This window comes from Apteryx mantelli, chromosome 6 (genome assembly GCF_036417845.1).
Source record: "Apteryx mantelli isolate bAptMan1 chromosome 6, bAptMan1.hap1, whole genome shotgun sequence".
Lineage (NCBI taxonomy): Eukaryota > Metazoa > Chordata > Aves > Apterygiformes > Apterygidae > Apteryx > Apteryx mantelli.
In genome coordinates, this window is record NC_089983.1 from 5,837,090 (window position 1) to 5,944,979 (window position 107,890).

The following is a 107,890-nucleotide window of genomic DNA, read 5'->3' on the forward strand; positions in this document are numbered from 1 at the left end:
TGAGGGACCCAGCTGCCAAGGGAGTCCCATGAGGGGGGTGCTAAAGACCTGGGCTGGGCTGCCTCGTGCTGCCACAGGTGGCTTTATGGTTGCCAGGTACCTGGGGGTGCGGAGGGTGTTGCTTTATTTAGGATCTGTTTGCTTTTTAACCTGTGCACCCCACCCTGGGATGCCCACTGTGTGCCAGGGATCAAAAGGAGGATGGATGCCCTTGCACCATGGTTCTGCCCAGAAACCCCCCCAGGCACGTACGTGGTGTGTTACAGAAAGTGTTTTGCTTTGCCCCGCAGGTCAAAACTGTGTTTTCTGTTCCAATGCTCTTTATGCAATGATATGGCTTATCTTGCTGTCTTGGTAATAAGTCAATCTAGAAAACCATGATGTTTCCACCATGGATATGCAGGTCACTCCTAGTGCATGAGCGCAGCAGGACCAAAGCTTCGAGGAAGCACTAGACCGGCTCTGCGTGACTGGGGTTCATGGCAGCCCTGTGCTTCCAGGGACCGTCCCAAACACGAGCCCAGTAACCACAGCACATGCTCAGCAACTCCAGCTCTTTCCAGCAGCTGTGGAGGTACCACAGGTGCTATATGGGGCACACATATGTGTGAAGATGTGTCTCCCGAGTGCCCAAGTCACTTTGCCTGCACAGTTCCTCAGAGCAGTATGTGTGCTATCAGCATGCAAATGCGTATTTCTATCTAGTCCTTCTCTGACCGATCAGTCCTAAAGCCTTGCATGGGAGTAGCCAGGGCAAGCTAGTCCAGAGCTGCCTGATAGTCGCAGATCCATGTGACTTCAGGTTAGCATGGAAAGAATTTTGTCATGTATCTGTCAAAATTTAGTTCCCTCTCCAAATGCTATTCACAGAGTACTTTCTTACAAAATAAAAGTAAGACATTTCTGTCGAGATGCAGCATCATTTTAAACCTATCTAAATCCTACTGTAGGGTACTCAGAAATGGAAAGTGGATTCAAGACCTAGCTCTTTTGACTGCAGAAGCCTTTGGATTTTCTTTTAAAGCCAATGAAGTTATTAGTAACAAAGATCTAAGAACACACAATTGGCTTCAGCTTCCTAACTTACTGAGCTAGCCAAAGCTGAGCTCCTTATTCAAGCATTGCCTACAACATGAGAACAAAAGATAGCGAGAATGTTCACACAGGAACAAAGCTTGGAGCTGAGGAGGGAGTGATTCCAGCTACTTAACACCCAGATGGTTATAAGTACAAGCAACCTGAAAGAAAAGGGAAGAAGTTTTGATGCCCAGGCCAGCCAAAATTCAGCTCTGTATTCAGGAACTATTTACAAAATGAAAGCACAGTGAAGCAAGTATAAGGTGTGGCAGTTTGTTACGCAAATAAAATTTAAGATCTAAGGTGTCCAGCGGTGTCAGAACAGCTGGACCATCTGGGAAAGAGTCCAAAAGCACTGACAGCTAGTCAAAACCCAGTCCCTTATTTGAATAATTATCAGATAAATAGTGAAGCATTAAGTGCTTATAAAGTTAAATTATATCTTATGGGGTTTTTTTAATTGTTCTTGACATAAAGATGTAGAAGGCAAGAGTGAGGTTGGGAAGAAGGAACAAACTTCTAAATTCTCTGATCCCATATCACACTCCCTCTAAAGTCAGGACAAGCTAATTGAAGGGAAAAAGCAGCACAGGACTGCCAGCACCATCATTGTCTCCTACAAGGACATTTCCACCAGACAGGGTACTACACACTCCATGCAACCTGCATTGTGGTTCCCACATTACAACCTTTATCAAAAAACAAAAACTTTGTTCCCAGTGCTTGTTCATGTTGCTTCCTACCTCCCTGATCACATTTGGAGCCCTAAGAAGGAAAATGCTGCTTTTCTGCTCAGCCCATCATGACTGTTAATATTTGAAATCTAAACATCAATAGGGCTGCATGCAGTCTGTATTGCTGCACTGTGATTGCCTGCCCATTTAACAGCCCAAACTTGCAGCTCACCTGCCTTGCTAAATAGCATTTTGCATTTGTCACACTCATCATAAAAGAAATTGTTACAAGTTCTCCCATGCCAGCACCAAGTCTTCAAATAAGACAGAGTAGAGCCTGAGTGAGAATGAATCAGAATCAGCTTAGCAACAAAAAGAAAGACATTACAAAATAGATTTATGTGGTATTAGTTCAGGCATGGAAAGAGGTTATTTTTCTGCAGGGGAAGACAAGTGGGCAGCTTGCATGCTGACAGAGTAATTACACCTGGGATCCTGAGAGCAGGTAGTTCAGCAGGAGGAAGTTGTAGGGAAGCAATTTGTCTCTTCTCTCAGTCTGACACGCTCATAAATTGATGAGGTTCCCAGACAGACTGTTACTACAGGATCTGGTGAGCCTGGGAAGGAGACGAGGTGTTGACAGCTTCTACATCCAAGGGCATCAGAAGGGGTCTCAGAGGAAGCAAGAAGACTGGGAAGAAGTTGCTCTGGGGAAGAGAGTTTGTTTATTTTGGAATCATGTGGTTTATCTGGACTTCTGCCACCAGCTCTCTATGGAGTGTCTGTAAAGCCCGAGAAGAAATCTCTGGGGCTTTGTTAAATTTGACCTTTACCATGCTCGTTTCACTGAAGAGGTAGTACCCTGAGGAAGCATGGCTCAATTTAGCTGATGAATCAAAAGCTAGCAACTCACAAAAACTCCATGAATCCCTGTGGACCTAAAGGGAGGCACTGGAACTCAAAGAATTATCCTAAAACCACAAAACAGATAGCTTGAGATTTAGTCTGGAGACTAGTGCTTGAGGCTTAGTTTGGAGACCTAGCACTTTTGAGGACCTTGGACTAGAATTGCTAGTAGAGGTTGGGCAAGTTGAGACCTTGTCACATGGGGTGAAAATGGTCAGAGAGAGTATCTAAGACATGGTAAACATGGTAAACATGCCACAAAAGCAGCTACAGTTAGTGAACTATGTAAGCAGCGGAAGCGCTTACACATCTTTAATCCTGCATTGAGAATCTCACACAGTCCTCCTGAAGATGCCAGTAGGAAGTGCTGTTGACCACATAGCATCAATAGGAGATGAAGCAACTTACAGATTGGCTCATGTCAAGATTCACAGATCTCGCACACATTGCAAAATTCATCCTAGCATCAAGAGGGTCACAGAGAAATTTGGTATTTCAAGTAGACCACCACTACTACAAGCAGGAAAAGACATAATGCATATTGCCTTTTCCTCCAAATTTTACCTCCTCCCACAGCAGGGGACCCGACCTTTCCAGTCACTAATTTGACCTGATACCACAGAATTCCTTTGCTGAAGTAGGCTGGAAAGCAGCAAGACGGCACTACACTATATATTGCTGGCCAAATATTCAAGGCCTAACTGCCCAGCAGCTGGAATGGAAAGCTTCCTAGCTCTGTTTTTCTTTACATACCACAAACAGTAGGATACTATCTCCACTCTCAGATGATCTTATGATCTCAGTAGCATACATGTGCACATACATATATATATATATACACACACACACACATACATACACATACATGCAGTTCCCAACCCATGTCAGCCAAACTACCAAATGCTCCTGAAAAATATAGATGCAGCCTAACAATAGAAAGTACCCTCTTCCTGTCTCAAAGACATTTCTAGTATAGACCAGACCAGAGGATACTGGTATCAGGGCATTAGTAACATGGAGGGACATACAGACTGCATGATCTTTGAACAACTCTTGCAACATTTTCAGTGATGGTAAACAGCTGAGCAGGGGATCCTGTCCAAATCCACGCGTGGTCTGTTGAACAAAAATGGAGCATTTTCTTGGAGCATAAAAAAAGCTCTTCCTTCATAGTTCTGGTTTTGCATTTCTTTTAGGATCCTATTTTTTGACTGTAACCTTGCAAAGAGCTGGAAGAGGCATACCAGATTGACAGGCTGCAACAGGCTGCTCTTGAGACATAGGAAAGTGTTGTTTCTGTTTCCTAGCAATTAAACTTTGCTTTAGCTGCAGAGTTTAAACAGATACAGACTCTCTGGTTATCTACCCTGAGCCAAAGCAGCTATAGTAAGTGAAGCACCTGGTTGGTTCACCTGCCCCATAAAATACTCTTTTTATGAAACAAGAATGAAATGAGAGAGAATTCACTCAACTTTTATTGCCACCTCTATGATAAATTCTGCAGTTTTCCATGCTTCACTGGGTTTCTAAATTTTAAGATTTTTTAAAAAGATAAAAAACCCAAACAGTCTGTAGTTGTGCAGAATTCTAAAACAAGTGGGGATTTCTCCAAAGGTCTCCACAGTATGGGATTTAGGAAGTTTATATTAAAATCCATTCCCTAAGCAGAAATAAACAATCATGCAGTGCCCCTTATCCTAACATCACGAACAGCAACCAGACCAACTCCAATGAAAGAGCTTGAGACAGGGAAATGATTGCATATGCCTGGGAAACAGGCTTCCTTTGAACGTGCTCTAATTCCCTCTCCTCCATTAAACAGTTGTGCTTTTTGTTTGTTTTTTAAATTACTACCATCCCTTAAAAGCCATGTTTTGCCTTTTGACATGTGTGGATATGCTTTATTCTGTGGAGGATCTCTCCCCTTTATTCCTGCCACTAACTCCAGAACAAATACCAGCTTTGCCATGCTGCATCTCCCCATGGGAAGTGCAGTGGCTGAAATTAACAACACTCCAAGGAATGTGTGCTGCAATCCCTGGGACCTTTTACAAGAAGGCCTGTTTACACATATTCACCCAGTAAATGTGGTCTTGGGGCTTCTCAAATTATTCAGAAAATTGGTATCCAGTCTAAAGTCATCAGCAGCTAGGTTTTCCTCCTGACAGTGGCAAGAGCTTGCTTTCTAGGACAAGCTATGAGGCCTCATCTAGACACCCATTTAGGTCAGTCACACTCCACTAGCAGCCCAGGCTCATCAGACAAATAAATTAGGTCAGATGAATTCACACGTTCTGTGCTAAACTGGCAATTTTTTAACCTTAACAAGAAAAACTAAAGACTGTGCCAGTGGCCCCTCTTTTCCCTGACGTTTAAATAGCACAACCCTATTGCAAGGGAAAATTAACCACTTCTGCTTGGTACACACATACCAGAGACACTTCAGCATGGCATCATCTTAGGAATGTTTTAGAAAGCAGGCTCCAAGGATGGGGCTTCACAGCGAGCAGAACTCCCACCTGAGAACACTTATGCAGCCCTGGTATATTGTCCTAAATAGTTGTCACACAAGCTCAACACCTGCAAAATCAATTCTGCTTATACAGAACAGAAACCAGTGGGACTTTGTATGTGTTCAGTGTCATATTAGTTATCTCTCTTCCCACCAGTAACCCCTCAATAAATTGGTGACCACAACTCAGGGGCTAATAACTGCTCATTTTCATTTATGCTTTTAATTCCAATTGCAAGAAAGGGTGGTGATGGGGAACCTACAACGTTTAGAGAGGAGAATGAAGCTGGCATCCGACACTAAGCATGTTCCCCATTGCTGACTCTGCGTTGCTAAGCCTGCATTTGCAATAGGAAAAGTCATTTTATTCTGTGAAACATCAGATTTGCAGATTGCCATGGTCAACTTCAGCCATCATCACCGATCAGCTGGACCTACGCCTCTCCTTTCCTGCGTGTGCTGGATGGAAATCCCAGTGTACATTCCCTTTTTTCAAAGGCAGCTGAACTCCAGCTCACCAATGCAATGAGCTCACAGATGCTAGTGACTGCTTGGCTCCCATGCAGAACCTCGATGAAGTGGGCAGACTTCTTAACGTGCTCAGCAGCTCTCGCGAAACTGTGGAAGCAACCTCATGCCAAGCACACTGCAAAATCTGAACCATGGGCTACAGGATAAAGTCTATGTCTGAAAGAGCTTGTTTGTACCAGCTTACTTAGTCACAAGTAAGTAATACACAGTCATAGGCGGTTTCTACACTTTTAAAAAGTTTTTGAATAAAGGACAAATCTCACCTAATATTTGTCTGCCAGCTGAGGACCTGGCCTCTTCCATATCTCTTTTGGGACTTTGCTTGGCCTCTAGGATTTGTTTCACTGCCTACTCACTGTGCTGTTTCATTTCCTGGCTACCTGCCAGGAGACATTTTTGTAGGAGAAGTTTTGAATAACATATGCTACCTGTTTGAAGTGGCAGAAATGCTACTAACCTTGTCTGTCTGAGAATGTGAGAAACTGCATAAACATTTCAAACCCATTTAAACTGAACTGAGGTACTGGGAGACCCACAGTCCACCTCCAAGGAGTTAGGTGTGTCTAAATGCCATCTAAACACTGTATGAATGCTTTCACAAATCAATATACTGCGATTAAAAGCATGCATATTGCTGGACGGGTTGTTTTCTTTTCTTTTCTTTCCCTTTTTTTTTTTTTTAAACAAAGCTTTTGTAAAAAGGTTGTTCTGCACCTTGGCCGGAGCAGGATATCCTGGACTTTTAGCTGACGTCCATCCTCAGCTATTGTGCAAATACAGAGGTATAAAGAGACCTTACCTTACTAGGACCACAGTGGAGACACCGCAACAAGGACATTCACGTTGAGACATCAGCAGGAGCTGCCAGGTGAGAAGTCAGTTCCAAGTAAATGGCTCTTTAAGCAACTGTCTCCTCTCTGAGGAGGACAGGGCATTTCTTTTCTAGAGTGTCTGGTTTTTGTGACTGGGTTTTTGCCAGGTGTCACTGCTGGTCATTATATCCCTGAATAGCAGCCAAGCAAAGAGGAGTGCTTGGCTGAAACAACTCACAAACATAGAGATTACCATGATGAAAAGAGGCTACTGATGGGACAGTTGGTACCTGCTGCCCCATAGCCTACATTTTCCAAGTCACTTGCCAGACTCCAAGTACATTCAGGCCTCTCGATAGAAATGGCCTGATTTGCATTGCTTCTCTGCAACCGTATCCCCCATCAAAATTAACCAGAGCTCTGGGTGATCAGTGCTTGACTGAAAATATAGGCCACTTTCTAGTGGACTGAGCAGTTTATCTATACGTGCTCAGCTGAGCAGTAGGAAACATGCAAACAAATGCTGGAATTCAGCCACAAGGAAAGCTGCAGAGGTAAGTGTTTTTTACTGTAGACAAATGCATCTGGTTTTCTTGATGAGATTCAAGCAGCTGGAATAACGCTCAGAATTGCTTCAGAGCCTCCCTAAGTTTTTGCTATGACACCTTGAAGTCAGCCAGTTTTAACAGGGAGATTAATATGCTTTGGGGGATTTGTCAAGCTCTGCCTGAGTTGATCCTTTCCTCTCTCAGTTGCTGCCAGCCAGAAACATGCACTCCTTTCCATTACTGTGCTCCTTCCTTCTCTGCAATGGCCTTATGGTGGCTGCACAGAGAAAGGTCCAGGAGCTCCCTGATGAAGAGGAGGAGGAGAGCCCTGCACAGATTCGGACCCCGCAGACTCTCTCTCGAGGTGAGTGACTGGGGTGCATGAGGCAGGCCCGAAGCACCAATATTTCCTGATGATATCATCCATCACAGTGTTTAGCGTGTACCTCCACCCGCATATCCAGGCAGGCAAATGTCTGAGTGCAGTGGCTGGAAGATCTCCCTTCATTCCCACGCAGAAGCCCAAACATGCCTTAAGTAAGTGCCATTTGCACTGTGGCCAAGAGCGCTGGTGCATTCAGCAGGGGAGAAGTCCTCACACCCTGTACTTGGGAACAGATATAGATGCTTTGCTCCAAACCTGGGCTGGGGACGCAGCCAAGAGCCAGACTATCCCACTGGCTGCTGATTAGCTCTTCAGGTGTTAGTCAGTAGGCAGCCACACCAGCAGCCCCTATCCCTACCAAGGCATGCTGAGTAGGCAGGCACCTGTAGTTACAGAGCCAGCTCAACTTTTCTGCTGTCCTCTTTCCTACCAGCATGGTGGGCCAGGCACAGACACCAGGTATGTCCTCTTCCTCCCTGGGGATTTCTGTGGGTGCTACCAGGCATGGGCATGGTGCTCTAGCCATTGGATGGGGCTCAAGACCCATGCCCAAGCTTCGTTCCAGAGAGGGATCGTTCTATGTTTTCCTAGCATCAAATAAGATCCAGGCACCTGACACCAAAAATATGCCTGCATCTCTACCCTACCTAGCCGTCAGCCTGTTGAGTACTCTATTACTGCAGGAAGCCATATCAGTGCAAACAGCAAGCCTGTTTCAGCTCTTTGGAAGGATGGATGAGTTCAGGGAAGAACTCCAGGCTCCAACTTTTGAGTGGTTGAAAATACTTGTCCATAATCTTTATCAACCACCTGAGCTGCAGGAAGGGTGGGATTTCATCTTCCTTCCCTATCATCTGTCTCCTGATACATTTCTGCTCATGAGTTTCCTGGTACCCAAAAACCACCCGGAAGGTCTGGACATCCTGAAGGAAGGCAACTAGTTTGTGCTACCCAAGTGCTATTCAGCAGAGTATCCTCATCCATACTGAGGAGAAAATTAACTAAGGCTGCTCTCAACAGGCTGGGGAGATGACATTGAATGGGTGCAGACATATGAAGAAGGTTTAGCAAGATCAAGACAAAGGTAATCCTCAGTTCTTGTTATGCTAGCTCATACGTTTAAGTGCGTGCATAGCTGTGTGCATGGACAGAACTAACAAAACTATGAGATGATCACGTAAAGTATAGAAGGCTCTAACACGATGCTTGGACTGTGGACTATATTTTGTAAGCAGTGCTTATCTGTACTGTACAGAAGCTGAACAAACTAGGCTGAACAAGATTTTGGAGGGAGCTCACCAAAGACGCTCACCAGCATCTTCTAGGATTGAGTCTCACATACATCTCCAAATCCTTTCTTACTTGCTGTCCTGGTTGATATTTTTAGCAGTGTTTTTAAGAACCTTTAGTACTCACAAGCCATGAAGAATACCTGGTAGTTATAGGAACTTATTTCCTTCCACACTGGTTTCCACAGCCATAGCAAATACAGAGGGAAAGGTGTGCAGGCAAGGCCTCCAAAGATCTAGTGCAAACAGTACCATGGCTCACCTTCAGCCCCTCAGATGCACGTGAGCCAAGTCAACTGGCTATAGCTCCACTCCTGAGAGGGGCTGAGGTTGGAGCTCAGGGCACACTGTCATTTCAAATGCCCTTGTAGTGCTTCCAGTAGGTGTTACCTTCTCAGTGATCCACTCCTCTGTATACGACTGTGTCTGCACCTCCCTAATAGCCAGGTTGCTATTGCTCCTTGCACTATAAGTATATCCCTGGAGCATCACAGTGGCTTAATTCTTTGCAGGTGCTGTCTGTAAAAGGTCTGACTTGCTTTTCCTCTCCTTTCCTGCAATGTTGTTTCAGCAAGAAGCCACTGATGGTCATTCACCATCTGGAAGAGTGTCCTTACAGCCAAGGTGAGCAAAGCAAATCTTTCCAAATGATCTGGGTGATCAAACTCTCCCTGTCAGCACTCATTCCCTATGGAGTGCTTGGTGTGAACTTTCCCAGAACATGCAGGGAAAGATGGAGAGACAGTAGCTCCACTGGGGACTCTTGAGAAAAGTTGGGGAATAAAAGTTGTAAAGCTTTTCTGGGCAGTAACACGCTCAGGGTCAAAGCTTCCCTGGCTAAGACACATGGCTAAGAACCATACCATTCTTTTATACAATGGCTTTCAAGATACAGGTATCCTGAAAGGAGGGAGAGTCAGACACTGACAATTACCATTTTAGTCTTATGTCCTTGGGGGCTGCAACATTGCTTTAGCTGTGTATTTTCATCTTCAGACAAAAATCTTAGAAGTGCTATAGTTTACTGCACTGGAAAGTGCAAATCATCATCTGGCCTGCAAGAGCATCTGTGACCATCTGTTTTGTATAGTGGACAACGTTTGTGCTTACTATTATGAGGCTTCCTGCTGAAGAGCATGTCAGGCCACTCGCAATCACTTGATAACCTAGGGGGTTATCACAAAAAAAAAAGACAAGTTTGTCAGGGAAGTCTGGCTCCAGCATTTCTTATTCAACTTCTGTAAGCTTTTTTCCCAACTGCATAAACTGTGCAGATGACTCCTGTGCTCGTAGTGCAGGGCCATAAGCTGCTAAATAAAGCCAAGCCACGCCATGTGCATCCTCCATTGGGAAAGAAATATCTCGGTACACCAGCATTTCAGTTTCTCTAAGATCAAATGTCTTTTGCATTTTCCTTTACTATAGCCAAGTCCTCCAACCTTTGTGTGACATGCGCCTGTCAAAAAGTTTTGTTGGTTTAGGATAAAAGATGCTGCAAAACTGTGAAGCAGTGATGCAGACTTTCCCTCCCACACACACACACCAAAAAAACATATTTCTCTTTCTTTTAGCTTTAAAGAAGGCTTTTGCTTCTAGCACAGAGATTCAGCGGATGGCTCAGGAGGACTTTATCATGCTCAATCTGGTGGTAAGTTTGAATTTAAACTATTAATCTAAATGTTTACTGGGGAGTGGAATAAACCATCTTAAAATCAGAAATGGATTCACTTTGGACAGCTTTAAAGTTGTATTCAAAATGTATATATATATGTATATATACACACACTTTTTAACCTTCCTGAGGATATACAACAGCATTTGCAAAACATCAGCACAGTTACTCCTTGGAGGGAGGGCAGGGAGACACTTCTATACACACACACATATATACATACATATTGGTATGGGAAAACAATTTTGCGCTCTCCGACCATAGGCAATATTCTAATACAAGGAAAAAAAAATAGTCATCAGGCTGTCAGAGTTACACATCTGGGGTATCTGTTCCCTCTCCTAAGCTTCTTGCATGGGGCAGCTTGGACAGAAGAGGGGAGCTGGGATATTTGATCAGACCAGAATTGTTAGTTGTTGGTAGACAGTTATGTGAGGCAAGGTAAGCTTGGTTGACCTACTAAGACAAGCTCAGCTGATTCAGTCCATTTATAGCACTCTGAGGAGTGCTTTGACAGATACCCACTAAGAGCCTAACTCTCCAACAGCATTCCAGCAGTGATGATAACATGGCGCCCGACGGCCATTACGTCCCTCGGATCCTCTTCGTTGGTAAGACTCTGGGCTTGGGGCAATAATCAGAACAAAACAGCCAGCTGGTGGCATTTTTTTTTCTATACGGTCCCTATTGAATCCCTGGTGCTCCATGTAATAGCTTGTATTCTTTTGAATACTAACACTGTAGGAATAACCAAGACTTTCAAAAGGGAAACCTTATTTGGAGATAGCCAAACTGGGCCTCGTACTCCAAGCACGTGCTCAAATGACTGACAAACGCTCCACCCAAGGACAGAGAAAAGGCCCCTCACAGACCACAACCTATATCTATACAAAAGGCAAATCTACCATCAAACTATTGGGTACGAACAGGACAAAGGCCAATTCTTCTGAACCACCACATCAAGCTAGTAGATAAATAATCTTCTCATGGTGGGTTTCAGAAGTAGACTTCTTTCATTATAATACAGCTGCTGAGAGTCTTGTGCTTCAAATCACATCTTTCCAGCCATAAAAAGACCAGTGAACACCATTTTCAAACCTATTTTTTTTCTTCTCACAAAATTGGCCACATCTTCCCCACCCCACAAACCCTGTATCACTAATATCTTGGCCTTTTTTTTCCCCCCTCAAGATCCTTCTATGACAGTTCGAGCTGATATAACTGGCAAATACGGGAACAGGATGTACACCTATGAGCCACAAGACATTTCAACCTGTGAGTGAAATGGGTACCGAACTGATCCTTTTTAAAGCCATCTCAAGTTTATACAAAACAAATATGGGTAAAGGAATAGGGCACAGGAGAATCTTTAGAAATGCTATATCTGTATCTGTCGTAAAGTCTGCTTGCAGCACTTATTTCACAAATATGAATGAAGTTAATTTAGTGCAAGTCCTCTCTGGAAAAAAACCTGCCAAATATTTTTGAAAAAATGGGGCTGTGAACTATGGGAAGAGTGGTCCTCAGTGTCTGAACCCCCGAGGACTGTCAGGAAGCTGGTGGTGTTTCCAAATGCGGTGCAAGTTTGACCAAAAAACCTCAAACTGCTTCTGTTCAAGGCATTTGCAGACTTTAGCGTATTGCTGTTCTACTTCATAATCTGAAACAACTGAACCACTGAAGTGGTTTCCAGTTGTAATACTTCTGGGCCTAGGGGTAAATATAAAGTTTTAAAATAAATAGTCCATGAATACTGTAATTAATTCCTAAGGGTTGGTGCCCCTGCTCTCCCCTCTCTTGGCTGCCCACTTTTCAAGAATTGTAATTTTCTGAGGCCTTGAACTCCAGATCACAGTAAATTGGAACGAGCCAGATTCAAAAGCTGCGGGGCAACAAAGAGAGAAGAGAGCAAACCCATTTCCATAGACAAGCCAAGAACAATACTGCTATTTAGGTTCACAGTCTTTCTCCTCTAGTTCTTGCATTCCAGCAGTACACAGAGGGCATTTTCAGACTTTTGTCTGACACGCAAACAAAGCTTTGAACCTCACAGACACCTGCAAAGAAGATGGAAAACAGCATCTGTTGCACATCTGGTAACACACTGCCCTCCGTAAACTCCATCAGATGAACCAGTATATTCTAATGGCAGAAACCCTGTCACTGGAGTACTGATTAAAACATAGCATTATATGTCCTTTTGCTACTAACAGGAGTTAACAAAATAGTCTAATAGAAAAAAAAAAATATATATATAAATACATATAAGTATACATGTGTGTGTATATACACACACAAATACACACCCCTTTTTTTCTAAACCAGTGGCTTGATATTTTCTAGATGCTAATTTCAATCAAACCTTATTGCTGAGACAAAAAAAAAAAAAAAAAAACTGGTCAAAACTACCTATTAAAATTGAAAGATGATTTTAAACACTTTCTAAAAGTCAAGCTACCCGGAGCAGCCTGACTTTCTGACCTCAAGCAGTGTGGCTATAGCATCTATCCTAAATGTTAGCCAATACACACCACAAAACTTTGCTGCTGTTTTTTTTTTTGTAACGCCAGCGCTTTCTCTGCAGTGATTGAAAACATGAGACAAGCAAAGTCACTTCTCCACACAGAACTCTGAACGGTGGGCGCCTCCGATCTGCACACACCGAGACTGAAGTGCTGAAAAACACGGCAAAACCCAAGCCAGGATGCGTGCTGTCTTCGTACGTTCCCTCAGACACCCTTTCAGAAAAAACACCTTTAGGAGAACTCAGTGCAGTCCCTGTGCAATAGATACATGGAGTGATGCACTACTTGCCCATTTTTTAAGTAGCAGTTTATCTCAATGACTTTATGATTATCATCAATGTACAAGAACTTTTCTTGCTTGTGTTGACAAACTCTTCTTTATCCCAATTAGCGTAATTCTGAATACAGCAGCTTCATTGTAGGGCTCAATATTTACATTATAAATACATTTTAAGTTTCTCCTGTTTGTGCCTAAGCTAGATTGTACTTGTTGCAATCAATTTTCTACATCACAATTTTTTTTTCCTCCAAGCCACAGATCTTTTCATTCTGGATTATTTTCTCCTTCCCACAAGCAAGCAGAAGCAGCTAACAACCCAGCAACTGAGTGTAGCTCTTGACTGCTTTCAAATTATGTCTGTGAAGAAACCAGGAGGATTAAGAATGGATCATTTGGTTCACTTTGTGACCTTTCATTATGAACTACAGCCTAGTATTTCTCTAATTGGGCATGGTTATCATATCCTTATTTTACATTTTCTGTCATCTAGTTTATATTTTTGTTTTGCCTTTTTTTTTTAAGCATAGAAATCTGTACTAAATATACCTTCACTGTTTTTAAATATAATTTGTAGACTAAGAAACAAAATCATGCAATGATAATATAAATTAAGGCACACAGGTTTTGTGTTCCAGGTTTTGTACTTCTATTGCTTTGTGAATTACCATGCTCACTAATATGTATTTCAGAAACTTCTTTCATTTTTGTTAAAAGCTTTTGCTGTGTAATCCAAACAAAAATAAAGCACCAGCCTATTTCCTTTCCAAATCAGCCAACCTTGTTTTCACATTATTTTGTGTGCTTAGCCATAATCAGCAAGCTGATAACCTGCAGGACTGAACAAATGCCACTTACTGCAATCAGCCTTTTAACAAATTTCATTCCACTGCCAGCCATGCAAACTAAGTCTATGATCTGAAAAATCAAGGATTCATAAATCAGTACCAATAAACTCCAACTAGGGAATCTTTTAACGGCTCTGCTCACCAAAGAAAAGATAGATTCTCTGGCTGTAGTCTCTGGCTACAGCTGTATTGTTTCTGAGATAATATTATTAAGTTTACTAGTGTTAGTCACCTGTTAGGGAACCCAAACAGGTATGAATTGAACAGAAACACTATTTTGGCCATACTGAGCCTGTCATGCAAAAAAATCAGAACCTGTCCCTGGGCTAAGCATCCAATGGAGACAAAACAAAACACGGTAACCCTTCTCCTTAAAAGCAAAGAGACTGGGGGTGGAAGGAGGGTTAAACCCCACTAGGCATAATTCACAGAAGTCACCCAGGAGCTGTTTTATAACCACAGGCTGCTATATATAAATGTGTCTGCTTCCTGCATTCTCTCTCCTCCTTTTTTATTTTTATGTTTTTTCTTAAGGGCAGCAATAGTGCATAAGCCATAGAAAGCTTGCAATCAAAGTGCAGAACTGACCAGAAGCAAGGAGAGCCAAATACAGCAGCAGAAGCATACAAGTAATCTCATCGGCTCCTGCATCGCAGCCGCACGAAGGATTAGGTGCATCCAAAACCAAGCAGCGATACCCTGCAACCACTAGCAAAAAGGGACTTAAAGAGGAATTTGAAGAAAAGACCTGCGGCTGATAGAGGCAGAAACATGGTAGCCCCTGGAAGAAGGAAAGTGAGGGGAATTGCAGACAAGGCAAACAAAAGGGCAAATAAAGAGAGGGATCAGTAGTGGGGGGAAAAGCAACCATAGGTTTACACAGCAGAGCTAGTAACTGGGAGCAGTTAAATTAGTTCAGAGCAGAGGTGGGAGCAGTTGAGAAAGGCCGACGACGCATCAAGTGCTGACAGGGTATTCAGGGTGGCCTGAGGTTGAGGATCCCAGCGTGGGAACGATGCTGCCCAGCGGGGACGGGCGGGAGGAACCTCTGAGCCCAGCCAGGAACAAGGTTTGCACGCTACAGCAGAATAAAGGAGCGCAGGAAATGAAAAACCGTTAACCAGTACAACAAGTTAACAGTTACTTGCTCCGGTAAAATCTGTCAGCAAGGAAGCACTTATGGTGGCCTAAGGCCAGTTTCCCCCCTTCCCCTCTTTTTTTTTTTTAAATATAATTCTCCCAGACGATTAGAGAGGCAATTTTTAGCAAAAGCAGGTGTTTGACCCTTACTGATCAGTCTGAACACAACCACTTCAATCAACTTCTGGGGTTCACTTAAAGTTTATAGGAAAGCTTTAAAAATGCAAAGTTTTTAAAATGCAAAAGACTTGCTAATCAAGAAGTTGATGCTGTGTCTTTTAGCAAGACACCCACAGTCTAGCAACCTTTTTTCCGAGATACTCTAAGAAAATATGGTGCCCTTATTGAGCACTCTACTATATGGATCACAACAGGCGCAGAAGCAGAGGTACTTGCAACTCCATTCAGTACAGACAGCTGATCAGGCCCTGCTGCCCGGCCTAGCACGGCTCTTTGCATGGATCTTCATCACCACCATCATATCTTTTGCATGTACCTGCACATGGAGCCATGCTGTCTAATTCACCAAGGCTGGCAAAGAGGGGCAGTCAGATAACAATAAATTACGCTCTAGTTGTTAGCTTTCTAGCCACTGATGCAAGGGCTGGGAGCGCACACCTTGACGTCTCTAAGCTTGCTTGCAGACTCAGCTTGGCCTTGTCTATCCTGGAGTTGTAGTGTCCCTGGCTAGGCCAAAGGCTTAAGATGAACTTGCCTGTAACTGAAGAGCTAAGCAGAAACATTGGCAGCCTCCAAAAACCGCAGCTAACCACACTGGAGAGCACGGCTGGCAAGCCCTGCTCTTGCAGCCGTCTTATCAACGGCTTTGCTCTCACAGCCTCCGTAGTGCTGTGGTTAGCCGCAGCTTTGGGGAAGCCACACAAGCAGCTAGAAAGTCCCAGAATCAAGATGCTTCTCTGGAATACAGCCTATCTTCTCCTTCTGCCATCGTTCACCAGTCCTAGGTACGTCACCCCACACTACCTTGGGCCATCTTTCTGCTTGGGGTTTATACTTGCAAAATGCTTCAAAATGCAAGCCACCCATAGTGTCCTCTGAGGAGGATTCAACAGAGGATGGCTTAGTTCTCCAAACCAGCCGCTTCCTCCAGCTCCCTAATCCTTAAGCAAACTGGAATGAGTTTTGAGAAAAAAAAAATATATATATACATATATATATGTCTTTCTCCGAATAAGGTTCCCAGAGTGGAACACAATGCACCAAATGCTTTTTTACAAGAGCTGCACCAGGATCAGGCACAGATAACAAGCTAACAGCTTATTCTTTAGGAATCTTGTTTCTTACTCTACAGAAATCCAGTCATCTAGAAGATTTATGTTGTTTCTCTTGAAAAAACAGACCAGATTAATACGTTTGGATGCACACATACAATAACTGGGAGTCGGAATTATGGGCGGTAAATTCGAGATCATGCTTCCTGAAAAAGGGGAAAACGTAAGATAAAAAGCACTTCAACTCGCACCAAAATCCCAAACCTCCTACTGAACTTCAGTCTCTGGGATGACAGCGCAAGCCCAGCTAGGGCTGGGGAACTTCTCGCATAGATCAGGATGCAGTGCTAGGAACAGGTATGAAAAAAATCAAAGTGCAATCAAGGCTGTGCCCTGTCCAGTGTTACAAAATAATCTACCCCGTTCCCAATCAACATATGTCAGTCAGACACATAGACCAATCAAATAGACATATATAAATGACTCTTTATTTTGTGAAGTACACTTGAAAAATAAAGATGAAAGCTTTTCTAGGCCTTGGAATATAACCATGATAAACTGTGGAATCACAAAGACTCCGTTTTAAAAAGGTGTTCCCTCTCCCCCCATTTTTAACAAACTTTCATTGTGGAATGGTCCACAATAATTCTAAGAAAAAAATATGCATTTTGAGCCAACATTAGAAATAATTCAATATTGGTTCAGTGCAGGCACTGCTACATCACACTTCAACAAAGGCACATACTAAAATCCCCACTTTAGTACTTGTAATCTGTATTTAAATTTCTCCAAACTTCATGTTTTCAGGAACAGACCAGAGTTAAAATGTAGGTGGGGAAAAAAGAGAGTCAAGCTCAGTACAGCTGTCCAGAATGGGATTGGAGGAGTTAAAGTGACAGCAAAGTAAGTGCAATGCAATGGAATAATTTGCAAACACAAAGATTCCTTGTTTACCTTGGTAATCAGCATGTGTGATAATTTCTGTAAGCCTGTGGCTTACAAGAACTCCTGTTGAAATGGAAGAAGGCTATGCAAAATAAGTCCGCGAGGGAAAGAAAAAGGCTGCCCTCACCTCAAGCAAAAAAAAAAAAAAAAAAAAAAAAAAAAAAAAAAAAAAAAAAAAAAAAAAATCCATCTGCAAAACTAGGATTATATAATTCAAGTAAAACCTAAGACCAAGAGAGTTGGGAAATGTAGGAAATGATAATATCCCCTTCTTGGCTGAATCAGCCTAGGAAAGCACAGAAGCAACTTATTGAATTTTAAAAATTAAAAATACGTGAAATAATTACTGTTCACAGGCTTCAAGATGAGGAGGTGCTTTGACTTTTTTTTTTCCTTTTTGCTCAAAGCTGAGAGATTTGTTTTGAAGCTGTCCAAAATAGCAGAATATTGTTAAACTGTGAAAGTTAAATCAGAGGATCTTCCCACACCAGCCAAAATTTTAGTAGTCTGCTGTACTGGCATTTTCTACAACAAAAACTTCTACACATACACGAAATCATTTACTATAGTCCTCAAGAGTTGCATGTATTTTGTTCACTCGTTATTACAGTTTTAATTAAAGGTACTTCAGCCTATGTTTCAAAAGTCGTATCTGAACATTGCCTTACTCATTTCAAAATAGGTTTGCCAGCCATTCATGCAGTTCAACAAGGCTTTGTAGTGTATTTGATAACAGACTTCATTTGACCCGGGAATCAATTTCTGCAGGTTTCCAGCAGGAAAAGGCAAACACATTTACATGCCATCAGCACTTTACTGCTGCACCGAACAGCTTATGTGTTATCTTCTACCTTTCCTTTCTTACCTTATCACTGAAAATATGTTTAAAGTCTGATTATAAGCAAATAACTCCATTAAGAGTTTCAGTTAATTTGTCAGTACTATTTATGCTCAAAGAAAATTATGAGCCTGATGGGAAATTAAGTTATGGCTAATCATGTACAGCGGAGGAATACCGTTTAAGTGTTGTAAATATTTGAGATGTTTAAATAAAGGTGATAGAAACATCAAATTTTAGTAAACCCTGATTCCCAGCCTCAGTAACAAAATACGGTCTCTCATCAGATACTTACATGTGTTCTCAATCTTGAGATCCAATCTTACAACCATTCGGTAAACATTTTACTTAATACACAAGAATCTTTGATACTCAGTTCAGCTGGTATTCAACAACATACATCCCTTCTATTATGGAGGCTGTAAATCAACACCAAGATAAGCATTTTCTTGCACTTTCTCAAATGTTTCAAAGGATATTAAAACAGCCAAACAAATGCGAAGTGAAGGAAAATCCTCTGAATAAGAGTACTGAAAATAAATACAAGCCTTTTTCCTGAGTAAAATAAAACCCACCTCAGACCAACCGCCAGATCTGCCAAATGTTTCTGTCCTTTTTGTTTGTTAATAAAGCTTGTGGACAACAAAAAAGCACTAGCAACTTTGAAATCCAAGGCTACTGCACTGTTGTTTCATATCAGAAAGTTATAGGTTTCCAGGTTTTAGAGCTTGACAAATTTTGAACTTATTCCTTTCTGGAGTCAATTTAGCATACCTTGTCCAGAGATTTCCACATTTCTTTCATGTCTGAAGTCTGATTCAAGCTACTACTGACTTAGATTTATATATCAGACAGCAAATCAAATTCTGGTATCACTAGTGATTTCAGTGATGAGACATGGAACAGTAATTTCTAAAAAAAGGGGTTTATGACTGCATTGAAAAACCTTAGCAAACTCTGTAGTGATGGTGCAAGACGCCAGTTTTTCTGATTAAAAAAAACAAAAAAAACCCAGAGCGATTATAAAATAGTCACTGAAAGGTTACACAATATATTAATCAGTTTTCTCATGAATAAAGTGCATTTACCTAGCCTGAGAATAAGTACCACATGGATAAAGGGATGCTAAAGCACTTCACCAAGAAAGATTAAAAGAAAACCAGAGTCATCCTGAATCCTATATCCAGTCTGTCTCGGTGATTCTCAAAGACACTTCAGGGAAGACCATCCCTCTCGCTGGTCCAGTTGAGGTACTCCATTCCAATTTAGTATATCGGCAGTACGGTCTGGTCAAGAAATCATCTGCCTGGTGCTATCTGAAAACTCCAACATTGATTGAGAGAGCCACTTCTGGCTTACGGTGCTTAATATTCACCTTTTCCTCAGAAAAAATGTGGTTCTGTAAACGTTCAGCTTGTCGGCTATTAAAAAAAGAAAGAAATAAAGATGCCTAGTATTGGGGTTGAGTCTAAGCACCAACAGTGCCATATGCCAGTTGGATTGAACCCGATTTCCACTTAGGTGCAAGAACGACTTTGCAAGCTCCCACTTACATCCTATATAAGGCCTGTACAGACAAAGAGTTCATTTTTCATCTCCAGAGACAGTGCCAAACTTTGTGTGTTGCAAGGGAAAAACTGAGGCTCAGTGTAGGAACATGGCACTTACTTAAAGAAGAAGTTTTTGAATTGCTTTTATCAACTTGAGTGCTTCCTTTAGCACTACTAGGACTGTGTGCTCTAAGAGCATCCTGTTATAACTCTTTAGAGTTATCCAGGTAACAAGTTAGTGTGAGAAGCAACAAAAACCACCTTAAGTATTTCAAAAGAAAAGTAAATGTAAATACTCAATACCTTTTCTTTTTTTCTAATGCAAGCTGCCTTTGCTTCTCTTTTCCAACATCATCTCTCACTGTGCTGAAGTCCTTTGTGTCATCAAGGAGAAGATTCTGTTGTCAAAAGGGATCGAGTGTAATAGCTTATTATTTTCATCTGCCAAAAATGTGCCTCACATGTAGCTCAGTTTAAACAATTCATTGTCAGAGCACTTTTTCTAACTAGTTTTAAAGCAATTAAATTCAGGTAACTAAGTGCAAAATATTAAAAACAAAACAAAACAACCCTTACAACTCTTCTTTTTAGTTTCAGTATTTAACAATGAACTAGCATCAGAGATATTGCTCAATACCTTAATGCATCAGAATATGACACCAGACTTTTCCTGTATTGCTTTAAAACCCAGTGAGTATGTTCTTTCAGAAGTCTCATAAATCAGCCTGACTGACAATTCAGAGCTCAATACGCTGCTGGGTAGTTCCTTCTTCTTTTTTAAATATTTAAATAGATCTGCAATAATCCTTTGGAAAGTGTTGTGAATTTAAATTTAGAGTATTATTTTTAATGCACACTGTTCTTGGATTTTATTCTCACTTGGAAAGAAACAGTTCATAAAACAAGGGCAAGAAAAATCCACAGTTTCCTCTGGATAGTGTTTGAGCATAGACCAAAAACTGACTTTGCACTGGCTAAGGGAAAGTTGCACAAGAGCCTCTAAGTATTGCCCTCTAGTGCCCGCAGCAGGATATAAGGGTGAAAGCACGATATTTCCATCAGACTGGTTAAGAACAGGAGAAAAAGGACAAAAAGCATCAGTAGCAACAGATTTCCCCTGTCCGTACAATGTGTTGTCCAGATCCATATATCAACACTTTCATACAGATGTAACAGGATGCAGAAAAACAAGGAAGAAATGAAGACACTGCAGAGGGGGATGGTGTGCTTCATCCCAACCCAATAATTAAAGCAAAGTTCATTTACCTTCACTCCAATGATGTCTCCATCTTTCAGGTGATAAGGTGCTGACTGTAAACTCTCCTGTTTTTTCTTCCGTTTCCTCTTTGAAATTTGTTGAGTCTGAATAAAATCAAAGCAGAAGACTCATACATAGCAGATTTCAGAAAGCTGCTTAAATGGATATTTGCTGACAATTCCTTCTAAATGTGTAGGGTTCCCATTAGCTATTCTTCCATAATCAGACAGGCTTATTATAAAGAAAATTAAATATCCACTTTTGTCAGCAGCTTTTTTTTGTTCTGCAGCTCACGTAAGCAAAACAAAACAAAAACAGTTATCTGTCTCCCTTCCAGCTCCCAATATTTACCAGAGTAAATGACACTTCATGACTAGTTAACAGTGACCCTTGACCACAGGACATCCTGTATAGTGAAGAGAAATACTTTCATTCTGTGTTACCTCTGCAGATCTCTTATGTCTGTTATCTAACTTCTATAGCTATAGATTAAAAAATTCAATGAAATATATGCATTTGCATAGCAAATGATTCCGTGCTCATGACCTGCAACTAACTTTTCAACCTGTATAAGCAGGTATAAGAAGAGATGGGATGGAGGAGTGGTTTATTCTCTGCTAACCAGAACTGCTCTCTTCCCCAAAAGATTTCTACCTGGTTAACTTGGCAGAATGGCAAGTTCTGCTAACTGAAGTGATCAAAAACTTATTGTCTTCACTATGATTTCAAAAAGACCTAAGCAGATTCCTGAGGAAATAAAACTACCTCCACCACTTTCCAAATTCACCTCGCAGTTTATGTGGGAAAATAAGGCTGTGCACTCAAATACATATACGTGAAAACTGCAGCACAAACCAACACACACTTTTCTCAAAACAGCTCTCGGACTCAGTCATTCCAGATCTTACCCAGCTAGATATCGGCAGCCACTCAAATTTTTCCGGGAAGTATTTGGCTATTTCAATTTTATCTACAGGGAGACAATAGTGAGAAGCAACTCTTTGCCTCAGTGCCCCGGTTGTGCATTCTTTGGAGATATCCCAGACCAAATCTGTGGAGTGGTAGTAGTCCCTCTGCCCTGGTATCCCCATCTGTACTCGAAGCAACAGTTCATGGGGGCTGTCACAAGGAAGAGGAAGATGGACAGTTGTTGTGAATCATTCTTTCAGAATCCCAAATTGCTATTCCTCCCCTCCCTCCCCCTCATTTTTAAAACAAGGCTCTACCAGCAGAAAATGAAAGCTCCAAAGTATTCTTGCACAAAATACTGATATCTGTAATCCCAACAGAAAGTATTTAAGTTAAAAGCTGCTAGCTTAAGTCTCATCTCAAACATACACTGATAAGCATTAAGTATCTTGAGAATTTACCCCAAATTCTCTTCTTTTTGCAGAGGTTCTATGCAGATTTCCACTCTGGCTCCCAGCTTATATTCACTGATAACAAAACAAAGATTAGACGCACATTTTCAGTCATATATTCTAAATTCCATTATCTGCAAAACCAAAGCAAGAGGTTACTGGAACCAAAACTGAAACTCAGGAAGGTATATAAACTGCATTCAAAACCACTTAAAATAAAGCTTAGCCGAATAAGCATGATTTGATCTATTTATGCTCCCACCTCTCCCTTCCACCACGCTTGAGTTACAACAGGTGCTCAACACACAAAAATTGAAACAAGCAGGAAAGAGCTTTCTGTTGACATTTGACTGAACTGATTTTGTTTCTCCCCAATCCACCTCACAGCCCAGTAAACCATCAGTCTGTTGTTATGTTACTTGAGTGTTCAATAAGAAACCTACTTGAGTTGCTGCTTGTTGTTTCGTAAAAGCTTGCCTGGGCGCTTACTTTCCACTGTCCAGGCTCTGAGAAATGCAGGTAGTGGAATGATCTGCTCCTGGCCACACGGCAAAGTCATGGCCTGCAAAACCAAATATCTCTTCAATAATTTCAGCAGCCAGTCGGCTTGGAGAGATGAAAAATCACTTGACTGCTTCTCAGTGTAATATTGAAACAATTAGAGATAGGGCAGGGTATTTAGACTTATCCCTCAACAATGGTTGCTTGCAACTTACAGGTGGTGGCTGTGACGGACAGATTCTTTTTTCAACCTCAAAGCAAGTTGGCCTTCACTCCCTCCCAGCATTTCTCAATTTAACGAAGGTCTCTAAAGTCATGAATTTATTTTTTTAACCAGAATTTTTATAACTGGAAGAATGAGGCTAACAAAATCATTACCACAATCTCTAGCCAAGTGCTGAGCAAGCTCCTTCACTCCTTTAACCAACAAAGCAATATTATTTCCACGCTAAGATAAATTTCCATGTTCATAAGATGCAAACAGTCACAGTATTTCACAGCAGCAGTTTGGCTGAGACTGAGAAACAGACGTCTTACCCAAAACAGCAAGTTTTGGTATGGATCAGAATTGGAAGAGATGATAATGCACTTTAATTACAACAACCAACCAGCTAAACAGTGGAAAAGTTTTTACAACAGAGTTGTTTGGTAGCTGGTTGTTTTTGTGTTCTTTTGTGTTTTTTTTTTTTTAAGTGTGTTAAATCACACTTTTCTAATTAAAAAAGCATAAAAAGGCACCTTAGTTTCTGGCCAAGGAAACTAAGCCACACGTTCACAAATGACAGATACGACCTTCTCTGCATTTAAAGCAATTTCTCATTCATTAGGTTCAACATATGAAAACACACAAGAAAACTAATACAGGAACTATGTGGAAATGGCAAGTGGCTCTTTAGGAAGTGCTTGTATAGGTGTGTTCCTCTCATTAATCATTTTTACATTGTGAAATAAAAATACGGCAGTAAGCCAAAGTTTCAGATGAAGCGCAACAAGGCTTTTGCAGCTGGGGACACATGACAGAATGGCAACTGCAGGGAACATACTAAGGAAATATCTGAGCTACATGCTCAAATTGCCTCTTGGTACTTACCACCGAACATGGCATATAAGCAAATGCCATATCAGAACATACTGGAGACAAGGGAAAAGGAAATAAAAAATATGTATTAATATAGCTCAGTTAATCACAGTGTTGCTGTACATATAGAACACAGGAGAACATCTAACCTGAATCTTCAAATCTTCCAAAGAAGCTTCTCCTGTTATTTCTATACTGCCAGCGTAACATAGACCCATGTCTGTTTGGACATATTCTGGGGGGAGACAGAGACACAGAGAGAGAGACACACACACAGAAAGGGACAGAGAGACGGAGAGAAGAATAAATATGATTCTGTTTATTGTCCTAAGAGAAAACAGTCACTTTGAGAAGAGATTTCATTTAATTTAGAAGGGACCTGATATAAATTTTTTTGAGGATAGTTAAGGAAACATTATACACAGTTGATAAAATACCTTCTCTTAGCTGCCAAAGAAGAGTTCAAACTGATTCTATATTCTATTGTTTTTAAAAATACAACAAGTTATTGGAATTCATGAAGAGTATTAATTATTGGTTATGACTCTGAAATGTAGAATGTGTTGCACGGAAAGTTAAACTACTCTTACCCACGCTACTGAAGTCGTCAGGGAAGAAAATGAAACTTTGATAAAGCTTGAGAGAAAAGGAGAAAAACGCAAAAAAAATCCTTCTAAAAGGCGAGGGTTCTGCTGTGCAACACAGCTCAGCAGCAAAGGAAGAATTTTATTTTCTTGTATAAAAGAGCATTGGTTTATCCCCCTTTTTCCAATTTGCAGTTGTCCCCAATACATTCTCTTCTTCCTTCTCAATCCTCACTTCATTTTTTTACCCTCGCTTGTTTTTGATTTGGATTTGACTTTTAGAACAAACACATTAAAATACCTGTATGCAGTGTCCTGGAGAGTCACACCGCATTCACTCATCTTATAGCTTCTCAAAAAGCAATTTAGCCTCAAGTGAGTTAAATGCAATATTACGAGTCTGGCTTGAAGCCAATCATTCATAAGCTTTTTGAGAAGATGTCCTACAAGACTGCCACTCAAAGTACAGAGTAGCTATTTTATTTGCAGAAAGGTAACTGCTTCTGCTTCAAAATCCAGTGAAGATCTTTACCTTTGACCAAATAGGAGCATAAGGACAGTCCCTTCCAGCGTTCCCAGCCTAGTAATATACTTGCAATCTATACTTAGGTGGCTCCTTTCACAATAAGCTTGCTGAGACTTGTATAGCTACTCACAGGTTTCAGAATTTTGGTTTTGACTCAAGGCCCTCAGTGCTATCACAGGCAACCAGCCCATATGATTCCTTTCACAAACTGATTCAGCTCACCTCCTGCTGGAGACACCTCCAAAGCCTCCATCTTACAGGTCACACCGTTCACTTGGTCTCGTGCATTCTCCTGATGTTCCATATGATTTAAAGGCTTGTACCACCAAATGGGTATTTTCAGGAAACCCTGAAAAGCAAACAAGAAGTACCTGGTAGCCTGTGTGTTCCAATACAGATAAGATTCAGCTTCCATCTCAGGAAGAATGAATGAGATTTGTCCAAGCCTGAGCTTCTGTAAACCTGCGTTCATCTAGGATTCCACATCACCTACTCTGACTTCCTACTTTTATATGGACCGCTGAGTGGAAAAAAATCTGGCCTTATGTAGCATAGGATCACCATCCTGGTTTGCTGTCATGGCATCTGACATGACAGATGCAACTGAGTGACTTTATTTCCTGGAGATTTGGACATAGATATGAACTTGACTGAAGAGGCTGCATTCATCTAAGTTCACCAGCTACAATGGTATTTTGTCGCTTCAGAAGCTCTCCAGAGCTTTTCCTCACCTGCTCTGCACGGCCAGGAAAGGACACTTAGGTTGATGTCTCTCTCCTCTTCTGAGCAGAATAGACTGTATTTTTTTCTTTCACATGCAGGTCTATTATCACTCATTCCACTGTTGCAGCAAGCTCTTATCCCACAACTTTTTGAGAAAAAGGCTATCAAAAATATACAAGTTTGTCCTGTATGAAGCTTTATTCACCATAAACTTGCTGAGAGCCGCATTGTCTGCTTGCTGGTTCTTGCAAAGTGTTTTAGCCTTTTGTTTTGACTTACAATGCCCTATATCACTTGAGATTTGCTAGCACAGAGCCCTTCCATATGTACAGTCATTGCTGTCAAGACAGCCAAGAAGGGCCCTTCATTTGCAAATACGATCCTCAGTACAAAAGCTGACCTAAAAGGCAAACAGATAAGTTCCTCTATTTTTACTATTTTGTGAGGACATAAAAGTATAAGGGCTGTGCCTTCAGGAGGACTCCTACTTTTGTGCACTGGTTATTGCTCATCTTGCTTGCCAGAAATACTGATTTCCTCCAGATTTGTAACCTTAACATATTCTAAGATGCATTTAGGCTAGGAAGCCGCAACAGGCAAGACTTCTGCTACAGAAGTTGAAAGAATAATAAATATAGAGAGACTATTTATAATATTCTTATAATATAAATGTTAAACTATGAAACTATAAAACGACAAAAAGCTTTATTCATTATTTCTGACTAAAAATATTTCGGATGAAAAATTCTGAAATAAGCAAAAGGAAAAAAAGAGAATCCTATCGTATTCAAGTCTCCAGAAAAGTCAATTGATTAAAGAACATAAACAACACCCTTAATTTTACCTTTGGTGGAAGCTTTCCTTCAGTTAGAACCAAAGTATCCCCTCTGCAAACATTAAGCTCCTTCAGAGTGGCATTCTAGAGAAAGAGAAAGCACAGTATACTTGTAAGCCTGCAAGTCCTTGTGCTTTGCTTCCTGAAGCGTGAAGGGTTTTTTTATGCCATGCATATCAAAAGTCCAAGGTGCTTTGCTTTCCCACAGAAGAGCACATAAATATTCACATAACTTCTACTGCTTGGAGACAACTTTGCAACAACGCATAAGTATTCCATCCACATAAGCCTGCAATTTAAGAGTACTTCTGGAACATCCCACTGAGCCATCTATTTTCTCTGCACCTCCATATTTTACCGATTAATACCTCATGCTTATCACTGGTAGATCTGAACATCTTTAATGCATGCTAAGCCTAGACTTTAGGAAAACCTATGTGGACATGGCTTAATAATAGTCCCTGAAAATAAGAGGCAGGTGCTTAAGATTTACCTTTTAACCATAGCCAACACTGTCTTCACAAGGCCATGCGAAAATAGAACAGTGCCTAGTAATGTATCACCCACAAAAAACACCACAGATTTGCTTTAATGAAGTTTTCTTCAGGAAAAGTTCCAAGAAGAATGGAACAGACTACATATTGTGTGATTCAAGTCAAAAAGAAGGTCCTCTTACTTCCTGACTTAATGCTTCCCCTGCTTCGTAGCACCAGTCAAGCCTTCTCAAATGCCAGTTGTCACCTACCAAAAATAAATAAGTAAATAAACGCACAAACTTAAGCAGAGGGAAAACTATTAGCCAACAAGGTTGTTACCCCCAAAAATGCATTAAAAAACTCTTCATAAGTGTTAACAGCCTACCCATTTTTACAACTCTGACAAAATTAGAGACTGAAAAGAATGAACAAGTAGCTTCAGCTTCCTTCCCCAGGCCCTAGAAACACACTTTTGCCTCTTCGAAATAGCCTTCTCTTATTTTTATGTCTGTCTGTCTGTCTTTATGAACTCTCCTTCGCAGCTATCTAATTTCCCTGGTTCAGGAGGAAACCAAAGGAAGTGAAATGACAACATGTAGCTAGAAGAAGAACTGCGGAAGAAAGAAAATTAAAAAGTTGAGAGGGAAAAAGTTTTGGCTGTGGAAACGATGAGTGTGAATTGTCAATGAACTTCCCTTGTCACTATACCATTTAAACTGATGAAAAGCACCTTAAAATGATACTGTAAGGATAATAAAAATATAATAGTAATTATTAAGGATAATATAACAAATCAGAAATATACTGTAAGGAAGAAACTCAATTCTCTCTCCCCTTGTCTCTGTTCTACATTTCCGGTAGACTTTATATTAGAGGAAAAAGGATGATATAGTTCAGAAACTACAACACTTTAGAATTAGCACCTATATGAAGCATTATGTACAGGAGAAACAAATTTAATTGTGCTTTTGTTTGTTCAAAAGTGAGAGATGAAAATGCACTTCAAAAATTTTCTCTAGGGTCCAAAACTTGACTTTCGTAACTAAAAGCCCAAACAGAATCTCATCAATGAATTCTGATGGGAAAACAGTACCTGGCAGCCTTTTTAAACTACAACTTCAAAACCCACTGAACTCTGACATTTCTTCGAATGAGAACAATCAGATCACGAATCTCTATGCAAGGCCAAATTCAACTTTTCAAAAAATGGTAATATAAAGCAAGCAATAAAAACAGAACCCTTGTTTCTTGGCAGTGAACCTATACCACAAGGAAATGAAAAAGGTTAAGCTTCTATTTTCAAGACATTATTAACTATTCCACTCATATGCATATGTACACAAGAGCACAGTATTTAATTTTCACTTGGGCTACTCAATGTGTATTTTCATAGTAATATTTTTCAGGTGAACTTTTGTGTTTCCTAGAGCGTGGCCAAGTTTGCAGCCTTCACCCCACAGTAACAGAGAATTCAATGTTCAATAAGGGTTGGGTAAGACCTAAAGCTCGAAAACCCAATGACACGTCAGGCTTTTCTCTCTTCCTCTCCATCAGCATCATCAGAAAGAGATGTTGAGCCAAGAAATTCACATATGATGTCCGTGCTATCTATATCTCTTCCTTAACCCTCATTTTAAAGTTTAATAACTAGAGCTGCTACCACCCAGACTCCCAAACAATAGCCAAACTGGGATCTCACATTGATTAACTGGCTTTTGCAAAACCACCTAAGAACACTTTGATTTTTATAATTAACCTCATGCAATGGTTCCCACTGCAATACACAAATGTTGTTCAAACAGCCAAACACCTCCATTGCCACAGGCTCTCAAGCAAACAGTCTAGGAACTGTGAATTTTGCCATATTTAGATTAAATATAAAGCCTGAAACTGATGTTTCAAGAGCTACTGCACAGCCAGCCTTTATCAGAGCAAAACTCCAAGTTTAAATTCCTTTCTTCTGCCCTCCTCAGGTTACAATGACACATAAATTATTGTAATAAAGCAAGGACTTTTAAGTTTTGGGTTAGCAAGAGGGCTCTTAGAAAACTGGAAATCCCTTAAAGAGAACTCTTTAAATAATAACATAATATGACTAACCTGATAATCCAGATTTTTCCAGCATTAAATTTAGACACTGAAAAAAAAAAAAAAGAAATATATGGTGAAGCTTAACTCAATGTATAGGTTGGGAAATAAAGTTTTCAGCAAATCTGTACTAGATTTTCTAGCGTATATAAACTGAGTGGCTGATTCCTGGTGAATACCTAGAAACAATATATTTATGTAGACATGGTATACTTGAGTTATATACTACTTTCTTGAAGTATGAAATTGTTTTCAGGTAGGAAATTTACTACTACAGGTGAGTCAGCTTCCACAAACTGTTAAAAAAAATAAAAAATCTGTGCTGTCAATGTGTTGCTTTACTGAAGCAGATTCTACTGAAAGAGTTTGAAAATGCTAGTGACCTACCCCAAAAAAACCAACCAACCAAAAAAAAAAAAACCACACACAAGCTGATGACCTCAAGCACATTAGAGCAACTTGTTGAATACATAACCCTAAAGACTCCTCATTATTTTAAAATACTGCTTTCTATCTTAACTTTGCCATGGCTATTGCTGAAAGCTGCATAGTCCTCTTCAAGAAATGCTGTCAGACCAACCCCAACTTGGGGACCTGTTGATTTATAGAGACTAATTGCACAGTAACTGAAAAGCATACATATTTACTCCCATACAACAAAATTCAATCTCGTGGCAGGCTCTGCCATGACTGCACATCGTTTCGAGGATTGCTATTTTTAAAAGGAGTGGCTAGCCATACACGGAACAGTCGGACTACGTTAATCCAAGGAAACAAGTAAGGATGTCTACTTGCTACCTGTTGAAAGATCAAGGCATTCTTCCCCGCTGGCTTTTAGAGCTGAAATACTTCCTTCGTTTCAGTGTTACCTGGTGATCTGAGCAACACATGGTACGGGGCAAAAGTTCTCCAGGAGCAAAATTGGCCCAGCCACCACAAAACGTTTTAAGAGCATCTAGACTTACCTCTCTGACAGAGGCAGTCTCTTCCACAACTATCTCCATCTCAGGGCCTGTGTGTTGGTCACTCCCAACAATAAAATACAAGAAGAGCTAAAAAGGCAATTATAAGTTATCAGAATATATATTTAAGGATGGATATACTGTGAAATAATATTCCCTGATGCATGCATATACCAGCTACTGCATGCCTGCCATCAGTCAAACACCACTGAAACTGCTTTTAGCTAAATCAAATGATCTAAGCAGTAAAGACAGAGGAGCTTATGTACTTGAATTATCGCCATCAGCTGAGCTTCATTAATTAAGTGTACATGTCCTCAGCCTGCACAAATGAGAACTAAAACCTGCTAGCTTAAGCCATATTTTGTCATATCTCTACACCATCTTAACTGTGGAGAAAAAAACACTCTGATCTTCAGAAATACACAAGTCAGCAATGTTTTTTTTCCCTCCAGATTTACACCTTGTAGTTATCAAAGGTAAAACCTTCTTTTTCTTACTTTAGGTTCTTACCTAAGGTATATGCACATCAGAGCACAGAAGACAGACAACTGCAAACAGATGAATTACTGCAACTTAATTATTTACCATTAGCAAAATGAGCTATATTAACTGGTCATGTATATACTCTTGGCCTTCTGCAACTGAGATAAACGGCGTGAGTCTTAATGCTTATATGTATAATTCTCAGTGCCAGTGAGCAATTTTTTTTTCCTCATTCCAGTTTATTACTACAATCATTACAAAAGGAAAAAAAGGGCTACATGAAATATTAGGAAACGTAAACAGAGCATAAAAGCAGCTCTAGGCTCTTTTCAGTCACAGGACTATTTTACCTGAGTGGAAGTTGGAGATTTCCCATGGCACAGCCCTAACAAACTTCCCATTTTCAGTTCTGCTTCCTTGACAGTATAATCTTCTGGCACTTAAGGGAGAAAAAAATAAGAAAAACATCATATAAAAGCTGCTTCCTGAAAACATCCATTCTATTAGGCTGATCTTTAGAGTATGATGAAAGTATTCAGTAACATTCAGAGAACTGCATTTCCACAGCCATTTTCACCAAATCAAGTCTTAAAGCAAGTCTTCTACAAATAGAGCAAAGCAACATTTGTATAAAGGCCCACTCCCCACCTCTTGCCTATGGAGTCACAGAATAATTTAGGTTGGAAGAGACGCCTGTAGGTCACCTGGTCCAAACCCCTGCTCAAAGCAGGACCAGCTGAGGTTAGCTGAGATCGTTCCAGGCTTTTCCCAGTTAAGCTCTGAATACCTCCAAGGAGGGAGTTCCTACGTGGGCCCCTCTGTGGGCCCATATTCTAATGTTTGACCACTCTTTCTGTGAATTCCCACCCAAATGCAGTTGGAATTTCCCTTGCTGCAACTCATGTCTGTTGCCTCTGCTCCTTTCAGAGTGCACCTCTGAGAAGAATCTGGCTCCGTCTTCTCTACAGTTCCCCATCAGGGAGTTGAAGATGGCAATTAGATATTCCCGAGCCTTCTCTTCTCTCACTGAACAAACCCAGCTTCCCTCCTACATCATGTGCTCCAGATCCCAAACCATCTAGGTGCTCTCCTTCAGACTGGTCCTAGTTTGTGAGTTGTTTTTTTTTTCTCCTCATAATGGGGAGCCCCAAAGTAGACACTGTACCCCAGAAGTAGCCTGATAAGTGCTGAACAGAAGGGAGTTAGTATCTGTCTTTGCTAACGCGCTGCATTAGTAAGAATGCAGTCAGGAGGCCAAATTAGTAAAAACACGGAAAATGTTTTCCAGCAAGCACAAAGCTGATACGTTCAGTTTCTCCCCACAGGCACAACAGTGCCAAAAGCAAAGTGGGGGATTCTTTTCTGCTGAACACTGGCCATCAGGAGCACCGTTATATAGTGATGGGTGGTATCACATGTTCATCTAAATCGAAGACCAGGCTATGGCATTAGCATGTTCCTTCACTCTCATGAAAGCAGAAATCCGCACTCTTGAAGCGGAAATCCGCACATTACTCTGTGTGCTTCACGTATCAGAGATAAGCTCCCTTCTCACAGTAAACAGGAGTGTAACAGGCCAGAGCTTTAGTGTTTCATCTATCACCACATTATTCAAGTCTACTGTTCATTATTAGTCATTGGAGATGCAAGTGAAAAAAATGAGCTGAATGTTAAGTTTAACTACTGGCTTTGCATTGGTACTGTTGGTAAACAGTAGTAAAACCGGAAAAAACACACAACTACTTCAGTTAAGTAAGGAAATGAGTACATGTGTGTACATCTCCCACGAAATGATGAAGAGAAGGTTAAAGTCTCCCAATTTAATTTCTCATGGAGTGATATAAAAAATAATAATAAACAAATTTTACCTGGAGAGAGAAGTTTCCCATTTCCACTAACAGGTCTGAGACAGCTGTCATTTGCTGTAACAAGAGGGATAGGGAAGAGAGATGTATTAACTATATCATATCACAAGAAATTTGGCTTAGAAGTTTAGACAGGTAACATATTTAAGATTAACGACAACAACAGGTTTATTTTAAAGGCTTCATTCTGGAGGTATTGCATAAAAAGTACAGTTGGAGAGAGTTTTCTAGAGACCTCATGAACAGTCTTAGGTTTTTTTAATCCTTTCCATGAAAGGACACTTTCTCTTTGAAGTCAGTTGTTAGTCACAATCAGTAAAATACTATAAAACTGGCCAAATGTCCCCATATGTAAAGGAATCAGTACAAGCTTTAAAGAAAGAAAATGGGGTGTCTTAAAGAAAGAGAATAAGGCAAAAAATTTGCTTCAGTTTTCAAGTGTAACATTTTATTAAGGTGAAGATTATTCCTGCAACTAAAAGATTATGAAAAACTAGTAGATGAACACAAAAGCTTCAAAAAATATATATTTTAATGAAGACTATCCCAAACTTTTTTTTAGCTAGGAAAAAACGTTTAATTCAGAATTAAATTAATTTTAAATCAGTCGCACCCTCTCTTCCTCACCCAACAACTTCACAGCACTGAATTCTGCTGGTCTGTATACTCTCTCACATCAACCAGGAAGTTAGCCAGCAATTTCTAACATTATCACATCTAAAAATAAAGCAGTTGAACACTTACCTAGCTCCTCTTCTAGCTGAAGCTCCTGTATTGCTTTAATTTTGATATCCGACATCACCTAAAAGCAAGCAATATTAAAGTCTCTAATGCAAAATGCCAAGAATGCATCTGGTGTTCAAATACCAATCAACAAAATTTCACTTGAAACGCCTACTACTTATGTTCTTATTCCTGTTAATACTACAGAGATCTAAGCATTTCTTTAATATAATCATATTTAATATGATATCTGTACAATCATTTATAACATACTTGTGGATTTTTTTTTAAACAGTATTCCAAGGAAAAGAAAGTGATATTTAATTCGGGGATTTAGCAGAAGACTAACATTTCACAACTACTTAGCTGATCATGTAATATAGAAATCAAAGCATTAAGTAATACTTCATATAAAATGAAATTATTTAAAAAGTCAGAAAAGGTACCAGAGAAACCTACCCCTTGGGAAAAACTTATTCAGAAAATTAAGGAAGGTGGAGATTAATTCTCAGGAAAAGGGAATTTTCAGTTTCTATACAAAGTAGGTAATCTGTTAAAACAACTCTAACAGACATTTAGCTGGGAAAATTAAAATGACAATAAAGAACAAAACAGAATAAACTAATATGGACAAAGATGAACTACATGGGTTCTGTTATATGCTATGACTTTACAGAGTATTTTAAATTACAGTACAGCATTTTTTCCTACCCTACATTAAAAGAAAGGAATAACACCACCTGCCTATTTCACGTTTTGTTTACTGACACAGTCTCTTCCAAAATACATTTACAGAATGGCCCAGAGAGAAAAGTGTTTCAGACTAAAACACACTGATGTAGGTTGCAGTGTTTTAAGCTACCAGCATTACATTCTTTTTACTGAGCAGTCAAAGTATCCCCTGTTTTAACTTCAGTCATAAAAACCCTATAGTTTATTCTGATCACTGCCTGTAGAAACTGTAACTGAGTTGCATATTATTTTCTCAAAGGAAAACTTACACCCTGAGGCTAAATCCAGTCCTTGTAAAAGTCAAAAGCAAAACTGCTATTTTGCTCGTGTACAGACAAAATTATACTCTTATTAATTGGCCAACTGCACTGGCCAAACTGTTCAGAGAAACAGAAAGTCTGTGTTTTATCTCTGAACAATCAATCAGATATCTTACTGTTTCGATAGTGGTGGTAATTTTAACTTGTTTCTCTTCAGCATCCGTTCTGCAGAAGTTTTTAACTTGGAGCCAGCTGATGTCATATGTAAAAGCAGTCAAATTGCCATTTGATACATTCACCAAGCTATAAAGAAGAGCAGTGCAAAAATGGGCATTAAATTTAATAAAGACAAGAAAACTATATATATTACTAGGGCTAGATTGCTAAATACCAAAACTGTCATATAAAACAATAATGTCTAGGTGGTTAACAGTCATGCATGCAGAGTAACAGCCAGAAGCTCAGAGTCCAAGCACCTCAAGGCTGGTAACTGAGTAAGCCAGTAACAACTATGTTTTGGTAACTGGTATTCAATGGAACTTGAGCTTCTGAAGGCACTTCAGAGTTTAAGTCACTTTCTGAGGTGGGATTTAAGGCTTTTGGAAAAAAAAAAATATTTAAAAAGCATACTGAGTCATGACTAAAATTTGAGACTTTGTTCGTCTGCAACTATATATAAACACAGAAACAGTCTTTGGTGAAGAACCCACTGGTTCAATTAATTTAATTTTTTCAGAACTGTTCTGACTAGGAAGTCAACATTTATATAACAAGCACATATCTCCATGTCTCTACAAATGGGAACCTAACTTCAATGCTATATACTGGGAAATGAAATGAGACTAAATACTTGGTTAGTGTCCCTGGCAACTTGAGGTTCAACTGGGAGATTCGGCAGAGCTGCGTGCTGTTATGATACTACTCAATTCCCTCTTTCGACCCAGTCTCTTGGAGAACCTCACAACTCAGAAATTCAAGTTACTCCAAAAATGTGCAAGGACACTGGGCACAAGTTGTTCTCACTAGATTTTTCCCATTACAGTGCAAGTCAAAAGATGTGACTTCATCTGCACTTTAACGGCAAACAAACATTTAATAGCTGATAAGTACCTGATCTCAAAAACTTAAGATTACATTACCTTGAATAAAATGTTCATAAAATGACAATTAGCTAGAAGAATATGGCAAAATCTGTTCAATTAAAATTATGCTAGTTATATAGTTGCTTTTTTGCTTAATTATATTCATAATCAAAATGGTTACCTCTGGTCATGGCTGTCTAAAATTAGTATTGAGCATCCATCTGTCAGTCCAACACTTTTGACTGTCTCCTTCATATCTTCTTCAGGAAGAACTTCCCAATTCTTGGTATCCTTACCAAGTCCTGAACCGTTCTTTAAGATGATTCCTCCCGACGGTGCTAAGGCTCTGCGCAGAGCGCCCAGTTCTGTGCTGCATGGAATGATGTGCTGGGATTCTGTGAAGTGCTGACCTTTCCCTCCTTCATTATACTCTGCTAAACGAAGAACGTTTACAATAACAGGTTCATGATCCGGGCCAGTCAACACCTTTGTACCACCAACCTGTAGCAAAGAATGTAAGATTTATGCAGTGCTGATCAGCAATATACACCTTTGTAAGAAGAAACGACTACACAGAAATAAATGACAAGATTAAGATTACTGAGACAAAAAGACTGAACCTGGTCTCTCTGAAATTTAACCCGGGCCAAGAATATAGTTCCTTGCCTAAGGCAATTTGACCATGAAGGAAGTAAAACAAAAACAAGAAACAACTCTGTTACTGGATGCATCTTTATTTTTGATATATTACAGAAAAAAAATGTATACTTTTATAATAAGAATCTTTTTAAAGTAATATTTTACCCCATTAGAGAGATAGAGGGCAATCTTCTGCTGCTGTTACATAACCACTGAGACAAGCATCTGAAGGTTAAGCAGAAGCCTTGATATTAGAAGGAAGATACAACAGTCTAAAAAGGCAGCATGGTATTTCAGGGAGACCATATATAGAAGTCGTCACTGACAGGTCTAGTTGTGTGTGGAACGATTTGCCACAGAGCATAAGCTTTTGCTATTGCATTGCTATCACCTGGTCTCCTTCCAAGAGGCACCAGATGTTTTCAGAATATATTCCAATGTAAGTGGCACGGGGTGTCTACCAATCTGACAATCTGCCCATACCACATTCCACATGGTATAATTCTATTCGTAATTCTATCAAGCAACACATTGCACAGCACACACAAGATACAGCGACAACAGGCAAAAAGTACCCTAGAGGAGGCTGAAGTGGCCAATGTTAGTATGTCAGTAGCACATCTCCAGAACAGATTAAATTTTCCAGAAAATGTGTCTGGTGATTACATCTTTTCTCCTCAGAATTGACAAGGAGAGAGGGTATTTGGTTCTGTTACCTCTTTCCCATTCCACACAAAGATATCTGCTCCATCAGCCAGCCCAATGCCATCCAGTGTCAGTTCATCTCCTAAAAAGAGCAAATCATCAAGTTTTTCCCCCTCCAAAATAGATAAGCAGGGTCCGCTGGTGAACTAAAATACACTGGCACATTCTACTTTGGCTCCAAGTCTATCATGACAAACACTGCCACGTCATCAGCATTTACAGGGGTTAAAGTTAGGGTTCACTCATACAGCAAGACCAAAAAAAGACAAACATCCCTTTAGCTCTGGGTCACACTGGGTAAAGAGGTCCAGCACGCAGGTCCACCTATTCAATTTCCCTAGCAAACTGAGGCCAAAGATACCACTTGAAAAATCTGTTTGGGCAGGATTATCTAGATAAGGTTTAACAGCCTACCAATAAATTTAAAATAAAAAGGGTGGATTTAACAAATGAGTTACATACCGTAATTTCCAAGCCTATTTTTTGAAATATTAATGCCTACGCTGTAATTTCTTTCACCTTCCTACTGTAAGTCAGTTAGTTGGTTTTTTTTTTTTTTTTTTAAGTCAGTGTCATTTAGAGAAATATACTAAGATCTGGAGGAATATTTACAGTAGCTATGACTGCATCTGTTTTCTGATGTCCTATTACGGAAAGCTGGGTTATGTTCTGGTAGAATCCTAATTTGCTGAAACGGACTACATGGACTATAAAACTCAAAAGTGGCTGAATAGAATTTTCAAGACTGTCAGCACCTAGAATTGCATAACAACACAAAACTTAAAATCATGAGTTCTGACTTTTAAGATATTAATTTTCATGTTAAAATTAATGTGGCCTTTATACAAGTGTTTTCCTTTACAAATTCCTACTTCTGTTCAGGCTTAAGCTATGCTTTTCTTTAACATCATCCTGGCTGCTCTCTTCTATCATCTCCTCTACCAATTAAGTGAATACTATGACAGCAAACTTCTATAAGCATATCAAGTTCAAAATACAAAGAAATAGACATCTTTTGGCAGCAAATGTGCACTCTTACTGCATTTGAGACCAAAGATTACATTAAAAAGTTTAAACTTTCATTTCACTAATAAGAGTGTCATAAATAACTTAATGGCAGTGGATTTGCAAGTAAGCTTATTGAGGACCAAAGACTGTTCAGCAACACCCTCCAAGGTGTTTACATACAAACATCCTCTATGCCTGTAACGTACACAGCATATAAATAGTGTAGTCTTACCATCAAGAGAGTGGTAAAGATGTAGTCCTGCTGGTAAAGGCTTAGCAATACTGAGAATCATGTCTCCTTCCCAAGATTCTAACATCTAATTGGCAAGAACAGGAAAAAAGATATAAAACACTAACAAGCAATAACTCCTACCACTCAAAATGACAATTTTGCTGAAAGCTGTTACAGCCTAGCTAAAATGTTAACATGTCATTACTATTTACTTCAACAAGGCTAGCAACATAGGGAGCAAAGTGTCTAGGACTCAGTCTTTCATATTGGTTACTGACTAGAGAGTATCATTTCCAGTGGACATTAGCCAAAGGTTGTAAGGTATAGGAAAAGCAAACAATGCTTCCAAAAAACAAGTTAGCTTTGGTTTAGATGTGGATGAAAAAGCATTTCATGAATTCTGCATCTGTACTCAAACCAAATGCTATCACTCTCTCTTTTTGTGACTTTTCTTTAGCTTACTAAAGAATAAATGCAAAAATACCATATTCAATAGTTAAACTACAGGATTTCTTTATTTAGTTTTTTTAATTTTTAAACTACTCTAAGCATTTCCTTTTGAGGTCAGCTAGCTCCTTGAAAGTACAAAGACAAATCTGTCACAGACTCAAATGTTAATAATAAGTCCAGAGCTTTGCAGAATGACAACCCTTGCCGAAGTACATGCTGCCCAGATACAAAATAATTTGCTTACATCAGCTTTAAAGTCTACAAAATTAAAGCTTCATCAGTTTTGTGGCTTCTTCAGTCTTTCAAGAGCCAACCTCAAGCCAAAGCTTCCCTCTGTGTAAATCCATATAAGTTGTCAGCCTCCTAAAATTTCGTTTACTGTTCAAAATTTTTCATAGAGATAAAAATTGTGGCATACGTGTATTTACAAATGCTTTTGCGGCTCAAGTAAAAATGAGGTGTGTGGGTTCATTTAATGTAGTAAATACCTGGAATACTGATTGTCGAAGGTCTCCTAGAGTTCTTCTTCTATCAATAGTCAGATCCACAATACTCTCTTTCCACGTAAATGAAGGGTGCAGAGCCCCATTGTGAAATTTATAACATGAGCTCAAATGGAGATGTAAATCAATGCCATGGCTTGCCGAGTCACATTCAGCCCTTTGAAAGAACAACACAATAATAAGTTGGTGTATTTAACAGTGACAAACAGCTAACCTATTTCAGAGAAGCTTCTGTGCAGCCGTCCTGGAACTGATATCCTGTGTTACTAATTTCATGGAAAAATTCACTGTCACATCCCTCCCTCCCTCAGTGGGTATGCAAAGAAGCACTCAAAGATACCAGTGATTTATAGACTGAATCATACAGCACTAGCTAAGACATCCTCCACACACAAAGAGAACATTGTTATAGTGCTTGCTTCTACAATACCTTCCTAAACAGGGCAATAAACCCCATCTTTAGAGATTCAGAGTTTGTGGGATTTTTCAGGCTCTGTTCCAGAACAATATTATGTAGAACGTGCACACACGTGTATGCACACACACACACACGAAACTACATAGAAAATGAGTCAGGAAAGAAACAGCCATGCCTTCCTCCTTTATACCTGCATCTGGTCTTATTAGCAAGATGCTAAATGTAGTAGCAAAGATGCCATTTAAAAAAAAAAGGAGTGAAATTTGCACAGTACACTGGTAGCACAGAAGACATCTGTGTCTTCCATGTGTCTACATTTTGACACCTTAACTGAGATTCTCACACATCATCAGGTCTGCGTGGTTCTCACCACAAGGAAAACTTTCACCCAGCCTGAGTACCACTAGCTCTTTCCTCCATGCTTCTGGCAAAGGAGACCATTTACCTGTTGTTTCACAGTAGGGCAAATTATTCCCCCTTCTCCCAGTGGAAACTCCCTCTATAAAGATTATTAAGATAACATTCTCCTTCCAGAACTGCACTGATTTTCATACAAATCTGGTACAATTTGAAGCTGTAAGGAGGTTTGCTCTGAAGTTCTGGAAAATGCCTAAGTAGGCTATTAGCTGTGAGGCAGGGGTACAGCAGAAGACAGTATCTGGACATACAAGTTGTATCCCTACAACTACGACACTGAGTCATTTTAGTATCTGAACTCTACATCTACTAAATGACTTCCTTCCATTTGAAATCTCTTTAGAGATCTGTAGATAAGAACGCTGTTTAAGAAATTAGCACAGTTAAATTAATATACCTCTTTTTTTGCAGCTCAGTATTAGCAGCATTCATTTCATTCAAAAGGTGTTCAGGAATTTGGTACCTTGGATTTCCTCGAGCTGGAACAAGTAATATAGGTTAGTTTGGTCTCAGCTGCATAAAACATGTTTTGGCAAAGAAGAGAAGTGATCAAGATGAGACATCACAGTATGGTAATTTTGAAAATTCTGAGCAATAACATTACATCTTTTGGCAATACACGGGATAAATTGCAAGATGATACTCAACAAACAAGTTCTTTAACTTCTTTTCATGTTCCCATCAACTTTTCCTTAAGGGAAAAGGAGACGTGAATGCTATCAGCAACAGTTTTTATTTGTTCCAGTAGGAGATGTTTTGCTAGTATTTGAGAAGAGTATTGAAAAAAAGTCTGTGTCACCTATAGCCAGTTGTGCACTGTCTTTGTAGAAGTAACCTCTTTATCTCTAGTTAACCCCTTTTTCACTTAGCACAAGACAGACAACTGTATCATCAATACTTGGAAAGGACAGAAATGCCCAACTGCCTTCATCCTCCAAAACAAGTGTCAATAAAGACAGAATATCAAGATGAGCTTTTTGTACCTTCCGGTGGTCTTTTCAATTGAGATTTTCGATAAAACAGCATGTAGGCACTCTCTTTACCCTGAAATTGTTTCTCAATATCCTTCTCCTTGATTGGCTGGACTTTTGAATCATTCAGATCAAACCAATGGCAACCAGCAGAGCTGTCCCTTAGCGTTGTAGATGTTTTTTCTAAATTCCATTGGACATTGTTCTTCTGAGGAGGGCTTTGCAGATCTTGTCCTTGAGAATCTGACTTAAATGGGAGCTTATGATACTTCTCCTTAAGACCAACCTTATTTTCATCAGGACTGAACTGAAATACCTGAGGATGATTCTGCAAATACTAAAAGGAAAGCAGGGACAAGATGAAGAAACTGCTTTCTAAAACTGGAAAATATCCAGCATTAAACATAGCAGGCTGCATTAGCTACCTCACCTGGTTTGTCCTCAAATTTATACACAAGCCCCAGCCCTTCCAACTTCTGTGTCTTTGGAAAACTTGCTTTTATGATGCTTCTTCATGTATTTCTTCAATTTTACACAGAAAAATTTCATCCCTCCCCGCCACCGACTTCTCTGCCTGATATTTTTCATACGCAGTTTCAGGTTTTGCTTCCTGTATAACTGCAAACTAACATGCAGGAAACAGTGAAAGTATTGTTTTTGACCTACATGCATCACTAAGAATTAAATCAGACTACGTTCTGAATTTCAAGGATGTTGGCTCACTTGAGACACTGGATTCCTTTTAAAACCCTTCTCAGAAGTGCACACTTTCTGCTCTCTGAAAGGAAACATAGGAAAGAGATGCTCTACAGGCAACCAAAAAGCTTCTATTTATTAGACACACAGGAGAGTACCAACCCCAACTAGCTTAGCTCTCTAACCCTCTGCTCCCCACTCTGCACATTTACCAAACAGGGATCTTCAGCTAACTTCTGGTCTGCTGAGTTGTACCTCAAACAGGTCTGAAGTCAGCTAAATTAACACTACCCATTGTGGCATTTAAAAAACTTAAAACCTACTCTTTCAGTTTCTCCCACCTTATCCACTCTGATCACTTCATTTTAACACCACATAGACACTTCAAATAGGACTGGTGCCCACATTATACAAAACACAAAATTGTGGCTCTTGTCAAAAGAGAAAAAACCCTGAATTTCAGTTTTAATCATAATAAAAAAACTCATTTGATACTTAAAAAAACAAAACAATCTACAGTCTTATTCCAATAAGCAAAACCTTGCATTGATCAATGTGCTTTTGTTGTAGATCTAGCTCTTAAAAAAAGTGGGCTGTGGTTATGTTCACATTAGCACTCAAACTTTTAACCTGTTAATACAGGATTGCTCACAATTTATTTCTAAACCACATCCCTGTCAAAGTCAGAAAAGCAACTACCTCTGCAGAAAACTATGTTTAGATTTCACAGCTACTTTTAAGTAATTACAGTGTGAAAACCACACTGCTAACCCTATTCAAAAAACAGTCGTACACCAATTTTCCACATATCTGTAACACAAATGCCAGAGTACCTTCCTGAAAGCATCAGGAAATACAATAACCAACTGGACAAACACAAGATTTTACTTGAAGTGTTCATTTTTGGACACATCCTAAACTACCAAAAACTGGCATTTGGATTCAAACACTCATTTCTGTCATGACTGTGAAGAGGTACTGCATTATTTCTTTAATTCTCATCAGTGTTTCTACGTTCAAGTGCTAGTAATGCCTTTGCAGCTTCATCCATGGACACAAATAAAAAATGGTTTAGTCGATAAAATTAGTTCTTTCTTAGGCCAAACAATGTGGCTGGAGAAAAAAAAAAAAAAATACAAGCTTTCAGGCAGACAACCCCTTGAGGATCTTGTCCTGGTTCCCCAATCTGTATCTTCTGGCCTAATGACAAACGCTAATTTATGTTACAAACCTTGTCTCCCTCATATACGCAGTTTCTTGCTAGTCAAATTGCCAGTGCTTTCAATTACCGTCCTACCAATTATTCTATAGGAATACAAATATAAAGTTATCTTAGTAATAAAAACAAACTAACATCCTTGTAATGGATTTAAGAAAAACTAACATACAGGTAGATTACCTTTCGTAACGCTCCGTATTGTTTTCGGTATTTCTTGTTCCAGGACATCCCTTTTTTCTCCAATAATTTCTGCCCTAATTGATCCACGGGCATTTGTTTAGATTCTTCCTAAAGAGACAGAGAAATTAAAAACTAGGATATTGAAAAGCAGGGCTACAAATGTCAAGAAATCAACTGCAAAGAACCCAACTCTGAAGTGCATAAATCATTCCTGTTTGTTAATATGCCAATGTAACATCACTTTTTGCAACAGCTTAGCTAAGCAACTTAAGAAATACTCAAAAAATAGCCATTTTTGGTATGAACAAGACATTTTAAGTATTAAAGTTAACTTAAGTTACAAGTTTTATATGCTTCAAACAAGTCCAAAAGAATTCTGTACTTTTAACCTGCCCACTCCTGCATACTTCAATCCCTTCTTCTAGGTTCACTAACACCAAAAATCAAAGCAATAAACTCTTTACATACCATACCTCTGATAAAATCCCTTTCAACACTGCCAGTGGATTTTCTACTTCTTTGGCATTTTCTGTATCTCTTAAAACTTTATCTTCAACTGTATTACTCTCTTCTTCCTGTATAAGAAAAACAGTAGGATTCTCAAATACTGTTGTTTCAACCACAACTAGCAGTTTTCTGTTATAGTCTGCACTAACATTAGCACGTGCAATTCAGAAATGTGAAGGAAATCCTCAAAGCAAATGTCGTACAGCAAGCTGTGCATAACATTTTATGCAGGTGGTTCCTGCAGCCTCTTTATGTGGCCAAGATTCACTCATCCTTTTTCATGAAAGGGTTCAAGCAGCTTGCAGTCAGATGATTGGAGTGCCCACACTCCCCCTGTCTGACTCCTTGTGCATTTGTCTCATACTCCTTGTGCATTTGTCATATACATATAGAAGACTCCTATAGCACAGTTACATGGCAGAGAACAGCTGCCTGACCACTGTGAGGATGCGTGTGGCAGAAAGCTGGCTGTCAAACAGACAAGTTCTTCTGATGAGCTGCCTCTTCTGCATACCACAGACTGGATATTGTCATAAAAAATATCTAGTATCAACTTCCTCTAGTGAAAAAAGCATTTGTTGTATTTACACACAGCTAATCTGCGTCATATATAAAAATGACTATGTTAGTCTTGAGCAAAGAGACTATATCATATGGGAAAGAAGAAGAGAGCCCAACAATGTGAGCTAATTCGGCAGATTGGCAAGCCAAAACTGGCCACAAAATCTTAATACTGTCCACCAGTTCTTAATACTTTTTTGAAAAATGAGACATATCAAGCAAGAAAAATAAGTTTTTATGACTCACTTGTAATTGCCAGTTCCCTAATTCATCCACATCTCTGATATAAACATGATAGTGTCCTCCATAGCAGCCACCTTTGTGTATAATAACAGAGAAGAGCTCATACATATACTCTGAATCATCCAATTCAGTCTTTAAAAAACAACAACAAAAAAAGGAGATTAGTAAAAAATCAGTAAGTCTTTCACACAAGGAGAGTTTTACACTAACAGCATAGCTTCTGGTAATTCTCTGTGTGTGTTTGCATGCGTGAAGATTAAATGGAAACACTAGCATGGACCAAAAGCAAAGCGTGGACAAAGGCATGGGCTTATTAAGCAGCTTTTTAAGCATGATTTTGATCAATATTGGAAATTCATGTATTTCAAAATAACACAGTATTTACTCAACTAATAGAAGAGCCCAACCTGTGGGTTCATAAGCATCTTATTTTGTTTAAAAGAAGAGAGAAAACTAGCAATATATTTATTTACACAAACCAGCTGAAAAAAGGCTTCCTCAAATGTGAACACAGAGATTTACAAGCCTGCATTGGAACATTTCAATAAGAAAAATTCCCTTTGCAGTAACAGTGTGTCTATTAAGTATATTCATTATTTACTTTAAGGATCAAAATTGGCATCAGGCAGTGGTATAGTTCAGTTAATAATCAAAATATACATATAGGAACACAAAGACAGATTCCTAAAGAAAATGAAACAGCCACAGGCATATACAATATACACAGCTAAACTGATATATGGTATTATCAGACAAGACCAATAAAAAATAAATTTAATTTCAATTTTTAGAGGATAAATATTTCTTTCAAGCACATGTTAGATTAAGTTTTAGATCCTTATTGTCCTCTCCCCCCTTGTATAACTACAAGGTATTTCCAACTCTGTTAAAAAGCAATCTTTTGGGAACATTTTGGAAAAACATAGGAATTAGGGACAGAGGAGAACCCCAGATGCTTGTCCAATACCTTGCTTGGACAAAATGCAAAATGAAAGATAGCTTGGCTTGAGGTATCCGTTCTTTGCCAAGTATATAGGAACTTGAACAAATGTAACAGTACAAACCTGCTCACAAAAAGGCCTCAGATTTATCTGGATAGGGAATGTATAGCAACTAGTTTCCTTGTATCGTTCACACTTCTCAAAATCAAAGTTAAATCTCAGGAGAGAAATGGTGAGAAAGGGAGGCAATTTACGTAGCTTAGCCGACTGTAAAATGATTAAAAAAAAAAAAAAGAAGTTATAAGCACACAGTTATAAAGAATAGTGTTTCTGCCACTCTATGGTCAAAACTAATACGGTATTTTCTAGGAAAGCTGTGTTACAACCAGGGAGGCATAACTAAAAACGCCTTTCTTAATTCTCAATTCCCCTTCCAACTAGTCTTCCTAAAAGCAATCAAGCTCCTTCCCCTCTAGTTATGCCCTACACCTTCCCTGAATGGTGATCATTAGTCCCACACTTTATCCTTCTAATGGAAAGGAAGGAGGACATTGCTGAAATTCCAGTCAGCAATTATGTTTCCTTGCCCCACATATTCTTGTAAGAGGATTTTCTTGAATTTTATATTATGAAGCAACTGCCTTCATACCTCTGGGGTTACATTTACCCACAAAGTCAGGCTATACAGCATTTTCACAGCACCTTTGCTCTTGGCCCCTCACACAGCATCTGCAGTCATCAGTCCTGCACAGATCCTGGCACCCCAGTATAAAGTACATACACTCAACTCCTGCTGAATGGCACATGCTACAGGGAGACAACAACCCAGCTTCATGGTGGCTTTGCCATTCCCATATAAACAGTGGGGCACTCAAATCAGCACCTGGGATAGGCCCTCCTAAAGCAACCAGAGAAGAATGGCTATGAATGAAGCTCAACCTACCAACCTTAGAGCCAAAGTGCTTGCTCCTACTGCAAGGAGGAGACCTCACTGAGGCTGTTTCCTCTACTGGCCCCCACTTCCAGGCACAGCACTGTACTCCACCTGAGGTTTGTTCCAATGCCCTTTAGGAGCCTTACGGCTCCTCAGGGTTGTATGACACCACCAAGTGTGGGTCAGGATTCATACAGGCATTGTGGTTTCAGATGCAGAGGTCTGAAATGATCTTATATGTGATATAACTACATTTGACAGATGTATATTGTCCAGAAAAAGAGATCACTCCCACATTTATTTTGCAGCCTGCTGTTGAGCAGCTTCAGAATACAACAGAAATGCTCTGAAGAATATCAGCAGAATACATCACAGTGGTATCTTGCTTAACATCTTCATGGCCGCTTGAAGAGAAGGGTCTTGACTAAGGTCTGTGGGTGATGATAAATGAGCAAGATGTCATGCCCGACTGAGAAGAGTCGGTGTATCCCGGAAGAGCTGCAGACAGCCAGAGAACACCCAAGCAAGGGTTGAATTCTCCCTCATTTACGGGAGAGATGACCTTCAAGGGAGGAAAGCCAACATAATCTAATTCATTACAGTAGAACACATGTTGAGATGTAATAACGTGGTGTGTGCACACACCAGGAACATTACTGCAAAGTGAAACCAGCTATCGTCTGAATATAAGAGTAGATTCAGTGACGGTGCTCTTGGGCCTTTCCAATGTCTCCATCCAACTGTCCATTTGCAGAGCCAGAACAGAGCCTACCATGAACACACCTATAGTTTAAAAAACTCCTAGAATTAGGTATTTCATTTGTATCCATTGTGAAGACTACTTTGCTGAGCTTAGTGGCATGAAGGATTTTGCATGCTCTTCCAACTTCAGAATGATAATCAGACAGTGTGATTTTAATTTGATAAAGCTGTTGATTTCTTCAACTACTAGTCTCTTCAACAACCAAGACAAAAGAAGGTAGAAAAAAAATTACATCCAAAGCTCCACAAAATACTAGAGGGAGGGAATGGCATGTATAGATATGGGCCAGGCTGATCACAGACCATCTTTCTCTTTGAAAGAAGCTAGGAGTGCATAGATGTTCTCACTGTTACACAAATTCCTTCCTAAAGATGCAACCAACCTTGGAGCAAACCAACTTGCACCTCACTGGCTGTCAGGACCAACTCTCAGGACTGACTCTTGCAGCAATCATGCTGTGATCACGCACATCGTGCCTGTGCAATCACAGAGCCAAAGGCAGCAGTCACGCTGTCATCAGTTCCCTCCTTCCTGCTGCAGCCTTAAAGCACAGCCCCCTCACCTCAGGTTGTCCTCGCCTGTTCCTGGCCTTCCCCAGCTATGTGACTTCTTACACCCATTCAAAGTGCCCACTGCTGTACTGAGTCAATGACCAAGTTTGAGAGGTAAGCAACTGTTAGTTTGCACTCCCTTGAACCCAGCAAAGTTTAACTTGTAAATAAACTTTTGCCAGATAACCAAGCCAACTGAGACACTGGCAAGGGTTCAGAACTCCTCCAAGGCACTGACATGCCCTTGATGTGCCCTGAGCTTGCCATTGTACCGTCTCCCTTGCACATTGCAAGACCCAGACTACGCTCATCCTGACATAAGAGAACACTGTTGTGGATTGGGTAGAACATTTCATTGGCACAGTGTGTTAACAGCTGCCTATATCACCTTATCCTTCACAGAAAATGGTTGGAGTAACAAGAAAAAAAAAAATCTTTTTATCAAAAAATTTTAATATCAAAAATTAGCACAGAATCCAAACAGTATTTTGTATCATTCTGGAAAAAAGGAATTTAAAGACATTTTCACCTACAACTCTAGTACAGCTTTTACCAGACTGTGCTTCCTTGGCCCTAGCCAAGGAGACAGAGGACAAGATACATCAAAAGAAAAGTCGTAACAAATCTGACTAATGTGTTGGGGAAACTGCTCCAAACTATTGTGAATCGCATACAAGGACAAGCAGTCAGCACAACGATAATGTAGGGTGCACTAGCAGACAGGCTGTAACCAATATCACCAGCTATGCCACCATTTAAAAAAGCAGCTAAAGGTCATGTGTACAACTCTCCTGGCGGATACCCATGTCAACAAGTGTCTGAAGTGTGAATCAAGCCTGGTGGCTTTAGCAGTAATGCTGGGCCACACATCACTGGGAACGAAACAGAAGTGTCAGGGAGGTGTGACTGTACACTTCTCTCACTCTTACAGCTTTCCCAAGGTACTCAGCGGTCAAGGCAGGGGACTGGGCCAGATGGAAGAGTACTCCAGTCTGGATGTTCCTGCACTCCTGAGAAACACTCTCAATAAACATCACAGGCTTAACATCCACGGTTCTCATTCAAACAGTGAAGAACTCCAATGACTCAGCAAAGAAAAGGGTCATTGCATTTGGCCTTCCAGATAATTAAGAAAAAACAAGCCCTGCTGGTTCTCAGCCATAGCTGAGCACAGATCAAAACAGTAAATCATTAACTAGAAGATAATGACAAAGCAGGACAACTCAGGAGATAAATCAGTAGGCTTCCTTCAAAAGCATCTTCTGGCTTAAACCTGAAGGAGAAGACTTTCACATTCAGTATTCTGACCACAGGAAAAGGACTCTTCTGCCTGGATTTTTCTCCTGCTCCTTCCTGGCCTTTCAGATGAAGGGAAACTACTGGTGGCGCCCATGGATGGGAGCTACTGGCTTAGCATGTGGCAAGTAGTGGAGATGCTCACCCAGAACGGATATAAAGCGGTGGTGGTAGTTATACCGGCAGTAAGCTGGCAGATGGGAATGACAAAAGCATACACCACAAAAACATACCCAGTGTCCTAGATATAAGAAGAGCTGGATGGTTCCTTTCATAAATATACTCTTACTCACCTGAAAAGTCTACCTTCCCCACTGAATGCTCTAGCACTATGTAACAGTGCTATAGCCATTTTCTATATGTTATTTTCTCACTGTAAGAGCCTGTTCAGCAATAGGGAAATGATACAGTACCCGTATCAACAGATCCCATTTCTGTGTGGAATGACAGCTGGTAACTACTTTTCACTCTCATTCATCTTCTTCATGAGAGGATTTCCATGTTGTTTTCTCTTTTACTTGAATCAGCTTACTTTGTTTCTTTGTACCCTCATTTATTTTTTAGCTTTAGGTCCGAAATGCTCCAAACCAGGTGCATCAAAGGTATGAGAAAGAGGCAGTACTCTCATAGTAACTACATCCCATCCTATTTACCATTGGCTAGATTAAAGACTACAACAATATTCAAGTCAAGAAACGAGTCACATAAACCTCAGTAACCATGTCAAAAAAAGTTAAAAAAGCAGGGCGATTTTTGGCACCCTCTTATTATATGTTATCTGATTAAAGATACAGATTTTCTCATTTTGTGGGTAGGAGGTGGACACACCAGCATAAGCTGAGTTCCTAACTGTTACCAAACTGAATACTGGGAATCACCAAATGCATTACCTTTGAGGCTTCAACAAGTTTATCACAGGCTCCACATCGATATAAGTTATCATTTTCAAAGTATTCTTCTTCCACATACATGTTCCACAGGGCCTCCTCCAAGCCAGCTACACCTTTTACAGCCACTGTTAAGTCTAAGAAATCTTCCTATGCAGAAGTACAACAACAACAAGTAATAAGTGATGCAAATTTATGGTACATTAGAAAGACACTAATCCCATTAACTGCAGCAGACGTGAGCACTCATTTTGCTTTCGCTGTTGACAGGCCAAAACATATATGTACAGAATAGGAATTAAATCATTTTAATTTTCCTTTTTAAGCAAAAGTTTCTTTTTTTAATTACAAAGAGCAGAGAGAAAAAAAAGGTGAAAAGATATGTTTTACTGTTGTTACCTCACTGCTCATCTCTCTGCTAAATGCATCTACTAAAGGCAACACTTGGCAACTCAGAAGATGCAATAATGCTCCCCCTCCGCCCATGAGTCACATTACACATCGTGATGTAGGTGGTTTAGAAAATGCCAGCCAAGGTTTGCCAAAGCCATGCATAATTTCCATAATTTATAAGTCTGCACTGCCCTACTCATACATGCTACCTAGCTTCAACAGACCACCAGGGACATGCAAAAAGATGTAGCTTTTTATAGGAGTTGAGTAACAAAAATCCCCACCCCATTTAAACCAACAGAAAATGTCTTCAACAGGCTGAAAAGGTTCTGGGAAGGAAAAAAAAGTGACTTTACCTGTCTCTCACTGACATTCTTGCATTCTTTACAAACAATCTGGTTGACAACAATCCCATGGTACAATCGATTAATAATGTCATGACCTGAAGTTCCAACAAGGGAAGTTTCCAAAGCACTGAACAGAATTCGATTTAATTCTTGCACATCATGCTGCCTCATTTCCTGCATGATGAAAAGCAAACTTGAAGAAAAAGAAGTGCCATCTGCTTTGCTTATGGTTCTGCCTAACCTCTTAAAAACAACATACATTAAGTGTGGCAAGGAGAGCTGCCTCAATGGTTACTCAGGTAATTACTGCTGTTAGAGACATCTACTATTATCTGTTCCCAAGTATTTACTGCTTTGACATACCACTTACTATTATTTGTCATTCTTAATTTAGTTATGCTTCTTCTGCTACAAGTACATAAAATATAATCCACATGAGACACTCACCTGGGTATACTCCCATTAAACCCTAACATGAGTTACACAGGTCACTTTAGGTAATAATCTAATTATTTAACCCTAATAACTGCTGGAAAAATGTTCCTGCAAAAAATAAAGGAAAAGCTACTGAAACCATATCTAAAGGAACAACTTTTCTGTTGCTCACTGGAAACAACTGGCATGTACTTCATGTGGAGGTGCAAACTAAACAGTAACAGTTGACCCAATTAAAAGCTAACTCCACAACTCAAAATATGGTGAGCCTTTAAGTGATAGACTTTAAAAATACTTCCTCCGTTCAGGAAAAAGTTTATCAGTGATGGTGTCAGAGATGGGGATTTGTACCTCATTGCTATTCCACCCAAAACTCTCAGTAAGGTCTGTTGTAGATGCTGCCTGCTGGTCTAAGAGCAAGAGCTGAGCAAATAACCGTTGAAGCTGTAATGGAATTATTCGAACCTAAGTGTGAAAAAAACAAAATACACCCATCAGATCAGAAAGACACATTAAACCAATCATTTAAATAAAATGAAACATAATTTAGTACAGAAATTATAATAAACAACCACTGTCTATGGCTTTCATAATATAGCTTACTCAACTCCCAGCTCTGTAAAACATCAATCAAGCCTGGTTCCCAAAATCTACGATGTCTCACCTAGTTAGCTACATACAGTCAAGGAGCATAAGCTTTGTTATAAAGCAAAACTGTATGGATTAAAATTAAACTATCATCATAGTATAAAAGGACAACTTTTTTATATTTTTCATAAAGCTAAACCCTAAGAACTCACCCACAAGACATTAAGACATGCAGATTTATCAGGATCTATTCCTTATTCAGGAAAGGATTGGATGGTGGGATGGGAGGAGATGGGAAGGAGAAGGGTTAATGTCAACAAGCTTGATCAGCTGCCTATTTTTATCTTTGATTTACAGAGAAAAACAATTTCCCAAGCAGTCAATTTTGTCACTTTAACCCAAGAGCTAAAGAATGAAATTCTGTAGTCAACATGGATAAGCACTTTTTAAACAAAGATTAAATTCCAATCCCATGATATCTTGTGCATGGGTGGGCTACTAAACCTTCAAAGAGCCGCTCACTGCAGGCAACCAGGCTGACACACATTTAGTGTTTTTACGGATAATAAATAAGCCATAGTGCTATAGCTTTAATCACAGCAGAGGGAAAAAAAATAAATAAATAGAAAAGCACTGTGAAGACTTCGGGTTTGTTCCTACTCTGTGTGAAGGCAAAAGGACCTTGGCTACCAAATTCAGCAGGAATAGGCTCAACATCTTACTTTTACAGCAAAAGCTATGGCACTGAAAGTTTACATCTGTGTGCAAAATGAAGCATCTGCCAACCAAACTTTCTTTCAGTACAAGTGTTAGATTTTTATTCTCATGAGAAGTTTCATGTGAAGCAAAGCAACATTCTTCTGAATCAACATACAGCAGTGACTAATTAAACAAAATTTTAAACACCTTTGCATCTGGTTTACTGATATCATCCAGAGTCCCAAGTTCTTCAGGTCCTAGAGAGAACAGTGCCTCTGTAATTAAAAAGAAAAAAGCCTTAAAAAGATTTTTTTTTTTTAAAAAGGTCTTCTCTTCAAGGATTTATTTTACTGTAGCAGTCACACATGCTTTTTGACAAACTAAGATATTAAACAACATTTCTGAACATCATTTATGCCATACAACTGGTTCAAGCTAAACAATGAAGTATAAACAAGCATCAAGGTTTTTAGACAGCAAAATATTTACTTTTTCAGGAATTTTAATGATTACATTTAAAAATTAATGACACATTATGGACAGCAATAACCTCTCTTATTTATGCAAGGGTTAGCCTGTCTACCTGTAAGAAAATTAAATGTTTACAATACTTACATTTTGTGCAGAAGTGACAAAACTAATTTTACAGACCAATAGTTCTGTGTATTCTACACTTATTTTAAGTGAATTGAAATAAACCGCTCAGGAAAAGGATGTATATTTGTGGTGCTTTGTAATAAATAACTAGCAATGCAAGTCACTAGGCAATATCAATTCCAAGATTATTTTAAGAAGTTTTTGAATACAGTACCTCTAAATTCAGGTGTGAAAAGCAGAGTCTGTAAAAGGGAATTGAGGTAGCAGGTACCACCCTGATTTTTGATACCACTTAGGTTGGTGAACTCCCTGGGAGCTGGAGGCTCAGTATCTCTGGGTTTTGACTTCTTCCCTTTTCCACATTGATTGTTTGAAATAAAGGAAAAATCCTCTTCAAATAAGTCCCCAAACATTGTGAAGACAAAACAGTCCTTTAAAAAAATACAAAATAATCTATTACTACAAAAAATGCAATTGGATCTGCCCTCAAGAAAAACCTCAAAGAAGTCATTCAGCCCCAAATGAAGAATTTTCTTATACCTTGTCTAATTCTATTCTGCTCATTCAAATAATAAATATACAGAAGCATGCACTAACATAACAAAAAAGGTGAGTTAAAGGCGATGTTGTCTTCATGCAGGTTGGAAGAAAGACCTTTAACTAGAATCATTTACATCACATTTCAGTTGTGTGTGCATCAGCAAAAACACACATACCAAAATAGTTAATTACAAGTTATTAGAAGGACTTATTTAACACTCAGGTTGCCTGCTTCCCTGTGGGAAAGGTATGTAAAAAGGACCCCAAAATTGACCAGAATGCCTGCACTGTGTCTGAACAAATTCATGTGCCCCAATAACCTCTCTCTAGTATTGGCCAATTCAGACAGGTAGAGCTTAAGAAACAGGTAAAAATACAATGCTATTTTATCACAGTATTCTTTTTGCTTCCAGACATTTGAGAGGCAGAAACTCAATGGCCACAAACTGATTCTTTTTCCACAATTTTTTTTCAGTCTTTTTTGGAAGCCATGCGATCTTTTAGCAGTTAATTCCCTTTTGTTTTTTTAGCACTTGCCATCTGATAATTTCATTTGCTATTCCATAGTTTGTGTATTAGAAATGAATAATCAATAAGATATACTGAAACAGCAAGTAATCACCTTCTTTCCAAATGTAATTTTACAGATCTTAATCATATTCCACTTATCTTTTTTCTAGACAAAGGACTCAACATTGATGTATCCATTCCTACAACTGAAACTGCACCCTTTGATTATCCTTAATCAACTTTACCTTCTCTGAACCCCTTAAATTTTTCCTATACCCTTTTCTGAGATGACCAGATCCACATAAAATGTTAAAGATGTGCACAGACCACAGACCACTACCACTAAACAATGTTCTGTTTTATTCTCTTTTTGTACTTTTTTGTACTGCTGAGCACAAAATTGCCTTTTTTAAATGAAAAGCTTATTACTTTCCTGAATCCATCCCAATATAAGCTATATAGATATATAGTTTAAATATACATGTGTGTGCATGTGTGTGCATGTAAAGTTGTGATTGTCCCTGCCCTACGTTGTGTCTCTTTATACCCACCTACACCGAATATCGTCTGCTATTATACCATTCAACCATTCATTAGCACGAAGGCTTTAAAACTCCATTGCTGGCGCTTGCCTTTACTGCAATAAATCAGCTGATTTTACAAGCAAAATTAATCACTTTAGCATTCATTGCTTTCTTCCTGATAGTTTATGGTACGCTGAAAACACAGGCCCTAGAAAAGATACAGAGAAACTCCCACTCACTTCCCACTATGAGAGTTGACCTTCTGTTTTCTCTCTCTTATCTATTTATTTAATCAAGCAAAGAACATCTTTCCCTCCTGCGCCAGCTTAATTTCTTTAAGAGTCTACAGTGACAAACCTTGCCGAAGAACTTTTAAAATCCAAATATAGCTGATAGCTCCCATTCAACCCATTGATAGTTCTCCAGGTACCTCCTAAAACTCTTTTTTAAAATAGCATTACCACACTTGCTATTTATAAAACAGCAAAAACACATTTTAGTCCTAATTGCTTTACAGTTAGCTACTCTGAGCAATGTAGCAATGTTCAATCGGTTTGTTCTATAACTCTTCTTCATCACCTCATACAGGGCGTATCCCTGTATATACCCCCGCAAAATACAATTATGTGGTTGGAGTTCCTTCTTAACAAACATAGATGGGGAAAAAGATAATTTTGGTCTTTTTGCATTAAGCTTTTCTTCTCTGAATGCAGCTGCTATACCTTGATCACCTATAAAGCTGCCAGGGTACCATCAAGACATTATTGCTAGTTTTAGCACCCTTTCCAATCTGTGCCTCAAACTTCATTTATTTTTCAGTTAAGCCTGTTGTACTTCAGCATTTAACTATGCAAAGACTATGACCCATTCTATGTTCCTCATCTGAATGCACAACATCTGGATGTCCCCTCTTGCTCCTAATAGGCTCCCTCACCATGAAAAGCTGTACATCTAGAAGGCAATGACAGCTTTACTGACAGCCCACAGTACCATCCACTACTCCAGAGAAGCACTTGAGCAGGGCAGTCTCAAATCCTCCCTCACTGCTCATTTCAGGATCCTCAAAGCACTGCTGCTAGCAGTTGCCTTCCATTAAAAAAAAAAAAAAAAAAAGGCAATAATATAAGTTAGACGGGACCTCTAAAGGTTTTCAGTCCAACACCCTCCCAAACCAGGGTCAGCTTAGATCACATTGCTTAGGGCCTTGTCCAGCCAAAGCTGAAATAGCTCCAGGAAAGGAGATCCCCAAACCCCTCTAAGCCTCTGTCCCAGTGAAAACATATTCCTTATCTCTAATGGGAACTTCAATGTTGCAACTTGCATCTGGCACCTCTCAGCCTATCCCTGTGTACCAGCAAGAAGAATCAGGCTCCATCTATACCCTCCCACTAGGTAGCTGCAGACAGCAGTAGGGTCTCCCCTTCACCTTCCCTTCTTCAGGCCGAACAAACCCGGTTCCCTCAGTCTCTTCCCACCCGCCACGTGCTCCAGCCCCGACCATCTCGGTGGCCTCTACCGGGCTCTCTCCAGAATGCCCGGATCTCTCTTGCACTGGTGAGCCCCAGACTGGGCCCAGTGCCAAGATGCGGTCTCACCAGTACCGAAGAGAAGACAACAGTCACTGCCCTGGGCCTGCCGGCGGCTCCCCAGCAAGGGCAGCCCTACCTGCGGCTGGCCCTCGCCGCCGCAGCGCAGGGCCTGGCGGAGACGAGACACTGCCCCCCGCCGGCCTCGGCCCGGGGGAAGGCCCCCACACCGCTGTCGCCCGCCCCGACTCACCGCTCAGTGCTGGCACACGGAGACAGGCCGCCGCCCGCCGCCACAGCTCCGCGGCCCTGCCTCCCCCTCCGCCATGTTTGTTTTGGCGCCGCGCAAAGCACGCTGCGACGTGGAGGCCGCTTGCTACCCCGGAACTACACCCCCCACCGTGCACCGGGCCAAGCCCCGGAGAAAAGAAGGCCGTGTCCTCTCAACCCGCTCCCCCCCTTCCTCGGTCTATAACTTGAAGGGATTTTTTTAGCAGGGCTGGAAAATAAGCACCCCATGCGCGATGCGACATGAACCGAAACAGCGGCCGACAAAACGGCCCGTGGTCGCGCACAACCTGCTGGGAGCTGTAGTGCGGAGCGGGGGGAGCATCACCGGGGGAAGACGAGGGCGCGCATTGCCCGCTGGGAGCGGAAGCCTCCCCGCAAGGCCTTCTGGGGGCTGTAGTTTCCTGCCAGCCGCCGGGCGTGGTGTCGGTGGGCCTTCCAAAGGCGGAGTGTAGCCTCCCTGCCGCTGGGGCGGACCAAGTGTTGCCATGGAGACCCAGCTGGCACCTCACCCCCATCACCGGTTACAGCCCCGTGGTAGCCTGGGTGTCCCTGCCCGTGGGGCAGCCCACAGCACCCCAGCACTGGCTATCCTGCACCAGTCATCACCCCGTCGCCAGGCAGGGGGCCTGGAGGACATCCTCAGCATCACCCGCGCGACCAAGCGGAGGGCTTGGAGGACGTCCTCAGTGTCACCTCTCGGACCAGACGGAGAGCCTGGAGGATGTCCTCAGCCTGACACACCAGCTGTGGCTGCCCAGCCCACTGCGGCTCACCTCGGCCCTGCTACCTGAGTAAACTCAGGCATGCGTGAGAGCATTTTGGAAGGGGTGATGCAGGATGGCATCAGCTATGGATATGTCCTCCGCTTAGAGGCCACGAGGCCATTCCCAATGAGACCAAATTAAAGCACATGCTCTCAACTCCTGCTGAATGGCAGGCACTGCCAGAGGAGAGCAACCCAGCTCCATGGTTACCCAAATCAGTCGGGACAGCACTGGGGATAGCCCCACTGAAGCAAGCCAAAAAAAAGTAGCTATAAATGAAGCTCAAGCTACAGCCCTTGTAGCCCAAGTGCTTGCCTCTACTTCAAGGAGACTTCACTGAGGCTGGAGCTGTTTATCCACTGGCCCCTCCTGGTCATCCCCTCCAGGCACAGTACTGTCCTATAACTGAGGTTTGTTCCATGACCCCTTAGGAGCCTTCTAGCTCCTTCTCTGGGGTTGTATGGCCCCATCAGACATAGGTCAGGGCTTGTACTAGCATTGCAATTTCAAATACCAGATAAGACTGACGACTAGTTGGAGAAGATCAGTTTTCTCTTTGAAAGAAGCTAGGTGTGCATAGAAGTTTGCACTGTTACACAAATTCCTTCCTAAAGATGCAACCAACCTTGGAGCAAACCAACTTGCACCTCACCGGCTGTCAGGACCAACTCTCAGGACTGACTCTTGCAGCAATCATGCTGTGATCATGCACATCGTGCCTGTGCAATCACAGAGCCAAAGGCAGCAGTCATGCTGTCATCAGTTCCCTCCTTCCTGCTGCAGCCTTAAAGCACAGCCCCCTCACCTCAGGTTGTCCTCGCCTGTTCCTGGCCTTCCCCAGCTATGTGACTTCTTACACCCATTCAAAGTGCCCACTGCTGTACTGAGTCAATGACCAAGTTTGAGAGGTAAGCAACTGTTAGTTTGCACTCCCTTGAACCCAGCAAAGTTTAACTTGTAAATAAACTTTTGCCAGATAACCAAGCCAACTGAGACACTGGCAAGGGTTCAGAACTCCTCCAAGGCACTGACATGCCCTTGATGTGCCCTGAGCTTGCCATTGTACCGTCTCCCTTGCACATTGCAAGACCCAGACTACGCTCATCCTGACATAAGAGAACACTGTTGTGGATTGGGTAGAACATTTCATTGGCACAGTGTGTTAAAAGCTGTCTGCTTACCCCTTTTCAGCAAATGGAGGGTGCCATTACAAAAAAAAATAAATCACTTTTCATGAGAAAGTGTTGTTTGTTAAACTGATCTTTTTTTCCAATGATAATTTTTCACTGTCTTTTTTCATTCTGGAAATAATAAAATATTTTAGTTGCCACTCATCTTTTTTTCTTACAGTTGATAATAACATAAAGAATTCTGAGAGTATTTTTTTCACTTTTACCTCAGAGCTTCCTGTCCCTACTCTGAAGCTCAAAGATTTTGTTTTCTGAAATTATCAAGTGCCTAAAAGAAAAAAAATGCTTCATCCTTCTGCCACTTACTCAGTAGTTTCTCTACATACAGAAAAAGTTACAAACATCAGCAAAGTGGGAAAAAGAAATTTAAAAAAAGCATGGGAAAACATGCAGAAAAAAGTCATAATTCATTTTGTTGCATTGATAGTTGTATGGAACAGAAATGCAAGGCTGTATCTCAGGTGTGCACCTATGGGACAGAGGCTGCATGGCTTTGAATATCTTATGTTTCATTATTTTTCCATGTCACAGTGCTCTTAGGCATCACTGATAACCTCAAAAACAATGTTGTGAAGCTGATTGTTCTCCACAGCACTGTTTCGGTAGGTTCCCAGTGCAGTCGTGTGCAAATCTACAGTCATGCTGAAGCTGCTCTTTAGCTAACAGTCATGTCCCATACCTGGGCCTAAATCAGAGTGGGACTAGTCCTGAAAACACACTTGGTACATGTCTTATGTCTGGCCTCTACCTGAACTGGTAATCAGTGAGGGGTTTCCAATTGACTCAGAAAAGCCTGGGAGTCGGAGTCCTCCCCTAGACCATGCAAAAACCAAATTACTGCTCTGAAGCAAGGACTTAGGCTCCAGCTTCACAGGTCTCTGCCTCAGTTGCCAGGTCAGTCTCTTTCAAAGTCTCTTTTTGGTGCTGTTGTACTCTGTAGGGTTGCTCTGATTCCTGCTATCTCAGAAGACTGCTGGTCCACCTGCTCTTTCCCCTTGATCTGAGGTTCTCCTATTCTGTCTTCAGAGAATTCATCTAAACATCTGTGTCTCTATGAAATTTGTCAAGGCTGTTTTCATTTGTTACTGTTTCTGGGGTAGCTCTCCCTAGACTTACCTTCCTTGGCCCTGGCCAAGGGGAAAGACAAGACACATCAAGGATCAAATGAAAAGTCCTAACAAATCTGATTAACATGTTGGGGAAACAGTTCTCATTCAAACAGTGAAGAACTCCAATGACTCAGCAAAGAAAAGGGTCATTGCATTTGGCCTTCCAGATAATTAAGAAAAAACAAGCCCTGCTGGTTCTCAGCCATAGCCGAGCACAGATCAAAACAGTAAATCATTAACTAGAAGATAATGACAAAGCAGGACAACTCAGGAGATAAATCGGTGGACTTCTTTCAAAAGCATCTTCTAGCTTCAGTCTGAAGGAGAAGACTTTTTCACATTCAGTATTCTGACCACAGGAAAATGACTTTTTGGCTTTGCTCTCAGCTTGCTGCCTGGATTTTTCTCCTCCTCCTTCCTGGCCTTTCGGATGGAGGGAAACTCCTGGTGGTGCCCATGGATGGAAGCCACTGGCTTAGCATGCGTCAAGTAGTGGAAAAGCTCAACGAGAGAGGACATGAAGTGGTGGTGGTTATACCAGAAGTAAGCTGGCAGATGGGAATGACACAGGCATACACTGTGAAAACATACCCAGTGTCTTTCACATTAGAAGAACTGGATGGTGCCTTTCATGAATATGTTCATTCTCACTTGAAGGGTCTGCCTTTCCCACAGAATGCTCTAGCATTATATAACAGCTCTATAGCTGTTTTCAATGTATTTTTTTCTCACTGTAAGGACCTGTTCCACAACAGGGAATTGATGCAGTACTTGAATCAAAGTGACTTTGATGCTCTCCTAACAGATCCTATTTCTCTCTGTGGAGCGATAGTTGCTAATTATTTTTCACTCCCTTTCATCTTCTTCATGAGAGGATTTCCTTGTGGTTTACACTATACGGCAACTCAGTGCCCAAACCCTCTGTCGTATGTCCCAAGACTATTTACATTCAACTCAGACCGCATGACTTTTTTCCAGAGAGTGGAAAATGCACTGGTTGCACTCCTGGAGCTTGGGTACTGTAATGGTTTCTATGCAGAGGCAATGAAGCTTTCCTCTGAAGTTCTTCAAAGAGATGTATCCCTGCTAGACCTTCTGAGCTCTGCTTCCATTTGGCTGCTGAGATTTGACTATGTGCTTGAGTATGTTAGACCAGTGATGCCCAATATGATCTTTGTTGGAGGTATAAACTGTGTTCAGAAGAAACCACTGTCAAAGGTACGTTCTTTTTCTCCAGATTATACTTTTTCCAATGAAATGTGATTACATGTTTTGTGGAGATTTAGTGCTGTTGGAATTTTTTTTTTTACTGATTTAATGCAACTATTTTTTGGCAGATGGTTTCCACAGGCTGACACTGAATTATCTTGATAGAGGCAGATGGCTGTTACTTGAATTAATGAGGATTTGCTGACAAGTCCAACAAAAATGCTATTTTATCTGCTAACTACAAATTACTGTCCTCAATGAATGTATATTATTCACTGACCAGATGCAGTTTTGATTTCATTTTCATGGATTCTGGCATACATTTCTTTTTTTTTCTTGACTAAAAATCAAAAGACCATGCTCTGAGAATTTTTTTTGTTTTTAACTCTAGGCTCAACAAAGTCGGTTAATTTGCTTTGGTTGTATTTTCATGATGTATGGTTTCCTAATTGGCTATCTGTGTGTATTTACTTCTGTTTGTTGGTTATGGTGCAACCTAAATTTCAAGGTGAAATGGAAAGAATTAATCTGAAATAGTGTATTTTGAGAAAGGCGCATATAAGCAAAACTCAGATATGATTTCATTTCTATTTCTTGACAGGTACTCTTAACACAATTATTCTCATGGATTTTTAAAAATAATCTAGAAATTTAATTCTATTTTGATAGTTATCATAAAGTGTGTAAAACAATTAATAGCACAGAACAATTATTTCCAGGCAGAAAGCAGGACACACATTTCTCTTCTGTGAAATTACTCCCTCCCTCTTGAATTGTGATCACACCTATCAACTTGCACTACAATGTCTTTGGAGCTGAAGTATTTTCCTTCCTTCTTTCAAGTTTCTTTTATACTCTTTGAGGTGCTTATGCAGAGTCCACTGAACTTCTCTCAGGCAAATAAAGAGTAACTTGACTGCAGACATTCCCTCATGGTAGATTAGAGAGAATGGTACTTTGTAGTTTGAGTTTTAAGAATTACCATAGCACATTCTTGCTGGTTGCAAGACAGAAGTCTTTGCTTTTATATCCTGAAGGTGTCAGAACAGCCTACATTTTCTACCTTGCTACTTACCAAAGGGGCCGAAGCATCCTGCACTCATTTTATATCTGATTTCTCCTATCTTCACACTGTCATTTGGTGGAAATCACACATTCTAAATCTTGAAAAACCTAGTGTATCCCATCTTCAGTCAGACTTTTCCTGTTTAGTTCTTTCTCACGACTATATTTTCTACAGAGAAAATTTCTCCTATTTCACTCTGAACAGTGCCGAGCAACAAGGCATTAATTTAGTACATGTATTTCAGTGTAAACAAATACAATTTGAGTCACATGGGGGAAAAAATCTACCTATCCATACACAGCTGTAAGCTTGGAGTTGATCATTACCATTCAGGAATATGATCTTGTGATAAGAGCAGATAGTTCTTTGAAACTCAGTAGTCCATTGTTCAAGAGAAAAAAGAAAACAAAAAGTTGGGATGGCTAGGAAAGGGGAAGAGAAGAAAACAGAAAAGGTCTTTAAGCCACTAAATGAGTCCATCGTATAGCTTCATACTGACTATTGTCCGATCCCTTATCTCAGAAATGATATGGTAGAAATAAAAAGTATAGAGGAAGGTGACAAGATTGATGAAAGGTATGGAAAACATCTGTATTGGGAACAACAAAATAGATGTATAGAACAAAAGAGCCTGAAACTGTGAATGACATGGGGAAGATGAAAAAAGAACGATTGTTCAATGTCTCTTCTAGGGCAAGAACTAAGGGATGCTGGGAAAAACTACCAGGTAATGATTTAATTATTTCAAAGCAAAGAGTGGAAGGCAATTCTTCCTCCAGTGTGTAGGTGAATTCAGGAACGCCTTGCAAGTGGCTATTATAGATGCAAAGAAATTACAGGAGTTCAAAAAATGAGTGGACAAATTCATGAAGAATGCATCAAAGGATATTAAATACAAAGACACAGGGTTTGGTTCACAAGCTCCCTGAGCCACTTATTGCTGGAGCCTGGGAGGGTATTCTGGACGCATATAGCTATCACTGCTTTCTTATACTCTTCCTCAGCGTTCCTCTAACATCTAGTGTCAGGGTTACTAGGTAAGACGGGTGTTCAATCTGATTCAGTATGACTATTCTTATTAAAACTGGTGAGGAGGCAAGAGCCCTCAGCTGGCCCAGGACTTCCATGGAAGGGGAGTGACTGTGGCATTGGAATCCAAGGCAAACATATCAGGATGATGCGAACAACGTATATCTCCCTCCGTGCCTTGTTCCCTCATAGAGGTAACTGTAGCAAATGCTACCTACCTAATTCATCACTTACTGAACTGAACTCAGAAGTGGGAAATCCATTTGGGGTACCAAACTGAAATCCAACATATGCTTTGGTATTCATTCAGCAATAAGCTTGGCACTGTGTCCAAACCTCTTATGATAGCTACTAGTTATAAAGAAACCAATGTTGTGAATGATTAACTGGTTTACACTGAGAAGACCTGCTCCTAAGCTTCCTTCCTTGAAGAGTTTTCTTCAGGATTTTCTTTGGGGTTTCCTACAATCCTAGAAGACAATGGTTAACTTACTTCTTCATTAGCTCACTACACAGATGCTTTTTATGATGTTCCTTGACATTTAAGATGGTGGGAAACTTCTAGTACTGTCTAAGGATGAAAGCCACTGGCTTATCATGTGGCAAGATGAACAGAGAAGCTCAGGCAGAACAGTCACAAAGTGACTGCTGACATACAAGCTGACATGACTGCTGACATACCAGCACTAAGTATGTAGATAACACACTGTGGAAACATATCCAGTGTTTTTACAAGAGAAAAGCTGGACAGGTGAATGTTAATGTACACCTGTAAGGCCCTATGGTCACAACCTTTCCCACTTAATGCTCTAGCAATATATAAAGCTCAGTACAACACTGCCAGCATGATATTTTCTCATTGCAAGAGTCTGTGCAGTAACAAGGAATTGATGCAGCATCTCATTAACAGTGGCTTTGATGCTCTCCTTCGATGCTCCTGTGTGGAGTAACAGTTGCTAATTATGCTACACCCTCATCCAGACTCTCTGGGAGAAGATCTCCAAGTGATTTACACCAGGAAACAACTCTAGCAACCGTTTTGTCAGTTCTGATGGGCTGCAACTGTAATGCTCCCCTTTTTTTCTGCAGGAGAATCATTAGATACATAGGTTGGTGGAGCCAAGGGAAGGGTGTTGGTGCTCGGCTAGCCATTCCTTTAGCAAATCCAGGCATTTGTGAGCAGTCTTGTAGTCACAGGAGAGTGGCATAGTGACAGTCACTGTCACAAGCCTGCCTGTAAGTGGCCCAGCAAGCACTGCCTGAAGCAGGAGGTTCTATATCTTGCAGTGATCCTGGAGGTGAGCAAGCAGGTATGTTCAGGATTACAACGCTCCCAAGTTTACTGCATCTGCAGTCAGGCTCTTTGTCACTGGACATGTGTTATGGAAGGTAATCCAAGAATCCAGAGTGAGGGCAGTAACAGTCAAAGCTCCCTCACTTCCTTGCACTGTCTCTCTCTCTCAGGTCTTCTTCTCAGTGCTTCTGTACTTTCTGTAAATAACTACTTGTTGCCTGGGATAGGGGCATGGACCTCCTATTTCCCTGGCAGTTTTTCTGACTACTGGGAAATATCATTTCTCTCTCTCTAGGTCAAAAATACATTTTCAATTTTTGTAACAGATTGAGAAGTATTTCTATAAATAAGCAAAATTCACAACAAGAAAGAACAGTCTGGTGCTGAAAACCTTGATGATTAAGGAGCACCTGGAGTGTAGCTTCAAGTTCCTTTTCTAAATCAATAGAGCAGAGATTCAAAATGGGGTTTATTTTCTCTCAGAAGAGTAGTTTAAGCCACAGACTATTCCATTATAACACTTTACCTGATTTTCCACAGGGAGAAAAAGCAAGTTTTGTCATCTAATTCCAGAATAGGGCTCCTTTCTGCCATGTCTGACATTTCCCCATGGAGTAAATGCCAGCCCTGAAGGCATCATGGTGCTGAGGGGCTCATTCTTTTGTAGACTTGAGGATACATGTCTTCTCCTGGAAATTAAATCTCAGGTTCCTTGAGCCTCCTGAGCCTTGAGCATTATCCATAGCAGCCTCCAGCACTCTCATCTAAGAGGGAATGGAAGAACCTTTACCCAGATGCATGCCACCATGGGACTGGGCCTGGGGGAAACACAAACTGCGCTTATTCATTAACTGAGATAACTGCACGCTGCCTCAGCCTGAATTTGCCATAGTCCTGCACTTTGAGTAGCCATCTGCCTCAGTACCAGTTGCACATTCATTAACAGTTGCACATTCATTAACAGAACCACAAATCCAGTTGCCAAGGCCCAATGTGTCTGCAGGTTTAATACAAGGCTCACAGAAATCAGACACAGTATCTTGACTGAATTAGCTATGCGAGGCTGCAGAGGTCCCGTGCCAGCCTCATCCTCTGTTGACTCCAGAAATACCCGAAGGCTGGCACTATATGTGTTCCCTCATTAGGAAGACATTGCAAACGAACTTGGACTGTGAGCCCCCATCTTTAACCAAAGCTGATACAAAGCGGTTTTTTTCAGATAGCTCATAAAGAAAGTTCATATGATTTGAACACAGCAAAGTTCAGAAATGTGAGCTATAGCAACCTTTCAAAGTTGTTCCTGATTTTTTGTTTTTTTGTTTTTTAAACACAAAACACCAATTACTCATTTAAACAATTGGGTAACTTAACAGAGAGCTTTAAAATAAAACCAGAAACATCAGTGATTTAAGTAGGTGTTTTCTTAAGTAAAGAAGAAGTATAATTGAATAAAAGCCTTGTGGTTTGTGCCTCTAGCACAAGGATTAAGAAAACAGTCCCTGTTCTGAAAGCCCCTTCCCAGAGACAGCAGCATCTGGGAAGCTCTGATAAGGAGACATTTCTAACTGGTCCTTTGAAATATGTAATTAAAGTGGCATTCAAAACTTTGGCTAAAAGTCAAAGAATACATTAAGCATACCAAAACACACATGCGTACCTGGTACACTGAGAAACACCTTTCAAAAGCCTGCACAACCCAAACGTCACTTTATGTGGCCTCAGAAGGGATTTTGTCATGTCTACAGGTACTATTAATTTGTTAACAGAGTAGCTAATATGAGTATGTCTATAGGGGGACTCTTTTATTTTCAGCACTAAAGTAATAGTCATTGACCTGTTCATGAACCAAATACTAGAGTCAGTTTTTGGCGCAATATTCAAGTTGTTAATGAACTTATTGACAGTTCAGAGCAACCTGATAACATGTCCGTGTCTGTTTATTATGCTTTTTTAAAGAATGTTGAACACCTTTAAAACCAAAAATACTGTTTGGCTGCCTTATATTGCAATGGAAAAATACACATCATCAGGCACCTAAGAGATGCACTACTCTTCAAAAAAACAAACTTAGCAGTTGTGTATTGAACACCCTCAATGCACAGGGTTCATCAACCTGAAATGGCTATTCTAACCAAACAGTTCATCTCAGTGTCCTCTTCAGTTTATCCTTGTCCACATCACCATGCCTTTCATACTTTGAAGAACAGATATTAAAGGAGGCTATAAAACACAGTTATTTCTCCAAAATTTCCTTCACATCACTGTAGTGGAACTACTGCCTTAGTTTCTCTTTTCAAGGGAAGCTTGTTTTCTGGTTAAATTAAAACACTAGTTCTCACATGATGCTAAAAGTACAGGATTTGCCAAAGGTCTATGCACAAAAACCTGGAGAGGTTATGAGTATTAAGTTTGCAAATATCAAGCACACTGGCTTACTAAAGTCAGGAAATATTCCAATTACAGTTACCCAGACAGTCTTAAATGTCATATGTCTTTGTGTTAGGATATAGTCATTAATTTCAGGATCACATACTACCATTTTCACACGATTTCTATTTGTTGCTTAGGAAAGGGCTCTCCTAGAAATGATCTGTGCTTTGTGATTTGCTTAGCTGCTGCTTCTTGCTAATGCAGAGACTTACAGTAAGGTTACTTTCTAACTCACAATCAACATATCATCCATTTTATAAGCTGTTTTTCCTCTGAAGTCATGCTAGCCAAACTATATACTACCTCATTCTGCACAGGCAAATGCCAGTATAGCCCCATGGGAATTTTAGCTCTGCAAAACATAGGAGTGGAATCAGGCAGGTTCCTGTTAGCAGCTACCACGGTGCATTTTACTGTAACCCTTTTGTCTGGCACTGATTAGCATCAAAATGGACTGAGCTCAGTTACACAAGGATTCCTGCTGACAAAATGTATGGGTCTGATCCATCATAGAGAAATCTGAGAAATTAAATTACATAGTCTACACACTCATGCATGTGAACAGCATTTTCCCGCTTGCAAGCCATCAGTCCCAGAGCATAAGGAGGTGAGCAATATCATCTAACCATGGGAAAACAAAACCAATAGGTGAAAACAGCACTTCCAGGTTAGCCTCAAGAAATAGCCCCGAGTCCAGTGCTGCTCACATAACAAGCAGCTGTTGAGGTATCCATTTGCTGTCCTCTTCCCTTAGTGGCGCTCACTGTTTGCTGCTCTGGTTAGAAGGAATCCACATTTCGCAGCCAGCCCATCTCTGAGACAAGTAGTTTGAGAACAGCTGAAGCAATCACAGGGTGAGGGCACCTGCACCCAGATTACTCAACAAGATTATGGATGGTGACAGCATCAGTCCAAGCAGGCTCAACTCCTCAAAGCTCCTATCAAGCCAATGCAACACTGTTTGCATTGCTGTAGTGCTCCGTGTCTGTTCAGAGAGAGACCCTGGAATAACCCAGCTTTTTGTCTGTGGTGCACACGAGCCATATTGCAAGAGATATTCCTGGGAGGGGGGCACAAATCTGAAGTCATAGTTAGGGTGACCCAACCTTAAGCCTTGCTTAATGTATATTTTCTATCCTTCAACAGCCAACAGAGAAGGTAGCTTAAACCTTGATTCAGAATGAGATGACATTTCAACAGGGCTGCCTATCCCTGTCACACAATGGAAATGCCAAGGAGGCCTGGCCCATGCCATCCTTTCCTCACAGCTGCCAAGAACTGGCACACTGCTCTCCTCCTCTGAGGGCTCTGTTCATGTGGCGCTTCAGGCTACTTGGAGATGCTCTTCTCCAAATACAACAACAACGAGTAGTTAGAGTAGTTGTTGCCAGTAATGAGCAGTCATTAGTCAGTAATGAGCACCACCCACTTCACACCTGCAAGGGGCCAGGTGCCCTTTGCTATTAGATAAAGGGCAACATGTAAACCTACCATCCTGGGAGGGGAAATGAACCTGTCTGTTAATTTTCTGAATAACAATTATCCAGCTTAGATCTGGCCTTAGCTTATTCTATGCTAATCTAGGAGCTTGTTGGTCCACTTGTCTGCTGTTCTCTGTGTCCTATTAAAATGGTTCATCCCTAATTTCTCTCTCTCTCCTTTTTGCTGTCCTTCCTGTTGCTGCCTGACCTTTTCCACCATTTTTGCTCTGATGGTCTGGTACAAAAAGTAGGGAGTCTGCCAAGCCCATAAGAAAGTACAGTTACTCTAGCAAGAGACCTGTACTTGTCTGAAGACTGGAAGATGGACTGTTTACAGCCAACTAATTTTGCTGTTGAAAATCATATCCAAATGCAGGGAAAAATACCACCAAGTAGCAAGTTTCACATGAATTTGGTCAGTTCCTACCACAACTCTTACAACAAACTCCTTATCTCCACATCTTAGACATTTAATCAGAATTATTCATAAACCTATGAAGTCTCATGCTTTGAGCCTGTGCCTCACAAAGTTGACTCCTGCCTCTCAGTCCCCCATATTAAGCCCTCTCTAGAAATAGGCTCTGTATAGCACTGCACTGTTACACTAAGGCTTCTACCTAGGCTTGATTTTCTGGAAAGTGCTAGCACCCTTTATGTGTAAGTAGAGAGAAGCCCCATTGCCTGTGGCCATAAGGGTCTGATGCTCCATACTAAAAATGCTGGGAATTCTACCACTGCTTATAATGGGAAAAGTGTAGAAAAAAACTTCTTCATGCTGCTGATAGTTTACAATCAGGTCTTTTGTTCATGAGGATCTCTTCCTTAGCACCAGCAAAAAGACTTTGGTTTGGTATTGATCTTACTTGCATAAAGACAAAACATTCCTCCAGAAAAGCCCTGAGGGCCTCAGTTCACTGCACATTCCCAGAGCAAGCCAGTGAATGCCAACAAACTAGGGGTCTGCACCATCCCAGTCAGAGCTTTGTTTGGAAACCCAGACAGGGATGTTACCACCAGATTCTTCTATAATGGCCGTAATATAATCAGATCCCCCTCAGGCAACATGAACTCTAGGGACAACTCATGCCTCCCTTGAGTGGATTCAAACCCACAGCTCCAGGTACCATGTTCCAGGCTAATTTAATCAAGAGAGGATCTCTCCTCCCATTAAAACTGGGCCACTGTGCAAAAGGGAATGTAGAAGAGGAGAGACGAGTTTGCAGCTCAGTTATGGCACAAAGCTAGGAAGAGGTCCAGGAGACAGCTGGTTATGGGTGTCCACTTTACTCCCTGTATCTGTGAAAGGAGGAGAGCTCAGAGGCTTTGCTTGCTTGTTGGGTCGTGTGTGTGTGTGTGTGTGTGTGTGGTATCAATGATTTTAGTAAAAGATATTGTATCTCCTCCCAGACTTTGTCTTGCTTGCAATATATAAACAGGGTTCTCAGGGCAGTAACCAAAGACCAAGATTCTTCCTTTCTGCGCTAAGCAACCCTAACCCTAGGAGGTCTACCCTGGCCTCCTTTGCTTTCATCTGTCCTGAACTCATCATTTAGCTGATTTTTTGTCTAGTAGCATGGGGTGAAAAGCCAGAGCAGATCGTTCTTCTTGTCTTCCTCTCTCCTCCTCAGGTTTGAGATTGCCCACAGCCTGGTAGCTCTGATACATGCATAAGAGATGCATGTTCGACTGCTTCCAGGAAGTGGGAATTTAACATCAGCCTTCTACATATGGGTTAAGTGTTCCAATTATTAGACTGGCCTGTAAAAGAAATGGTATTGAAATTTCCATTTACTCTGCTGGGCTTAGTTTAAAGGTTGTCTTTTGAAAGTAAGCAGGTCTGTTTTCTGACTTGGTAATTATCAACTCAGTGGTAATAACCTCAACTATATTAAGAGATGACAATTTGTTAGTAACACAAAAGAAGGAATATGCTGACATACTTCTAAGTTTAAAAATTAACTAAAAGTACAAAAGGAGGCATTTCTTCTCTTCTCTGTTATAGGAGCAATTGCAGTTAAATATTGAAGAATAACCAGAAAAATGTTGTGAAAGTTAAATATTTACTCGTGCAGTCAGTAAGTTTCCTGCAGAAAGTTAAGGCTTGCATGGACCTTCATATAAAAGTCTGTGTTGGATGTCTCTAGAGCAGAACATTCTGGTTTCCTTCCACCAAAATGGCTCTTCCATTTTTACGATTTTACCAACGTGCTGTGATATTTCTTCTTCTGACATCATCTTTAATCTTTGCTGAAGGCGGAAAGATCCTGGTGATACCTCAGGATGGAAGTCACTGGCTCAGCATGCGCCTGTTAGTGGAGAAACTTCAGCAAAATGGACATGAAGCCGTTGTGGTAGTACCATCAACAAGTTTGCATATGAAGCCAAAGGAGCATCAGAATTATACAGTGAAAGTATATCCAATACCTTATGCAGAAGAACACCTAACTCTAACTCTCAAGTCATTTATTAATGATCATTTTATTGAACAATCTGTTTTGAATATTATTATTACAATGTATCAAAGCATATTAAAAATTTCCAGGTTCTATCTTACCAGCTGTAAGAGCCTTTTGCACAACAAAGACCTGATGCAGGAATTGAGAGAGAGCAAATTTGATGTGGTTCTCACAGATCCAATTCTGATATGTGGACCAGTAATTGCTGAGTATCTTTCAGTTCCTTCTGTCTACTTCTTGAGGGGATTTCCCTGTGGTATTGATTTTGAAGCTACCCAGTGTCCACATCCTCCTTCCTATGCCCCCAGATTATTCCTGAATAATTCAGATCACATGACATTCATTCAACGTGTGAAGAACTTGCTGGTCAGTATACTGGAGCTTATTTACTGTCAGCCTCTATTCAGTCCCTTTGAAGAACTTGCATGTGAGATTCTTCAAAAGAAAGTGACTGCTACAGACCTTCTAAGCCATGCATCTGTTTGGCTAATGAGGTACGATTTTGTACTTGAGTTCCCGAGGCCAGTGATGCCAAACATGGTTTTTATTGGAGGAATAAACTGTGATCAGAAGAAAAAACTGTCTCAGGTATGAAATTTTATTTTATTTTTATTGAAAGGGCAAGAACAGAAATGTGTAAAAATTTTACACTAAAAACTAACAACAGCTTGGTATTTAAAGATCGAAAGCTAATGACAAATGCTACATGATGCAGAAATTTTATCTCCTAGTATCTAACATTAAGAATAAATCATACCCTAGCAACCTAAAGCCCTGTCAGGTATGAAAATTTAAGTGTCATACAAATTTTGTACAAACAACAAGCTGTTTTGCTGAAGTGAAGCTCATCTGAATTTTGCAAACTTTAATCCTGAACATGAGCCAGACTTGGTAGCTTCTATTTCATCTAAGTTTCTTACTCCATGTCCATCTCTGTAAGACCTGTTTCCACAGTCAAAGACAGCTTGGCTATATTGCTCTGAAAGAATGGCCTGAGGAATGTCCATAAGCAAAGTCTGCTCTTTGTCTGCTCCATGTTGTCCTCCCTTCCCAGCTGTCTCATGAGCAGTCCATCTGGACACCTCAGGCACATACTGGCATGTCAGGAGCAATTGAGACTTTGTGGACTGTGGGAGCTGTGTGCTCTAGGTGTTGCTGTTCAGTTCTGGTGATAGTCACATAAGAAGCTGGCAGGATGGAAGGCGCCCAAGTCCGGTGTTGAGGGCAGTCTTGGCATCCGGGCTGTTGGCAGGGGCATAGATGTATCTGGGGATAATTCCATGTATCCATTCTCCTTTTACATACACTGAAAGTTCTAAGACTAACATTTCAGCTATAAGTCAATTCTTTTTCTGTCACATCCGTCTGCCAGATTGGTTCATTTCCATCTTTCCCATTATGTCAAGGCATCAATATCAAATGAGAAAAGCAGATACAGTGAAAAATAAATGAGGGTTAAAATGCACATGTGGAAAGAGATGCAAATAGTGTCAGTTGCAGCCAGACTGCTAGCATTTTAAAACCTATCCCAAGAAAGAAAGCCTTTCAAAAATGTATCTTCCTATCCTTTATGGGTTATCTAATTGGGTTTTAAGCCTTTCAGGGAATGGATCTTCTGTAAATTCCCAGTCATGTTTTGGGGTATCAACCAGGTCTCTGAATCAAGCACAGTATATTCTATAGCAGATCTATAGCAAGAAAGGGATATTCACGCATTGCACATTGTGAGTGAAAGAGAATAGTGTAGAACAAATCCCGACTACCTTCCCTGTCATCCAGATATGTATGTTTAGTCCTTGTATTGGTAGTGGGAGGGCCAATCCTGTTGCCAGGACAGTCTCTAGTACCGCAGAAACCAGGCAAGCCATTTAGTTCTCTCTCACTGGTTGCATATGTTGGAATGGAAGGAAAAAGTGTAGCAGTTGCTAACATAGCATCTTGCAAAAGAACATGCACTCATGAATGGGAAAGATTGTGGATCTGATATTAGAGCCACGCAGATGTCTGTAAATGCACCACACAAGAAGTGCTTGACTGTCTTTCTTTATCTGCCAGAGCCTAGCTTGAAAGCATCTTCTTCTAGTGTTCATCTGACAGCCTTTTCAGTGGTTATGAGCAATGGGTCTGTTCTGTGCATCACCTTCTCCTGAGCTGTTTGAGAATTCCTATTAAGTTACTCCTGAGTCATAAGCTGCTGATGGTGGGACAGTGCCAGCAGTGGAGCTAGCAGCTGTTTTGGAATGTAGGCTTGCAATATGGTTGAAGCTTCCCCACAAGACTTGGAAATAAGTATACAGACACTGCATGTGGAAGAAAGCCTCACCAGAGATCTAGAGCCTTGAATAGCCTGGAGGAGAAAATCGTACCCCAAATACAAGCACATCTTCCTTGGTTGGGGAATGCCCCTGTCCAGCCACCTACTTATAAACTTTCACTGTGAGCAGTTATTGCCATTAAACAATGGCATTTAAAAACGCAGCAATTTATGACTGAGAAGGATTTGACTCCAAGGCTAAGGGTAGTCAGCAAGCAAGAGTTCATGAACTATTTCAGTCATGAACTGAACTGACATGAGTCATGAACTCATGAGTTCATGAACTAGAAATCTTTTATTGATATGTGTTATCTGAAGTCCAGTGGTGAAATTTTGTTTTCCCATTTAGCTTTATATCTAAAAGGATGAGACAATAGATGGAAGTTGCATGTAGAAATGGGGAAAATTTTTCAGTTGGCTGCTTACCTTCAAAAATGCAGGTTTGAATCAATGGAAGAAAGTCATTTTTCTCAGTTGTACCAACTGGTTTTGGTTATTAAAAAGGTCAGAAAACAGGTATGTCAACATTGTTTTTCCATATATATCTTTACTATAAGTTGTGTTTCACTGTACAATTGGCCTCAGTTTCACTAGAAAAGAAAATGATCATAAAAAAATACCAAATTTCTATAGTCTGTTACAACTGTGACAGCTTTCTGTCCAACAGAGAACTCCTACACTATCTGGAAAAGAGTAACTTTGGTGCACTCTTTATAGACTCAGTAATGCCATGTGTGGTGGTCCTAGTAGAATTTCTGTCTGTCCATTCTGTGCATTTCTTTCATGGATTCCCATGTACTTTAGAGCATGTCAGTAAATGTCAAAATACTGTTTCTTATGTCTCAAGGTGTTTTACCAGCTACACAGACCCCATGGCAATCTCCCTATGGGTACTGAACCTACTTGTCAGCGTGTTAGAGAGCTTGTTATCTAAGGCCTTTCACAACAGATTCTAGGACATTGGTTCAAAGTCCAGGGAGATGTGCATCCACCAACACTTTGTTGAAGGTCTCTGGATAACGAGATACCATTCGCATTATGCCCCAGAGTCTCTTCACTGGAGGCATCAACTGCAAGAAGGGGAGAAGCCTAAGTTACATGAATTTCAAGGATGCATTTTGTATTTGGTGTGAGAGGAAGGCTTACATAGCAGTAAGAATACCAGATGGGTTTGTGAGACAATTTCCCATGCTGTGACAGATTTTCTTTGGGCAAGTCTCCTGTTTTCCCTTGCGTTGGTAGTGTTGTAAGATGGTTAGAATAGTCCTGCCCTACTTCACAAGTGTACTGGGATGGGAAGAAAATGAAAGTCTGAAACTCTTAGACTCCATGGTGATAAGAACAGTGTAATGATTTTAGATAGGTGGCAAGTTCAGCACAATTACATGGATGAACAAAATCTAAACATGGTTACAGATAACAGGTTTGCCAATACGAAGGTAAAAAGTTGCAGACCCACATTTGTGTGTTCAGCTAAAGGTGGCCCAGGGCAGTGCCATCTGTGTACCTGGGAAGAGTTCTGTCACAAGGATATAAAATTGCAAGCCTGGGTTTACTTTGGCATTGGCAACAAACGTTCCCCATCTGAAACAGAGATGTTGTGGCATATTCATCAACCCACACAACTGCCACCCACAGCTCTGTGTCATGGGACCATCCCTGGGAAATGAGCAGACAGTGAGTAGATGGGGTGCCCAGCTATCACAATCTGATCTGGGCAGAAGGAAAGGCGAGATCGGTTTGCATCTCCCTTCCACATCAGACCTGCAGTTGTGCTGCATTGAGTTAATGTTGCTGTAAGAGTACAGTGGGAGATCACAGAGGACTCAGTTTCTTAGAGATTATTCCAGATAGGTGGACCTTAGAGCAAAAATTCCCAGCTGCAGGAGGTGTAGTTTGGCTGTAAGCCAAACCCTTTTGGGGGAAAAGGGGGACAGGCAGCAGCTATTCCCAGTTGCTTGCATGACTTGTGTTCACATTCACACAGTTATTTATTAGTACTACCGGGCAGCATGCAAGGATAACTAAGCCAAAGGCTGGGCATGCACTAACTACCTTCAATGAACATCTACCCTATGGCTCAGGTCACCTCAGGATAGTAGTTGTTTGCACTCCATGTAGTTACTGCAATCAGCCAACAGGGAGCTGAGCTGATTCATCCAGCAGCTAGCAGCCCCCTGTATCCCAGTCTGCTGTGCTCAGAGACGAGAAGGGTGAAGAGGCGAGATCAGGGTTGTTGTGGTTTGGGCAAAGACTAAGAGATGAGTTGGGGTCCAAGCTGCTGGGTTACCGACAGTAAGAAGGATCATGAGGCTGGGGTCCAAGTGTGGCATGAAGAAAAGAAGGTTGAAAGGCAGTGAGCTATAGTCACAACTTGGGAGAGTGAAGTATATGATAGTAGATACGCCTCTTCTTCCTCATGCAAACCCACTTTCAAAGTACAACACCCACTTCAACCTTTTATAATCATTAATCTTCTACTGTGAACCCCACTGCATGCAAACTTGTAAACGCCTAAAATGTGAAGCAAGTTGAAGGGGCGGAGTTATCGAAAGAAAACTTTGGCAAGAGGTGTGTTTGCATAGGTGGAGCATAGCTACAAAAGCTTGCTGACTACCCTTAGCCTCTCTGGTGTGTGGGCTCACGACATGTTGGCTGCAGTGCTGCTCCCCTTCTTGTGCTGTCTAAGCTCTGCTGCTGCAGGGAAACTGCTGGTGATACCAATGGAGGGCAGTCACTGGCTCAGTATGAAGGCAGTGCTGGCTGAGCTGAGCAGGAGAGGGCACGAAATAATTGTCATTGCACCAGAAAGCAGAATGCTCGTAGATTCTTCTGCGATGTACACGCTGAAAACGTATCCTGTACCTTTCAAAAAGGAAGAGCTTCAAGAACTTATGCACTCACTTGCTTTGGACACTTTTAGTGAAAAGCCTTTTCTGTTCAGATTTTTGAACACCTGGGAGAATTTTAGAAAGAGCTCTGCCATATTTAAAGCCACCTGCGAATCCTTACTGTACAACAAAGAGGTGATGAAATATATTGAAGAAAGTAAGTTTGATGCCATCCTTACAGATCCCCTGACACCCTGTGGACAGATAATTGCTTTGCACTTTTCTATCCCTACTGTTTTCTTCTTGCGGGGTGTCCCTTGTGCTATAGACGTTCATGCTGCTCAGAGTCCAGACCCGCCATCTTATGTCCCACGAGTGTTCTCACTCTATACAGACCATATGACATTTCCTCAGAGAGTAAAGAACTTACTGATCAGCATTTCAGAGCCTTTCCTTTGCAGTACTGTCTTTTCATCATTTGAAAGTCTGGCTTCGGACTTTCTCCAAAAGCCAATGACAATTACGCAGCTTTTAAGTCATGGATCCATTTGGCTGAAGAGAATTGATTTTGTCTTTGACTATCCCGTGCCTGTGATGCCCAATATGATCTTCATTGGAGGTGTAAACTGCGGACAGAAGAAACCATTATCTCAGGTCAGTGACTGTATGGGAAAGGCGTAATGAGGGAAAAATTCAGGCAGTCAAATGCCTGCATGATCTGGGTGACATGTAATAGCATATTTGATGTGGGCATTATTTACCGTGGGAATCTCTTTATTAATTGCTGCTGTGGATGGTCTTATTCAAATATCAATTCATTAGTAAAAAAAAGTACTCATCTTGGCAGCAGATTAAACTAATTTGGCATAAGGCACTCATAGTATATTTATGAACCACTACACAGAAAGTTAGATGAGAGTAGCTGCTTCACATTATATTTACATTACATTCACCCCATGCCTTGTAAATTAAATTAACAAGCCCTCCTAGCAAAAGGTAGACTCATATCCACAGGAAGAACAGAGTGGTATAATTGACCAGCAGAACAAGATGCGATTCCACCTCCTCTTCTTGATTCTGCCTGACACAGTGATTTTGTTCTGGGAGGGGACCACATGCTACCCTGTATTTAATTCGAGCTGAATGCAAGTACACAAACATCGCTTGCTCACTTAATCTTCCAAAAAAACTTTATCCCACAAAAGAGACAGTTGTTTCAAGAACATAAGCTGCTTATCCATTCAGAAAAATAACTCATTGGGTTATGTGCAATAGCGTTATTTTCTGTCTTCTATAACAACAGTGGTGTTGTCTATGAGTCAAAAGCTAATACTTTGTGGTGAAACAGTTTTGGACTAACAGCAGCTTCCAGCACAAGAACTACACAGCTGAATTCCAAACTGAAGTCTTTTTGGAGACATCCAGTTCAGAAAAGGAAATGCCAATGGGTGGCTGCTTGGGTATGTGGTCTAAAGAGGCATTTGCTTGTGTCTGTACTCTTACATGGTTCAGCCACATTCTCCAGTGAATGTTGTGAGATCTTCAGTGCTTCAAGCTTGTTGCTCCTCGTGATGCACGTTAGCTTGTTGCCGCATGCGAGATATGTTAGCTTGTGGCTGCCTGGGATGTAAGTAGAACAGCCTTGTGCTGCAAAGCCAGAGGATAGCGAGAAAAGGTTAGAAAAGAGGAGGTAGCTGTCATCATCAGCTGCTGAATCTGTAGCTAGCATGATCCAGCAGTTTCAGAATGGAGCAGTAAATCACTTTATAAGGATAAAGTGCTACCCTTTGTGAATGCTGCTTAAAAACAGGCAGGCTCTTCCCTATTCTTTTTTCACTTGACAGCTTTCTCTGAGTCCTAGGGAATGGCTTCTTCCTATGGCCTACAGTCTGTCATCATCTCTACGCTTCCCCTACATTCATAGGCCTTTGTGAACATGAATGGATGAAGCCTCACAACAAAACAGACTGGCATTTTCCAGAGGTGTCACATCTTCCCCAGAGTCATCCTTAACTGCTCTCAGGGCATTGCCTTACTCCTCCCGTACTTCATCTGATGATACCCATTGAAAGTACTGATTATTTCTGTGGGGCCGCTAGTGTTCAGATCTTGTTTTGTTCACAAAAGTCTATTTCAGTTTGCTTCCAATCTGCCCACTTTTACCAGGGTAGTGCCTTTTCCTATCTGTTCTCTCCATCAGAGCTGCTTAATGGACTTCAGGGACAAACCCAGGCATATCCTCTGGGAAAGCAGGGAGACAAATTCTGCCTGCAGGTGAGCCCATGTGGCAGCTGCAAGTTAAAATTGGACTCTCCTCCAAAGACAAAGCTCGCTCTCATTCTAATCTTGCTCAGGAGCTAGAGATCATAGTCCAGCAGTAATGGTTATTACAGGAATAGCAATTCTTTACACAACCTTCAGCAGCACTTCCAGTCCTGACTTCTTTATTTGTTCTCTTCCTACTAAGCCTGTGCATCACAGAGTTACATCTAATGGCCAAATATAGTTCTGCAGTTTGCCCTGTGTCCGTCACAAATACTTGTTAAATGCTGAGACATGGCATCTTACTTTTAGTTTTTCATCCGAAGCAAAAACACCACTGCTTACCATTTAAAATCAGTTCCTGCCTGGAAACAACAGGGCTATTGTTGGCTACTTCTATGCAGTCTTTCTTGTACCTAGTGAGGTACAAAGAGAACAGAGTGGCTTTTCCTTCCTATTGCTCCTGGAAGAATACAATACTCCAGGGAAGCACAGAGAGATAGGATAAGGTGAGAATGAAGCAGCGTCATGTACAATAACATGGAGTCAGTGGTTTTCCTTCACTCATGCAGCCTCTGCGGCAGTGATGCTTCTTGTAACACATTGGTAGCTGGAGTTGCATCTGTCCCCTGTGCTGAGCTGTCTGTAAATCACAGAGCCTCCTCCTTAGGATTTGCACAGACATTGTGCTGTACGGTGGCATTATTTTATCATTTGATTTCAGCATAAACCTGATGAGCATTTCGGAAAAGCTGTAAAATTCTTATCTCAAAACATTTCTACCAACAGTGGTGTTAGTCAAGGAAGGCAGAGAGTGTCACCGAAACCGACTCCTTCTTGTCTGAGCTGGTAACAGTTCCCCCATTCCGCCCCCACACACACTCTCTGAGACTCTTTCTTGTCTGGGGCCTTTTGGTAACAGTTGGAAAGAGAGAAAGAAAGAAAGAAAAAGAGAGAGAGAAGGAAAGAAGGAAAGAAACAGAGAAAGGGAGAAAACAACTTCTGAACCTTCATTAATAAGTCAGGAAAAGCTGTATTTCCTATTGCCAATCCTCCCCCCCACCCCACTTCTTTACTGCTGGCTAAGAAACTGGCTGTCACAGCCAGACATGCTTTTAATATAGCTTGTCCATGTGTATTATGTATGGCAGTTCCGAATCTGAGAAGGCCATATATATAAAGTTTAAAAGTGAGGAATTTGCAGAAAACACCAGGCTCTCAGTCTGATCAAAACCTTCCTCTGCTTGGGGGCATAAAGGCAAACTGCCTTGGCATCTGCAACACCCTCTCAGCAAAATTAGCTACAGACTTTTTCTTTAAGGGAAGTTCCTGCTCACTCTCTAGGAGAGTAACTTCTTGGACTACATCTCCTATCACCGTCTGATGAATCCAAACATAACAACATCATTTAATTTCAGCTCGATGACTAACATGCTAAAATATTAATAGTACTAGTATTTTCAAGAAAAGTAATCCTTGCTCCCCTCAGATAAAATATCTGTGAAAATAATGGCCAAATCTTGTTCCAGCAAATCATAATAACCTCTTCACTGGCTGGAGAATTTAACCCAATGCTTTAGCTATTGCTTGTGTTAAAACACAGTGTGTTAGAAATACAGTGAGAACAATAAGCATTTTAATACAGGCTTTCAGCAAGCCCAGTTACTTCCAAGTGCCAGCACTATTCAAAGGCTTGGAATTTTGTTTTAATAAAATCTAATTTTATTTTCAATTGACATCTGGCATACTTTTAAAATCAGTAGAGTGAAACAATCAGAAAGGACCCACCCCAAGGGAGCACCAGATGCTAAGGGCAGTTCTGCGCCCCCCCCACCCCCCCCAGTTTCATTCATCATGTTCCTTAAATTTTCATCAGTGACTTGAATGGTTGCTAGCAACTGGTTTTACGGGAAAAGCTGGATCGTTAAGCAGGAATGTGAGAATGTGGTGGGGGGGACTGTGTGGTTACATAAAATCTGTCAGCTCAGGGCAGAGGACCAGACTTGGGATGTCTAGGAACATGGCTCTTGTGAGTAAACACAGTTATTTAGTTTCTGTAGGGGTCTTTGCTTTTCTGTCTCTGTTTTGCTTGACCAATGGTGGAAAGCTGTTGGTGGTGCCAATGGACGGGAGTCACTGGCTCAGCATGCGATCGGTGCTGGAGGTCCTCAGCCAGAAAGAGCACAAAATTGTCGTTGTTGCACCAGAAGTAAATTTGAACGTGAAGCCATCTGAACATTACACTCTCAAGACATATCCAGTGCCTTTAACTAGGGAAGAACTGGGAGCAAGCATGCATTCATTTGCTAATGATCTTTTTGAGAGAAGACCTTTTCTCCAGAGAATCGCTACACTGTATGAAAAAGTTCAAGTCATCTCTGATCTCTACTTCTCCTCCTGTACCAACTTACTGCACAATAAAGATCTGATGCAGTATCTTGAAGGGAGTAAGTTTGATGCTCTTCTCACAGATCCTGTTGTACCATGTGGACAAATAGTGGCTCTGCATCTCTCTGTCCCATCTATTTTCTTTTTACGAGGACTCCCTTGCAGTTTTGATTTGCAGGCTGCTCAGTGTCCAGACCCTCCTTCTTATGTCCCGAGAACATTTACAGACAACTCAGACCACATGACATTTATCCAGCGAGTGGAAAACTTATTTCTCAAGTCATCAGAATCCTTTCTTTGCAACTTTGCTTATTTGCCATTTGAACATCTGGCCTCAGATTTTCTCCACAGACCAATAACAATGAAGGAACTTTTAAGTCATGGATCCATTTGGCTTAAAAGAATGGATTTTGTTTTCGAGTATCCCATGCCAGTGATGCCCAACATAGTTTTTATTGGAGGTATAAACTGTGGACAGAGAAAGCCATTATCTCAGGTCAGTGATTTCCTTAATAAAATATATTAAAGTTTGAAGGGAAAACACTGTTTGCAATCTCCTTGCTATATATTGTGTGTATATAATCGTATATGTTGGTTAGTGGGATTTACATGTACCGTAAGGTGTACTTTAAAGAGGAAAAGATGAAACATTGACTTGATTTCAATTCTCTCCCATTATTGCAGGGACCCTTCTACAGTGTTAGCAGGATCTAAGCATTTTTGCTTAGACATTTTTTTCTTTGGGCTAGGTAGAAATAGTTGTTGTTTATCACAACGCTCTGACTAACAAGCCACAAAGCCACCAGTGAGGGTGATCCATGTGCTGCTACTAGCAGGGGGCCACAGCTATCATTACCTCAAATTATTTATGTTTTACTGTCACAACTGATTTTTCGAAACAACCAATTTCTTTCAGTTAACAGAAGCATCGTTGCAGAATTTAGGCATAATTTTAGGCATAAAGTGCCTCTACCTCCTCCTCCCCCCAAAAAGGCCTTTCAGTGAAATGAACTTTGGCCAATTTTCCATTTTCATTGCAGGGTCAAGATGTAAAGAAACTTTAAAGAAACCAGCCCATTTCCCATACCAAGAATTAATATTTTTCTATTGTTTTACAAACAAAATGATTTACAATGGCAGGAGGGGAGGAACTGTTTTGTTTGCTAAAAATCCTTAATTGGAAAAAGAGTGATTTGTTAATCATTCAAAAGAAACAGTTGGGAGTTGTCCAGTCTAACTGCTGCTCTAATTACAGCCGTGCCAAGTTTGCTGAACTTTAATACCTCTTATGTTGTCTTTTGCCACATCAGTGATTATACATTTGCTACAGAGCAAATTAGTCCAAAGATCAGTAGTTAAAAGTGTAGCACAGATATCTTAAAACGGTGGAGCTCTGGTATTCTTTCTGTGCAGTCCTCACCAGATTTCTGCAGAAATGGCTCGGAGGCTTAGCTCTCACACACAAATCACGGTGGCGCTGGTTCTGCTCCTGTGCATACTCAGTTTGGCTGCTGGTGGGAAACTGCTGGTGGTGCCGGTAGATGGGAGTCATTGGCTCAGCATGCGGGAAGTGTTGGACGGTCTTGGGCAGAAAGGACACGAAATAGTCGTCATTGCACCTGAAATAAACATGCATATAAAGCCATCAGAGAATTTTATTATGAAAACGTATCCCGTACCTTTCACAAAGGAAGAGCTGCATGAACATTTCCATTCTTTTTCACGGGAAATATTTGAAGAAGGATCTTTTCTGGAAAGATTTGTTAAAACATACCAAAGACTGAAAAGAATGTCTACCCTGGTCCTGTCTACCTGTACACACTTACTATTCAACAAAGAGCTTGTCAGATATTTTAAGGAGAGCAAATTCGATGCTGTCTTTACAGATCCCTTTCTACCCTGTGGGCAGATACTGGCAGAGCATCTTTCAGTCCCTTCTGTGTTTTTCTTACGGGGAATGCCATGTGGTTTAGAATTTGAAGCTACTCAGTGTCCCAGTCCCCCTTCTTATGTCCCCAGGATGTTTTCAGGCACTACAGACCATATGACCTTTCTTCAGCGTGTGAAGAATCTCATTTTTGAGTTGCCACATTTTTTTCTCTGTGATTTTGTTTATCATCCATACGCAAATCTGGCTTCTGAGTTCCTTCAGCGGGACGTGACTGTGCCTGATCTCTTAAGCCACGCATCCATTTGGCTCATGAAGTTAGATTTTGCGTTTGAATATCCGAAACCATTGATGCCCAACATGATTGCAATTGGAGGAGTAAACTGTGCTCATGAGAAGCTACCTCAGGTGGGTCATGTTCTGTTTTTTTTTGTTCTGACTTCTACATTCTACAAGACTTCTACTTTCACAAGAGTGGAATTTTGTATTGGAGATAGGAATTAAGCCTTTCCATTTAGGGTGATTTAGCTAAAAACTTGTGAAGAAAATTATTTTTCCCTCACTTTCTTCCTTAGTTTCCATTTTTTTTTTTGCATGGACACATACAGCTTTTCATTTGAAAATTATGCTTGATTAAGTGATAGCAACGTCTTTTTCTATAGTAGGAGATCATTCTTTGGCTTCTGAAGATGTGACTTCATTTTTGTGTATCCCAGGCCAGTGATGCTCCTCATTGGAATCTTCAGCTAGGGTTAGAAATCCAACATAGCTTAGGTAACTTTATCTGTAAAAATGAATGCTAGATTTATTACAGTTGACTTTTTTATGACATATATTGAAATATATTTTGTGGTGTGTTATGTAACATTGTACTCTCTTAGTTCTCTCAGAGACTGAAGAAAAAGCAGCAGGCGAGTCTGAGTGGTTGTCAGAGTCATGTAGTTAGGTATAAACTGCTAAATTTTGCATATCTTTGTAGCAGAGTATGTACAGAGAAATGCTCTTCAGGCTTCTTTCCTAGGGCACCCTTGCTGCATTACTACTTCTTTCTTTGTAATGAATTTGCTTCTTCACTAGGACATTTCCAAAGCAGGAATCAACACGAATGTCACGTGTTATGGACTTTCAGGCTAAGAATTGCTGTCTCTGTTTACAGGCATATATCAGAATTTTTTGCCCCTGTGATGACTATGTGAGATTAGAGATAAAATCAATCTTATTGAGCCTGAAGAGGCTATGGTGGCTTAGCAGATCCTGGTCCTAGACAAGAGAGCTGTCAAAGCTACTTGGCATGGTTTTCACCTTGATTTTCTTACCGATGTTCTGGAAGTTGAGAAGAAATCCTCATCTTCATAGAAAAGCTGATGAATTATAGGCTAAATGAGCAGACAGTGAGGTGGATTGAAAACTGGCTGAACGGCAGAGCTCAGAGGGTTGTGATCAGTGGCACAAAGTCTAGTTGGCGCTAGCAGTGTCCCCCAGGGGTCAACACTGGGTCCAGTATTGTTCAGCTTATTCATTAATGACCTGGATGAAGGGACAGAGTGCAATGTCCCATCACAAACCCGTGCTAGGAGTCAGTGTAGTGGAAGTAGCTATGTTGGGGTTGTGTGTCCTGCAGACAATATTCGGATCAAGGCAGTGCATGAATTACGTGATTGGAGATCCCATGCTGACAGTGAAAAGGTAGAGACAGAAGACTGCAGTGACACATTCTCCTGCATCCTGAGTTAAAGATGGTTCACACAGTCCACATAGGCCCCATAAATGAGAACTGACTAGGTGGCACATCAGAAGCCCTTCAAGAAAACACCGGATAAGGCTGATAAAGTTTATTGCTGTGCTGCTGCAATGTAAGTGCTTTTAACATTTGGATCCTTGCAAGTGGCAAGAGTTTATCTGCGCATTGTTCAGCACGTTTTGGCTGCAAGGCTGCCACTTTCCTACTCACTCTCAAATCACTACAGGTCTGACTTTCTCACAAGCCCTTTGTCACAAACTAGCAGCTGCTGATGGTGCTCCAGGATGGGAGTCAGTGGCTCTGTGTGCTTGCAGACGAGTGCAGGCAGCAGAAGTGTGAAAGAATTGGCCCTGAAGCAGCAGGAACAGGTCTCCTGCTAAACATCAGGGAGATAAAGCATGGAGATAGATCCTCTGCTGTTCCCAGAGGAGAACGTGGATAGACCTTTCCCACTAAGGAGGCCTCAGAGGAAAAGTACTTCTAGAATAAGTCTTAAGAGGCCTAAGAAGGAACAGTGCTGCCCTCCAATCCCCCAGCTTTCATGCCCTGGGGCACAATCTTTGTATAACAAAAGAGCATGCCTTACACACCAGCCACATAGGCTACTGCGTATTCTGGATCCAGATCTTCAGACTGTCACAAGTCCCATGGTGGCATATGCATCAAAATTCTCATTCAGTTGTGCTTTTATCGGAACTGCTAGTACTCCTCTGATGCTGAATGCATCATTTTTATCATGCCTAAATCTTCATTAATCTTGTCATTCTAGGAACCATTTAAAACACCTCTTTCACATGTGGTATTGGCCAAGAGTCTCGTAGAGATTAGTGTTCAGGAGTACTGTGGTGCACTCTCCCCCTTCCACTAAGCACACATGTCCTCTGCCCTGGTCTTGAGGCTCCCTTGTTTGAGAGCAGCTTCTTTTCCTGCCCTCTCCCCTCCCCACACACTCCATCACCAAAGCCTTTAGGAAGGTGAGGACGCTTTCCTGATGCTGAGAATCAGATGCCACCAGCTCAGTATGGCTTCAAAGAGACAGAGAGAGGTGGAAGGTCTTGCTCATGGAGAAGGGAGCAGCCTCTGTTATGTTGACTAGTGATGTGGATTTGACACTTCTCTCACCCACGCAAAAGCTTCAGCCCATGCAAGGTTATCAGAAATGCAGTCCTATCCAGAAGCACACCTGCCTCTTTGCTGGGCGACTCTTTACTGTTCATCCAGTAGAAACAGATGGGAGTTATCTGGCATATCCAGAGTTCTTATTACAGCCTGTGTAGTTTGCTGAACTTTAATACTCTCATGTTCTGTTTTTTTCATGTTCTTATAAACTTCTATGTTCACTGGCGCACTTTGTATCACAGATTTTCTTAGAGAGGTATTTTTAACTGAGTGATAGGAAAGGGTTTCAAACTGATTTTCTTTTCCTTTACCAAGAAGTTTCAGTTCTCGTTTCAGTGAAGGTATCTGAGTATCTCTCTATCTATTTATCTATCTATCTATCTAAAGGTCCCTTCCAGCCTCGACTGTGCTGTGATTCTGTGATTCCCTGTTACAGGGAGATGTTTTCCCATTTATCACTGGGACAAAAAAAATGCACACATATAGTTACTGCAGCTAACTCACTGTAAGGCACATGAGAATACCTTCTGTATACCTCTTTCAGTTTTTGGTCTTCTAATATAACCTCACTGTATCAACTAGAGATAAAATTTTGCTTAAATAGGCCTCAGAGTGGGACGACATTGCTCTATCTTTTTCTGACGAATTAGAGAATCCAGGTGGGCGTGAAGTTTGAAACTCCTTCCCCTTTTCTGCAGATTTGTTAGGTGTTACAGTCCTTCTTGCTGTCTAGAGAATGGCCTCTGAGAATCATTTTTCTTAATATACAACATAGAGAACATCCTATCAAGTAAGTTTTTTTGGATACGCTTAGTATTAACCTTGGGATATGCTTATGCATGGTACTTTTGGCTAAAACTTAGACATTTCATGAATGAGGTTTTCCATCACTTCTACCTGTTCCAAGCAAATTTCTTCATGGCGCTGCTCAGCATAAAGAACACTGTTCTTTGCTCAGAGATCTCTTTGATCAGGTGTACTTGGCTAGGGATATAAGAAAGTTTCTGTTCTCCATTCAGCAATTGCTCTTGTTCAGCTACCACTCCTATAGTTTGTTTTGGAGGGGTCCTACTTCCTGTCTGTGAATCCAGAGGTCACTAACTTCCTAATTTCTTTCCAACCTGATGGTCAAGGAAGCTGAATCTGGCTAGCCTGCTAATTATTTTTCCTGGTAGTAGGAATTAAAGGTTGTTTACTGCGTCATCTTCTGCAAGAGCCATCATAGCTTGTCAGACCAAAGGAGCAGCTAGCCCAGTATCTTGTCTTAGGCAGTGGTCAGCAGGAGATACGCAGAGAGGTGTTCTAAAACAGGGCAAGGACATAGTGGTGTTTCCCCAAAACGTTCTCCCAGTTTCTGATGCTGTGGCACAGAAGTGGTATTGTTGCACTTAGCCCTTGATAGATTTTTTTTTTATTCCAGTTTGCCTAATTGCTTTTGTAAGCTTGCAAACTTTTGACATCCAGACTATCCCACCTTTCCATGAAATATGACTTAATGGCAGATGTGATCTGCTTGGTCAGGCACTTCTTTTAAGCATGAACTACGGATATCTGTTTTCTAGGTTCATCTTGGAAGTTTTCACATCTTTGCATGTTCTCCTGATCTAAGAACACTTTTTGTCTATAGGTGGCTGTTTCGTTTACCTATCTATCCCCTGGGTCTCACTTGATGCAACTTCAGCCGAGGTTCTCAAGAATAATTAGGCACATAAATCCCATTCAAGTCAACGTGATTTGGATATCTAAATGAGTCCTTGGAGTTGAACTTTTCTCAAAACTAGATCAGGTCAGCAAGTCTTGAAAATGTCAGAGATGAAAAATCTTCCAAATGTTCAAACTGAATCTCCCATGCTGCAATTTGTGGCCATGGCCCCTTGATATACCATTTGCTGCTACCCAGAACAGCCTGGCTCCATCATCTTTGTTACTCCCCTTCAGGTAGTTGTTGGCTGCTGTAGAGTATTATAGAGAACAGGATTTCCAACATGGATATTTTTCTATGATGTGGTGTATTCAGAATCTTAGTACTAGTACAGCACATACAAAAATAGCTTGGAAACTCAGTCTTCCCCTTCTTCTGGTAACCACAGGATGGAAGTGTGGAGTTCCTATTGGCTGATACCACAGGCAAGCATTAGTAGCTTCTTTTAAAAAGTAGTTATTTTTTAAGAATTTAAAGTTCTTAAGTAGTTTGTAGTTAAGTAGTTTGGCCCAGAGCTGCTCAGCTACAAACTCGTATAGCCCCTCTTGAGCAAGGACTGCAAATTCTGCTGCATCATCAACTACATAGAAAGGTGTTTGGTTAATATGTTATCCAAACTCCAGTGACCCCCACTGTTTTGAATGCTGACTCCTCACATTTTAGAACATGCTGTGTGATCTCCAGGAACCTTTCTTAGCAAAGATTTCAGAGAGAAAGGTAGGGATTTGGGTCTTTCATGTCAATAGCACAATGGCACTTCTTCTGAGTGTTATGCTTCTTTAAAATAAACTCTCTGGAGAAGCTTAGAGGCAGTGAAAGTTGGGAAGTGGCGCTCCTGACTTGATGCTGGCATAGTACACTCAAGTACACAGTGACTCACTTCAGACAACCCTGACCCAGAAAAATCCCTCCACACATAGCTGCTACCTCTCCTAATCTAAGGCCCTGTTAATTGTGCTGAATCACTAAAGATAGCTTAAATACTTGTTGTTGGAACTCCCATGATAGCACTCTTATCAATGTTTTTAGCAGTTTAAAATGTGATCTTTGAACTCCAGCAACCTGTCTTAGCAAACATTTTGTAGAGGTAAAGGTTAAAGATCATGAAGTTATAAATGAGGTACTACTAGTTTTTGCTTTCATATACTGCTTGGAAAAGGTACGAAGGAGCGGTTCTTTTTTTCCTTCTTTCCTTTCTTGTCAACAGCTTCATGACAGTTATGTGGAGGTACCAGATAAATGCTGGCCTTGTTCTTCTTCTGTCTTTCTGGAGTTTGGCAGAAGCTGGGAAGCTCTTGGTTGTGCCTCAAGATGGAAGTCACTGGCTGAGCATGCGTGTGGTTGTGGAGAAACTCTGGGAAAGGGGACATGATATTGTTGCAATAATTCCCGAAGCCTCTTTGCTCATGAAAAGCTCAGAAAATTTCACCATCAAAACATACTCTGTGCCTTACACACAGGAATCTTTGGATAGATATTACCATTCCATTGGTAAAAATTGTTTTCTTAACCCTCCCCTTCTAGAAAAAATTACAATTTTACTCAAAAATCTGTCGGAAATGACCACCATGTTCTCTTCTACCTGTCGGCATCTCTTATATGATGAAGAGCTAATGAAATACCTCCAGGATAGCAACTTTGATGCCATTATGATGGATCCTGTGTTGCCCTGTGGACCAATTATTGCTGAATTTCTCTCGCTCCCTTCAGTGTACTTCATGCGCGGTCTTCCATGTGGCTTAGACTACAAAGCCGCCCAGTGTCCCAATCCTCCTTCTTATGTGCCGAGACTTTTCACATCCAGTTCAGACCACATGACGTTTACAGAGCGTGTGAAAAACCTCCTGATTGGTTTTTCAGAGCATTTACTTTGCTATCTGTTATACTCAAAATACGAGAACTTGGCATCTGAGTTTCTTCACAGAGACGTAACAGTACTGGAACTATTTAGCACAGCATCCGTTTGGCTGATGAGATATGACTTTGTTTTTGAGTATCCACGCCCAATAATGCCGAATATGGTCTATGTTGGAGGCATCAACTGTAAGCAGAAGAAACCATTACCAAAGGTTAGTCATTTTTTACGTTGAGAGTATTACAGCATTTATTAGAGATTATTTAAGAGCTTTGCTTTTTTTAAGTCCTTCCTATAGTAGTATTTGTGCTTGAGATAATATGTGATTGAATGCCAGGATGCCGTGACTTGGAAGTGGGAATCTCAGGTCTAACAACTGATCACAGAAACATAGATTTGTTGCATTGCAAGCAGCTGAAAGGTTTCTGCCAAGGAGAGCTTAGGTTAAGCCATGTCGTTGCCCATGCCTAGGTACAGCCTAGCTAGGCATGAACATATTAGATACTCATGCCATATGTGCTATAGCTACATAAATGACAAAAAAATTGAAGTAATTAGATTTAATATTGCAAACAGCTGTGGAATATTGGATAATTTCCAGAGACTTAATTGAACAAAAAATGGAAATTTAGAACTAACTCTATGTATATACATAAAGTGCCATAGAGATTGATGATGCAGACAAATACCCCAAAACTTAGAAAGGTACGTAATCAAACACAGTAAAGGGAGCTGTTTTGCCCCTGAATTTGTGTAAGTAGCAGTGGAAGATAGCATACATGATGGGAAAAAGAAGCCTTCAGGATTTTATCTACTCCCACTGTTTGACTTGTTTAGATCTCCCTAATGGGCTGTTTAAATAGTGCAGATGTCAGTCACTGACACTGCTTTTCAGACCACAGAGGTGTTGCAACAGCAGAAGTTATTGTTAAGATTGCGTTGCATTAACTGCTAAACTTAGGGCTTTCACTCTGATATCTGCTATAATATAGAAACAAAGCTGAAGATAAACCCATATCAACCCATAGCATATCAAATCTCTGTCAATTGTTACCTCTTGTTTAAACTAACAGCACAAACTAAGCCAAAGGTCAGACTTCTGATATATGCTTTCTGTCCAATCAACTGAACAGACTCAAGGCAGGAAGTTCATAATTAACTGGCTATTAATAAGCTCGTGATCTCTTAGGAAGATGCTACCTTCCATTCATGGCTCTGTTCAGCATTTGAATACCCTAGTGTTAATTCAAGCATTCAGCTTAACTCTGCAGTGCCCAGTTGTTTTGAGCCATCACTGTGTGTGCAGATGAGTAGTTCAACTTTTACCCAAGTAAAAGTTAAATATTAATTACCCTTATTTCCTCTCACAAACATCCATTAAAAATTAAACATTTCCCTTAGTTAAGATCAGAGTGCAAAGTAATGCACAACCAATTCTTTGTCCCTGCAATAGTTTTGCAGTCATTTAAAACCTTGCTGACATATTCTGCCGCATGAGGAAAATGGTTTCTCTGATTCCAGGATTTAATTCCGTTGTCACCTGGGCTGTATTTTTCCTGCTTCTGTGGACCTTTTCTGAAGGGAGAAAACTTTTGGTTGTACCTATCGATGGCAGTCACTGGCTCAGCATGCGCCCCGTTGTGGAGCGGCTCAGACAGAGAGGACATGAAATAGTGGTTCTTGCGCCAGAGATAAATTTGCGGATAGATTCATCAGCCCATTACACCACGAAAACATACTCTGTGTCCTACAGCAAGGAGTATGTGGAGGCAGAATTTAAAAAGCTGGGCTATAAGATTTTCACACCTCAACCCTTCTTGGAAAAATTGGCAAAAATGGCAAATATTACAACAATGTTTTTTGATTCTTGCAAACGGCTTCTGGCTGACAAACAGCTGATCAAATACCTTGAAGAAAGTGCATTTGATGCTGTCTTTATGGATCCTTTTTTTCCATGTGGCCAGATAGTGGCTGAACATCTCTCCGTACCTTCTGTGTACCTCCTACGGGGACTTCCATGCAGCTTAGACTTCCATGCTACCCTCTGTCCAAATCCTCCTTCTTACATTCCACGGTTCTTCACACGCTATACAGATCGCATGACATTTCCTGAGCGTGTGCGCAATGTCATAGTTAGCTTGAGCAATTCTCTGGTTTGCCTTTTTCTTTACTCACCGTATGATCATTTGATCAAAGAATTCCTCCAACAAGAGGCAACATTGCTTGAGCTCTTAAGCCATGCAGCCATTTGGCTCATGAAGTACGATTTTGTGTTTGAGTACCCCAGGCCTGTAATGCCCAATATGGTTTTAATTGGAGGTATAAGCTGCACTCGGGAAAAATCGTTGTCACAGGTTAGTTACTTTTTTTCCTTAGTTCACATATGACTGCACTGTTCGCTTCCACCATTAGATGGAGCTCCGAGCAGTAACAAGTAACAGGCGAAAGAGCAAAGTGGAAATGGTTAAGAAAGCATTTTTGCACCCCTTCATCCCTTATGCAATGAGGAAAAAGTTACTTTGTGAGAGATCTTCAGATTTCCAGACAAGCATCCATGAAAAGCTGTCCATTTTCTGTTTTCAGTAATTTCATTTTGTATATCTGTTTACAAGACTTACCGGGACTGTTTAGCCTAGGATCGGGGGATCCTATCAATGTGTATAAATACCTGAAGGGAGGGTGTAAAGAGGATGGGGCCAGACTCTTTTCAGTGGTGCCCAGTGACAGGATGAGAAGCAACGGGCACAAATTGAAATACAGGAAGCTCCATCTGAATCTAAGGAAAATTTGTTTTACTGTGAGGATAACAGAGCACTGGAACGTGTTGCCCAGAGAGGTTGTGGAGTCTCCATCCTTGCAGGTATTCAAAAGCCGTCTGGACAGGGTCCTGTGCAACGTGCTTTAGGTGACCCTGCTTGAGCAGGGGGGTTGAACAAGATGATCTCCAGAGGTCCCTTTCAACCTCAACCATTCCGTGATTCGCTTCTAGTCAGGGTAACGCGGTAGGCCAAATTATGCTAGTCCTCTGCCCTTCAGCAGAGATGATTTATGAAGGAATTTCAGAGACTGTGGCAAACATGAATGAAATCCTTGCCCCACAGTGAAGTAGCAAGTTATCTGCTCTGTTCCAGATCTGGACTACAAGTGTATTTTGCTTGAACTATGCCAAACATCCTAAATATGGGATGTGTGCCGCTTTCCAGCATGCAATCTGCCTATTTCCTGATGCTTTCTCTCATTTTTCAGTGAATGTCTACTGCAGATCCTATTTGTGAAGGTGGTGTGCTGCACCCACCTGGTTAGGTAGGTTTGAATGTTGAGCATTGCTTCCTGCTGAGCAGATACTGGTTAAAATATATACATATATGAAAGAAACCAAAATAATCCACATATTTTCAAAGCATGGCTGCAAAAATTTTCATAATGGTAGTGGGAGGCATTTCTGAGCAGAAAGGCAGACCGTGGTATGCAAAAACATTTAAAGAACAGAGTAAAACTAATGAGAATGGTCCCACAGAAAATAAATGGGGCTAAATATACCTGAAACAGCATCCATGGTGTATCTGATCCACTGGATCAGGAACTTAAAAAAGCAAGTCAGCCAATTTTGTATGAAAGGCACATTTGAAATTCATCTAGGAGTCTGGGGCAGTTTCAAATCTCAGTGAATTTATACTGAATTGAGCCCTGGGTTCCTAACCAGGTATCTAAAGACTTACAGAGAACACGTCTTGAGATAAATCTCGTGCAACAGAATCAAGCCCTGAAATTAGAATGAGAGCTCACCTGGTTTGGCCCATGAGATCATCCGTTCCACTGTTCAGGGTGCCGCTACTGGTAAACCCTCAAAGGCTCCTTCTGTTTGGGATCCAGTCTCAAGCAAAGGGCCACAGTAGTCTGGTCAGCCATGAAAACATATAACAGAGCATAAATTAAGAGAGTAGGTTTTGGTTATCCCTCAGACCCTAGACATTACATTTCAATTGCCAGACTTGCAAGAATATTTATTTCATTTTATTGAGATGAAAATATTCATTTTACACCTGATGCCCACAGCAATTCCCTCCAGTTTTGTCTTCCCTTCCCTGTCTTCACCAAATGTTTTTCTATAGCACAGGATTTTTCTTCCAGCCTTCAGCTGTTTTTATGCTTCATCACAATCCTTGAGTTCTTGGATTCTAGTGACAGCTCTTCCAGTCCATCTTTTATTTAAATCAAACAAACAAAACAGATAATAAAATTGGCAGCAGTTCAATATTATCATACTCAAGACAGACCCAATAAATGCAGATACTATAAGTAAAACTATTTACTCTCAGGACACTTTTTTTTTTCATTTTAATTCTCTCTTGCAACTTCATGGTCTGAAAAGAAGAATGTCAGCTCTAAATCTGGATCATCTGACATGCAATAAATGTCAAAATAAAATACAGTGTATTTACCTAGGGGCTGGTTGCTAGGCAAAATATGATGATGAACAGATCTGTTTAATTGGTCTTGTTCAATTCATCTTTTTTAATTCCTCTTTTTCATTTACACAGAAACTGAAGACTTCGAACAGGCAGGGTTTGCTACGTGACTGTTCTTAGTAAACTTTTTCTCATGTCCATACCGAATCTTGCCTAAGGCCTCAATTCTGCAGACATTCACTGGCTTAACTTCACTCATCCACTTGTCCTAACTGCTTCTCTGGGACTCATTTACGTATAGATAAATAATTAGCCTGATCAAAATTTTAGTTACGTTGCCTGTTCATTTTATTGCCTTTCCAGACAGTTTGGTGGATGCACAACAGAAATTCTGGCTTATGACATGGGAAGGATTTTGACTGAGGATGTTCTTTGTGTTTGCAGGAATTTGAAGCCATTGTGAATGCCTCTGGAGAACATGGCATTGTGGTCTTCTCTCTGGGCTCCATGGTCTCTGAGATCCCAATGAAGAAAGCCATAGAAATCACAGAAGCCCTGGGATCAGTCCCTCAGACGGTACAGTTTTCCCCTCCCCCTTCCAGCCCAGCAATTCAACACTGTATTCAAATATAGTATCTTTGGCTTCCAGCATGCCCAGTCTTCCCTTCTTTCTCCTGCTCCCCCCCTGGCAGAATGAAATGTCATCCCTGCTACAATTGTTAATGAAACAGGCTTTGTACATCACTGACATTTCAGCTGTGTTTTACAAAACCCATGGAGGAGCAGCAAGAGGTCGCTCGCTGAGAATTAAGTGTGTTTTTTTTTTTTTCTCCTGAAAGGTTCTCTGGCGTTACACGGGAGAGGTGCCCCCCAATCTGCCAAAGAACATAAAGCTAGTCAAATGGCTGCCACAGAATGATCTTCTAGGTAGGTCTGAGACACCTTGGGTGATCTGTACATAATTCAGCATGTTTCTTTTAATCCGAGAAGGTAGTTGTAAGGCATCATTACCATCATCTGCACTGACTCCTTGCATCACAGTGGGTCACAGGACTTCCATAAAGCCATTACTGCTTGAACCAGAGCCTGTCTTTTAGAAACTCATCTGGTTGCAATTTCAAAATTGCTGAACTATAGAAGAACACTGGAAAAGTCTCTGCTGGACTGAAGAAGGAATTTAAGTTCCCTGAGTTAGTGTTTCCAGGCAGATCCTTGTGTTTTTAAAGTGGTGATATTGTACATGTCATAGCCAGAACTGCATATGTTGGTTAGAGAACAGGGAGAAAGTGACAGGGCTTGACTGTGGGAGAGCTGCAAAAGGCTGTGGGAGAGCTGCAAAACCAGTGAATGGAAAAACATGATTAAAAAAAACCCAACCAGTGGTAACTTCCTCTTTGACTTCACTTGGGCTGTGATTTCAGTCTAAAATGTGAGAAGCTTTAGAGGATTATCCAAGACTTTCCAAAGACTGCCAAAACCACTATGGAACTCTGCAATCCATGGTTCATTCAATCCCCCATAACGCCCTGTTCTCTGCAGCCCTAGGTCTGTCCATAAGTGATGACCCACATGCAAGTCCAAAGTTCTTGATTTATACCTACCAATGCTATTTTTGTGCAACTTTCTCCCCAAGGATGTGCTACCATGACTTAACAAATCAAATGACTAAGCAAGTCTTTCTTTCCTCCACAGCTCACCCTAAGACTCGTGCCTTTATTACCCATGGAGGCTCACATGGTGTTTACGAGGCCATATGCAACGCAGTGCCAATGGTACTGATGCCTTTATTTGGAGACCAGATGGACAACGCCAAGCGAATTGAGACACGGGGAGCAGGACTGACACTGAATATACTTGAAATGACTTCGAAGGACATATCTGATGCCCTGCATGCGGTTATTAATGACAAAAAGTCAGTAATAGAAGCACAGCCTTCTCCTTCTAGTGTTGACTATACCACCAGCACTCTAGCTTCCAGTTTAACAGAACACTAATCATTTCTCTTCTTATATCAAAGATGTTACATCACAGAGAAGCCAGTGCTTGCCCTAGGTTAGCCTCATCCTGTCACTATAACAGCACTGTCCTCACTGCCTGGTATTATGAGCATTAGGTGATGAGACCTGGCTGATCTGAAAGGATGCAGGTATCAGAGAAGAGGTGGTATAAATGCAACAGAAGAAATCAGGTTGACAAAAGATACATTGTATGTTTAAAGCCAAATTTTCCAGGCAGTGATGTAGAGGGCTTTGACACAATGCAGTGGGAGAGGCAAGCAGTGGAGGGAGATGTGCCAAACTGTGCTTTTGTTCCCCAAATCAGTAGCAAAATGAGTCGTGGGGAGCCTGAAAAGGCTGAAAGGGTCAGTTGCCTCACTGATTTTCTTTGCCTGAAGCAACTAACTCCACTTCAGTTCCCCAGCCAGGGCATTCTCCTTCCCAGGGCTCCCTCTAACCACTTGCCCATCCCAGCTGCCTCTCTTCTGGCTATCCTGTGGGTCTACCTTGTGGGCCAGCCTCAGGACCAGGATTGCCTCCCCTGCTATCTCAGTACTCCTGGCTGGATAATGTACTAGTAGGCATAACCAGAGAAGCTGTCTGCACAGAAGCAGGAGGAAGGAGACAAGCGGCAGTGCCCCAGAATAGTCCAGAGGCTGGTATTGCATCCAGAGGCATTGCCTTTCAGCTGGCAAGATTTGCTAAACATAGCTATTATCATGAATTTATTCTACAGAACAGTTTTCTCTGTCACTTCTTTTTCCCTAGTGTTCATAAGGAGCAGTATTTATCATAAGATGCTGCCTAGTTCAGCAATGCTGGACAAATCTGGCACAAAGCAGAAGCGATATGCAAAGATACACTGAGGTGGTGCATGGAACCACACTAGACACCATAGTATTGCAATCGGCATTCCCAGGGGGTTTTAAGGCCTCACAGCAAAGGGGAGCTTTAAAACATATCCTTCTCTTCCCTTCTCCCATTCTCTGTTGTCATTAGGGCCTCTCAGTTCATTGGCATCCTCTTCCCCATCATGTTTTTGAGTAATGGTACCTTACTACCATCGTTTCCTAACCACTGTTCCTGTGACAATAATTTACACATTCTGCTCTTCAGATGGATGGTTTTTCTACAAACAGGCTCACATTTCAGGCAGCTGCCTTCATCCTTCATCCCAGAGATTTTGCTGACAGCTCAAACTAAGCTTTTCTACTTCTTTTGATTCCTTTTCTCCTTTATTTGCTATTGAAAACAGCACTTCTGCAGGCCCCTAACCTTGCTATTACCCTTCCCTTTGACCGGGGGTGGGGGAGATGCACGAGGAAGCTCCCTGTGGGCCATCAGACAACAGACACTACATCCTTTTTTTCCTAGAGACACACAGTCTTCTCAAACTTTCTAAACAAAAAGTCATTGGAAACACCCGACTTCTTTTCTTGGCAGGTACAAAGAGAACATCAAGCGTCTATCGGACCTTCACCTTGACAGACCCATCCACCCTCTGGACCTGGCTGTGCACTGGGTGGAGTTTGTGATGAGACACAAAGGGGCCCCACACTTGCGACCCGCTGCTCATGAACTCAACTGGATCCAGTACCATTCCCTGGATGTCATCGCCTTCCTCCTGGCTGTGGTGCTTCTCTCCATGTTCATTTCTCTGAAGTGTTGCCTCTTCTGTTGCCGGAGGTGCTTCCGTAAGAAGGGAAGGGCCAGCAAACCAACCAAATCCAAGTCCCACTAGCAGATGAAACTAGTGGTGGGAGATAAGGCCTCTGCTCAGATATGCAAGAATTACAGAACATCCTGAATCTCACTAAACTAATTGCTGGCTTTCAGTCAAGAAATGATAGCATTTCCTTTAAACTAGTGCCACAGGGGAGGTTATTTCACTTTTTATAATCTTTGTCTTTAATTAAGAATCAGTTTTTAAAAATAATTTGTATAGTGGTGTTTCAATCACTTGGGAAGGTACCCAGGACTCCTGGCTTCCACTTCTTGGTGTACTGAGGACTCATGATGTCATTTTTCTTTCTTTCTTTCTTTTTTTTTTTAAACCTCCTACATGCAATGGAGATATACAGGAATTTTATAAGACTTTGCTCCAATGGCTTTAATAGAAACATTTGCTCTAGTGTAAGAGTGTCAGGTTTACCAAGCACTTTGAAAACTTTGTATAGCAACTGTTATAGAAGAGGCAAGTGTTATAAATTGACAGTATGTGTCACATAAGCCAAGCAAGATGCACATCTTAAACACACACAAAATCCATTTACAATACCCTGAACTTAGTCCTACGTTTTCAATGCAGAAGTGGTTGTAAAGCCTCTGCTGTTTCACCCAGGTTCCCCACCAGGCAGAGGTCTGTATGTGGAGCTGGCCTGTTAGGTGATGGCTATCTTTGCAAGCAATATTTTAAAAATCCACCTGATTTACTCTTTGTACGTGATGTTCTGTTAAAGACCTGAGCCCCAGCCCTATAAATAAATCCCCAATACTAACAATAATGGCTTTTGTGTTTTCTGACTTGAAAGGTATGGGGCTGGACATTTGTCTGTGATGAAGATGGAGTGGGGAAGGGGAAGATTCAATGCCACAGTGTGTGACATCCTCAGTGAAAGCCGTCTTAATGCATAAAAGCCATTTCTCAACACTAAGGAATGTAGTGTTGCACACACCCCGAAAGCAAGAAAGCAGGAAAATGCAGGGTCCTCTGAATGTAAATACATGTTTGGGTGTTGTAAGGATCACAAAATTGCCAGCTTGCTGCTTCAACCGTCTTAGCCTATAGTTGAGCAAAAGACACAGACTCCATGTGTCTCCTGAGAATACCAACCAAATAAATAAACCCCTTAGCCCGTAAACGATTGACATTAAATGGATTGAAAGGTAAGCATGCACATCTGTTGGCCATGGGTGCCCGTCTCCTCTCTCTGGAGTACAGCCCTGTCAGTTCAGCCTCTCACTTCCCAGGTCTCACACACCCGCTAGAGAACACCAATCCCTCCACATTTCCCGCATATCATCATTTTAACACTTAGTCAATCAGCACTTGCTAAGAGGTTAGATCCTCAGGCTATCCCATTCTCCCTGTATGTGCTACTTACGGAAAAGTACATCCGGGTCTGAGCCATGCTTCAGAAAAGACCTGAAGTGTAAGTTAATATTCAGGACTCAAAATGGGCTGGCGCATTGCGGTATGTCATGGCAGCCCTCCCTCCAAACAGGAGTCCTGTTAAGTACCTGGTGTTTTTATTTTCTATCTGCATTTGAAAATGTAGGTACCTTAGTGAAAGCCATTAAGCTGAAGAACATGGTCCCTCTGGTCCTCTCACATGCACCACCCATCCTCAGTCCGTTAGGGAGTCCCAGGCAAGTTTAATGTCTTTGCAGAATCAAGGAGAAGGCAAAGGAGGTAGTTAGAGCCCACCTCAGCCCTTCCCTGCAGCAGTGCCAGGTCCTCTTGGGCATTCATGCCATGAGCAATCTGCCAAGGACCAACACTGACTTTTTATCCTCTGCCTTCCCCTCCCATCCTTCTATCCCTGGTAAATGTAAGGAAATCTCTTGCCTTGCACAGGGGGAAGGAGTCCCTGCAGTGCATGAGAGCCGACCTCCTTCTAAAACATGGCTTTCACAGCTCCCCACAGTCCTGAAGCAACAGCTCTCGTGGTCCCCGAGGAGATGATGTCCCCAGCTGGATGTGGGGCGAGAACACAACTTGGGGGGGGGAGGGTCACAGCAGAGTTTCTGCGCAATGCTCCGCAGTGCCTCTGGAAATGAGCCCCAGCAAGGCCTTGCACTGCACCTAGCACACCATTAAATACGAATGGAGAGACCAAGAAAGGGGCATGCAGGACAGCGAGAGATGGAAACGCTGCAGGAAGAAGACAAGTGGCTCAGGGCTCTTTTTACAGACGTGTTTGCTGGCACACACCACAGAGGGCTCATCGCTGCTGGGTGACGGGGAAGAGGGAGACCAAAGCGAAGCAAACCTTCAGTTAACTCTGGGCACAGGGTTGCAGCCGTTTGAAATCATACAAAAACACTTTAAAATGTCATTATGGCAAAGTTTTTTGCATACCCTGCTATAAACAGGCTCCAGATCAGTCTAGTGACTTTCTCCGAGTGGACAAGTGGAAATCACCTTAATTTCAGATCAGATGAACAGAATTTTTTTTAAAAAAATCCAGATTGTAGCTGTTTGTGTTTGTTTTTTTTTTTTTTAACTCAAAACTTTTTGTGTAGGTAGAGGAAAAGAGCTGAGGGGAAGCGAGGATGATGCAAAATGCCCAAGGATTACACTACACTTTGGAAAGCTCTCCAGCAAAGCAAAACACCATCAGAAATGAGGTATCCTTCTCCTCTCCTTTTCACTCCCTTTAAGGAGAAGAGAAAAAGGGGGGAAAAACTGAAATTTAAGAAGAAGAACAAAACCAAAAACCCCATTCAATATTAGATAATTTTCATTATTTTTTTATCCGCTCGACAACTTGCTAAAAACACCATGCACAAGCCCAAGCCGAAGGAGCATGGTTCTGCCATTGGAGTTAGGGATGAAAGTAACCCAGCACATCCCCAGCTTTCAGAAAGGCCAAAGAAAAGCAGAAATGAAAAGATGCATGCAAACCTCTATGTGGGGCTCCATGAGCGACTGGGTGGCACTGGTGAGGCTGGAGCAGGCGAGAATTTATGCAGAGACTGGAGAAATGTCATGACCGTGTCCCATTTCAGCTGTGCCCAGCAGAGGACACTATGATATTGCTAATACACATCACCCCACAGGGAAAGAGGAAGGAAAAAGCCATCCTTCCCTGCTAGGCAAGTGCAGGCAGGTGGATTTCCCCACTTAGGCTGACTTACTGCTCACTTTCCCACCTCTGTCTTTCCCTCTGATCAAAAGCAACCCTCCGTTCCTGCCGCGACGGTGAGGAGCTTTGCAGAGCACACAAGAGGCTTTCCCAGCAATTTTGCTTTGGTCACGCTGCTGTTCTCCGTGCTGAGGCCCAGAGTTTCTGGAAGTCAATGGCAACTTGTTATTTATCCACCTGGCAAATACTGACACTAGCAAACCCTTCGTACCAAGGTCCCAATTTGAGCAACAGCCAGGAAAAAAAGAAGTGTGCTCCAGCAATACAAACCCAGGTGCAGCTCGGAGCTGCAGCCTGAGCTTCCCCGCAAACCCTCTGAGCCTCTGCTTTTAAACCCAGGGGCTTTTAGCCACGTGCACACTTTAGATGCATCCCCAGCAGCCAAAAAAAAAAAAAATCCCTTTGCTGCCCTTAGAGAGAGGACAGGCACAAACACTTCCCGCCTCAGCCACAAGCCTCACAAAGCTCTCGCCGTCTCCAAGTGCTCATTCAGCAACCCTTCAAAGGTGTTAAAGGAGATGAGAGCCGTCGCTTCCTGCTCTGTCACCAGGGCTTCTTTATTTTTTCATTTTATTTGCCTGTTTTTTAACACGCAGGCTTGCAACAGTAAGGCTGAAAGGCAGCGGTGCGGCCTGGTGGCTAGAGCAGCGCTGCTCGTACTGGCTCTGCCGGTGGCCGTGAGATTGCCCATCTGCAAAAAAAAAAAAAAAAAAAGTCTGGCAAGAAAAATAACACGTGGGGGACAGCCTGCGCCCGCGGCCTCGCTGGGAGGATGCGTTAGCTGCCTTTCTCTCGCTGCTTCCCCTCAGCCAGACCGCAGGAAATGGCAGGAATTGCTGACATTTTTCTGCATCCAGAGCGCTGGTGACGGGGCTGGTTCTCCTTCCCGCTCGCCTCCGGCTCCAGTCCCCAAGGGCAGCAGTTAGGCATCTCCCACCACTGCCCAGGACGGCTCTCAGGCTCTTTCGCTCCTTCCCGGCTCTGGTTCTGTCCGTGCCCCAACGGCCCATGCGAAGCAGAGCTCAGTGGGGAATTCACCCCCTCGTGAGTCCCCGTTTCCCACAGATGGATTGAAGCCCTGGCTTGGGGGCAGCCCCTGGCCCAGGTCCTATCACCCGCTGGAGCCGAAGCCGCTCCGCAGCCTCACTGATGCTTGTGACCAAAAAATGCTCTGTTTACTGCCAAAACGTGACTTTGGGAACCTCGCTTCAGGCACTCGAGGAGGGAGAAGCCTCCGGCTGAAACCCAGTTTCTGCTTCAAAACGCTCATTGGTAGGAAGGAAGGCTGCATCCCTCCCCACTCGCCTTAATGAATGCTGCTTCCCAATGGCATAGCTGCCCTGGTTTGCTGGGGGGGCTACTCAGGCATCAAGGCCGTCTTTTAGCTCAATTGCCAAAAGGAGCGAGTCGTGCTGATGTCTGCACCGGCTAGGCAGACACACTGCCAAGGTGTACTCAAGATCTGAGAGCTCACGTTATTCGAGGGCAGAGCAAGAACTAGCAGGTCTCTGCAGATGAGAAATGTCCCCTTTTGCCCCGAGCGGGAGTCCCAGGGCCAGAAACCTGCAAACAAGCCTGCAGGCCATAAACTGCTTCATCCTGTGGTCTCTCTCTCGGATGCTCACGCTAAACCTTGCAATTATTTAAGTTGTTTTTTTTTAAAAATCTATGGTTTTGGGTGGCTTTCTTGAAAAACCAACTGCTGCTAGCAACCAGCTGTGAGCCTGTGACTCCAGGTCCAGGAGCTTCGTGTAAGCTCCTGGATGCTCTGTTAATCTTGTTTAACACTGCGGGAAAGCCTTAAAAGCTCAAAATTACCCAGCGTGGTATGCACGCGCACGTCCCCGAGGCTGAGTTGGGGTGGCTGGCGCGTGCTTCCCTTTGGGTGAGGACACCGCGATGGCCCACAGCCCTGTGCTCCTCCTTTCTAAAAGCTTGCGAGCTCGGCACGGCGCTGTGGGGAGGGTGCCAATAAATAAAGCATCATAGTCTTGAACCCGGGCTCCTCTCTGGGCTGCGCTTGCTGCCTCCCTCCAGGATACGGTGCCTTGGGACACGGCTTAGAACACAAAACCTGCCAGCCAGTCCAGGGGAGAAGAGGTTTCCCATTGCTGCCATGGGCTATGTGGCCACCCCGGTCCCAGCCATGACTCCATGCCTGGAGGAGGACCAGGAGCCGACACTCACAAGTTGGATACTTTCAGCTGGAGCGGCTGTGCAAATCTCTAATTAATAATCACCCACAGAGACGTTTTTAGGAGTTATTTATAGGCGAGAGTGATGAAATGTGGAGAAAGCAATTGCCCAAAGAGAACCAGCCACAAAATCAAGGACATCCTCTTCCTCCCAGGGGAGGAATTTGCCTGATCGAATCCAGAGAGTTAGCTAACTGCCACAGGCCTCTCATTTGAGCTCAGTCAGGGATAGCCCATGTGGCAGCACTTGGGTCAGGATGATCTCCAACCATGCCAGCTCTGAAAATGCCTGCTTTAAGAAATGGTGGAGGCAAGACTCAGGAGTCCTTTGCCACTGCATTATAAGCTCCTTCCTTACAGGGCAGATTTTTATAACCCAACAGCAAAAGCAGCCAGACTCGGTCTGTAGCTTGTAGCCCCACTGCTGGCACCACAGGGAAGGACAGAGCATTCATGAGTGTGCATGAGTCCACCAGGGCCTCCTCAGAAACGCTTGCCCTGACACTCAGCAGCCTCTGAGGTGCCAGGGATCTGGATGGATAAGGAAACCTTTCACTGTACATGCTGTCACTGAGTTCAGGGCCAAGGTACGGCTATGGGCTTTGACGAGGAAGGGGCTGAGGAGTGAGCACCTGGCCCCAAACCTCACATGAGCTGGGCTGGATTGGACTGACTTCAAGGAAGCTCAGGCCTGACTTTTGTGCCTCGGTTTCCACATCTGAGAATTGCAAGGGCAGCAAAGATGTACTTGGAAATAAATAGATTGAAAGGAGCCATGCATAGATCAAGAGTTACCACTGTCTGTCTGGCACCATTTGGCTGCGCTTGCGCAGGCTGCATGGACCCAACCAGGCTTACAAAGGGAAGAGAAGATCAAATCTCTGTCTAGAGATTTTTTTCATCATTGTCTGAGCCAGCTTAGGACACCGGTATTTCCAAGAGAGGGGATGCCGACTCGGAGCTCGTCTTTCACAGATTGGATTCCTGCTGCCAGGCCTAAGGCGGCTGCACAGAGATCAAACACGGCTTACATTAACCAGACAAAAAAGGTTGCTGTGACATTATTCTCCTTTGATAGGTATTAGCAGGTGCTCCCAATATCAATTCCCTTTCTGTTAAGGAAAGGAGAAAAGTCTCATATGTAGGATCTGATTGTTCAGGTTGTTCAGTCATCAGCCTGGCCCATTCAGGCACCATCAAATCCTAAACCCCTCCAACCAGATATTGACTGACTTATCTATTGCCTAAACCCTCTTCAAAAGCCAGCTGAAACAAATGCAGCTGGCAGATTTCTTCCCCGAAAGGCTGTAAACCTAGGTAATTTGGGGGCACAGCCTTGTGGAGTCCAGGCTCTTCCCACCGGCCTTCTCCAGCCCGTCAGCACACTTCATCTCCTTGCAAAGCCGAGGGGTGGCAGAGCATCATCTTCCCACTCTGACAGCCGGGATTTCAACCTAGAGGAGGCGAAGCAGTGAATCCGGATGGCAGCAGCAGCCACCGAGCAGAAAGAGCGTCTCCCCAGCCCTATGGCATAAGCCTCTTTTATTACTTCTGAGAAGATCAAGGCCAGAAAAGGCCTCCTAGCAGCCCCTCAGCAAAGCCACTTGAATTATCAGACACAGACCCCGAAAGTCGACACAAGGAAAAACAAGTGCCCAGTGACGGGCACAGATTAAAGAAAGCTGCATCTGTTACTAAGCAACCTTCTCCGGCTCATTTATTTCTCCCAGCGAGGGACCAGATCGTGTCCCAGTGACTTGGTTTGCACCAGACAAGACTTCACAAAGCAATTGCTGGAAGCTTTAATTAATGTTCAGTGGGGAGTAATCAAAGCAGGGCACAAACCCAAGGTTAATTATCCTCGGGAGGCTGCTGAAGAGACGACGGGGCTGTTCTTTGAGTTTTGGCCACCAATGGTCGGTCTTAACTCCTTAGAGGGATCAGTCTGAGACAATCTCATTATAAGAAGAGGGATGCTGTAGATAACCTAGGACAGGATGGATTGGGTGAGGGACAGAGGAAGGAAGGGAAAAACACAACTAGCAGTGCTCCTGAGATCAAGCAAGTCTGTTAAATGCTAACAAAAATAATGTTCCCCTCCCCAGCCAGAGGCTTCTTCCTTTTCACCCAGGACATGGGGGTCCCACAACCCTACAGCAATCAGTCAATCACTTATCACAGAACTGACAACAAATGAAGTTTGCCCCTATTTTGGCCAATCTCACTTGCAAATAGCCTTTGGGAAAACATCCCTTTATATTTTGCTTTTTTTTTAATTATTCAGAAGAGTCCCAGTGTGTCACTTATTGCTTGGAACTCCCTGATCCTGTGGTTGAATTTCACAGGTGGATTAAGTCTGGCCAAGTTGTGAAGAGACAAGCCCCAAGGAAATCTTTACTTTAAGCCTGTAATCAAATAAAGGGCTTTCATGACGGGAGATATGAATGGGTCATGATGCTAATGTGCAGCAGGAATTATGTTTCAAGGGACAATGACTGTCTTGGTTAATTTGCAGTCACCTGAGCCCATGTTTTATGAAGGAACAGGCCTGATTAAGTCAATTTTGGTTATTAGGGTGAAAAGGTCACGAGGGTTCAGAAGACAGGGAAACGAAACCAAACCTGAAATAGGACTCCAGAGCCAGATATGCCTGGGATGTTGGCAAAGCCAAAGGCCAAATGGTCTCCCTGTGGACAATTGCAGGAGATGACCTTATCAGAAATACTATAGGGAAGAGGGTTGATTTAGCATGTGAGTGGCTTCAGCTCAAACAAACCAAGGTGGTGGCTGTGCTCCTAACCATTTCGGCACTTGGCAAAGCCCTCTGCACAAACAATAGACACTTTTGCTTTTGCCATTCCCTCTGAGACACACTGACGCTCTGCCCAGCACCCACAAGGTGGTGGGATGAGGAGGGACTCCCTCTCACCCATTGCCCTACGGCTGCAGCCACCCAGCTACTGAAAGCCAGGTGCCTTCTCCAGTGCTTCCCAGTTACCTTGAGCCAGCCCCAGTTTCCCCCCAGTCACTCCCACCCTGAGCACTGAGGGCAGAAATCCAAGTGCTGCACAACATGGCCCTTGTTGCAGGTTTTACTAGCTTTTCCAGCACAGTTTTGCACAAAGCAAACATTTTTAACTCCACTTCATGAGAGAGAGGGTGGTCCTGTCAGAGAAGGAGAGCAGATGCGCGGGACAGCACTGGGAACGACCATTTTCTGGTGGCAGAAGAAACCCACCACCAAGAGGAATACTTCGGAGGTGTCCTCTAACCAGCTTCTGTCCACTAAGCACTCATGACCAGCTCATCATATTGCAAGACATGGGTGTCTTGACTGCAGATAATCCACAACAAGCACTGAACCGAGAGCTAGGAAGGAAGCAAAGCAATTCATTTTCAGCAGGGATGTCTAGGGATGGAAACAGATGCCCAGAGACCTCCAGGGTCTTTAATAAACTGCACTGGGCGTCCAGACACTGAGAGCTGGGGAAGTCAAAGCAAAAATCATAGATACAGCAGCTTTTCTGTATAGACACTGATGACCAAAAGGGGATCATTTTCTTTCCCTTTCGACGTGTCGTCTTCAGTCATTTACTGACGCGAGCTGAGCTAATGCAAGATGATCATTCAGTTTTGATGGCTTAAGTAGAGGAGAAGAGGGAGCGAATGCATTTCCAAGGTGACCCATGCTGAAGCAGGCTTATCCTTTGATTGGCCCCAGGAAAAAATAATCAAATCATTTCCTTGAAGTTGAAGTAGTAGAGGGAGTCAGTCATCAGAGAAACAGCTAATGGAGAACTGCTCAAATTAGAAGGCTAGTGCCCTTTCTGCCTAGACTACGTAAGAGTGATCCATGGATAAGGGCGAACATACGTAACCAGACAGCAATTTCAAGAGACATGGAAAAATACAGGCTGCAGAAAAGTAGCCATTCACAGTGAGAAGCCAAACAACAGAGGAAAGCACTGAATTGAGGATGAACTGGCACCGCCTTTGAGCAACCTACCTCCCCAGCGCAGAGATGTATGGTAGTGCATACACATTCATCCCCGGGGTGAATGTGCATCGCCTCTGCAGCTGAGCACAAATCAGGGCTGCTTTAATTTCTATGGCGGTCCCCCTTCCTCCGGGGGGGGGGGGGGGCAATACAGCACAGGCATCTCCCTATCCTAATGTGCTCCTGCCAGTGCAGTTGGAAGGGGAATGATTACCCCAGCAGAGACCAACCCATTCTGTGAGTGCTTGGCATGAACAGCCTGGGGGAAGTGAGCTTAGGGACTGGAAACAGGGTGGGCACTGGGAAAACCTGGGGGTTATTTGTCTCCAGGTGGAAAAATATTTACAGGGGTCCTGTGGTGAGGAAATAGCTGCATCACAGGATCTGGAAGGAGCCCAGGGCTAGCTGGTCTGGTGAATGAGTTTTCATGCCACCCTACACCGTGAAGCCCCCAATATCAATCACCACCCCAGCCTGAGATTACCAGCACTGCCTCATTTCACAGAGGAAAGGAAACAAGTAAGGAAGGGCAGCTGAATTCAGAGACCTTGTTATCAGCATAGATTTGCTAGCAATTAAAAGTGAGGGAAAAGAAAGAAAAGCAATAGGACACACAGCCATCAGCAGCTTCTAAGGAAGCAGGCCAGTGTATCATTATTGGAATGACAGATCCCTCAGTGTAATCTAATCCTGGATCATTATTGCACTGTTTTTCGTCTTGGTTTATGCACATGTCAAAGCATGTTTATCTGCACAAAGCAAGTAACAAGCATTTCTGGGAAAGCAGCTGGAAAAAACATCAGATGGTTGAGAATAAAAAGCAGTCAGTAACATAGTAGATAACTGCAAAATCCCCTGAATAAAACAAATGTCCAATTGTCCAGAATACACAACTTTAAAGCCCAGATGCTGGCCAAGACAAAGCCTCTCTCAAATACCTCAGGCTGAGCCTTAGGGCTACAGCAGTACTCGCACTTTAGAGTTGCCAGCAATCCTCTCTCCTAAAGATTGCCCCGTTATTGAGCGTTTTAGTATACCTGGGCATATTCTTAACAGCATCCACAGTGAGCAGTTCCTCTGTACAGAACCAGGACCCCACAGATGCAGCCACGAATCCGGCACTGTGTGAGGACCAGGAGCCAGCATTAATGCATCAGCTGTAAAATCAGGGCATCGGTCTTCAGTATATTGCCCTCACACAAGGAAGGCAATGAGGCCCTTTGTGCAGAGACAGAGGAGCACAAGCTACTGACTGGTGGGCAGTGCCTTGTGAAAAAGCCCTTCAAACTGCAGAAAGCAGCAATCTGTTAAAAAAAGCAGAGTGGATAGCCATAGCCATATGGTACAAAGTCCAGCCTATGTCAGCTGGACAACAGAGCCCTGAGTGAAGAAAAGAGTCGCCCTGGGAGACATCATCAGCAAGCGATGGCCATCGCTGGGCTGCTTGCTGAAAACCACCTCCTTTTATATCTGCCCCAAAGGGATTTCTCATCCCAGCACCCAGGAGTCTGCCTGTGAGCTACTGGGTCAAGTGCCATCTGAATAGAAGAAAGGCCATCCATGGATCAAAGATGGGAGTTTGCTGGTCCCAGATTAACCCAATGGAAAGATTTACCATTAAAGGACCCTGTCTCCAGCCTGAGGGGAGCTGGCTCCAGATTCAAAGATCTCTTCAGGGGGGTCTCAACTGGGATTGTTGAATTGACTGAAGATCCAAGAGCACAGACACAGTGTCTCAACTGGAGCTAGCTCAATTCATGTGAGTGCCACGGGTTTGGACACTGAACTGAGCACAAGAGACGTGGCATGGGCTGGGCAAGGCTTGGTTGGAGCAGTGCACTGGTAATACTTCTGTCATTCTGCTTTGGAGGCCAACATCCTCCTGAAGGTAGGGATGGAGAAAAACTGGTTAGCTAGATGGAAAAAAAATCCACTTGGGAAACAAAGAACAGCTGAGGAGGTGAACAGATAAGGGGAGAAGAGAGCCAAAAGCTGGTTCCTGGTGCATCAACCCTGGAAGATTCTGGGAAAAAAAACACTTTTCTCCTTATGCCCTTTGACAATGCAAAGGGATGCCTGGTATCTTGCTTAGCTCATGAGCTCCACAAAAAGGTTATTTGCTTTTTTCTCCTGCTCTCTTCATGTTTCCCAAGGCCAGACCTTGGTTTTGGTTTGGAAATTGAGTCACATTGTTGCTGAGAGGGAAATTTCCAGCCTCTTCCATGAGCCACATGGCTTTGTATCAACATGGACACGGACCGGGCAGATGCAGCACCATAATGTTTGGATTAAATAGCAGGCCTTCCTTTGCCCGTCTAGTCCCTTGTACGATGAGATCAGGGGGCATTGCAAAAGCAGTTCAACCAGCACAATGGAGGGGAGGCAATCAGATTTCAACAGTGACCTCTTCACCCAGTGGCAGAG

General features: G+C 41.7%; 4 protein-coding genes across 15 annotated transcripts; 3 read left to right on the forward strand and 1 right to left on the reverse strand.

The window, feature by feature from the left end:
- Positions 1-6,558: 6,558 nt before the first annotated feature.
- On the forward strand, positions 6,559-13,328 carry LOC106489329 (anterior gradient protein 3-like). The gene is made up of 8 exons (XM_013948506.1): positions 6,559-6,568; positions 7,265-7,424; positions 8,466-8,529; positions 9,306-9,358; positions 10,306-10,382; positions 10,954-11,017; positions 11,598-11,681; positions 12,991-13,328. The coding sequence occupies exons 2-8, from the start codon at positions 7,283-7,285 to the stop codon at positions 13,038-13,040; spliced, it is 534 nt and encodes a 177-aa protein (XP_013803960.1). The 5' UTR covers positions 6,559-6,568; positions 7,265-7,282; the 3' UTR covers positions 13,041-13,328.
- A 3,566-nt stretch (positions 13,329-16,894) lies between these two features.
- USP40 (ubiquitin specific peptidase 40) lies at positions 16,895-55,913 on the reverse strand. Of its 10 annotated transcripts, none has more exons than XM_013948515.2 (32): positions 55,835-55,913; positions 52,696-52,912; positions 52,092-52,159; positions 50,949-51,062; positions 50,172-50,336; positions 49,426-49,572; positions 45,115-45,258; positions 44,054-44,182; positions 43,213-43,314; positions 42,740-42,847; positions 40,657-40,981; positions 40,071-40,152; positions 38,824-38,995; positions 37,886-37,970; positions 36,657-36,727; positions 35,483-35,802; positions 34,396-34,522; positions 33,249-33,306; positions 32,508-32,561; positions 30,990-31,078; positions 30,157-30,243; positions 29,204-29,240; positions 27,304-27,368; positions 26,637-26,711; positions 25,292-25,418; positions 24,109-24,194; positions 22,824-22,942; positions 22,390-22,455; positions 21,928-22,138; positions 21,028-21,123; positions 20,065-20,159; positions 16,895-19,632 (listed from the first exon to the last, which is right to left on the reverse strand). In XM_013948515.2, the coding sequence occupies exons 2-32, from the start codon at positions 52,892-52,894 to the stop codon at positions 19,524-19,526; spliced, it is 3,732 nt and encodes a 1,243-aa protein (XP_013803969.1). In that variant the 5' UTR covers positions 52,895-52,912; positions 55,835-55,913; the 3' UTR covers positions 16,895-19,523. The 10 variants fall into 10 exon arrangements, with proteins under 10 accessions (XP_013803969.1, XP_067154758.1, XP_067154766.1 ...); XM_067298657.1 differs by lacking the exon at positions 55,835-55,913 and adding an exon at positions 54,083-54,161; XM_067298665.1 differs by lacking the exon at positions 52,696-52,912.
- A 3,385-nt stretch (positions 55,914-59,298) lies between these two features.
- Positions 59,299-60,198, forward strand: LOC136992331 (UDP-glucuronosyltransferase 1A8-like). The gene has a single exon (XM_067298607.1). The coding sequence runs from the start codon at positions 59,299-59,301 to the stop codon at positions 60,196-60,198; it is 900 nt and encodes a 299-aa protein (XP_067154708.1).
- A 14,662-nt stretch (positions 60,199-74,860) lies between these two features.
- On the forward strand, positions 74,861-96,910 carry LOC106489331 (UDP-glucuronosyltransferase 1A1-like). 3 transcript variants are annotated; one of them, XM_067298666.1, is made up of 6 exons: positions 74,861-75,699; positions 81,848-81,991; positions 92,854-92,985; positions 93,249-93,336; positions 94,102-94,321; positions 95,850-96,910. In XM_067298666.1, the coding sequence occupies exons 1-6, from the start codon at positions 74,863-74,865 to the stop codon at positions 96,145-96,147; spliced, it is 1,719 nt and encodes a 572-aa protein (XP_067154767.1). In that variant the 5' UTR covers positions 74,861-74,862; the 3' UTR covers positions 96,148-96,910. The 3 variants fall into 3 exon arrangements, with proteins under 3 accessions (XP_067154767.1, XP_013803965.1, XP_013803964.2); XM_013948511.2 differs by lacking the exon at positions 81,848-81,991; XM_013948510.2 differs by lacking the exons at positions 74,861-75,699; positions 81,848-81,991 and adding an exon at positions 87,863-88,214.
- Positions 96,911-107,890: the final 10,980 nt, after the last annotated feature.

Coding starts and splice junctions, on each gene's coding strand:
- LOC106489329 (XM_013948506.1), top strand. CDS start 7,283: ATGCACTCCTTTCCATTACTGTGCTCCTTCCTTCTCTGCAATGGCCTT. Junction 9,359..10,305: donor AGAGTGTCCTTACAGCCAAG/GTGAGCAAAGCA, acceptor TCTTTCTTTTAG/CTTTAAAGAAGGCTTTTGCT. Junction 11,682..12,990: donor GCCACAAGACATTTCAACCT/GTGAGTGAAATG, acceptor CTTTCTCTGCAG/TGATTGAAAACATGAGACAA.
- USP40 (XM_013948515.2), bottom strand. CDS start 52,894: ATGTTTGGGGACTTATTTGAAGAGGATTTTTCCTTTATTTCAAACAAT. Junction 40,153..40,656: donor ATTGAAAAGACCACCGGAAG/GTACAAAAAGCT, acceptor TACTTGTTCCAG/CTCGAGGAAATCCAAGGTAC. Junction 25,419..26,636: donor AAGGAAAGCTTCCACCAAAG/GTAAAATTAAGG, acceptor TTTGCTTTTCAG/GGTTTCCTGAAAATACCCAT.
- LOC136992331 (XM_067298607.1), top strand. CDS start 59,299: ATGACTTTTTGGCTTTGCTCTCAGCTTGCTGCCTGGATTTTTCTCCTC.
- LOC106489331 (XM_067298666.1), top strand. CDS start 74,863: ATGTTGGCTGCAGTGCTGCTCCCCTTCTTGTGCTGTCTAAGCTCTGCT. Junction 75,700..81,847: donor AGAAGAAACCATTATCTCAG/GTCAGTGACTGT, acceptor GAGTTCCTTCAG/CGGGACGTGACTGTGCCTGA. Junction 93,337..94,101: donor GCCACAGAATGATCTTCTAG/GTAGGTCTGAGA, acceptor TTTCCTCCACAG/CTCACCCTAAGACTCGTGCC.